The 125,741-nt window shown below is 44.5% G+C and overlaps 9 protein-coding genes across 16 annotated transcripts; 4 read left to right on the top strand and 5 right to left on the bottom strand.

The window, feature by feature from the left end:
• Positions 1-4,186: 4,186 nt before the first annotated feature.
• On the bottom strand, positions 4,187-17,874 carry alp3 (alkaline phosphatase 3). The gene is made up of 11 exons (XM_079166812.1): positions 17,739-17,874; positions 15,538-15,654; positions 15,095-15,210; positions 14,008-14,182; positions 12,317-12,489; positions 12,053-12,193; positions 10,717-10,786; positions 9,282-9,416; positions 7,090-7,281; positions 5,321-5,437; positions 4,187-4,829 (listed from the first exon to the last, which is right to left on the bottom strand). The coding sequence occupies exons 1-11, from the start codon at positions 17,806-17,808 to the stop codon at positions 4,534-4,536; spliced, it is 1,602 nt and encodes a 533-aa protein (XP_079022938.1). The 5' UTR covers positions 17,809-17,874; the 3' UTR covers positions 4,187-4,533.
• An 11,182-nt stretch (positions 17,875-29,056) lies between these two features.
• On the bottom strand, positions 29,057-63,893 carry eif4g1b (eukaryotic translation initiation factor 4 gamma, 1b). Of its 8 annotated transcripts, none has more exons than XM_079166860.1 (32): positions 63,859-63,893; positions 57,859-57,913; positions 57,616-57,737; positions 56,994-57,080; positions 55,658-55,690; positions 54,480-54,674; positions 53,920-54,022; positions 49,330-49,478; positions 43,984-44,076; positions 43,467-43,551; positions 41,489-42,664; positions 41,268-41,356; positions 40,891-41,077; positions 40,049-40,182; positions 39,675-39,857; positions 39,175-39,591; positions 37,692-37,838; positions 37,273-37,509; positions 37,051-37,155; positions 36,254-36,571; positions 36,000-36,111; positions 35,778-35,898; positions 35,066-35,292; positions 34,797-34,924; positions 34,310-34,482; positions 33,115-33,240; positions 32,910-32,991; positions 32,630-32,728; positions 32,225-32,371; positions 31,186-31,267; positions 30,867-31,007; positions 29,057-30,705 (listed from the first exon to the last, which is right to left on the bottom strand). In XM_079166860.1, exons 3-32 carry the CDS (start codon positions 57,688-57,690, stop codon positions 30,518-30,520), a joined length of 5,439 nt encoding a protein of 1,812 aa, XP_079022986.1. In that variant the 5' UTR covers positions 57,691-57,737; positions 57,859-57,913; positions 63,859-63,893; the 3' UTR covers positions 29,057-30,517. The 8 variants fall into 8 exon arrangements, with proteins under 8 accessions (XP_079022986.1, XP_079022987.1, XP_079022988.1 ...); XM_079166861.1 differs by having other exon boundaries at positions 53,929-54,022; XM_079166862.1 differs by lacking the exon at positions 55,658-55,690.
• A 1,368-nt stretch (positions 63,894-65,261) lies between these two features.
• On the bottom strand, positions 65,262-74,178 carry psmd2 (proteasome 26S subunit ubiquitin receptor, non-ATPase 2). The gene is made up of 21 exons (XM_079165856.1): positions 74,001-74,178; positions 72,876-72,932; positions 72,610-72,774; positions 72,386-72,507; positions 71,917-72,141; positions 71,668-71,826; positions 71,418-71,562; positions 70,596-70,656; positions 70,315-70,461; positions 70,122-70,228; positions 69,181-69,308; positions 68,895-68,982; positions 68,626-68,788; positions 68,341-68,442; positions 68,089-68,240; positions 67,909-67,992; positions 67,170-67,338; positions 66,832-66,926; positions 66,598-66,724; positions 66,347-66,465; positions 65,262-65,993 (listed from the first exon to the last, which is right to left on the bottom strand). Exons 1-21 carry the CDS (start codon positions 74,112-74,114, stop codon positions 65,811-65,813), a joined length of 2,712 nt encoding a protein of 903 aa, XP_079021982.1. The 5' UTR covers positions 74,115-74,178; the 3' UTR covers positions 65,262-65,810.
• A 487-nt stretch (positions 74,179-74,665) lies between these two features.
• On the top strand, positions 74,666-85,165 carry prss59 (serine protease 59, putative). Its single transcript, XM_079165868.1, has 9 exons — positions 74,666-74,909; positions 75,361-75,542; positions 76,676-76,908; positions 77,833-77,968; positions 79,492-79,606; positions 82,781-82,982; positions 83,810-83,900; positions 83,982-84,184; positions 84,856-85,165. Exons 1-9 carry the CDS (start codon positions 74,709-74,711, stop codon positions 84,960-84,962), a joined length of 1,470 nt encoding a protein of 489 aa, XP_079021994.1. The 5' UTR covers positions 74,666-74,708; the 3' UTR covers positions 84,963-85,165.
• Positions 85,166-87,274: 2,109 nt separating this feature from the next.
• serpine2 (serpin peptidase inhibitor, clade E (nexin, plasminogen activator inhibitor type 1), member 2) lies at positions 87,275-92,975 on the top strand. The gene is made up of 9 exons (XM_079166243.1): positions 87,275-87,411; positions 88,575-88,857; positions 88,990-89,217; positions 89,601-89,798; positions 91,287-91,485; positions 91,574-91,671; positions 92,086-92,172; positions 92,267-92,350; positions 92,439-92,975. The coding sequence occupies exons 2-9, from the start codon at positions 88,593-88,595 to the stop codon at positions 92,474-92,476; spliced, it is 1,197 nt and encodes a 398-aa protein (XP_079022369.1). The 5' UTR covers positions 87,275-87,411; positions 88,575-88,592; the 3' UTR covers positions 92,477-92,975.
• A 2,216-nt stretch (positions 92,976-95,191) lies between these two features.
• wdfy1 (WD repeat and FYVE domain containing 1) lies at positions 95,192-106,476 on the top strand. Its single transcript, XM_079166725.1, has 12 exons — positions 95,192-95,336; positions 96,802-96,869; positions 96,960-97,033; positions 97,232-97,286; positions 99,626-99,776; positions 100,332-100,444; positions 101,764-101,890; positions 102,502-102,607; positions 103,990-104,091; positions 104,238-104,368; positions 104,475-104,583; positions 105,615-106,476. The coding sequence occupies exons 1-12, from the start codon at positions 95,200-95,202 to the stop codon at positions 105,672-105,674; spliced, it is 1,233 nt and encodes a 410-aa protein (XP_079022851.1). The 5' UTR covers positions 95,192-95,199; the 3' UTR covers positions 105,675-106,476.
• Positions 106,477-109,968: 3,492 nt separating this feature from the next.
• Positions 109,969-115,661, bottom strand: dhrs12la (dehydrogenase/reductase 12-like a; the record flags this gene model as incomplete). Its single annotated transcript, XM_079166130.1, has 10 exons — positions 109,969-110,084; positions 111,132-111,269; positions 111,837-111,927; positions 112,628-112,732; positions 112,856-112,917; positions 113,022-113,103; positions 113,230-113,325; positions 113,407-113,489; positions 113,893-114,026; positions 115,606-115,661. The coding sequence occupies 10 exons, from the start codon at positions 115,659-115,661 to the stop codon at positions 109,969-109,971; spliced, it is 963 nt and encodes a 320-aa protein (XP_079022256.1).
• A 1,458-nt stretch (positions 115,662-117,119) lies between these two features.
• On the top strand, positions 117,120-121,581 carry ap1s3a (adaptor related protein complex 1 subunit sigma 3a). The gene is made up of 5 exons (XM_079166726.1): positions 117,120-117,329; positions 118,612-118,790; positions 119,451-119,559; positions 120,773-120,910; positions 120,997-121,581. The coding sequence occupies exons 1-5, from the start codon at positions 117,327-117,329 to the stop codon at positions 121,030-121,032; spliced, it is 465 nt and encodes a 154-aa protein (XP_079022852.1). The 5' UTR covers positions 117,120-117,326; the 3' UTR covers positions 121,033-121,581.
• A 175-nt stretch (positions 121,582-121,756) lies between these two features.
• scg2a (secretogranin II a) lies at positions 121,757-123,682 on the bottom strand (the record flags this gene model as incomplete). Its single annotated transcript, XM_079166921.1, has 1 exon — positions 121,757-123,682. One exon carries the CDS (start codon positions 123,680-123,682, stop codon positions 121,757-121,759), a length of 1,926 nt encoding a protein of 641 aa, XP_079023047.1.
• Between the last annotated feature and the right edge of the window lie 2,059 nt (positions 123,683-125,741).

The raw sequence follows: 125,741 nt of genomic DNA, 5'->3' as shown, positions 1-125,741 counted from the left end.
CGTCCAATTACGGCAGCAAGTGCACGTGTGAGGAACATTTTTCAGGACATCAGAACCCCATTTCACACTCTCACACCCACTGTGTGGTAGCTGCAGGCTTATTACGACCTCGAAATATAGGAAACGCTTCTAAAAATACGCCTTTGACGTTCCCTCTACATGCATGTTCAACCAGCGCACTCGAAGAACATGAATACAAAGAGAGTGGACCATTGTGGCCTATTACAGTAAGCGACCCACTCTCACTCTCAGCGTCTTTCTGTCCTCCGTCTCTCTTAACGCCCACCAGGACTCTCAACTCTGCAGAGCTGCTGACCCACGCGGCCGCATCCCCCGCTACGGTGATGATAATATTGACTTTGATCCCTGAGCGAGAGGTGCATCGTGTGGCACTATTTAAAGACATGGAAGGGTCTACCACATACATGTGGGTGCTTGACACCCACATGTATGTGCTTGACCCCCCCCCCCCCCCCCCCCCCCCCCCCCCCCCCCCCCCCCCCCCCCCCCGCGTCTCCGGGAGAAAAATACACTGACCTGGATGTGTTGTCAGTCCCCAGAGGTGTGATCTCACATGGTGGCTCTTTAGCTGGATGCATTTTACGTCTTCGTTGATTGCGATCATAAGATCAAGAGAAACAGATTCACCTTAGATGTGCACAGTAACACAATAACGTGAAGATATTTAGTCGGCAAAATGTGCAAAAAGAGAATTTGGATCGACGCTACGGCGCGCGCTGTGTGCAGACAGAGGTGGAGTGAGAATAAAAAAAAGCCGCAGATGTTTTCCCGCACTGTGAGTGCATCCTCCAGTGCCATTATGAGAAGTGGTCAAAAATAACCATACTTATCGACAGAAAACACTGGGGGATACTGGGAGGTAAATGTGCAGTTTGTGTCACTTTGCTCTTCACGCATTCAACACGTGGGAGGATTCGTCTCGCCGTTATTCGCGCTCAGGTGAGGTCTTCTCATGTTCTGTGCTTCTACGGTTCAAAGCGCAGAGCACTTTGCTCCTCCGTGCTTCCTCCTTTCCTCCAATGCGCACCCAACTTCTATTTCATAACACATGGAAGTTGCGGCAAAAGCCACAGAGCTTCCCGGAGCCCGATCCACCCCCCTCTCCTCTCCGCACCACATGGCGCTTTTGTCTGGTGCTCTAGCGCCACCGGAAGGAAGGATGCACTACGGGCAGCAGCGGGAGCCACGGGAGCGCGCAGAGCCTGTTGCGCAGTAGTTCAGCGTACAGTGACTGCAAAGCTGAGAGCGCGTGACTGTGCTGGCAGAACATGAGGGGATGCTACTACCAGAGCCGCAGGGCACGCTGTGTTTCAGGCTGCATAACGGCAACCTCCATAGCTCTTCATCTCACGTGCAATGGAAAAAGGTGTATGAAATATGAAGGAAAATATTTTTACAAAGGTCCGTTTGAAAGACAAATATTCCAAACTATAAGATGAGCACATAGCACATAAAATGGCCAAATGTCCTGGTTAATATATATTGTATTTATATATTTATATATTATTAAAGTAATAGTAGATAAGCCTTCTGGAAATGACAGTTGGAGTGAAAATGATTTTTTGTTTTTTTACAGATAATTGCTTTACATGCTCCTTATTTTTGCATTTAATTAGCAATTTGCAATACAAGCTGTTGATTCAAGTTCATCTCTGACCAAAACATTTTTCTGGAGCTTTCAACCGCACTTTACAGTCTTCATCAGCCCAGCCTTATAGTCCTGACCAAACACCTGCTGATAAAGGCAGTGAGATGAGAGTTGAATGTGTGGAACAGCAGCACAAGTTCAACTGGATTTCAGTCGGTCACAATGGATTCCAAGAGTGACAAGTTTGCTCTGAAGCTCTGCATGAAAGCTCCTGCAGCTTCTGCTCAATTACTGAATTAATCAAACTTCTGGTGCAAGTCAGTGGATAAAGTGTTCACTTGTTTTCTGTCAAGTCAAACTGTAGAAAAAAATGTTTAAAACCATTTTGCTACAAGCCCACAGCAGCCGCTCAGCTGAAGAACAGTTGACCGACTGGGCAACACAAGACATGGGAGCAGATCCTGAACCTAAAACCAGCCATCAACCGCACAGAAGGACCTGTTGCTGGTGCCACAAACAGGCCTTAAGAACTGTTCTAGTTCCACTGCTGAGACTGCAGAAGGAGGTCATGATGGAGAACAACCTCAGGAAAAAGAAAATGAGGACGAAGAGCATCAGAGAGGTGAAGAACAGAAGAGGAGGAGAGAGTGACGGGTGCTTTGACCCAGACTGCTGTCTCCAGCAGGCGGGAGGACACTTCCTGTCCCCTCGGGGCGTCGAACGAGAGCCAGCCGGCCCCGGTGGAGAGGCAGCAAGTGTGGGACGTGAGTGCTGGGATGGAGCAGGAGATGTGTGTGTGTGTGTGTGTGGGGGGGGGGAGCTATCTCTGTGAGGAACCTTTGTTCCATCCAGAAATAATCAGAAGAATGTGATTAAGAACCTAATTTAGATTTCAGTTTAATCTCAGTGCTGTAAATAGTTTAGTTTTAATTGTAAGAATAAAATAATATCCTCCAAACCATTTGTGATCTATTAAGAACTTGATTTTAATTGCAATTTAATTGCACTTTTAAAAATTGTTTTCCTGATGAATTTTTTGTTTCCTAAAATAAGATAATACAATTTTATAAAACGAAATGAATATTTTCCCGATTGTTTTAATTTGTGTCAAAGGAGTCGTGTGTTCCTGCTCGCTGCCTCCTTCCTCCCCCATCCATACAACTTCAAGAGATCACCCTTCATGCCTGCGCCTCCTCTCAAGCTGTAGAAGCGTCGCGCCGCCACGTGATCTATAAATGAGCACGGACTGAATGTGTGTGAAAGATCACCTGAAACCAAAACGATGCCCCCCCCCCCCTCCAGACTAAATGAGTACAAGGAGGTTTAACAAACTCCAACCCCCAACAGATGTCCACAATAATTACTACAATCTGTCACCCTAAAGATAAAAATAGGTGCTCTTTAAATATGTTCTCATTATTAAAGGACTGCTGAAGGAATGTCGACAGTCCCCACCAACCTCAATTAGCACTGCGGATATTGGAGAGAATCAAAGGAATGAAAAATCCTTTCTTTTTTTTTACACTCATCTTGTATCAAAGGTTGGAAGATCATTAGCTTTTACAGACTAGAATCTCATTGGCCGAGACGATATCAGCACCCTGTGTGGTTTCAAAGGTAATAATATAAATGTGGTCTGAATATGTACACGTGTAAGTAATGTAAAGCTCTTTCAAAGTGAAGCCGGAGGAAATGTATGCAATCACCTTGGAATGAACAGACTTATTATAGGTTCATATTTCAAATCATAAATATAAACGTAGCTTAAAGGAAACAGTTTTACATTTTGGGGAAATGTGCTTATTTCTTGAGAGTCAGATGAGAGGAGTGATATCGCTCTCAGGTGAAAATATGAAGCTAACAGGAGATTAGTTTGGTTTAGCAAGAGGACCGGAAGCTGAGTCTGACTCCCCAAAATAAACACAAATCCACCTCCGAAGCTCACCGACTAAGCTTCATATCTCTTAAAAAAAAATCTGTACAGAAGAAGAAGTTGTGATGTTACTTGAAATTACCAACTGGAACTATTTTCTGCCGCCATGCGTCACCAAAACTCCAGGTTGTAGCTCCTTGATTATAGTGCTGAGATATGACAGCGGTATGAATCAGCAAGACATTTCCCAAAATACTAAACTGTTCCCGCTGAATGTGGACGATCGCATTCTGAGAAATGCATTTTGAAATATAAGAAACTTAACGCAGAGAATGGAAAACGGTTCATTTGTTGTCAAAGCGGACACGTGCACCTCTCCAGAGAAAAACATCTATTTCCATATTTGGCGACATTACATTTCTCAGATGAACTGTATGATTAGTCGCTGCTCTACATTTAAACTTAAATAAACCATTTTAAAAGCCCTTTAGATTAAATGTGAAAACACATTGTTATAAAGCTGAAAACAACAGTTTCTCTTGCATCAAGAAAAAAATGACCTTTTTGGAGTTTTTCATATGGCGACGATGTAGATCGGATTACAAAGACTGAAGGTTTTTTATATATTGTTTGAAGGAGCCGTGAATGTCACTACATGATATTTACATTGTTATTATGTATTAATCAGTTTATAAAAGAGCAACTCTCTCTTCGAGGTCTGCTTTATTGATCTGACAGGGATTCAATAAGTAAAAACAAGATTCATTTACATTAAATAGGTTCTTATCGATTTCATTGCTGGAGTTTCATCTCGACTTCAACAATTACCTTTTTTCTGAATTTCAAGAAATATTTCTTCGTTTGTGACTATTAATAATCTGATTCTCTCTGTTTTAACATTATGCAGTCGGGGCAGCAGAACCCGGGTTGAAGGGTTCACATCCCAACTCTGCTGAAGCATCTCTGAGCTAATCCCTGCTCACCCCTCCGTGACCTCTGACCTCCCAGACGTGGCGAGTGGAGCGAGAACAACACCACGGAGAAAGGGACCTTACATCAGCGCCGTAAGCGCCAGCAGAGCGCCGAGCAGCGCGACCGAGCCACCAGCCGCCCCGGCTCCGTTGGCGACGGTGCTTTGGACCGCGGGGGCCTCGGTGTGGCCCTGGCAGTGCCGGAGGTCGGCGCCCACGCAGGCGGCGTAGGCCATGGCGTGGGCGATGTAGTTCTGCTCATTGACGCCCTGGAAGAGGTGGGCCATGGGCCCGCGGGCGAGCACCGCCACGTCCTCCCCGCTGTGGGTGGCCGACTTTGTGGGGACGGCGGCCAGCTGGACGTAGTCTTTATCCTCTGGAGAAAGAGAGAAATGTTCAGAACTGGTCGCGGTGCCCCTAGTGGCCAAAGAAAATCAGGTAATGTAGCTTTAAGCTAGACTCAACATTTGCTGACTGAAGCTGAAAAGATGAGACAAAAAATAAATCTTCCATGTGGGAAAAAGTCAAAAAGAGGGATACTTCTTACTGGAAGACTTCCTATCTATTTTCTTTCTTGGTTTATAAAGAAAATTAAGCAAATTCAATTAGAAAGAGAAAGTCCAACTGATTATATTATGAGGAAAGGTCACGCTGTATTACGGGACATGGATCCAAACACAGAAGGGTAAAAATGTAAAGGTCGTTCCAGTTGATCCTCGTCTCCCGCTGTGTGTCTCCGGCTTTCCTTTGTGTCCTCGAACGCTCTCAAGATGGAACTCTGAATTGCCGAACCGGTTACAGAGCGTTGTTTTTGTCAGTCTGTGACATTCTTCAGAGGAAAACAAAGAAGCAAAAGGCGCATCTTACTTGTGTCGACGTGGCGGATGTCTGGACGCGTGCCGTTGGTGATTTTGTGTCCGGGTCCGTTGCCGTACATCAGCGTGGTGTAAGGCAGCACGTCCGAGGCCCACAGCGGAGATTTACCTGCAGAATCCAGAAAGAGCATTAAACATTTATCTTTTTTTATTTATTGTTCTGCTTCTTCTCTTTGCATCAAAGTGCTAAACACATGCATACATGAACACACACACACACACACACACACACAATCCCCAGGGGGCTGCAGGAGGTCTAGAGCTTGTTGAGTGTTTCTCTCCAGATGAGCCATTAGCCTGGCGAGTCTCCCCGCTGATGAAGAGCTCAGAGTTTCACAAGCACATTAATCACTGCTGCACTGCTGTGAGGAAGGAGGAGGAAGGAGGAGGAAGGAGGAGGAGAGGAGGAGGAGGAGAGGAGGGGTAAAATAAGGATATGACCGGAAAGAGAGTGAGGCAAGCTGGGAACAGCACAACATAAAACGAGTGCTCGATCGATGCAGAGTTGTGAAGGCTGATACAGAGGGGTGGGGTCTGTGGGCTGAATCTTTAAAAGTGAATATTTTCAAGCCAAAATGTAGCAACGACTCTGAAGCCTTTAGGAGACACTAAGATTCAGGCTAACGCTTTATAGCACGTGATCAATTCCAGTGTACCGGCCTACTGGTAGGAAGACCTGAAGTAAGGGGGAAACAAATTCAGCGTTTAGGAGAAGAATTACACGACAAGTAGTTTTGTAATTACCCTGTACATATAAAGCCTTTCAGGGTGCAGACATCCCGACAGGCTTAGCCTATATTTCCCTTCACAATAGCAACGTAATGAGCAGGAACCATGTGTGGCACAACCAGCTTTAACATCAGTGTTGATCGTGAAAGGGATCTCAGATAGGACCACAGAACCTCCATACTGTTGCCCACTAATTTCAAAAAATCACAAACAAACATGCAGACTATCGTTAAAGCCGCAGTAAGAGGTAAACACGTTTTCCCCCTTTTTCTTAATTCAACCCCTTATTTAAACAAGTAGTCTCGTTGAGATCGAGATCTCTTTATCAAGTCAAATCTGTCAGTCTGAACGACGTTTTTTTAGGGACGTTACATTAGAGATTAAAGTTCGGTTTAGGCAACATGTTTAATGGATGTTCCACAAAGGGTCTTTATAACGTTCAACAGTTTTAATTTCAGAAACCTGAAGGGTCAGGATACATCAGCATCGCACCAGGGAAAGGACGGCGAGCCAATGGAGGTAAGGAGTGAGCGAGGTCGATAAAGAGACGAAATCAACAGGCGAGAACGACTGATACAGCGAGGAGAACTCGGAGGGAATAAAGTCAGAGAGAGAGGCGTCAGCGTCGATGGTCAGAGACGGGCGGAGGGACGAGAGAGACGAGGACGAAAAGCGAAGGGACTGAAATAGAAAGGCCGCCGGCTATATGTGTTTACCCGGGCTGTAATTGCAGAGGAGAGAAAGCAGAGGAAATGTCAAGCTGCTGGTGGCGGAGGCACACTGAATCTGATGGGAAGCAGGCAGAGCACTGAGAGGCGTCACACACACAAAGACACACACAACAAGCACAAAATGCCACCTCGGGGTGTCTATTGTCATGGCAAACAAACACCTGGAGGAGGGGGGGGGGGGGGTGGGGGTAAGAGAGGAAAACTGTCTCGTCATGTGCAAAACATAAAATAAGTGAGCTGATCTTTGGGAACATTTTTGGGAAAGAAAGAACAGAATATAGGAAATTCAGTTCATAATTACCCAGAATGCTCTGCCCTCGAAATGGGTATCCATTGAAGGTGAAGGGGTGGGAGTGGTCCGCCATCACCACGGTGAGCGTTTCGTGCTCTCTGGTGAGCTCGAGGCCCTTGGCGATGGCGTAGTCGAAGGCGACCGTCTCGTGGAGCGCCATGGAGGCCCGGCCAGCGTGGTGAGCCTGGTCAATACGCCCGCCTGACCACGGAGAGATGGAGGGGTTAATGTGTGTGTGTGTGTGTGTGTGTGGGGGGGGGGGGGGTTAAGTAATGGATTCTGGGAACCGTTTGGTACTTGGTGAGAAAAAGTGCTTGTTTTGGATAATTTACCAGTTTAGACAGTTTAATTAAACCAGGAAGCACTCACTCAGTTCTCTCATTTAGTCGAATATAATTAGGCTGACTCATTAATACAAAGAAATATTTTACTCAGAAGTGAAAGAAAGTGATTCCAGCTAATAGCAAAGCTAGCAGAGCTTGAGACTGAAGTCACAAAGATCAGGATTTGGACTGAACCGCTGTGAGACGTTTTGAGATTTGCATAAAGACTTAAATCAAGATGTGAAGTCTGAGATGTTGACGTTACATTAGTTATGGGAAAAAAACACTGTTCATGAAATAAAAGCCTGTAGTTGTGATGGACAGCATTCAGAGACCTAAAGGACGTGCAATCTGCAGTTTGCTTGTGAAGACTTCTGACCTGACTTTGACTCGTCCTCACAGACGTGAGATATGAACTGAACTCCTCTGGAAGTGAATAAAGTCTTGACTTGGAAACGGTCTCGAATTACTTGAGATTTTGCTTCAGACTTTTCTCTCGTGACCAGAGACTTTGACGCTGATTAGTGCATTATGTGCACATGGGGGCGACATTATCAATTCATTTAGAGACGTGTTTCTGGCCACCTGACACATATGAGTCCAACATCCACCATCCTGTTAGCTCCGCTTCCTCTCTACCTCCTCCTGAAGGGAAATATCTGCTCTGAATGCTCCAATATGTTCATCAGCTCGCTCGTCTGAAACTGACTTGGACTTGATTCAGACTTGTCTCTAATTACTCAAACCTTGGTTTGGACTTTTCTCAAATTATTTGACACCTAATTTGATTGGCAGCTATTTACTTGAAAGTTGACTCTGACTTGTCTCGGAGGACTTGAGAGTTACTTTGATTTGTATCTTTTTATTTGACACGAGACTAAAACTTGCCTTCAGCGACTTGTCACCAACACGCCGTTCATTTCTTGACACTTGACTCGAGGTTTGCAATTACAAGATTTGACACTAACTCGTACTTGATGACTTGGGACTGGACATTTTGGAAAAGTGTGATAAATGGCTGAGGGGGGGATAGTGAACTGTAGTTTTGAGTTGCCCAGCCTGTAAAGTATCAGATGTTACATTGTTAGAGGTGAGCAGACAACTTTTTTTGTTATTCAAGAGAGTCTGAAAATGATCTCTTGGAATAAAACATAAATTGGGAAAGGGGACCTACTTCCTCCAGCAGAGAATTTCAGATAAAGTTGTTATTTTGTTGCCATTTTGTTTGTTCTTTACTTCAGCACATTCTTCTTCTCCTGTCCTCTCCCACTGGCGTTTAGAAAAGTGAAGTAAACTCCGGTTAATAAGTTGCGGTCTCGGTGAAGCTGTCAAGTGATTGGGTGCACCATATGCCCGCTTCTATTTATACATTTGCCTGTTAGTTTAAAGTCATTGTGGAGACACTCGGTAGCACCACGGAGTCCCCAGGCGGCTGCCTCAGATTAAAAAGGGAGAGATGGATGAGGAGGCCGGCGAGGCAGCCGTGTGGAACAGAAACCCGTCAGCCAACCACACTCCGCTGTAGCACACACTGCGGCAAACTCATCGAGCTGTATGCAGAATCGATGTCAACGTCACCTGATCCACTGCAGGCACACGCTGTTCTCCACCGTGGTGGATACAGAACTACGCTTAAAACTCAATTTCAGGAGCTGAAGTCGCCATAATATAAACGTAAACACACATCGAGGTTTTTAGCAAACCACAACAATTACCGGCGTCTAATTGCCACGTGGGGACCCTTTTGTGATCAATGATTCTATTGATCCACCAGGACCAGCCACGTGAGGGCTTTTCTCTCCGGGGGATTTCATTATCCAACCCTTTGACGGATTAATTGATGGGTGTTTGGAAGGTTGGTGACGCTGTTGTCCTCACCCTCCACCAGCAGGAAGAAGCCTTTAGGGTTTTTCTGGAGGATGCGGATGGCCTTTTCTGTGGTCTCTACGATGGACGGGTCCATGTTTGGGTCCCTTTCCGCTTCAAAATGCATATCACCGGGTTCAAACAGAGCTGGAGGGAAGAGAAGGGCAGAACAAAATCATTTTTATGTAAAAAGAAAATACAGTATGTCAGTGTTATCAGCCTACAGTGGAGGCGCAGTGGAAAGGAAAGTCCCATCTTCCTCCTACTACTGCTGCTATTTCCAGCACACAGGAAGTGATGAACCACAGTGAGAGGCTGAACATCCAGAGTCTCTACAGCAGCGAGTGAGCACTCAGTCCGGAAAAAGCATGATGACTGAATCACAAAGAACTCCACAGAATACCTTTTAAAATCTATACTGGAGGCGGCGGATGCAAAGAGGAAATACCGTGGTTTGAACATTCGGACACTAGTGGGTTTACACTTGGAGCTCGGACATTTTAATTTCTTTTCTGTTGGTAGTATATATATACTGGTTGGTTAGAGTCACTTAACAAGATGAAGTTAAATGAATAGTTCTACAAATGTTCTGCCAAGAGTCAAGATTAATGCCAATCATCTCTATACCAGGCGGCAACCTCCGGTTCTGTAGAGTGAAGTCAAAGCTTCATGTGTTAAAGCTGCATTCTCTCTAATGTCCACCAGGGGGCGACTCCTCTGGTTGTATAGAAGTCTATGAGAAAATGACTCTACTTCTCTCTTGATTTATTACCTCAGTAAACATTGTAAACATGAGTTTATGGTCTCAATCTCTAGTTTCAAGTCTTCTTCAACACAGCATGATGTTCATTTAGTAAATGATGGTCCATTTAGAGTCAAACAGACCATAAAGCAGGGGATGCTTTAGGGGCGGGGCTACACCGTGATTGACAGGTCTCTACCAGATACGTATACGGCGTCTCTACGTCACTCCTCTACCGTCCAAATATGGTCACTTCCTGTTCATCGGTTGCAAACAAAAAGCCAACATGGCGACAGCTGTAATCCAAAAAGTTGATGGCCAAAAACTCGAACTCAAGGCTTCCAAACGGCAGTCCACAAACCAATGGGTGACGTCACGATAACTACGTCCACTTCCTATATATATATATATGGTCTGTACCATAAATATGAAGCTGGGTCCAGGAGCCAATTCTGATATCATGTCTGTTACAGTAACCAGAACTTTGTTTTGATGACAGATTTGATACATCTTCAACGCTGTGAATGTTTTTGCTCCTTGAAAACGTTGTGCAGGTCCGGTGCAGCAGTTCGAGGTAACAACATTCACAGACTGACATCACTAATACGAGATGAACTGAGTAAGCTGGTGGGTGAACCAAGGACACTACTGATGTTGTGTTCTTCAAGGGAATGCTCTGCTAGAGAGAAAAAGCATAAAACTCACCCATGAGATAGTCCGTTTTTTCAGGGTCGACCGCATTGAAATCGGTTTTATTCCACACGTAGTGGGCTACCTGTGTCAGGACACAAACATTCACACACTGAGTGGGAGGAGGACAGGACAAGTGTTCGTGCTCGTTGTGAGTCACAGAATGAGCTTTTCTTTGCCGTACGTTCTAGTACGCTGTCCTCAAAGGCAGTTTCCTCACCCGACAGTGTGAATGAATGTGTAGCATTTGAAAACAAACAACAACATGATGTGTTAATGTTAAACCATCTGTGACTAATTACAGATGGTACACTCTATGGGCCACTGTCAGTCTGCAAGGTGATCACATTCATTACAGATATTGGATGTATTCCTTTGTAATGTGGCAAAAAGCTCCTTTTATTAAGTGTTTGCATGAATTTACGTGCATTTAAAAGTGTAACGTATCATTTTAGAAAACAGGAAATTATATTCATTGCAGGCTATAGGAAGCATCTTTGCATGTAAAGATTAAAAAAACAGGATTGACTTATTATCTTTGACATTTTGGGATATAAACCGTGAGAACACTAATAAAAAGGAGGTACATGGAATGTAATTTGGGTGAATTGACCCTTTAAAAACAGAAAAAGGATTTATTGAATCAGAATCAGCTTTAAAAGCAAAGTAAGTGTATAAACGTACAAGGAATTTGACTCTCAATGTACAGAAATAGACATCCAGCAGAGCTGAACAAAACATTGAATTACTGTAAATATGTACATATATAAATATACGAATATAAAAAGCGGTAGTGCAATGGTTGTCAAATAAATATGGAATGATTAATGTGATGAACAGGTTGCTTTATGTGAGGTAGGCAGACGTGATGATATATACAGTGTGTGCAGCCACGCTTATATTTATATTGATAATGGTGATAATGTGTATTTAAACTGTTTGGTGTCAGTGAATTTGCAACAGTATTGATATTAATAATTTTGAAAGTCATCATTTAGTGGCATGAAGTTATAAATAAAACTACCATAAATGTTAGCTGAGACTGTGTCAAACAGTAAATCTTGTATTTCTTCTAATGCAGCTCCAATAAGAAGCCCAAAGAATGATAAACTCATCCCATAATACACTGTTACATCACCGTTAGGGCTGGATGGCAGCAGAAGCGGAGCTTTCACTCTTTGAGGGAAGAGCTCCTTAGAACAGAAGTGTACTTGTTCTTAAGTGTGACGGCGTTCAATTCCCATTATTTTGTCATTTTGCAACCTCCCTTTTGTCTGAGAGTTCTCCCGCATGCTGTCGCTATAATGAAGTCTCATTCCTTGTTCACTGTGTCTGATGAAAGACGTGTCACCTTTCCCGTCTTCATGCTCCGCCACTCATCGATGAGGTTGCGCCCGTCTCTTCTTTTGCCCCTGGAGGTGTAATCCCCGGGGTACTCTGGGTCCTTAGTGCCCCTAGGGGTCATGTACTTTCTACCACCCCCGATGATCACCTGCAAACACACACACACACACACACACACACACACACAAACACACACACATATATATAAATCGTAATGTGTGTTGCAAGCTATAACGGCGTGAGGCTGATCTGCGTTTTCGGAGAACCTCACATCTATGTCGGTGTTTTTGAGGAGCTGTGAGGAGATGTCGGTGCAGCCGTCCCTCTTGTCGGCGGCGGACATGTCGGCGTCACTGTACCACTTCCTGCTGGCGCTGTGGGCGTAGCTGGTGGCCGGGGTGGCATGCTGCACCCGCGTGGTTGTCACGATGCCCACAGACTTGCCTACGAGATGGATTTCATGCTTAATTGCGGGCGTGTATCGGCTTACATGTGCAAAATATAAACTCTGCTGCAGGCTTGTGTGATGAGAATAATGACACGTGAACAGCTTTCAGGCCCGCATGTTGTGAAGCGGTTGATCCGTTAATCAGAGACCTTCTCAACCCTCTGCAGAAACTGTTTATTGTGATGCTGTTGAGTTGTGGGGTAGTAAATATCCTTTAACCACCTTGATGTCCAATATTAAAGCCCCCCAGTGGCAGCGTAAAAAGACACCGTGGCAGAGAGTAACGCACTGCAGGGACACTGAGATGAATGGGCTGGAAGCCACTCTGCGTCGATTCTTTATGGGATTGTCTCACTTTACTGCAAAATCTATACATATCTATAAAATGAATGTACAACTTGAAGATGGGGCTTTAAACAGCTTCGGAATTTAGACCCTTTGTCCACATTATACAGACTGTTAATCGTCCCAACACTTGGAATTTCCAAGAGAAGATTATATTATATTATAAGATGAGAGACATTCTCACATTCCCAAGACTCCAGACTGACAAACCGTCCTTTGTTTTCACTCAAATAGAGATTCTAAACCCACCAGGACAGACATCTTAAGGATTGTCCCTTTAACAGAGTTCATTTCAGCATAAAGAAAGCAAAAATGTAAGAATATTTAGTGTAACATTTCAGGAATTTGCAATAAGTACCGTGACTGAAATGTGTTTTTATGACAACAAAGACAAACATTCACACACATGAGTGCTTTACGGGGGTCAGGGCCAGGGCACGCCGTGTGTGTGTGTGTGTGCGTGTGTTATGAGATATTTATGGCTGTTGATAACACGGGAACACGATAAGACTCAAGGTGCTTCCCTGTGCATCACATTCCTCTGCAGTACAACCTGCAGGCTGCTGGAGCTCCCGGCTCCCCGGTGGCCCACATAATAACCTGAGAGACCTGAGGGGTTCTGTCTCTTAACACACTATTATGTGAGTAGTTGTAAGTACATTTTAAAGTGCTTATTAATGTCTTATTAATGTCATTATTTATTTGTTTAACTATAACGCGTCCTGACGTTGTACAGATTGCAAAGCCCTTCGAGGCAAACCTATGATTTGTGATATTGCGCTCTACATATATAATGAAATTGAATAGTTGTACTGTGTTAAAGTGTGTGTGTGTGTGTGTGTGTGTGTGTGTGTGTGTGTGTGTGTGTGTGTGTGTGTGTGTGTGTGTGTGTGTGTGTGTGTGTGTGTGGTGTGTGTGTGTGTGTGTGTGTGTGTGTGTGTGTGTGTGTGGTGCCTGATGTTTCAGCTTGTATTGATCTTCTGGTGTCCTGGTTTCAGGGAGTTTACTTCTGCTTCTGTGACCTCGATCGGCTGTTCCAACAGTCGTATTAGAGCAGCATCATCATCATCATCATCATCATCATCATCATCATCATATTCTCACATAGCGTCGGGGTGCGTTCCATAACAATGGTAATAGACCTCTGCACTGTCCTGCACGAGTCTCACCGGCATCTTTGGCCCACTTCAGGATGGACGTGACCTCGTTGCCCTTCTGCGTCTTGCAGACTCCGTTGCGAGCCGCCGCGTTGACTCCGATGGTGTTCAGGTTGGTTTTCACTCCACACAGGTACGCCGTGGCCGTGGCTGCACTGTCTGCAATCTGGAAGTCCACACTGTAGGTCTACACACACACACACACACACACACACACACACACACACACACACACACACACGCACACAAAGATGAGCCTGAATAGAATCTAGTGTTGGACAAAATTAACTACAACTTCTGTGTTTTTCCGTGTGGAAAGATTAGTCTTGCAGCAGAAACTAATAATACAAAAGAGAAAAATGTAATATATTAAGAAATTAGCAAATGAAGCTTGATTACAGGATTGTAATCTATCAACTGTAACAATGAACTGCACATTTATCTTTTGAATATAAACTTTCATTCACTAAACGACTATTTCACTCTTAATTTGCACAAATAAATGATTGTTTCATGAATGACCGGATCTTTCCAGTGACATCTTGTTTTGAAAGTCTGTTTTATCTTTTCAAAACATTTGACAAACTCTTGTTGAAATAACATTAAAAAGTATTACTTCTTTGCATGAATAGGAGCGTTTATGTGGCACTATAACAGATGTTAAGAAGTCAGAATCACCTCATAACTCAATTGTGACCATAAAAGTATTTGACTCAGTATTGCAGAAGCCTGTATATTGAATGCCTGTAGGTTGTCACTAATCACACACACATGTATGTGCTGCATAATGCAAAGGCTCCTCCAAGATCCCACATGTGCACGCTCACGTGTATTCACACATCAGTGCACAAGCTGAGGAGAATATTGAAGCTGACGTTATCCTTGCGAAACTCTTAAATGTACGGAATGCATCATTTAACATCATTTCCATAGAACTACACCTCTCGCATGGCCACAGGGCTGAGCCTCTACTGAGCAGCAAACAACTCTCTTGGATTATATTAACGAATATTAATGCACTGGGCATTTACATATTTGTGAGCAGGTACCTCTACGTCTGTCCATTCATGTGTGTGTGTGTGTGTGTGTGTGTGTGTACCTTAGCCAGTCCCACATTGGGGAAGGTGTCCATGGTCATCACCGTCTCCTCTCCCGTCTGGTTCTCCAGCTGTCCCTTGAGGATACGAGCCGCCGTGAAGGTTGTGATTCCCATACCTGATGCGAGCACACATACACACACACACACACACACACACACACACACATACATAGATGGATGAATGGACACGTCTTCTCTGCATTCCAGCTTTGATAAACTCCTAACTTCCTCTGCTTTGATTGAACCGTCCCTCTGTAGTGTTTTCCTGCTGTAAAGATCAAAGTCTCGCTGTACATCTTCTTGTTTTCTTTGAAATATTTTTTTGTTTGTTGCGCTGCACATCGGTGAAACAGACAGGAAACGGAGCCCAAAATGCTCGACAACAAAGGGTAGGTCAGACTCGTCAGAGTGTAATTCCTGATTTCAGCCGTTGTGTAACTCACCATCTCCGAGGAAGAACAGGATGTTCTTGGCTGCATTGGTGTTGAGCTTCCTGTCCAGCGCCGACTGCAAAGTCTTCCGTGCCTGTGACCTCCAGAACTCCGGGTTCTCCTCCTCGACTGTGACGAGCACACAGATCAGACCGGGCTCAGTGCAGAAACAACAGTGTTTTTTATGCTCCGTAGGTTTTGCAGCGTATAGTAACCAAAAGATGAGCAACTACAGAACAAAAAGCTGCAGATTAAAGCACAAACTTCAAACTTCAATGTGACAGAGGGAGAGTCAGAGAGCCTGCAGAGATCAATGTGAGCATGAATAAAAAAACAAAACACTCGACTGATCTTTGTTCAGGCCCTCTGGGTTTCAACTGTGTGTGTTAGCCTGTTTTTCTTCCCTCAGCTGTCAAACCTCCCACACATGCCCTCTTATCTGCTCAAGTACATCTCCCTGTGCTGTAACAGGTAGTTTGATGCAGTGGTCCACTAACAAGCAGTAAATGCTGATTGCAGCCGGTTGCACAACTCCACAAGTACCGAGTGTGCTGATTTTTTTAAAAGTTTGGAAGCCTCTTAGAAAATGAGTGAATGATGAAAGGAAAGGTGGAAGCTGAGGACAGAAGGGGAACAGAGAACACAAAGGGAGAAGAGACAGTAAGCCCTGAATGATTAAGGTTTCAAACGGCACAGAGAGGAACGTAGAGAGGAAGCCTGACTCCAGGGTAAAGAGCTGAGGATCGTACATCACGCTCAACATTTTCAGGCCTCTGTGATCTGAAGGAGAAATCTGGAGGTTTGTGTGTAAGCAGAAGGAAGGACAACTACAATAAAAAAGTAGGTCACATTTATGTACCTTCACTGCTGGAAATCTACGGTTGAAACACTTAAAATAGCTGAAATACTAACGGTTGAAGTTGTAGCTGAAGTGGAAGTTGAAAAAACAAACACTGAAAGAAGTCGAAGTAGAGGTTCAAGTGGAAGTGCTGAAAGAAAGCTCCTGGCTGAAGTGTGCTGTCAAAAAGCAAAAGGTTTGAAGTGTCCATCGAAGTGTACTGAAAGGTGAAGACACAGAGATGAATGTTGAGTTGTTAGTTGGGGAGTTTGTGATAAAAGTAGGCGACATTTTCAAGAAAGCACTTGAAGTTAGAGCGCTGTAAGCGGCTGAAATGCCAGATTAAGTTCATGACCTATAGCCAGAGGAAGACTGGGGTGTAGGGTGAGGAATTCAGCTCTGGACCGGGTCCACCCGGGTCCACCGGGTCCACCGGGTCCACCGGGTCCACCGGGTCGGGTCGATGAGGTTTTGATTACATATGTACACATGTGTACGGTTGGAGGGAGACACATCTGCATATCAATTTATTGCAGCGCTGACAAATTCTGTTGGGGAAACAGTGATTTTGCAGCATTTCTGACACTGAAAACTATTTATCCACCACTTCACAGCAGCAACATGGAGGAATCTACTGCTGTGACGGAAGCACAAGTCTGTGACCTGCAGACCCAGTCCTGGCTCAGGCATGCAGCTCGCTATCGACAGGCTCACAGAGACGGGCCATTAGAGAGACGGGGACGGACAGCCGGTTAAAACTTTATGGATTTTTTTTTTTGACGTTTCACTGGCTCACTGATGTGGGAAAACCACCCTCGTCCCCCTGCATGACAGAGAGCCAGGAAACCACTGGTGGAGGAAACCTCTGTTCAGGTGTCGGTTAGCATGTAACGAGTGAAAGCAGTGTTGTAGAATTTGTAAGTTAAAGAGACAGAAACACTGAGTATAAGAGTATAAAATGTGACCCGAGATTAAGAAAATAAATGATATGAAAGAAGTGGAACTAAGATGATAAAGCACAAAGGGTGGATAACGGTTTAAAGTAAGAATGTAAAGTATTAATGAGTTTAAAGGGGGTGAAGAGGAGATGACGAGGTTCAAAGATGAACGTCATTTTGGGGTTTGAGTATTCAAAGCAGCAAAAGAAGGTTGAAAGAAATATGAAAGATAAACGTGATAAAGAGTTTGACTAAAGTGAAAAGTGAAAGAATGTGTGAGAATGATGAAACCTCACAAAAAAAAGTCCAGTAGAAGAAGAAAGAAGACGCTGAAGAATAGCAAAGAACATAAAATAAATGTGTGTGCACGGCTGAAGTGAGCAAACTGACTAGTTCACAAAAAACAAAGCTGGTCTTCTGTTCCTGTTCTTTCTTACCTTTGGCCCCGGACGATCCAAACGCCAGCAGCAGAAACACAGCCGGGACGACAACTCTCGTCAACTCCATGGTCGCGTTCACGCTCCTCTAAACCTTTCCCCGAAGATCACCTCTTCCACTGAAATAATGCTCCAATCACACCAGCTGCCAATCATCTTTAACAACATGTCATAAATGCATTATGACCCTCGGGCCGGTCATGACCTCTGACTGTAAAGGCTGCGTCGGAGTCGAAACTTGTTATAAAAAGGGTTTAAAAAAACACACACGTAGCTGCATGATTACAAATATAAATGGAGAGTTGCGATTCAGTGTTTCTGTAGGCTTTGATCCAGTAAAACTAAGGATTGAATTAATTAATAATTAACAGATGTTAAAGCTTTCATGACGGTGGTAAACGATAAAAGCTTATTAAGGGCATTATTTATGACACTGCTAAAAATCAAAGGGGGGGTTGTGCATGTGCCAAACAGCTGAGGAAAGCGTGTGTGTGTGTGTGTGTCTGTGTGTGTGTGTGTATGTGATTTGCAATCATAAATGGACTGTACCTGACAGATAGTGCAGCGGGGGGGGGGCACAACAGTGACACACTCCCGCTGGGACTGAGCTGAATGGCACAAAACACTCTCGCCATCTATTTTCCAATGAATACATTAGGCAGACCAGAAAGGAGTATTTGTAAATCGGCGATCGTGTGCTGTTCGATTGCTTGTCCCAAAGTTGTCCGTCGCTGACAGTGACGGAATAAAAAGGGTAGCATGGCAACTGGTGCAGAAAAAGGAACGCGTTGTGCTTCTTATTCAACAGGTGCCGTGCGTCACGCTGCTAATGGGGACATTCATTAGAGCTGATTTGATCCCTTAATGTTCCCAATGAGGTCACTAATTATAGCCTCGCGATTGCGGACGGGCCACTGATGACGAGGGGTAATTTGTTGAGATGCAAAATGGGTTAAACGCCGTGAAGCAGCTGGGGAATGTGTGTTTTTTTTCTGCTTACTACCGTTAATGGAAGCAGGTAGAGCAACTAAAGGGAACATATTTACATGTACTGCTGCTACAGACCAACACAAATAAGAATACGTTTTTGTGATTTGAGGTTTATAATTGTTAATAATGTTTAGAAAGGTTTTCAAGCAATATATATATTTTTTAATTGTAGATGAAATACTTCCACATAAGTACATGTCTTCAGTGCCCCAAGTATGCAGAAATTGCTGCGCTTTTTGGCATTCTGAGCTAAATGCTAACGTCAGTGTAACACGTTCAGATTAAATCCCGTTAATGGGAAAACTACGCCACCTGCTGTTGTAAATATGTACCTGCACTGAATAGTAGACGCAAAGGACTATGGGTAATCCTCAGCGCAACGGAGGATTTACTGCTAGGTAACGTTTCTGTGAATGTCCATGGACAATATAATGTTAACTAACTTTAAAAGTACATAAGAGTTGAGCTGGCTTTATTTTGTTGAATAATACTTGTCTTAAATTATATTCGCCATGTTTTTATTAAATTAACTATACGTTTTCTATGTGTTTTATTGCCAGTAAAAATGTCTCCGTTATAGCTAGCTAACATTACCGTTATGCCGTCTTTCTAGATAGAGCATGCGCAGTTGTCCACAAGTGCTGAAATTCTGCTGTCCTTTGTGATGAATGCAGGTATGTTACAGTATGTTGTTCTATAGAGTGTGATACTATTTTAAACATGCAGATGGAGTGTTTTATATAGTCTACATGTTTACTCAGTTACACAATTGTTATTATAAAATGAAAAAGGTAACAGTCCAGTGGGAGAAATCTGTATAATTATATTTTTGGTTGTATTAAGAAAGACAGTTTTTGTTCTATATCGGCTAAAACACTATACGATCACTGTATTATTAGACCACTGTATTTCTATGGGGAATCCTCAGCGCAACAGAGGATTTACTGCTAGATAGAGCATGCGCAGTTGTCCACAAGTGCTGAAATTCTACTGTCCTTTGTGATGAATGCAGATGTGGAATAAACCTGATACCTGTTACCACAAGCCACCAGCTCCAAGAGATTCAATCAGCCAGGAGACATCTCACAGAGGTTACATCAGCAATGCATGCTCACATGCAGATGTTTAGCAGGTATATTGTTTACCATGTCAAACGTTAGCACGCTACCAAGTGAACACTAAACACACAGTGCAGCTGAGGCTTTTAGGTTTGCAGGAAGTTGGTTACAAACAAAAGTATTGGACAAAATTTTGATCTGATCTGATTTGGAGGAAACGTCAGGATATGAAGCGGTCATTAGGGTTCATCCTGTCGGGACCAAGACTGTCTGTACAAAATGGAAAGGCAATCCATCCAATAGATTTTGAGATATTTCAGTCTGGACTAAAGCAACCAGCAAACCAACAATGCAGCGCCATGTTGTTATTTCTGGTAGAGTGTTGCTCTGTGTTTATGGTCTGGTCACCTTCAGTCACACACTGCTGGAGTCGGTCAGTGTGGCGATGTTGGGTTTGGGGACTTCAGGTGCGATGAACTGGCTGCTGCTGCCAGTGGAAACAATTCAGGATATCGGAACGATTCACAAATTCCAGCCCAGTATCGTTGCAGGTCGTGAAAGTCACGAAATTGAAATCTAGGGATTCGTGTACACGGACACATTTCACGGACTTTACACTACGAGACCAGTGTTCGAAACCGTGTGTCCCAACGTGTGGTTTCGTTACCCAATGCTGTGTTCTGACTCAGGGGCTTTGTTGGAGATAGATCGATTGCATTTTGTGACTTTTGCACAAACTGCTGTGTTGCAACTTAAGATGTTTTTAAATCCAGGGGTTGAAAGTAACTAAGTACATGTACTCAAGTGCTTTATTTAAGTACAAATTTGAAGTACTTGTATTTTCATTTTATGTTCAGAGGGTGATTTTAAATATAACCCACTACATACATTTACACAATTAGCCCCACATTTACCAGCTGCAACATTAAAGTAATACATATAATACCTGAGTGATTATCCATCGAGCCATGAGTACTTAACTGACAAAAAATGTCTTAAGGGGATTTGACTTGTACGGTTTTCATCTATAAAAGGCCTACTTCTGGTGAAGGTATCCTACGTGAGTCCAACCAGCTGACATGTTGTTCGTTAATGCCGGTGAAGAGCCGCAACCACACTCACTGGTTTGGGCCTCAGCAGCCAGCGGGACGGCACACTGTTGCACACACCCGCTGCCATCTGCTGCAGTGTTATGAATCATGTTGGTGTGATGTAAGCTCATTACTTGGCTGTAGCCTACACACGGCAGCGTGGCGGCACTTAGCCGTGAGTCATAAAATAACAAAATGGACTATTTTATTGTTACGAATATAATAAGTAGAAAGCATGAATGTATTGTGAAAAATAAGTAAACAAAATAAGAATAATTAGTTGGATATTTTTGGAAATTGTTTAAACTTTCTTCTCCACTGTCATGTCTGTACGCTAAATTAGGAGCTTACTCCAGCAGTCGGTTAGCTTAGCATAAAGAGTTAACAGGGAAACGGCTAACGTAAGCTAACAAAATCTGTCGGCCAGCAGCTTTAAAGTTCATAAGTTAAGTGCAAAGGCGTCATTCCAAAGGGATATTCACTCTAAAAGTGTTCAATTGTTTTTGTAAGGCAGAGATCTTTTATTAATGCAGTGTTCCACATTCATTTATACCCAATAACATGTACGTTGATGCTTACACATCTGCAGACATCTCACAGGTGTTACCTTTATTATGATACCAAGATTATTTAAATAGACTTTGTAGTTGCAGAGATACACTCTTGTCATTTTGGAGCAGGTGCCTGAGCCAGAGGACTCGGGCTCAGGAGGTTAATTAAATGCATTTTCCAAAATGAGGAACTATTACCTTAATGTGAGGTTATATTAAATAACATCAGTAGAAGAAAGATGGTGACATAAAAGTATTTTTGAATTAAATCAGGCTGGTCTCATCCAGCATTCGTAGCTATACCTACGAAACAATAACGCACCGTAATTCGTAGATATCCCACCAAATATTTTGGTATGTTATCCACGTAATCTTGAAGGACGTATAAAGACTGCTAAATCGATCACTGGGCGGGCTGGAGGGGAGGAGGATGGGTCCTTATGCATGTAGTAACGAGCGAAAACTGACACGTGTTGCTGGCTTTTGTAGGAAAAATGAGGAGAAACTTTTCGTAGGATATCATAAGAACTGTTGTATGAGGATACGTCGATTAATTTATATAAATACAACACACTTGGGCCTATGCACCATGTATAACTAGAGATATGGAAACTTAAAGATTTATATTTATAAGTGTGTGAATGCATTTGAGCCTCCAACACGAATCCTCTCATGAGACATAATGTGAACTCTTTTCAGTGTGTTGTCACGTGAGGTTTGGGTCTGCTGCTGATGCTGCTGCTGCTGCTGAGGATGAGGATGAGGATGAGGATGCTGAGGTCAGGGCAGAGAGGTGTCGGCAGCTGAGCTTTATCACTGACCTCCGGGGTAAATCCTGTGAGACGGGGAGGGGGAGGGAGACGAGGGGAGATCTTCAGCCAGCCAGAAAGAGAATGGCTCTCAGAGTAAGTGCAGTTATATGTTGGTCCTACACTCACAACAGTACATTTTCCATATTCTCACAGTAGCAAATAAGATATAAAATGGGTCTAGATTCGTCTGAGAGAAGCTTTTAGTGCTGTTACGGAGTATCGTATGGCATTGGGAGTTCAAAGCAATCATGTCATCGTTTAAACCCTCCACGGTTGGCTGATTGGTGCAGCATTAGCAGCCAGGCTTTGTCCAATGTGAGCGGATGTTCCGGAGAAGTATCTCTTGGAGTCTCTGAGTCACGTTTTCAGTTGTAACGCTCAGTCAGAGGGTAAATATTGTTGAAAATGGACCGTCTACCATTTGACTTTAACCCACCACTAGCAGCATGCAGTCCACATATTCATGATCAAATAACACACAGTTAACTGAAATGCAACGCTGCACGAGTCAGAAGCTATTGTCTACAGAATGTCACTGTCCTGTGAAAAATAAAAACCTGTATCTCCAAAGCATCTACTTTGCGTGAGGCAAGAAAATACGATCTACCTGAGGAGTCAGCAGCAGGTCAGCGGGGCTGCTGAGGGGATGAGGGATGAGGTGAGGACACGCTGAGGACATCTGATGGACAGGTGAGGAGTGAAAACACAACACACACACATCAGAGATGATTAGAGACAGAATCAATAAGCAGACACAGAAATAAAACATTTTACTGAGCAAGTGACAGACGTCCACTCTGATGGGACAGAAACACGTGACTTAGTTCAGACGTTAACATTCTCAGACTCAAATGAACTCAATGGGTTTGTTTTCAGATTTTTACTCACTGAAATTGGTCGAAGAAAGAACATTTGACTCACATGTTTTCACACAAATGTTTGTTTGTTTGTAACCGAGTGTCCAATATGAAAAGCTATTAATTACTATCTTAACGTTTTACATGTTGATATGTTTTTATGGGGGAGAAATTATTTCAGAAAGTATGTACATGCTTGAAAACCTACTGCTATACTGAATGTGAGTATTACATCTATATATATATAGTGCAATGGCCCCCTCTAGTGTATTTAGGATGGTGACTACGGAAGCTCAACTCAAGGTAAGAGGAATAGACTGAAGACGTCTCTCGGAGGTGAAATTCTCTGTGCTTTTTTTGAGGATTTTAGTTTAGTTTTTTAGCAACATTGGAGTAGACGCATTCTACAACTGGAAATGTGTAAATAATTGGAATTGTATACGCTGATTCCAATATTTTTAGACTCACTATATCTAAGTTAGACTACTTATAGAAACAAGATACAAAATATTTATATAAATAACAGATTCAGTAATATTCAGGCTCTGTAGCAGAATTTTGACTTTCATGTTTAGAAATAAAATTCATAGAAAACAACAGTTAACTTGAACAATAGTGTACATCAACACACATACATCCAGTGTTTCTTAGTATGCATCCAGACTTTTTTTTATTTGGTCACTTGTCTATTATAAACACCCTGCAGACTTAAGAATTAGTATGTAGCAGTGGCGGGCTGTGCATTTTATACCTGGGCCTTCACTGCTGAAATACCACCTTATAACCACATGATGGCGCCACAGCTAAGGTTATTATTCGTTTCTTGGGCTGTAACTATATAACGTTACGTATTTGTATTAAACCGTTCGGTACGAGGCTTACAAACCGAACAATACGTTTGAATAATACTAGTACATTTGAAAAATGCAGAAGCTTAAATTGTAGGAAATATAATGTTTTCTGCGCTCACTAGGAGACAGCGTTCTGTGTGACCTCTGAACCAGAACAAAAACAGCTGATGCCCCGTAAGTGTTCCGGGAGGCTAGGCTAACTAGCTTAACGGAAAAACAACAGCAGCAACACACTCAAGGGCCATTCAGATATTAGATGTAAAGAAACGAACCAGTTGACTTACCAAATGCTGATCACATCCTCTTTTCTTTGTCGACAAAGAGTTTAATCCCACGAGTGTTAAAAATCAAAGCTCGGTAAAAAAAAATATATATACACCAAGCAAAATGCTAAAAATATCATAATTTCATTCATATCTTTCAATATGAACTCTTACTTCTCGACTAAGCCTCTACTGTAAATTTCGTTTCAAAATAGTCACGTGCTCGCCCACTGACCAATCACAGCACAGAATCTCACTGCTGCTAATGTTGACGTAGCTGTAGGCCTGCAGGCCGCTCTGGCGCGTCCAAGAATGTTAAACTAAAGATCTGATTGGTTGAAGACTATGCCAATCAACAATATCGTCCCCATTCACTTAAACTGCACATGGAAGCACTGGTGAGTCTGCAGGCCTTGGGCCTCTCTTCTTACCTAGATACACAGAGGTGGAATCTGATTGGATAAAAGCTCTACTTAAAACAAGCTGCACTGGAAGCAGAGCAACTGAGGAGCACAGTAGCTGTGCAATGAGAACATAAGATAATGGGAAAAATATTTTTATAAATTATGATACATGTAGTGTATTTAAGAAAAATTATTAAATTAAAAAATAGCTATAACTTTGTGATTCTGTTTAGGCCAGCAGAGAAGGCTTTGCAGGCCCTGACGGTCCGCCACTGGTATGTAGTATGAACAGGAAGGGAGGACACCTAGAAGTGTTTGCATTTGGACATCTTTGGGAATTACCTGCCTCGGTTCACCCACATTACAAACAGATGAATCCTGCAAACAGTCAGCAGATGTGCACAGAAGGGTGTTCTGTAAACCATTTAATTCCCATTAGAAAGCAGCAGATGCAGATAAACACGACTGAAGAAGTATATTTAGGAACGTTTGGCAGATGGCTGCAAATGACATTCCACTAACCATCAAGCAGATGTGCAATCTTAAGTACACGTAAAACCCCACAACTAGAAACCCCTCATCCATACAAACCTGCTTTTTACAGATTCTCCAGCTGAATCAGATGCAGCCAGGCACCTTTGTGTCTGCTGATGGAGGGAGATGTTGCAGCTCAGGGGTCCTGCAGGTCATGTGACCTGAGCACGTTTATTGAACAAATGTTCACTGATAGCGCTTTTACAAACAGAACACATTGCCTTCTGACATAAAACATTTACAAAAGTTGGCGAATTGAATGCAATGTGCATTATTAAAACAGTTAAAATGGAGGAACAGGAGCGATAAACACTGGCAGGCTGTACTTCGCACTGCAGTGCTTTGAGCTAAAGGCTAATGTCAGCATGCTACGAGATGCTAGCTATGGTAAAGCTAACAAGCACCCTCTTAGCTTAGCCTGTTTGTTTATTGGTTTATTTTGACAGTGCACATTAATAAAACATCACTGTAAATACGCCAGTTAGCCAAGAGGCTATTTTTTCATCTGTTAGCATGCTAACATTTGCTAATTAGCACCAAAGCATAGCTGAACTTGACATTGAAATTTTGCTCTGACGAAGGCGCTATTTAGCCTCTGACAAGTCTAAGAACTATCCTCGAGGAACCTTGAATATTTGTAGCAAATTTCGAGGCAATCCATCCAATAATTGTTGAGAAATTTCACTCAAAAAAACAAAAATTGACAACCTCCTGGTTGACTAGAAGAAGCCTTGAATGGTTGGACGGGACTCCCCTAATCGAGTGTATTTCGCACACTGACCATACACATTATGATACATCATCTGGGAGCCATGAATGTCCGGACACAATTTTACACCAATCACATGTTGAGAAAAAAAAAAGCTTGTGAAAAGATCAGATCTCTAAAGACAGTATCATATAAGGAGCTTGAACATTTGTCGCAAATGTTGCAGCAATCTATCCAGCAGTTGTCAAGATATTTCAGTCTGGATCAAAATGGTGGACTGACATTGCCATCCCTGCTAGCACTGCAGCTTCTTTTATCTCACTCTTTACTCGTCTCGCTCGCGTTAAGACTTTGGTAAACGACGGATTTCACCGCTGCAGATATTCACTTCAGCTCAGAACCGACTTAAACGCGTGCATTCTTCATCAGATTAACTGCAGACATTTGCTCAAAACATGCTGATCCAAGAAGAAAAAAGAATATCTGTGAGGAGGAATGCAGTGTCAGTAAACTCACAGGATTTTACTTTAGAAGCTGAAATGTACAGAGCTCACCTGGCCGCTTAACCTACACACATGTCCTGTTGCAAACATTCTTGGCAAGAGAGATTACATGGAAAGCAACGACGGGTCCACGCGGCGATGCAACAGTGTGGAGATGTCGTGGAGGGTACAAACAGCCGGGTGAAAGCAGGTCAGCAGGGACGGAGCGGGTCTCGTAAAACAAGCGAGATACGCTGATGAGGGCAGGTTGAGATGATGGCCTGACTCTGGGTGGAGGTTACACGGATGTCGAAATAGCAACCGCAGCAGAGAGTGATCAAACGCAATCCACTGCCAAATGTGGGAAGGTTGAAGTTTTTTTTGTTTTGGTAAAGCAAACTCTTTTGGACCAAGATGCATTTGGGTGTCCTGAACAACCTTATTCTTTATTTCTGGGTGGTGTTGAGGGGCTGAGTCCACTCTCCTCCCCAGCACTGACATTTCTGTATTGTCTGGAGACTTGAACTTTCTCGCAGTGTGTTTACCTCTCTACCACGAGTAAAGCAGCTTACTCACAGAAGATTACATGGACAGTGATGGAAGAGCAGCTTAAAAAAAGGGGAGCAGTCTAAAGAAGCAGTGGTTTGTGTGTCGCTTCTTATAAAAAGTAGTTTTATTTCCAGGAGAGACTCCAGCTGATCTGACCTGCATGTCTTTGAGAGGAAACTGGAGCATCAGGAGGGAAAACACGTGAACGCAAGACAAGCATGTATTCAGTAGATTCACCTTTTCCTTTAGACGCAGTGTGAGTGCGTGACATTTACCACTGCATCACTGCTTTATAACTAACACAAGGCCAAAGTCTAGAAGTGAACATTAAGTTCTTATTGAACTGTTAAGAACGGGCTCCTTTGCCACAAAAAACAGTGAATCCAGTGGTTTTACTGGTCTCTGACGTCAATGGTGTGTTGGTGTTGGACTGGACTTGTTTCCACAGAAAGAAGTGTCAGAAGTGAGGATCTTTCTCTGTAAAGAGGATTTTTAAAAGTTTAAAATATATATAAATATATATATATCTATAAAATATCTAGATATAAAACATAATGTATATATTTGATGAGGTGAGTCAGTTTAAATGTTAAAACTTTGACACTAACCTGTTTGTCAAGATTGTAAAAGACATACAAAGCACCTTTTGTACCTCCTGTGCACAAAGTGTTAAACGCTATTATTAATACAAATTTGCTGAAATATTTTTCATCAAATGATAAATAAGTAAACACTGCAGTACTCTAAACGTTTTGGATGCAAATACATCCGTTCATATTCCAACACTATAAAAAGGTATTTAACTGCACCAAATAACAGTAAAGAAATCCCAATATTAGGAGAATACTGAATTGCAATCAAGAGTCATATCCTGGAAACATTGAGAGGATGAAATCTGTAGAGCTTTGCAGAAACACCGTTTCTGTTTGTTCATCTGAAACTTATCCAAATACTGACGGCCAAGTCTCACTTGTCTGGAGTTCCCCGAGAAGTCCGGCACTGTGTGTTCAGTCAGCGTGAAGCCTCGGGGATGACATCACAGACGTCCGATCTGCAGTCCGAGCTACCAGTTACTTTATTCCTCCCGGAGAACACGGCCCTACCGGACCAGCTGAACGGCTTTAGTCAGCAGGCTGTTTGTCACGAGATGCTGCCTCACAGACTCGGAGGGTTCAATCTAGAACATCACTTAACTTACGTGTTAGCAACTACAGCCCCCGTGACTTCAGAGCAGCTGCCGATGGTTAAACGCTAAATTGTATAAATGCTCGTCAGATCAAGCTTGCTGTCCCCATTACCCACCAGTACGGCTGTAATACAGATTTAGTTTAGAAAATCTAAAAAGGTGCGAGGGGGAAGATATGCTCAACTACAGCAAACTTCACCTGCAGGTGAAGACCATGAGATGTGGATGAAAGCTCTGGCACAAGCAAGTAAATGGATGAAAAGCCTGTATGAAACGTTGACACGATGTGAGTTAATGTTAGGTGACATATTTGGGGTAAGTATTTGCATATCGTGACTTGAAAATCGTCATAACTATACAAAAAAAAAAAAGAGAACGACGTGGTCCTCACACATCTCCATCCTGGTGAAGAAAGCTCAACGGCTTCTAAATTCACATTCCCAAGTTCTTGTCAACTTTTAACAGGAGGAGCAACAGAAAGCGTCCCGAGTGCAAACATTACAAACCGGCATGTGACGTGCACGACTCAGCGGGTGATTAAAACCGCCCAGAAATCAGTAATATTGGTGACAAGAGGTGCCTGCGCAGAGCTCAAAAGGATATTAAAAGAGTTATCACCACCGTCACAACCTGTTCACCCGGCTGGATTCTGGTAATAGATACAGAAGCATCAGCTGCTGTACTGCTGTGTTCAGAACAGCTTCTTTCCTCCTTCATTCATTCTCCATATATACGATAGTTTAGTGTTTTTTGAACTTTGTTCTGCAGCAAAATGGGAAACAATCTGCATGTTGTTGTGCAACCCTGTTGTACAATGACACTAAAATAACTTCCTTGATCAGCCAGCTCTGGTTGTGGCTCCGACAGTAAAAGTACAATAGAAGTGATCTGTTGTGGGGCAGAACGTAGTACTTCGGTTCCACACCAGCAGGACAGTCAGCCTCCAAAACCATCTTCACAAAAGCACACGTTACTGGAGGTTTTTTTTTTTTCTTTTATTGGCAACGATCTTTATTATCTCTTCCAGTTTCGGATGTGAAAAGAGGCATTAATTTTTTTACTTTAATTAAATATCTTTTTTTTTAATAAAGTAAAGCAAAAAAGTATTTACAAATTTTCAATTAACTTGTGATCAATGACTTGGGGTTTGGATAATTACAAGCACCTTCTGCCGGCCGAGGAGAGAAAAATATAAATACAGGGAAAAAGACTGCCACTTTGTTTCAGAGGAGGAAATGACATGTTAGCATTATTCTTTGAAAAAAAACAAGTTATATATTTACAGAACTCTCCTGAAATGCATTTCCACTCACGGAAGCAGAGAAGGCCGTAGGATTCGTCCTGTTGTTTTTTTTCTTTTTTTTTTTTAAAGACCTTTTTCATTAAAGTGGATTTTTTATTCTGGATACTTTTCAAGTTTCAGTATTTTATCTTTTAAAAAAAATCCGACGACAGGCTTTGCAGGAGGGTGCAGCCCCTCGCTCTCCTTTCCCTCAGTCAACAGTTTGTTTTTTTGAAGCGCAGCAAACAGCGGACACACTCGGAGGGCGTGTTGAGGGTGAGGGGCGTTGGGGGGGGAGCGTCGTCACCCCCCCCCGTTCCCCCCACAAGCAGCAAAATGGTCAAAGTTGGTCGCCCGGCTCCTCGGTGACACCGTCCTCGTAAAGTCTGTGCGACGTCCCCGGGAGTCCTCAACCGTCACTTTACCCCCCCCCCCCCCATCTGAAATGTCCGTTAGACAGCTCTCCACACTCTTCTTTGTAGTTTTCTATTTTATTATAAAACGCACACTCCAACCATCCAACACTGGAAAAAGAAAACCGAAAAAAAAAAAAAAGTTAACAAAAAAAAAGTTAGCCGTCTACACGAGCGCCTCATGTAGATCAAATGCTGCGCCGCGTGTGACACGACAAAAAAACGCAGCCGCGTCGTGTTCACGCGATAAAGGATGAAGTCATCAAAAATATAAATGTGAACAGCCTTTAAGTTTCTTTATAATCTGTCGTTAAGCAAAGTGTCTTGAATAGTGTTGCGAGGACGAGCCGTTTGAAAACAGGAGATAAACAAAAAAAAGGAAAATACTGAAGGAAACCGCTTCATCTCCTCACGGCTCGCCACGCGTCTCAGCTCTCTCTCGTATCTATTCTCGCTATTTAATCCTGTATTTTTATTTATTTAGAAAAAAAAAAAAAGACATTCAGTTGCGCAAGGAAAAACAGGAAACCCATAACAAAAACAAATAAACTAAAGGAAAAAAAATAACACGATCGAACGTTCGATCCAAAATACAATCTCTCCCAGTTGAAGATTTTATTTTTCTTGCTTTTTTTTTCCTGTTTATGCAGAAGGTTTTTTGCTGATTCAGGGTCTTCTGAATCATCCACAGAACGTCCGCTCTTCCCCCAAAAAGGATCCGGGGGGGGGGGGGGGGGGGGGGGGCCTTTAGCTGTTGTCGGACTCGTCCTCGTCCTCGGCTTCGCGGAGCCAAGTGAAGAAGGCGGTGACGGACTTCAGGGCCACGCCCTTGCCCTGCTGCTCGGCGGGGTCTTTGCTAGACTCCCACTTGTAGAAGGCCTCCTCCTTGATCACGTCCTCGTCGTAAAGGGTGTCGAAGAACATCCGCAGCAGATCTGGAGGCGGGGACGAGAGAGACGGGGGAACGTTCACAAGACATCTCAGGACACACCTGCTCTGTGATTACTGATTCGGATTACCGGTCCGGTAAAGCCAGTTTCATATCAAGTAATTCTGCCTGCATTATTTGGTAACAGAAGGGAGGACATGAACTCACTGGCAGGTTGCTCCAGCTGCACCATGAGGCCCTGCAGGGCGTACAGCGCCTGCAGCTCCTTGTGTTCGTCCAGCAGGTATTTCTGCAGCACCTTGGCCTGCTGTTTGATCTGATCGCCGTCCACCTTGTTGGGGTTCTCACCTACGGGTGAAGACAAGAGTTTAGTTCACGACGCAACAGCGGACTAAATCTAGTTACTTGCAGACATATTTGCACTCATCGACACCAGCGGAGGGATTATTAATATCCCTTTCATCTTTAACTGGGCGCTGTGTTTGTGGGCTTTAATGAGGGGTGTAAAGGGTGCACGCTGACTCACAGACGACCGCTGACTGGCAGACGCAGGTCATCAGAGCTCTGACGAACATGTTGGAGGAGGTCTGCTGCTCGTCCAGGTTGGCCTACAAACAAAAAGGGACAAATTCATTTACACACGTGCAGAAAAACAAAAACTTGTAGCAGCAACGTGTTGGGAAACCTGTTTAACATCCAAACTCGGAGTTCTTTGTAGGTCAGACTGTTTGCTGTGTTGCAATCAGCAGCTGCTCAGAAATGACTTGAGCAACTTCTGACGAAGGCGACTAATAAAACACACTGTCGGGTTCAGTAGCTTCTCTTACACGCAGACCTCTAACAAAACATTTTACTGCAAAAAAGGTGAATTTTGGTCAGATCTGGGCTGCTGTCAAATGCTAAAGATATTTCCTAACCACTTGTCCTTGACGGAGAACATCATGAGGTCTTAAGGACTTAAGGAAAAGACAAATGTTGAGCTGAGAGAATCCGGCTACGTAATTATGTAACGCAGATTACTGACTTCGGCCCATTTAAAAGCACATCTTGGATGCTTCTCTTTGTGCATTATTAGTGCTTTGTTTCATGCAAACAACCACGTTAAAGATATTACTTCATTATCAAGGTTAGAAATAGTAAAGGAATATAGACGGATGCTGCGTCGCTTTCAACGTTGTTGCCACAAAGAGTTTGAACTTGAAGTGCACTCGACCACCCTCTGCTGTGGTAACGGGTGGTCTAGTGCACTTCAAGCTAGAGGAGATAAGAAAGGAAGCATTGAACCACCGTTTCTTAGCATTTAGAGAGGTCGACCGGCTCTTATCGAGGCTGCCACTTAAGATACTTCAGGTTAGGAACTTCTCTAAGGAAAGAAAAAAAAAGACCATCCGACCGACCGCAGCCGTGGTCTCGTGTTTGTGTCTGAATTGCACAGTCATCACTTCTCTCCCTGAAATGACTGCGGATGTCATACAAAGACACGACCAAAGTCTCATTTTATAGAAACAAATAGAAACAAAGATGGAAGGAAATGATTCCTCTGAACTTCACACAGGGATACGAACCTCGACCCAGTCAAAGATCCTCTGGTTGTCGGCCTTGTCCTGGATCAGCCTCTCCAGCTGTTTGGTCAGCTCTGCAGAGCTCAGCTCCTTCTTCTTTTTGCTCTCCTCCTCCTCCTCCGTCTCGTCGCCCAGCGTGAACTCCACGTCCTAGTTAACGCCACGGAGACAGAAACGGGCTTTAAACACATCTTCACGTCACCTCGACTGACTTCTACCAGGTTTTACTGCCTGAAAACAAAAAGTCCATCTTCTCTCCGACGGTTCTCGTTTACTGATGGAGGTCATTATAGAGGATCAGGACTAAACCCAGACTGGTTCAGGACCACTTAAAAGTTCCTCACAGTGACTTTAATATTGTAGCAAACTCCCTCGGCTGAAGATGAAGCCGGTGAGCGACCTTCTCACCTGTTCTGTCACAAACTTGTTGACGTCCACGTCCTCGGGGAGGAAGTCTTTCCACCGGAGGCCAGCCTCCCTCCACATCGTGCCGGCCTTTTTATGGCTCTAATGAGGGACCAACAGATTGGTTGTAGACTCACGGGACACACTAGCTGATCACACTGGCTAACATCCATCGCTGGTTTCAAATGTACATAAACTTTTAGCAGCTGGAACTGATTTCAAAAGCCTTTTTTATAATTTACAATATCATATGGATAAAGGATTATAGTTGATCGGTTCTCACCATTCCTTTGCAGAGTAAAGTGAGGATTTGGACCAGCAGGACTCCAGCTTGACCCTGAGGGATCAAAGGCTTTGAAATCTCCCTGGAGGAAAAAGAAAAAGGTCAACCATTAGACATCAAACAGCCAGAAGGTTATCTTCTCTGGCAGATTTCCCCCCTTTTTTCGAAAACATGCCGAGGGGGTCGAGTGAGGCCTGGGACTGACCTGAAGAGTTCTCCCATGGGGATGCCTCCCTCGTGGAGCATGGGAGTGATCTGTTCTGCCAGGTACAGCCAGATGTGGGGGACGTCTATGGACATGTCTTCAGCCACCTCCAGGATATCCTGAAGCCTGAGGAAACACACACACACACACACAGAGCAGACGTTTATTTAAGGTTTAAAGGATGCAGAAGTAGTTCAGAGAGCAGATGAGTTAAACGGAGCAATATGGCACCACATGGACACAAACATGTGGATTTTTCTTTTTTAGGTTTAAAGATTCCTCAATTTCAGCTTAAACCGCTTCAAAAAAAGAAAACATTTGACTTTTCATAAACTAATTCACTCGCTAAAGCCAACGTCTCCCCTCCGGGCTTCTGTCCGTCTGAAATCCTGCTGTTATAAACTAGATTTCTGGCAACAACTTGAAGTGTTCGGTCCAACAGCACGTGCTCTTGGACTTGTATCTTTACTCGTTACATGCACTCTGTTTAGTCAGATAGATTCTTTATTGTCCCAATGGGAAAATTTGATTTAAAGCTAGACATTCAACACATCTCGGCGCAGGCAAACAAAAGACACTAAAGAGTACAGAAAGATGCAATAGAGATGAGAACACACACACACACACACACCCTGGGGTATCAGTGTGTCGTCTTCGGACCCTTCTACAGCCTGTGTACCCTCCACTTATTTTAGGCTAGTGCTTTAAAAAGGGAGTTCTCTAAACGATTCATTTTACACCTGTGATCTCTGCGCTCACACAGAGTACAGAATGTGGGACGATTACAGAGGATCCTCTTTATCTGTTTGAGGACACGGATGTTATGAAGCGTCTAGTAGAGACCTGTCAATCACTGTGTAGCCCCGCCCTAAAGCATCCCCTGCTTTATGGTCTGTTTGACTCTAAATGGACCATCATTTACTAAATGATCATCATGCTGTATTGAAGAAGACTTGAAACTAGAGATTGAGACCATAAACTCATGTTTACAATGTTTACTGAGGTAATAAATCAAGAGAGAAGTAGAGTCATTTTCTCATAGACTTCTATACAACCAGAGGAGTCGCCCCCTGGTGGACACTAGAGAGAATGCAGCTTTTAGACACTTCCGCATTGGCTTTACTCTTCAGAACCGGAGGTTGCTGCCTGCACACAACATCCACATAACTACATTATAAAGGAAGTCCACACTGACCCGGTGTAGTACTGCTGTGTTTGGATGATGTTGCTCTTAATGAGCTGTTGCAGAAGCAGGCCCATGTGCTCCCTGGCGATGGTGCTGCGCTCCAGCGTCGACTCCAGCCCGTTTCGCACGAACACAAACAGCAGCTGAGCGCTGTTCATCTCCTGCACACACTGCAGAGCCTCCTGTCGGGACAGAGGGGGGACACACAGATCGTTGTAAGGATGCAACCGTGTCTGTAATATACACTAACAAGGAGGGAAATAATAGAGGCAGGTAATTACAGTCGCATCTGTTTCTGCTAATCCGAACCAAAATGATTCAACCGACAAACTACGTTGTGCCTTTTATTGTGAGGCAGTCAAGGGAAACACATCGAGGTAAGGTCGGACAAGACAACGTGCAGCGCTTTTTGTCAGCGGGTACTTTGTTGAGCCATTTTCCATCCTGCATACAATGGTTTCTTCTCATGTTCATACGTGTATATATCGGCGTGTACCTTCATGTCGTTGATGTGGAGGTACTCCTCGATGATGGCTGTGGACTTCTTGCTCAGCTCTTCCTCGGTCAAGGCGGGCTTGGTGGGGGTCGGGGGAGGTGGAGGGGTTGCAGCTTTCTCACGCTTTGCTGTTCACACACACACACACACAACACAAAAAAAAATGAAAAATTAGATTCTAGAAATCTAAATTTAGCAAAAACTAAACTAAAAACAGCTTTACTATTGTAGAAAATCCTGGTGTCTAAACATCAGTTTTGGGTCCCCACCGTTCTCTTTGCTCCTGGCTCGGTCTCTGCTGCCTCGGTCGTCCGTCATGCTCGCCACCCGGCGGACGGGATCGCCCGACCCGCGCTGCTCTCGTTCCCGGCTCCGCTCCTCGTTCTCCCGACTGAAGCTGCGCTTGGTGACCTGCAGTCGGTTCCGGTCGCGGTCGTCCCGCCTGTCGAAGCGGTCGCCGCTGCCGCGCTCGAAGCGCTCTCGACTCGAGCTGTTCCTGCAGCGGGACGGAGGGAGAGCAGAGTCAGGGAACGAAAACACAGAGACTCATTGGGGGGGGGGGACTGGTATTGTTAGGATTTATATTCTAGGACTCAACGATTCTGCTTATCGGTTCGGTTCCTTATCAATACTCTTATCGGTTCTTTTTGATTATTGTGTGAGAATCCAGTTTAGCAACAGTTAGCTCAGTCATTAGCTTATTCTAGACACAGAGACAGAAGGTTTCAGACGCTGCTATTTATCCGCGGCGATCTCATTCCATAAATCTTTAAAGTACAGATAGCAGTTAACTCCGGACCTTATCAATACTCCGGGTTTTTACTAATGTAGATCCGGTTCCCGTTTGGAAACGGGTTTCGGAGGGCATCACTCGTCTCATAACTGATACATAACTGTAAACTCTGTGTTGTCGCACTGTGCGTTTGCTACTGAGAGATTCCGTCTTGAGTGCTCTTTGAGAATTGTGTCCCGTTTTCTCACCTCTGAGGAACTCGTCTGTCTGACTCCTGAGAAGAGGCCGAGGACGCCGCCGACTGCTGTAAGGCCGAGAACCTGTTCACGGTGCTGGTGGCCGGACGGCCGCTTGGCTCCGGGGCTGAGCCTGAAGAATACACGACACGGCACGTGTTGAGTTTTTTAAGCTGTGAGGTCGCTCAACATATAACATTATGATGTAATATCACATCGGGCTGTGAAACCTACCAGATTCTGCAGGTTTGGCAGTGGTGCCGCCGCTGCTGCCCTTCCCCCAGCTCCCCCATGTGCCTTTACCACCCGGAGCGAGCAGCTGATTGTTGAAGTCGAGAACAGGAGTCTGGAAAGAAGAAACTGAGGGTTATACACACACACTTCCTGCTAAAACTACGAACATTAATGACAATTAATTACATTAACAGATAACTCTGATATGTCTCATTACAGGTGAAGTGATGAAAAAGGATTGAAGTAAATTCTACCTTTGTGATTTTGCTAAGGCGAGAGGCGTCGATGGGTCGGTTCTTGGAGATGGGCACCGTATTCCAGCCCTCGTCCTGGGGTTGAGAGCCACGGCCGGGGGTGTGAGAGCCCCCGCGACCACCTCCTCCTCCTCCTCCCCCTCCCCCTCCACCTCCTCCTCCACCACCTCCACCCATCCTGCCTCCGCCGCCCATATCCTTCTTGGAGAAGAGGGCCTGCACCTTCATCTGCTCCCTGTGCTCCTCCTGCTCGGCGTCTTTGTGGATCTGGTCGATGGTCTTGGGGCCCTGGTCGCCTCGTCGGGACACCCAGTTGTTCTGTGGAGGGAGACACATCGTGAGTACAGGGCAGAGGGCACGTCGACAGTTTCCCTTTTTTGACATGATTTGAAGTTTCGTATCGTAAAAATAAAAAGAGAATCAAATGGATGGAAAGTGGCCTTTCTGGTCTTCCGACCACTCAATACACAACAACAACTGGGCCAACGTGCTGACTTGGAGCAGCTGATTTTGGTATAAAACACTGAAGACAGCAGGTTTTGTAACACTGTGTGGGTGGGACAGCGAGCCGAACTACAGGACTGCAGCATTCCTTCAGAGACGTAAGTCTCAACACCGGACTGGCTTTAGAACAACTGCAAAATGTACTGGACATCACCGTGAGACACATAAAATGAAAATACTAGATACTCCTTCGTCACATCTGCATATCGTTGTGCATCCCTGCGTTACATAACGACAATAAATGATGAGTTGTGTTGGTGAAGCGATGCGTTTGTGTCGTGCAGACGCGTTACCCGTCGGAGGTCGATCACATCCTGCAACATGAAGCGGATCCTGGACGAGGTCTTCTTCTCCTTGATTATTTTCTCCATCTGATTGAAGTACTGGTCCATACGAGGCTGAGAAGGACCACAACAGGTTGGTGAGTATCTCCTGCACTACGATCCAACTGCACATTTATCAGCATGTATCCTCGTGTGTGTGTGTGTGTGTGTGTGTGTGTGTGTGTGTTGTACCTTGGCCTTCTCAAAGTCCAGGTCCTTGCCGATGGTGGACAACAGTCTGCACAGGCACTCCAGGGACTCTGCGTCGTGGTTTTTGAGCAGCTTCACAATGCAGTCGTGCATGATGACCTCTGTGAGCATCTTGAGCTTGAACAGCTCTCCGATGAACTTGATGTTGCCCAGCGAGCGCCTCCTGGCCATGTCTTTTTCGGCTTGTAGCGCAACAGTGAGCCGCTGCTTCTCCTCCGGCTGCCAGAGAGAACAATGTCACAACGGGGGACGGGACGGGACAAAAAGGGACATTTTAGAGGAGGGGCGGTTAGTTGTATGGAAAATCCTGATACAGTCACTTTCGAATACTTCCCACCGCACACACAACGACCAGCATGACTTCTTTAGCGCATGAATAAAGCTCTGAGGCAGTACTGTACCACTGTGGCAGCCTCCAGCTCCGTCTGCTTCCTCTCAAAGATCTCGTCATCGTCTTTGTCCTTTTCAAACTCCTTCTGGCATCGATTTAGCAGCAGCTTGCGGAAGTTCACAGTGTTTCCCGGCTTATCTGTGGTTTGGACTTTAAGCTGGAAAAAGGAGCAGAGGAATAAAAAAGACATTTAAAAAGAAGACAGGGTGTAGCGATACGTAGCGTGAGTCACTCCTCAGTTCCTCAATCAGTTTGTGTCATTGTGTGGCTTTGGTGCATTAAAAAAGGTTCAGATTCACCAAAGTCACGCAGAAACACAAGAAAACGTACCGATCAACGCAGCGGTAGACCAGCAGACCCCTTGTTGTCTGTGAGGCAACATTAGTGTTTTTGTCAAACGCAGTCTGGCGGCTTTGAGGAGAACAAAGATAACGGCTTCAGTTCCCCGACGTAAAGCGCTGTCTGAAGTTAAAGCAGTGAATATATTCTTAAATACATCGTTCACTTAAACCGATGTGGATTTCTTAAGGTGCCCAAAATACGTCCACAGCAGAACATTGTTTTGCGTCCGTGCTGGTACTTCTGTCTGTTTCTCCAAACTCCATCTACTGCAATACACTGACATAAGAACCTCATACAACCCCATAAAAAACACAAAGTATCCCTTCAAGGTAATCACTGGACAACAACAAGGAACGTCAACTTATTTCTGCTGTTTCGCTTATTTTACTGTTTGTCAAGTTGTTTTTGACATATTTGTGAAGTAATCCGATGCAATGCTCCAGTGCCGATGATCAAATCAGCATTACAGTGATATAGCAGGGAGTTACTGTTCAGTGAATAATCATCACAATTAATGTGGTTTTATTATCCTCAAAGAAGAATTCTTCTTTTCTGAGCTTTCACACTGCGATTAAAGGCGTCGACCAATCATGATGTGCTGAACAAACGTTCACAATGTGCTCCATCGCGTACGACACATGGGGCTGCGTCGTCCGAACAAAGACTGCAAACTTTATTACTTCTTTCAACCTTGTGACAAAGGCAGCTGTTCTTACCTTTCACAATAAAAGCCCCGGACATGTCCACTGCGTAACCGTTTAACAGACGGAACTCGAAGCCGTTTCACTAAAAGGAAACTCAATAAAATAGCTTCCAGTGGCTTTAGGCCACACAACAGACCTCAGACAGACTGCCTGTCAATGCACTGGATCAATGGGATCCTGGTAGTTCCTATAAAAAGGCCTTTATTGTCTCCTTCGACTGATAGTATCTTGGGGAAATTTTTCCCAGCGGGACGAATGAAGTGTTTCTAATCTTCAAAATGATATTAAAAAAGAAATATGTCAAATTAGTTTTAGTCTCCAGAAAAATGAAGAAATGAAACTTACGGAGTTTATCGAAATCCAAACGGTCCTTGAGTGAACATTCAAGCTTATTCAACACATATCTCCATTACGTGTGTGTGTGTGTGTGTGTGTGGCACCACTTACCCCCATAAGGCAGCGGCACATGTTGGCGTAGGCCACCGAAAAGTCTGGCTCGGAGATGGCCTTCTCGAAGGTGAGATCTATGACTCCTTTCAATCTCTCCTCAGTGTCAATAGTCAGTTCCGCCACCTGTTTCATGAGCTGCTGAAACTTCTGCGGGGTGAGTTTGTTGAGGATGCTGCGGACCCGTTTGAACAGCTCCTGGGTCTTGGCGGCCTCCGACTCGTTCTCCTCGGGCTGCTCCTCCTCCGCCGCGCGGGTGCGGACGGCTTTCTTCGCCGAAGGTTTCCAGGCCTTCTCCGCCTTGTTCAGCTGCACGTCATCGCTCAGCGACATGGTGGTGATGATTTTCCTCAGATCTTTGCGCGGCATCTGCTGAGAGCGACGCGGACCGCCGACCCCCATGCCCATACCCGGAGGCTGCAGGGGAAAGGAAGAAAGACACCGTGAACTTTCAAGCGCAGAGCTCTCGGAGGATCACATTGAGAAGATGTTGAACTTACTGGTCCTCTGCCTCCACCACCACCACCACCGCCTCCACCACCGCCGCCACCACCGCCTCCGCCTCCGCCTCCGCCTCCCATTCCAGGCCTGCCGAGGTTGGCGAAGGAGGGCGTGAAGTCGGGGCCACAGTTCATTCCCGTTAGACGACTGGGGTCCAGTTGACGCAGAGGGGCCTTATTAACCTGAACAGACAAACGAAATAAACAAAGTGAAACGTTATTTAGATATTCTGGAACATGTAATGCCGTCATCTTTATGTCTATTTACGTTTCCAGTCGCGGGGACATTAACTACATCCCAGCAGTGCTTCCGGGGCCAAATATAACTTTATAAGTGAAAGACGAAGGTGCGTCTATCGTGTGAGATGTGGCACCTTGTCCAGGACCACGTCACTGATGGCTGGCAGACCCTCGGGCTTGCTCATGCTGGCTGAGCTGAACTGGAAGCCCAGAAGAAACTCTCGGTCGTAATGCTTCTTCTGCTCCGGGTCGATCGGCTTCCATTTTTCTGAAAGAGAAACCAAAAAACATGAGGAAAAATAAATGAGCAGATCAAATTTGGGCAGATACATTTTCCGTCGGTATAAAGCGAGCCGAGCCGAGCTTTACTTCAGAATAAGAGCGCAAATGACTCCAGGTCGTTATAACTGTAGATATCGTCATGCCTCATAATATCCACAAGGTGGCAGATAGGCTGGAAAATGCATGTACAGTACAGTATATATGGCCTGTTTTGTTTTTAATGAGGTGTTTTTGTGTTTTGTTTGTAACAAAATGGGACAGCAATCTGCATTTTGTTGTGCAACCCTGTTGAGCAATGACCTGGTAAAAAGATGCTTAAAATTTGTATTCTCACATGCTTTGATTTTGAAGGCAGCTGTTCCATTTACTACTGTTTCTTTGTGTTTATATAAAATAGAGCAAAGCTTCAAGGAGGCTAACGGTCATGACCTACACTGCATCTATACATTTAAAATCTCCCGGTTTAATCTTCTTCTTGTGCTTATTGTTCAAATAATGCTTCGTTGCCATCACATAACTATCGTTTTCCACTGAACACTCATATCAACAGAAGCACAATCGGGTGAAACGCCGCTCCCTGATTTTCAACAAAGCAAACATAAACGTGCTCGACTGACGCGTCGCCAACTCGTGAACGCAAGCGAGATAAAGATCGGCTGTTCACGCCGAGAGGTATCAAGGTCCAGAGACCCACCTTCTTTGTACTGGTACTTCTTGCCATCCGGCTGAATGTTCTCAGCGTCCCGCTTGTCCTCCTTGTCCTCCTTGTCCTCCCAGGTCAGGTCCGGATCCTCTGGGGCAGGAGGGGAAGCAGCGGGGGGCTTGGTCTCTGGGGCTGGGACGGGGGATGGCTCGGGCTCTGGTGGAGCCACTACCTGCTCCTGGTTCAAAGATGGGAGAGTGGTTAGAAGTCAAGACTGCCATCTTACACTCAATATGTAAAATAAAACGATCCTGAGGGGGGAAAGAAGCCTCTTTTCTCACTGGACTATGACGTCTAGGGGTTGATTTGAGTTAAAAACAGGTTGTAAAAGCATAGAAATTAGTCAATAAATGCATCACTGCACACACCTCTTTAAAGGCATCCAGGAGGTCTCCCACTGCCTCCTTTTTGTTCAGATCCTTCATCTTCCTCTTCTTCTTTGGCACAGACACGGCGGCTAAAAGACGGAAGACGAACACAATCAGCCTCAGATCAAGACAAACGTATCTGGAAAGAGAAGTCCTGCCCGAGAAGATTTACTATTAATGATGGAAGAGAGTATTTTTTTAGCACGCCGTAAACAACTGACCTTGCATAGTAGCTTCTACGAGGGCAGGTGTGACCTCCTGCGGAGGAGGAGGGGTGTCCTCCCTCTCCTCTGCTGTGGGAGAGGGGGGAGCGGGCACCGTTTCCGGGGCGCTGTCAGCCTCGGAAACGGTCTCCGCGGGAGATGGCTCCTCTTCCGCGGCCACCGCCACGGAAGAGGAGGGCACTGGGGTGTCTTCTTTGATGTCCAGGGCGACCGGAGGAACCGTGTCTTGAACTTCGGGCTCGGCGGGTTCTGCCTGGACGACTGCATCGGCAGGAATCTCCTGGACAGCGGGCGCAGGCTGATCAACAGGGGCGGGCGTTGCTTCGACCAGGGGCGTGGCTTCGGCAACGGGCTTAGCTTCGGCCAGGGGCGTGGCTTCGACCACGGGCGTGGCCTCGACCACGGGCTTGGCTTCGACCACGGGCTTAGCCTCGACCACGGGCTTGGCCTCGACCACAAGCTTAGCCTCGACCACGGGCTTAGCTTCGACCACGGGCTTAGCTTCGACCACGTGCGTGGGCGTCGCCTGAGTGACGTCTGTGGAGGTTTGCGTGACATCCGGCTCGGCGATGGGGCTGTCGTCGCGCTCCGTCGTACCTGCGGCGGGCTCCTCGGGGTCTCGCGGGTCCGGCAGCGGCAGCCCGTTGGGGAGGCGGAGCTCCTCCGGCTGTGCAATGGGAGACTCCAGAGGGGCCTCCAGGTGACGAGGTGGCAACACGACCGACGGCCTTTCCGGCTCCGCGACGCCGTTAGTGGTGGAGGAAGGAGTGACCGGAGAGGCAGCTGCCTCTTCCGCTTCAGCCTCCTCTTTCACCTCCACCACCACCTCCTCCTTTGCCTGTGTGGGTTTCTTGTCTGTTCTGCCTTGTGCGGCAGAGGCGCGGAGAGGGCCGGGGAGGGGTGCAGGGTAGGCGGGCACCTCGGGCGCCGACTGGGGGGGCGGTGGTGGTGGTGGGGTGGCTTCCCTGGGAGCTGGGGGAGCATCCATCACGTCTGCAACGGGAGCAGGAGTGGGAATAGTGTCGAGAGGGACGTCCTCCGTGTCTGATAGTCGAGGGGATGCGGGGGGCTTAGTGTTCGTGTCAGAGGGGGAAGCCTCTGTGGGGATGTGGTGTCCCTTAGTAAGTTCAGGGGTCTTTGACGGAGGAGGGGGCGTAGGTTTCCCTCTGTCATCTGGAGGGTCAGAAAAAAATATGTTGTTAAGACGTCTGAAAAGCAGTTCGTTCAGCTCAGTTATCATTTCACAACATCAAAAAGGGTATTCATGGAGACTTTACAGACAACAGATCACATTCAAGCATCTTAACAGCACCGAAGCTTCAAACACTGATTTACCAGAAACAAAATAATATCTCTTTGAGCCCCAAGTAGGAGTTTAAGATGAACAAATGATCAGATTCCTGGTGTGTATATATATATATATACACGCTTTGTGTGTGTCATGCATCCAACAGGAAGTGGGCAATATATCAAAATTACTCAACATATTGCTGTATATTCTACGTTTGTTAAAAAGTAAAAAAACTTTGAAAACGACGTTCAAACTAGCCCCACGCTGTTTTTGCAGTGTGTGCATATATACTAGGCATTACGGTAATTTAATTTCATGTTTATTTACAAATAAATCAAGTATCCAATCGAGTGTATCAGAGCAGTTTTTACTACTGCGAATATCCAATGCTCGTCCCTAAGATTGTGTAAAAAAAAAAAAAAAAATCGCAAATAAGAATGACCTTCTGGTGATTTAATTCAATGTAATAAGTCAGTCAGTCTGTAAATAACTAACAAAGAAAATACATAAAGAAATCAAAAAAAGAAATATTGAATAATAAATGAAATCCAGTCCATAGACATCTATGCGCGTCTCTCTCTTCAGCTCTTTTTTCTCTTTGTTTTTCTTAAAAGCAACTTCTTCAATCGTGTTCATTGTAAAACTGTACTTGTGTGTTTGTGTGAGTGTGCGTGAGACCCTCACCTGGTCTAACCAGAGCCGGTGAGGCAGCAGCTGGGACGCTCTCGCCGTTGGACTGGACCACCGCCGCCGTACCTTCTGATCCCGTCTGTCGGGGAGAAACACAACACACCAGAGAGTAAAAGCGTGACCTCAGCGGTGAGGACAACACTCGTTTTTTTTCCCACTTGACTAAGGAGAAAATAGCTTCACGTTAGATCCTCGTTGGATATAAGAACCAGACATCGGAACTCCAACGGCAAACCATAGATCAGCTCGCTTTTGACAGGTTGTCGTGTAACACATGTAAGAGTCCTGGCGATCGGCAGCATTCCACATAAAGTAGCAACATATGGACGGAGCAGGCAAGTCAATTCTTGTTTCAAATACTTGAGATGCTATAACGGACTAAGCTGACATTTTACACAGTGCTAAGTAGAAGCATATGGCAGCCAAGTCATTTTTACTGTGCTTCAATTTCAATGAAAAAACATTTGATATTGCGTCTAAAAATACAGATTGAATTGACCGGTAAGCTCACCTGTGGTGGGGTTGGGGTAGAGCCACTGCGGCCCCCGGACATAATCTCCTCTGTAATGTCTCGGCCTCCCTGGTTTGGGTCTCTTATTCTGATCTGTGGAGGAGAGGGAAGAGAGTCAGGGTGAGCGCACCGACGATTACAGAGAAAGGAGAGAAGGAAATGAATCCGTACGTGAGGATAAGCACTTGAGAACTTCCCTTCCACAAATGCAAAAGAGAAAAGGGTTGAAAATGTTTCGGGGGGGTGAGGACGGCAGCACACGTAAGAGGAGAGCTGCCTTTCCCATGATGCAACGGCCTGCAGTCGTCAGGCCCTGTGACTCTCGCTGGCTGCCTCCGATTCAATGAAAAAGCTGCGTTTCTCACACTGTGAACGCTGAGGCACCGAAAAAAAAAACCAACCAACAAATTCCTCCGCTCCGCAGCTGAATGTGCTTCGGCCAGTAAAGTCGCATCGCAACGCTGTTTGACTGAGCCGAGAATCGAGTCGGCCCGACTTTAAAAAAAAGTCAGATTGTCAAACTAATTCCGCTGCTGGTTGAAGTTGTTACGACTCTCGTGAAGGCAAAGCACAAATAAAATCTGATCCCTCACAAGGAGTGCCCATACATTACAAAATGCATGCTTTTCTATCCAGCTCTCTTTTCTCTCTCTCTCTCTCTCTACATACTTACCATCGGCAGTCAGAGCTGTCATGCAACTGGTATGAGTCACAGCGCTGCTTAAAGTAAACTCCCCGGACAGAGATTAAACTGTAAAAAGAGTTGAGCTGCTACAGTCTCCGGCCCTACTTTGGGCGTTTTAAAGAACAATATTTGCTCGTTGCCACTGACCTTTTTTTTCCTCTGGTTCAACTGCTCTCTCTCGGAGCCTTACAAACCCGAGCGGGCCTCTCTCATCCTGGGGCCGGAGTAGCCGTTCCAGCGGACTCTCGGGTGCTGGACTTTGTAAAAACTCCCCCACAGACCCCGTAACTGCAGCCCGGTGAAGTTTTTTTCCCCCTCCTCAGTTTAACTCGCACACATCCAGGCCGTGATAAGAGAGCTACAGGCCTGCAGAACAGGGCTGGGCCTGACTGTCAGCAAGCTAGCTAGCAACTTGAATCTCTCTCCCTCCCTCTCTCTCTCTCTCTCTCTCTCTCTCCCTCCCTACCTCCCTCTCTCTCTCTCTCTCATACGCTGAAAAGAACAGGGAGGGGGAGAGGGGGGGAAAAAAAGAGAGGATAAAGCGACTGGCCTTGTAAAGCTATGGTATTGGAATGTGCAAACCCTCCCACAGAGACTAACAGACAGTTAAAGGGGCCGGGAGTGTGAAGGAGGGGCAGGGTAGCGGGGGAGGAAGGGGGGGGGGGGGATAGGAGGGTTTCCAGGAAGAAGAAAAAAAAGTTTGCGTTATCAAATGAGCTGCAGCTATTAGGAGAAACTCCCCCCTTTTCCCCCCTCATTCTCTCTCCGTCTGCTCCGTCATACTGCACACTCAAGTCACTCTTATTTTTTTAAGGCTCGCCCCTTTTGAGGGCAGAGGAAACCAGTACAGGAGGAGGAAGAGGGGGGAGGAGGAAGAGGAGGAGGAGGAGGAGGAGTGGGGGTGCCACAGCAGCAAGCAGAGGAAGGCTGGTTGGTTAGCCCTTCCGGCTCAGAAGGGGGAGGAGACCGGCGGCCACGTGGAGCTGAGCTATGTGCTGACATGTCCTTCACCTCCCTCCCTCCCTCCCTCCCTCCCTCCTCTGGTCTTTCTCTCTGACACATGGGGAGGGGGCGAGCAAAAGAGTAGGAAAGTGGGGAAAAAAATAATAATTGCAAAGCTACAACTTTTTTACATGTAACCAGGAACTAAACGGCATAAATTGGGTGAATGTTGGCAGTTGGAAATATAACAGTCCAAACACAAACTCTTTCTATATCTGACTTGCATTCAACTACATAAGACACACAAAGACACACTGTCCTGTAGGTGGAAGGTCATACTAAACCCTTTTGTCTTTCTCAAAGAGCATCATTCCCAAAACAAGAATGCAGAGCTTGTGGCGTGTACTTCTGCTTTGACACACGTCTTATGGCCGAAGCACCAACCGTTCTCTCAGTCTTGAGAGGAATATGCAGACGTTTCACACCACAGAGACAGCGATTGTGCACGAGGGCCAATGGGAACGAGCCAAAGTCCGACCACCGTCGCTGATAAGCAGTCATGAGCAGACAGATTTAGGATGTTTGGTCAGGTGAAGATGAATAGAAAACATACATTCCACCCACCATGAAGTCAAATCAACGGCAGTAAGAGCTCAGAGCTAGCCAAAACGCATTTTTTTTAGACACACCGACATAGTCGATAAACAGTGCAACGAGGGGAAAACCATGCAAATAGAACCACTAGGTAAACGTGTTCAACTTTGCCTCTCTTGTTAGCAATAAAATAGATTTCTGCACGGATCATTACAGAGTGTAAAACCCCCAAAAAACACCCTCTGGCTGCAGACTTCAGCGCAATGAAAAAAGTTGCAGGTTGTGAAACAGGTTGAAAAAAAACCCTCAACAGTGCAGGAGACGGAATATTTTAATTTCCAGCTGGATAAAAGAGTCTCTGGGGAATCTGGAAATGTCTAAAAACGACTTCTCAAATGAAAGCAGCATCACAGGGAGTGTAAATAAAAGATGAGTACACGAGAGGCACCATCTGGGGCTACAGTTCACAGTGAGCTACCACATACCAGGCGAAAGCCATCTTAGAGAGCTGAGGAAACACTAGACATACTGTAGAATATGTCGCACAGCAGCTCGCTCTCACTCCGCACCACGTTAAGGTCAAGTTCCCCCGCTATCTGGTTCCATCAGTGGACTGAACTCTGCGTCCAGACTCAAGAACGACGCCGGAGTCACACCGAGGGAGATTGCAACACCACCGATGAGCTGCATTATCTAAAAAGCATCGGGTCGTTGGGTTTGCTGTATTATTTGTTCATATTACTGTGAGGCAGTTGTTATATAAACACAGAAAAAGGTCAAAACAGCCGTCGCTTACAGTGACTCGAATGTCGAGTTAAAGCATTCAGAAAATCATCAATTTGTAGTTTTTTGGTAACGTTTTGAAGCCCCAATGTAACAAATCTGTCTGGCTCACATTTATAACAATATGATCTGCTTCTTCCATTATAAACACTTTAAATGTTAAAAGAGCACTCCACTTATTAAGCATTGCACTTCTGTAATATCCAAAAGGATCAAAATAGCAGAACCAAAGATGGAGTCTTTTTTTATTCAATGCATTCTTCTTCCTTCATTACCCACAATGCAACGTGACCACCAACAGCTCCAGCGGAAATTCCAGTGGGTTAAGTTAGCAGAGGCTAATGTAGCCTGGAGCAGCTAGCCAAGATGGCAACCTCCAGTTCTGAAAAGTGAAGCCAGTGCTTCATGTCTTAAAGCTGCATTCTCTCTAATGTCCACCAGGGGGCGACTCCTCTGGTTGTATAGAAGTCTATGAGAAAATGACTCTACTTCTCTCTTGATTTATTACCTCAGTAAACATTGTAAACATGAGTTTATGGTCTCAATCTCTAGTTTCAAGTCTTCTTCAATACAGCATGATGTTCATTTAGTACATGATGGTCCATTTAGAGTCAAACAGACCATAAAGCAGGGGATGTTTTAGGGGCGGGACTACACAGTGATTGACAGGTCTCTACCAGAGCGTTGTCCGGTCTGGGAGTTCAACCCTTTCTCAGTTTGTCATCAGTTCATGAAAGCCTTAAAAAATGTCTTAAATTAGCTTTTAGTGTTATTTAGCTCCACCACCTTGTGTCACTTCTGGTTGCAAATAAACCAAAATGGCAACAGCCAAAGTGCCGAACACAAGGCTTCAAAACAAACTAATGGTTGACGCCACAGTGACTAGTTCCACTTCTTATATAGAGAATACACACGTAAACAGAAGTCTGGTAAGCGTACTTCTATATCTAAACTATCTACAGAGGACTCCTTTAAACTAGACGGATCTGTGAGCTAATGCTTTTATTTGCTCTGCCCCCCCCCTCTCTCTCTGCTGTCAACAGATTTCTATTTATCTAATACGGGGCGGTGTTTGAAACACTTCTGACATGATTTGACAAACGTTTACTAAACCAGTTCATAAAAACACCTGCAGGCTGTTTACATTTTAGCGTTACTCATGCGTCACTTTATTCCCACCCCGCTTTGTGCCAAGTCCCGCCCTGCTGTGCTGCGATTGATTGGCCGGTACTACTGAGCTGTGATTGGCCATCTACAGAGGGCGGATCTGCTCACGTTGATGACGCTACTCTGAAAATAAAAATGAACCGAGAGCTTCCAGACTAATTGCATTTTTGTCTGGCAAGCTCATGATAATTAATATCTAAATCATTGTGGTTTTTTTAATGTACGTAAACAACTTGACAAGCATAATAAACAAAGCATCTGAAGCCAGACTATCACATTGTGCATCTGGAAGTCAGATTATGCACCTTGGTGACATTTTCCCCCACACACAGACCTGTGCTCGTCCCTCAGCGATCTTTGAGAAGGACTTGCTGCTTTCATTCGCTCCTCTAGCTCCTTGTTACCGGGTAGAAACTCAGAGATACATGTCCCATATTCAAGTACATTTTACTTAGTTCTGTTTTTGGTCAGTTCCTTTTATTTCTGTGGGTTTTTTGTGTTCTGTAACAGCAAGATCACAATATTTGGATCCATTTCATAACTAATATTTTAATATTTTCACTTGTGAGTAATGTTTTCTGGTGGCATTTCTTCCTGTTTGGACTCCGGCATTATTTACAGAAACAAACTTCATCTGTGTTTTGTCTAACATGAGAACAAGTCAGATATTCAGCAGAGAAATGTTCTGACGCATCTTTTCTGAATGCATCTCTCTTGCTACTCACTGACTTCCCTCGGTGTGAAGTTGGCAGATTAGTGTGATAGTTGCGTGTACCTGAATGCATCGCGCATGTTTACGGGAAACATATTCTCACAACATGCAGTACAGAGCAGGCATCAAACCCATCATTCAAGAACCAAAAAAAATATGATTTGGCTCGTCTGTAATATCACCAAGATGTGTACAGCCACGTCTACACAGTCTGGAACACAGATATCATGTATTCAGATGGACTAGTGCGAGTCACAGTACCTGACCTTCACTGATAACCAGATCTAGTCCAAACACAGCTGATAACGAAAGTTTCCATTTTAGGAACAGTTCTTTTTAAGTCTTTCCTCTCAAAGTTTCCACCATGTTTAAAAAAGGCCTCGTCCAGCTTCACTCGTGGTTCATCCTGTGGGTAAAATGGTGGCGTTGAAGCTGTAAGTGTGATGCAGGGTAGTGACCGTACCTGTTTCCGTTCCCGCTTGGTGGCGATGTGTTGGGGGGGCTGAGGCGGTGGTTGCGGCTGTTGCTGCTGCTGAGGGGCCGGGTTCATAATAACGGGCGCCGCCTGCACCGAGGGGGTGAACTGAGGCTGGGCGGGGTAGTAGGCCCCTGCTGTGGATCAGACACAGACCAGAATGTAAACCAACACACACCGATATAGCCAAAACACGACACACACACACACACACACACGCACACAGCTCGTGTTCACACCATGGCATTATGTTGCTCATGATCCCGTCTGGCTACTTGGAGGCTGTGAGAAAAGCTGCATCTAAAAATGTGAAGGTTTTCATTTCTCGATGATTTGCAGAGCAACAGCTGCAGCTTTACGTCCACAGCAACGTTACGAGGTCAACGTGAGGTTGACCTCGTAATGGTTTAGGAATCTGTCAAACACTCTAAATCTATGTGAAACACATGAAATTAAAACACAAATTTGTTGAGGTTTTTAATCTCTATCGCAGAAGTTTTGTCTAAAATAAACGGGTTAACCTCAAGGAATGAGCGATGAACACATAAATGAACAAACAAATACATGTAGGGACTTAAAAAGGACAAACTGATTATTTAACTCGAATCACTCCATTGTGTCATCAATTAAACACCTTTACTTTTATATTTCAACGATGTGAAACGCTTTGTTAATATCTGACCGTGCAGCCGGACTGTGCAGATGGAAGGCCTTGTTTTGCCGTTTTGACTTTATCGTTTTGAAGGGAAACAATGTGCGTAGTTTATGCTAACAAACAACGTTTAACTTCCCACCGTGCTGTAGATATCCATGACCAAAAAAAAACAGGTTCATTAATAATCATAATAGTTTTTCATTTATCCACCAATCGCTTCAGCTCTACACTTGTTTCCAGGCAGTCTGAGTAACAAGTGACCAAAATAAAGTATCAGATGACTGTAATTAAATATTTCCCACAGAACCAACTGCTTCATTTCCACCAATTATTTTCTTATTGCAATCTTCAAACTGTCAAAACAAGGCGCCTGAAAGCTGCAACTGTCAACGTGTCCTCGTGACACCACTGATTAAGTCAGACCTGTGTCGTTCCCCTCACTTTGTTAGCCATTGTGCCCCCGTGCTGTGCCCCCCCCCGCCCCTCCTCCTCCTCCTACCCTACGTGTTGGACGTGAAGCAAACATGGCACCTGGAAGGCCTCTCGGACCACGACGAGAGCCAGCTCAGCTCACAATCTCGTCGGCGAAGCTGCTGCCAACACGGCCAATAAAACAAAATAAAAAGTTTCAACATCATCAAAGAACCTCCGTCAGCCTCCACGGTCAACAATGTCGACATCCACCCACTCGGGGACATTACCTGGCCTCAGCTCAACTGGTCGTAGCCACACTTTCAAAAAGGACTGGAGTTAAAAAACAACTAAAAAAAACGGAATCCTCAGACTGCAGAGGCCTCTCTAGCGGGCCTTCCTCCTCCTCCTAATGCGTTTCAGTGTAACTCACATTACTGAGTCTGCATTGTTGACCAGTGGCAGCGCAGCCTAAATATAGGCAAAAAAAACACCACACCGGCTGGGGGGAAGAGAGCGCGCGAGAGGGAACGGGAGGGAAGACGGACGGAGGGAGAGAGAGAGAGAACATAGCATGCTAAAAAAAAATAGAAAGCTAGAATGAGACTTTTCTCGGACGGCGCCTCGATACTCTAAATAAGAGAGAGAGACTCTAGAAGAGTGCAGGAGATCACCGTTAAGACGACACCTACCCTCAGAGTCCTGCTGCTCTCGAGACCCTCGGTTCCCCATGTTGAACGCCTGCTGAATGCAGAACTGTGTACGGACAGAGGAAGAGGGGGAAAAAAAAAAAAAAGGAGAGGGGGTTTCTGTTCAAACCCCCTCTCTGAACTTCTTCCCGTCCTCTCTACAGGTGCCCTCTCAGAGCGACTTCTCTTAACGCTCAGCCCTCCCTCTTCCAGCGTGTCCCTCCTCCCTCTGACCTTCCTGATTCCTCCCTTTCACTTGTTTTTTTAACCTCCCTCCCTCCCTCCCTTCCTTCCTCCCCCTCTCCACAGTGTAACGCTGGCAGCCGAGCTGAACTACTCCGTTGTGTCATTCAGAGCGGCTCTGGTTTTGCGTGTATCCCTGTGATCTGACCCGCTGGCATCACCGGCTACTACAAAGAGAGGTGGGCCGCGAGTGTGTGCACACGTATGCGGCATGAGCGGAGCAAATCACTCAGCTCGGAAGGGGTGGGGGGGGTCTTAAAAATAGTCACCCTACTCCGTCAGCACGGTGTGTGTGTGTGTGTGTTTAACTTGACTGCTAGAAAAGGAGTCAATGGTCAGACAGACTGCACCACTTAGGAGGACCAGAGGGGGGTGTTAGCGGAGCAAAAAGCCAAATCATTTCCAGGTAAACAATAAATCTGCATTGCTTTTTGAAACTCTCTCACTGTCACATGACCGGTTATTCAGTGTCATGCGACAGCCTCACCTCGTGACGTGCGACTCGCAGAACGATCAATGTGACAAACATCCTCCTCCAACACACCGATAGCACAACAGCTCTCTCACAGATCCAGTAAATTAGTCTGGCAGAGACCAATAAACACAACAGACGTGCGAGGCCGTGCTGCCATAAAGGAGAAAGAGACACTAAAGTATTTCAGAGGCGATCTGCTGTTCTGGAATTTGCATTTTGTGTCGCTTTAAATGAGTCAGAAGTACAGAACAATAAGTGTTCATAGTATATTTTTATGATTTATATAAAAATACTTTATAGTTTATGGGTAAACCTTATAGGTTGACACGCCTGAGGGAGTTGACTAATTACATTTATTTAGCCGACACTTGTATTCAAAGCGACCCAAAAAATACAGGAATCACATTATGCTGCAGCTGAGAAGAAAAGCAGAATCCTCCACATTACGTTGGAGGGATTTCTCTCATTGCATCCTCTAAACCTAGATCTCGCAAATATTTTGCGCTTCCACAATAAACTGTGATAAAAATAGACAGTTTAGGGTGAAGTCTGACATCGACACACTTGTGTTACCGTAAAATGTTCCGTTGTGACATGAAGACAATCCTCCGTGAGGGAATACCGTGTATTTGATCTACAGTCAGCTGTATTACACACTGAGTATTGTGTGTTTTCTACCCGAATATATGTCAGTTATACTTAAAACAAGTAACCTTTTAGTGCCTGCTGCATTTCACACCAAGTGTCCTTTAATAAACAGCCGTCTGTAAACACCAGAAGTAGGAATAAGCCGACAATTTGAGTCCCCAAACAATAGATTTTATAACCATTCACTACACTCTAATTTCTAGTTGCATTTCTTTCTTCAAACATACATACGCAGGTGCAGAGGTCTTTCTAAAGCACCGTGCACATCGTACAGCGCTCGTACACTGACGTGCAACAGGCCGTGAAATGGAAAGCCCATCAGGAAGAACTGTTTACAGTCCTGTGTTCAGGCCGGCGCATTGTGCTGCTGATGAGCTACACTTTAAACAAAGACAACACATAGTTGGGATGCCTGCTGCTGCTGCTGCTGGGGGGGGCAGTTTTTTCAGAGTTTGGTCGCTTCTTGTGATGCACCGACACTCAGCGACCTCTAGAGGGGGTCACAACACACGGGATCACCAGCACACGTCTGTAGTGCTGCTGTATTTAGGAGCAGATGTGACGACATGGGAATTAAATGAAAGTAAAGTTCATGTGTATGAACTAGTCCCTGAGCAACAATTATCATACTTCTATGAGTTATTAAAGGAAGATGAGAGCTCTTCAGTAAACGTTGATTTGAGGAGAAATACAAAACAAACAGGAAAGTTTAGCAGCAGACGGACAAAGTCCAGATTTCCAGAGCGACCGAGAGTACAAACAACAACAACAACAACAACAAATGTCTTTATGTAGACGTGAGGTGAAAGTCGACTCATGATCCGGGTAGGTTCTTATTAGCGTGCCAGTACAGGTGTAGAAAATGATTTACTAGGAGATGCATCGCGATGGGGACGACTTTGCATCGATGCAGTGACGGAACATGATCGGGAATTCTGTTTCATCTCGAGTCTTTACTTTGTTTTGCTCTCAACTAACGTATAATATTCAACCGAGGTGTTGTTCTGTTGGGACATGCAGTGACTTACACCGGAAAAAGAGTAGAAGAGCAATGAGCAAGGAGATGTCTGCTGGGCTAACTCATGTAGCGTAACACGCCTCAGGCATTCAGGAAGCGCCCCGTCTTAGAGCTGCTTTGTGGAAACCTTACTTTTGTCGATTATAGGACAGGATTTATGTTTTATTTATGTACCGAGGTCGCTCACACAGATCCTGGGATTGAAAAGATGCAGCTTTGTACATTTGGACCAATTTTAAAAGTGCTTTCTAAATAAAAAAAGAGAGTTCACATTTATCCGACTGCTTGTCTTGAAAAAGCAGCCATGTGCAGTATTTGTTTGTTTGGCTTTCTAACCAGCAACGGCTCTCCCGTGTCTGAGTGTGTCTCTCTGTGTGTGTGTGTGTGTGTGTGTGTGTGTATGAGTGGCTCAGGTGAGGCCCCAGGTAGAGCCTCTTACCATAAGTACCATATTCAGCGGGGCTGGTGCCGGGGTAGAAGCCGGGGGTGCCTGCTGGGACCGGGTACTGCTGGGGCGTGGCCACGTAGGTCGCTGAGCGGTACTAAAAGGAAACAAAAGAGGAAGAAGCAGGAAGACAGTCAGGTCGTGATGATCGGTGCTCAAACACAGATGACGGTCAGTGTTTTCTTGATGTAGAATTTCTAATGTTAAGATGTCATCTGCTCAGAGAACTGTTTCTGTTGCTGCCGTTTGTATTCCTTATGATGCAAATTCAAAAAATGCACCGTAAGAATGCACTACTGTTTGTTTATCATGTTTTCTTTGTGTTGTAAATGGAATAAAACTGCACTTCGCTGTGCATAATGACAATAAATGATCCTTGAATTATAAGATAACACAAACACAATCCTGCACCACAAGATACTTTTCTTTCTCTTCACAAAAAACAGCATTAGACCATTTTAAAAAAAGAACTTTACAGAACTGATCCAAACAAGAAAAATGCCACAAAAGCTCTATATTATATTAGAAGATGTAATCTTCCGGTCGGTCTCTACCTGTCCCGGGATGAAGTAGGCGGCTCCCTGCGGCGAGCTGGGGAAGGGCAATTGTTGCCCGGGGATCATCATCATCTGAGAGCCGGGGCCCGGCTGGTAGACGTGGGTGGGCGTCACGGGCCGAGGGCCGCTGTTGGGAGGGACGCCCCGAGGCCCGCTGCTGGGTGGCAGGGTGGCCCTGTTGGTGTAATAGGGCTGGAAGGGGGAGGAAACCAGAGAGGAAGACAAGAGAGAGAGGACGATGTGGGAAGAGGAATGGGATGGAGACACAAATGGATACATTATTAGTTACCTTTCTGAAACCGCCAACATAAAAAATCCTCCCCCATGCCCGTCTCTGACTTTTATCTCCTGGACCGAGCTCGTCCTGTCTAATAGCTCGGGCTCATAGTTTGTCCGTGAATCTGTGGCTTGAATCCAACTAGGGAACATATTGCCTGCCAGAAGAGATAAAGCAGCTAATGCGGGTTCATTCAGAGCCTCCTCATTGACATTCTGCTGCCGGTGCCTGGGAAGCTCACCGCCCGAAATGACACCCGAGCCAACAAAGCCACAACAACTGCCAAATATTGGACACATATGCACTCAAGACGGTGAGAGAGGGAGGGAGGGAGTGGGGGGAACTGGAAGAAAGAGGAAATTGAGTTACCTGTAGCGACCTGAAGCCTCCCTTCAGCAGCGCAAACACAGGCCACACAGAGACACATCAAATGGAAGCAATAAGGGGGGAGGAGATGGGGAGAGAGGGGGGGAGGGAGGGAGAGAGAGCACCACAATCAGTTAGAGCAAAGCACCCAGAAACTGTCCATCCTGAGCCAAGCCGTGAATTCACAAGCAGCATGCAGAGAATAGGTAGAGCAGTGAATCCAACATAAACTAGGGCTAGCTTCTCTTTAACAACATGCCGACTGAGACTCGAGTAAAAGAACTGGAAGATGTGTCATAACATTGTTAAAAAAATACTTAAATACATTCATATCATATCCTTTGGGTTTATCATCATAAAATAAATCATTTCCTTCATTAAGACTTCAGGGAAACTACGAGTTTCACGTCTAAATATCTCGTGAAAGCTCACGTCAGTGTCATGTTTTTAGAAGTCAAAGCACACCGTGGAGCCTCTCCAGCATCTCTACTGCCTCTAACGTACGTTACAGGATAGGAACTGCTGTTAGTACCTGTTGGTGTATAGGTCGGGGCCCTGGGGCAAACTAGAGGAGGAGAGGCAGACGGGACAGAGGTTAAAAAACAAACAGCACCAGATCCATGCTTCACTTCTGCACCTTTTAAACGACCCTTAAAGGGATAGTTTGGATTGTGTAATGTAGGGTTGTATGAGGTGCTTATCCATAGTAGGCGTGTGACCTACAGTAGATGTTTTCACTGCTTTACCGTGACGGCAAGATAGCCTTCATCCGGCGGGGAAGTGAAGCAGTTTTAACAATATATGCTCTCTTCAAAACCACAAGACTCCGTTGACAAAAACAGTCATTTTACCTCGAAGAAGACAGAAGTCACCGGTCTACCTCGGCCTCCATCGGTTAGTTCGTTTGTGGTGTGTTCAAGTGTAGCTCAGATTCACCAAAGTACACACAATAACACAAACGAGCTAACCGATCACGGCCTTGATAGACCAGAAACCCCCCCGTGTCTGTCTGCCAGGTGAAATCGCTGCTTTAGTCAAAGGAGACTCGAGCACAGATGGAGAGAGCGGCTTCGGTTTCCCCTCAGAAAGAGATCTCTGACAGCACAGTGAAGTCTAAAACTGATCATTTGAAGGTGGCGAACATGTTTCTGTTTCTCCAAACTCGATTTACTGTCGGTAAATACAACCTCACAGCCAAACTACCCCTTTTAAGGCTAACATATAAACTTCTGTTCAAACAGTCTGAAAACAGCAGAAAGACGTTTTCCTGCAGCTGAACGGGAGTTTCGGCTTTCTATAAATGACAGCCATGCACACTTAAGCAACTGCTTTTTCTCCATTAGTGTTTGATTGGTTGCTTACTAATTTATTTACAATACATTGATGTTATTTCAAGAAACGTTAAAACACACAATCACATAGTTAACTATAAATATATATAAATAAGACTGCGTACAAAACTATCCAAACGTCCATAAAGAAACAGGTTTACAACAAACTGCTTCTCATTCCTCCAGTCAGTCAGGAGTTTAAATGGGGTAGAGAAGGTCAGTGTCAGCATGGTGCACACTAAGCAGCCGTACTTCGTGAGGTAGAGCACCAAGGACAGGCTGACACCGACGGTTAACACCGCTGCACAACCGCTGAGCGTAAGGCCAACAGACATGCAGGCAGTCTGAGTAATGCACAGACGGATCCAGGAGACTGCACGCTGCGTTTTTACAATACGGGACAGAGAAGACACACATCGTCCCAACGTTTGACAAAAAAAATTATCCATTTATAACCTGCGCCAGAAAAGCCTGCAGCTCCGTATTCTGCTTTAATATCTGAACTTAATGTCTGTGGGTCGGGCGGGTCGGGCCTACCTGTCGGGGCTGCGGTGCCGGGTTCATTTGTGGAGGCGGTGGGGAGGCAAACACAACAGAAGGGGGCTGCCCGGGGGGGAATGAGGGCTGCAAGAGACAGGAAGTGATGTCAACAGCAGTAAAAAAAAAAAAAAAAAAAAAAAAAAGGCGGGACAGCAAGAGGAGTAGAGAGTGAGAAGGCAGGGAGGAGGTACAGTGTCATAACAGCCCTTTTTCTTTGTCTTAAAAGAGTCAAAACAGGAGGTTTAAGTGTCAATATGGAAAGATTTTTCATTTAAATACATTTCTGTTAATGAAGTGTAACAATGGTGATGGAGCCGATGGCCCACTCTAAAAGACTTCTAACACAGTATTTGAGATCCTGGATGTCTCAATGCTGTGTGCAAACCAAAACAGCTGCAGCTTCACAATAAAAGCTTTTAACTCGTAGTCGAAGGAAACACGGGTTGACTTTTGTTATGAAGCGGTTTGTCTGTGAGCTTGACGTTTGAAATATTGCAGCGAGACGGAGCGGCAGTGAGCGGTTAGATGAAGAGCTCCACGCCTCAAGAAGCCCATCGTTGCCAGACTCTGTTATTAAAAACAACAAGAGTTTGTTTCTGACGTCAACGACATTGCTTACCTGTGACAGGCCGGGGGAGGGGGCAGGGTGGGGGTTGGAGGGGGGTCCTGTTAGAGGCTGTGGTGCTTTATTCATTTCATGGAGTTCTGCATGGGGAGGCGGATGTGGACCTGTGTACAAATCTGACGAAGGAGAGAACAAGGAGGTTAAATGGATCTTTATTATAAATTAAGAAAAGCTGAATCGTCACATTTAATAGCAGTAGTGAGGCTGAAAGGACGGAGTGGAGCGCGGTGTACTTACATTAATGAATCCTTTTGAAGGTCCTTAGTGTGGTTACACTGAGGAACGTTGTTTCCTACGAGACAGACAGAAAGGGAAGCCGTGTTAGCAATTAGCATGTATTGGCTAATACTTTACAGCATCTATAATAACCTAATTTAATAAAAGTCACTGTGACGGACCATAGTTAGATTTCAAATTTCCGACGGTAAATATATAAATAGTTTAATATACACAGCACATGGAGCCTCAATGTTTTTACAACATTTTTAACACAAATAATGTTGGAAACGTACATTATTGTATCCATGTGTTTCTGTAATATTTTATGATTTATTGCATCGTAACAGTGTTACACTGTAAAAAAGACGTGTTGGAGTTGTCTCTGCTTGTACCCATGACTGTGCTGTTTCTATAGAGGTGCAGGACTTAAATATTGGAGTGAAAAACGAGGCCACAGAGAGTGAAATATGACGGCAGCTCAACCACCTAATGTTCAGAGAGGTCAAAGGCCGGTACGACCTGGAGGAGACGGACAGCGGATGAGATTGAAATGTCACAGTCCAATCCGTCAAAATCACTTCAGCATGAAACGGCTCAACAGTTTAGGATTTTCCAGAACTGGAGCATCACAAACAGTGAGACCTGTTCAGTCCATTTGTACGGGATTAATCCAGGTGGGCGTTAATAACGAGCCCTGTGTTCTTACAGCAGGTGGGTCATAGTTACACCTGTAGCTCACATTACATCAGCCCTGTTAACGTAATATAGTTAAAACATCTAGAGATATTTATTGGTAGTTCTTTGGAACAAACCGCTGCAATATTGACTAGGGTTGAGAGAAAAACAAATAACGTTTTGTGCTGATAGCGCAGCAAAAAGTGTGCTTTAAACACAAGCAGCCGGAGGCCGAAGTGAACCGAGTTTTGTTTAACCAGCTGGAAAAAGAACCGTCGAAGCATCAAAACTAAATGTTGGATATTTGGTCGAGTGTTTAACTTTGTGGTAAAGAGACATCGAGTAAAGGGAACTGAAAAATACACCAAAAAAGGGGAAATATAGTCAGAAATATGCATTTATGTCGGGATGTCGCCCACTTAAATGATCTCCAGCACTGCAGAAATCAAAGCTTCCTCCTTTAATCCAATTACAATACAATCATGTCCAAAACCTTAAAAAGGTTCAATGACACATAACGTCCCGTTAACATGGGTCAGGCCTGCATTATCAGCACCATTTTGGTAGTTCAGTAGTACAAAATACTCCTCGTCCATACTGCGAACACAGAATATCAGTGTTTTATAATTCAGGAGTTGTGCTAAGCATCATACAGATTCTCAAACGTAGGGTATTGTAACTGTATCAGTACAAATCTGTGCTCTTTCATTTAAGAGTTTAAAATCTGAGTGAAACTGATTTAACTCATTAAGTAAAGTAACACGAGGCTGAAGCTACACACGAGTGACCCAAAGAGGAGACATTCACACGCCAAGATTATATTGTAGGTTTGTAGCAGGTTTATAAACTTACACGTTTATAACAGCAGTGAATAAGTAACTGTTTATTGGTGTGTCCGACCGATATATAGTCCATTTAATCAGGACACAACTTGCAATAATACAATTCTAATTAATAATCAACTCAAGGAACAAACCCTCTGAGCTGCAGTGTTTGTCAGAATGACTAGAACGAGGAACACTGTCGCCCCACTGACCCACGGATCACTTCATGACTCCAGTGTAATCATCATCCTTCCGTTATACGGTCCTTGTAATAGCGACACATTTGGTATTTATAGCGCAGCCCAACATTATCTCTCACCCCCCCCACACACACACAGGAGTGTAAAAAGCCTGAGTCATGATGAGTCGGGGTGTTTTTTCTTTCCTCAGAGGAGGAGGAGGAGGAGGAGGAGGAGGAGGAGGAGGAGGAGGAGGAGGAGGAGGAGGAAATCACGCTGCAGAAATGGTTGTAATCGCCCCTGTAACCATGAACACACAAGCAGACGAAGGAAAATACTATCCCACCAACCGGGACGCTACATGGAACCAGGACCTGTAAGAGTGCACCCACGTCTCCGAACTCGTCCCTCGTTTCACGATCTCAACGACACATCTCTGAAGTGTCTCGCACAGCTGCGACACTATCACGGTGAAAGCATCCGTCCACAGAGAGAGACACACCTAGCTAAGTACTGAAAACCCTCTGTGGTAGTTCCTGCTGCAGCAGGTGTCTCCAGGACAACATTTTGCCCCGATGACTCACGCACGCACAGACTCAAAAAGGTGAAAACAAATACCAGCTGTCACTGTGGTCGGCTGGTAAAAGATAATGGATTCGAACTCATACAGCCAGATGAAAATGCCAGGCTATTTGTATTCTCTGCATACATTGTGTTATGTGCTGTGGGATGCTTTACCCTGGAGTAGTGAGACGTGGCTGGCTTCTTAAACAACTACTGGGCCAGTGACGCACAGCGTCAACACCGCACTCATTACTGTAGTCTGCAGAATTAATGAAAATTAGACGTCGGTACAAACCCTGGGAACAGTTTGAAGCGCTGCAAAGCGCAACTAGTAAAAAGCCAGAGAGCCCACTATTTTAGGACAGTTGTGTGAGCTAGGTACCCCCCCCCCCCCCCCCCCCCCCCCAATTTACACACAGTTTAGTCATCTGAGCTGGTCTGAGATCCAGCTCCACTGCTAGTGAAACATGTGGCTTCAACTGTTGCGTAACCCTGCATGCACTCCCGCTGAGGAGGAGGAGGAGGAGGAGGAGAGGGGGAGAACATTTGCAAAAGAAGTTGGTGGTCACGTCACCTACAGAGGGTGCAACATATGGATGTATTTTAAGAACTGCATGCCCCCAAGATGGCGCCTATTCAGTCCAATGAGAGTTAGTTGCATGCGGCAAAAACAGGTTTCAAGCTTCCGGGTTTACTTCAAACGTATGTGGATGAAATTTATATGCGCAGTAGGGTTTCTCCCACCGGCCCCGCCCACGAGTTCCTGATCGACTCATAGACGAGACATTTTAATGACGGCAAAGATTTTTAAATACTTTTACTTGGTTCTGGGAAGTACAATACCTCCATGGAGCCAAAATTCATAACAGACCTCATTGCAGTTCGAGTCCTGTCAATAGTTTTACAGACGTCTCTTTTACCATGTTGGGGAAAATGCTTTTTGCGGGGGGGATTTTTCACTGCAATACCACAAGTGACAACCAGGTAACAGAAGAGAGGCTGAACGGTGGCGCCGTATCCGGTACTTGTTATTCAACTGTTACAGTTCTGGACAGAACTTCCTCCTCCTCCTACTACTTTGGCCCCAGTTCTCGGCCAAACCTAGCCTTCATCTAGCCTCAGTCTTAACGGCAAGTCTGGTCCTCCTCTATCCCCGACTATCCCCCCAACAAAAGCCCAATCTAGCTCACGTTCCAGACAAAATTCAACTGCTTACTGAGAATGGCCTCCCCCCCCCCCCCCAACACCATCTACGCTGAGAACTAAGCAACCTTTACTGTCTGGGGAAGTCAGTTAAAAAAAAACACATGAGTCACTGGCTTTATCTACGTGGTCTGCTGCAGATGTCCCGATACTTCGCAAATGCCATAATACACATAGCACATGGATACTTTTAAGGACTACTTGTAAAGCACATTCACACACCGATTCCTCAGCTTTTGCTAAAATCTCAATGTGACGTGTGCTTCCAGTAACTCCTCTGTTATATGCAGTTCACTGGCCTGCAGGCTCTGAATTTTAAATCTCAACCACAATCTGAGATAGTCCTGACGACATACTCACAGTCCTTTTGTTCTCAGACTACAGAGTCATCGCACCGCTGTTCTCTCAGGCTAACAATTGGTTTTCCATGATCACATTATCAACCATTAAGTGTCGGTGACGAGCACTCATCAGGAAACGTGGATGTTTAGCTCCACACGCCATCACACCATCACAGACGGTCCTCCCCCCGTGTTCTTCTGGCTGAATAAACATTCTGCCTAAACCCACACAAGCCCAGACTCTCTGAGCTTTCAAGTTCCACAACAGGAAGCTCGGTAGTGTCCTTATGTCAGGCAAACGCACCATGCAGTCCTGCGATTGCACATCTTACTATTCGTTTTATTCATTCCACTCTGACTAAAGCATGTCTGAGATCACTGCATAATATTCTCCTGGGCTGATGAATGGTCCTCGAAGATTAATGCTTGTAGGTAATCAAAGACAACAACATCATCATCATCATCATCAGCCTAGACTAGCATAGGAAACTGCATCCATTTTGGACCCATACTCTCAAGCTAAGGTCACATGTCTGTACCCTTTAACATCACCCTGCTGCAGAAAACCAGCTTTAAACATCAACAAACCAGCAATATATCACATAGTGTCAACGCTCATACCCATTGATAAAACATCGGTGTGTCTGATCAAACTGTGGGACACTTTTGCAATGGCACAGGGGCGTGTCTGCCGTGTCCACCCACACACACACACACACACACACGATATATATCAGCATTGGATTATAATAAATACACATATATCAAACGCTCGGTCACACCAAACACATACCAACACGGTTTGCGAAGACGTGCTGCTGCTGTGTTGTGCAGTTAGCCATGTTGCTAACTTTCCTATAGGCCCAATGTGGATTCCACCACGTGGTTTCTCCTCCTATTGGCGCGATGACTGCCCGGCTTCATGCCAGCCACGCCTCAGCCGATACCGTCTAATGACAACCACCCTACTGTGCTTATTATACACCATACAGCATGTACCATACTACACAAACGACGTTGAGTGAAGACAGTGAAGACAAGAGGTCGAATCGTGAATCAATGAATGGGAATGATGACATACATTAAGCTAACTTTACCGGTTATTAGCTCGTGCATTCGTGTGCAATAGCTCAACATGCTACTCACATGCACAGTACGTACCTATGCTTCATAGCTTCACCTAGCTAGGTGATACACACACACACAGCAATGCTGTCAACGGTGTCGTGACAATGAGTAACCTAACGTTACCGTAAACGAGCCAGAATGAGTCAGACTTTCGCAGCCCAACACCTCGCCCAGTTTAAACAGCAACATCACCCACCTGGCCAGCTCTACGTTTTCAACGATGCACTAGCAACATGTGGAAAATCCCACATTCATTAGGGTTTTAAAACCATAATTCCTTCATGCATGCTAGATTCATCTGATATTATTATATACTATCAACGTGTGTTGACTGTCTGGCTCATTAAACAGAGGGAAACCTTGCTTCTGCACGAACCGGCAGACTGGATCACGACCAGATCTTTTAACCACCGTCAACACTTTACCGCCTAATATAAACGGTTTCAAATCGCCATGGCATGTTTGAATATATCAATAAATTAGTAATCCTTCTATTTGCAATCAACAACTGTCACCATGCATGTTTTCTATTTTGCAACCAGACGAGCAAATACACAAACTCCACCACCTTCTGCTGGGAGGTGCACAAACACAGCTTCGACACAACTAGCATGGTTTAACCTACTGCTATCTATAGCCTACCGTGGGAGCTAGCTAGCTAGCAAGCGGTTATTGGGTTGGTTTGGCCAGCTAGCATTAAACACATCACGTTAACCGACGAAAACAACAACATTGTGACGCGACAGTCAACGTGTCAACAATAAAATAAAATAAATCACACACAATGTGAGTACATTTCTAAACTTGGGTGTCTATCGTAGCGTGTTAGCTTGCTAGCCGGAGCTAGCTAAAGTGAAGAAAGAACACCCACGTCGCGTTAGCATGGAATGCTAGCTAGCCATGCTAGCCAGCTAATCCCTGAAAACAGAGCAAGGAACAGCAGAAAACCAGTGAAGAAGAAATATCTTAGATGTATCTCTTGACTAAAAGGCCAAAACACAGACACGCCTGTCCTTCCAGAGTCTCTCTCAAACAGCGACTTGACATATATGTTATATTTTTGAGCATTTTAATAAAGAATTTGGCTCAGGACCGTGGCGTTACCTTTCTCTCCTTGAGTCCGCAGAGCCGGACGGACGGAAAATCTTCCCGGAAGCCGGTAGCTAGGTACTTCCGGTGAAAAATCCCATCACGTGAAACTTTCCGTGTAAATTCGGACTGTAAATACTGTATTTTAAAATGGGGTTTATCTGTATCGTGTTTTAATATTTGAATGTTATCATAGATACATTTAAAATGTATTTTTTTTAAAGCCAAGTTTGCATTTTTTCATACAGAAACAAATAGGGAATGTTTAATTGTACTTTAGTTTGAATTAGCCTGCATCTATACCTTAATGCACCTTGTATTAAAATTAATTAAAATTATATATATAATTATACAATTTATACAATAAAGAAAGTACATAAAATAAATGGTCAGAAGATAAATCTGGCCTCAGGCTAAAACCTTATTTAAAAAAATATTAAAAAAGAATTAAGTCTTTCAGGGTAAACTGAATATTTATTTATTTATATTTAATGCATTTTTCGTATTTCAGCATAGGGGTTATCTGTGTTTGCATGTGAACGAAGAGCTTTTCATATTTTAATGTTACTATAAAGACATTTAAACATTTTTTTTTTTGAAAGCCAAGTTCGCATTTTTTCATACAGATAAAAATAAGGAATGTTTAATTGTACTTTAGTTTAAATTAGCCCGCATCTATACATTGATGCGTCTTGTATTAGAATCATTTTTAAATTATATATATATAAAATATATATATTTGATGTATAATTATAATAAAGAAAACACATTTTTTTAAATTGTCAGAAGATATAGCTGGCCTCAGACTAAAATCTTATTTAAAAAAAATTAAGTCTCTCAGGGTAAACTGAACTCAGTGACATGATAGACCAAGGATACACGGAGTAACTGATATAATCAACCTGAAAGCAGGTATCATGCAGAGGCCAAAAGTGCTCCATAGAAGTTTAGAAAAGATGTTTATTTAAAAAAATGCATAAAGAATAATTGCAGTTCTGTTTGAGTATTTCAACTGGAAGTTAGTGGTTACTATTTATTACTTATGTTTATAACCATTTTAACAACTTATTTCAGCTAATAGATATGCAGCAGACTTCTCAGAAACAAAGAAAAGGTAAACAAATGTCACACACGTCGGTTTTCTCTATAAATATGTACTTGTGTTTATTTATGTGCATGTAGAGAATATGTACACGTGTAGAAGACGTTTATTTCCCTCATGACTAAACCGCTCCTCCTTGTGGAGAACGTGTCACCTGCTGAATTTAGATAGATATATATATATATATATATATACACACATATATATATATATATATATACACAAACACACACTTTATTCATCCCCAGGGGGACATTCTGAGTGACAGCACTCATGAGTTTGAGTAAATCATAATAATCAACACAACACACACACATCACATTTCCACCACGCGGGTCTGAGTTTTTATTTTTGATTCAACCTTTAACAGTACTGTAACAAAAACGAAAGAAAAAAAAAATACAAATAAAAACAGAAGCAAAAAGGTGATGATGATGAAAACATACTTTTGAATGCTCGTATTACAAAAGATGACGTGGACTGAGCCGTTACTGAACCGGTGAACTTTCCCCACATCTGAACTGGCCTCAGGTCAGTCAGACAGCTGGTTCAGTGCATGTGGGAGAGGTGGAGCAAAATTAGAGCAATGAGGAAACCATCTATGTAGAGTGGATACGGTCCCAGTTTTAGCCTCCCTGTGTCCCCCCCCAGTCCAATTAACCAGACCCCCCCCGAAACATGACTGCTGGAGCTGGGCCACGGACAGCAGAGAGAAGACACAGCGAGGAAGAAGGATAGGCCTGCCGCGCTCTTTTCAGCCATGCGGTACACTACTAAATATAACTGCCAAGAGCCATGGAGGGCTACCCTTACACACACACACACACACACACACACAGAGCGAGGCCAGTGAGAATGATTCAGTCTAGGTTTCATAGTTGGGGTTCTTGCGCAGGATAACAAAGCCCTCCAGGATGGGGGTGACGGGGAGGTACTCCTCTGTGGCCAGCTCTGCCCTCTCCCCGTGGGCCAGCAACACCGGCGTGGTGTGGGTCTGGAAACCTGTGATGGCCTTTGGCTTGCCCGCCTGGCCGACGACATCCACGGCCTGTAGACAAATCACACACACACACTCATGTTAAACAGACATTTCCACTTGAATTTATGTTGCTCATGAAATTCCATGATTTCTCCGTCATCCCTGCATATTTATTCTGGATGAATGATGAAAAGACTGGATATCGTTCTGGTATTTGTCTGTTAAATATGAAGCAGGAGAATGTTCTCCAACTGGCTCCAGCTACGTATTTAACGGTCAGACACGAGAGCGGCATCGATCCTCTCGTCTCATTCTCAGCAAGGAAGCAAATGTCCAGAAGTGTCAAACTAAGAAGTTTGGAAAGCAGAATTTCTACAAATATTCCAGTGGGACTATCTATGCTAATGTTCCCGGGGCTTCACCTGTCCGACTCTGACCGACACCGGCAGCGGTCGCAGCTCCTCGTCGAAGGTGACCAGCATACGAGGCTGCATGGCTGCTACCAGCCCGTAGAGAATGTAGTGAGACTTCCCCAGGATGACTGCAATGCACACAGTGAACACAAGGGGAGGGATGTCAAACACTGATGGAACACAACCTTTTGAATTACAAAAAACACAAAGTGGACAATGTTAAGTGTGTGGAGGAGGCAGCAGGAGGAGAGTGAACTGACTGTTCTTGACGTCGAGGAAGGAAACGAGCACGGTGAGCAGTCCGGCTACGGCCACCTGACTCATGAGCTGCCTGTCGCTGTGGTAGGGACAGAGTGTCAGTGTGCCTTTGCCCAGGTGAGTCAGACCCTGCGGAAGGCACAAACAACAAGAGTCAATAGTCACTCGCTACAAACATTTCTGAAAAGAGCACTCGTGTCCGGCACAGAGCGTCCTCTCTTTGTGTCTCCACCCACCTGAGCCAGTCGGACCATGAAGAGATTGTTGGGGTCTTTGGCGTGGTACTGGGCCAGCTGACGCAGCATGGCGGCCAGTCGGGCGTTATTTGTGCCTGAGGAAATGGAAAAGATGAGCCTGTTGAATATGTTGAGGGAGTGAACACTAGAGGCACTGAGGAGAGGGAGCGGTGTGCGTCATCGAACATGATGATTTAATTAAATCTTATTGTTTGTACTCAAAATACTTAACCTCTCGTTTGTCAACTTCTTTCTTTTGAATAAAGTTTTTTAAACTCCACCTCCAGGTTTTGAGTATTGTTGCAGCAGTGAACACAGTTAATGTTAAGCCGACTTACCGCTGCCCACCATGCCCATGGCAAAGATGGAGTTGTGGGACACCTCGGGGTCGGCGTCGTGGGAGAACTTGCTGAGCGTGTCCAGGATGTTCAAACGAGGGTTGGACACGGAGATGAGGGCCAGGGCGAGGGGCACCGCTCGCCTCAGGGTGGGCTCACCGTACCGCAGCTGAGCAACGGGAACACAGAGGGGGAATAAGAAGAGTTTAAGACCAAGAGAGGAACAAAAACACGTGGGGGCTATTTGGATTGCCTTCTTCACACTCACTAAAGTACGGATGACGTAATGTGGAGGAAAAGAATAGAGGAAGAAGGGACACGGCTGAGTCAAGACAACCAGACAATAAGGTCTCTTTTTTAAACAGACTCAGAGGACAAAGAGATCAAAAGAATATGAAATGAAAGGTGGGGAGATGGAGAAATAATAACTCATTCAGTACAGGGGTCCAAACTTGTCACCTTTCGGCAAAAATTGGCATTTTGAATTCAAAATAGGTCCTTTGTGGGATTTGTGAGAGAGAGGTCTGTCTGTCTTTTAACAGTGCGGGTTTTTACTTTATCGTCATGCTAAAGTTGACTTTAAATGCACATAAAGCAGATATTTTTTAAACTCCCAGGGGGGGCATGCCACCTGAACCCTCTCGGGCGTTCACATCTTTGTGACCTCTTCCTGCAGCCCTGCAGTAAAGGTTAAGGAACACACCAGAATAGAAAGCCGACAGCGAGCGGTGCTACTGACCAGATGTCCAAATGTCCGCAGTGCCATCTCTGAACCGATCTCCTCCCCCATGGCAATCAGGGCAATACCAAGAACAGCAACACCCTGAGAGGGAAAAACATGAAAGCATCCATCAGGTAGCTGATAATAGGAACGACAAAATAGAGAAGAAACACTGATGTCTGAGGGTAATCACGGTACCTGGTGGGAGCCCATGTCAGCAGCAGTCTCCTTCTTATCCTTGTCCTTCTTATCCTTCTTGTCCTTGTCCTCCTCTTTTTCCTTCTCCTTGGCTTCGTAGTGTTCGCTGCAGATGTGGAGAAGCTGCTGCACCTTCAGCACATTACCAGAACCTGAGATGGAGGGAAAGTTATTACACAGAAGTGAAGAACTGCAGAGATTTGAGTGATGGATATCGTGCACGTGTACAAACAACAGCAGGATGAGACTGACCTGCGTATGCACAGATGTCCACTAGTGTGTTGGCAAAGCTGCGGAACGGCTCGGGCACAACCTGCAGAGCTGCTAAGGTCGTCTCAATGGCCTCTCCTTTACCTGTGAAAAGAGAACAGAAGAGTTACAGCAGCTATAATACAAGGGAAGGGAAGAAAAGATACAGCGATCACAGCAAGCTAGCTCCCGTGAACTTTGCTACATTTTAACTGGTTGTCTCTTCGTCTTTATGCGTCATATGTCATGTGTGTGTGTGTCTCCCTATATAGTTAGTGCTTTGCGTACCCAGGTGGTTGAGTCCCAGGCCTAAAGGCAGCCAGCGGGCGTACGTGTCCTTCAGCTCCACCTCGCTCTTCTCCATGATGGTCTGGACGATGGTGGAGGTCACGTCGCCGTTACACGAGCCGACCGCGATCATGCCGCACGCCAGCGCCGTCACTCCCACCACCTGAGGGATTCAACACAAACTAAACTGCTCAGAATGTGTGTGTGTGTTTGGGGGGGGGGGGGGGGGGGGAGCCTTTAACATTAAAAAAACAAACACTCATCCATACCTCCATGCTGGATTTGGAGTCTCCCATGACGGGGAGCAGCAGAGACAGGACGTCTTCTCGGTTGGAGCCAGCGTAGGCCAGGCCCAGTCTGAAACCAGAGAGGACCAGGATCAGGACATGCAGACATGTTTAAGATCTCACTTAAAATGATACCCAGAGAGATTCAAGTGTTAACAGCAGCACAATAAGCAACGTATGTCCCTTTAACAAGCCAGTTTACCATTACTTTACTTTACTTTACTTTATCCTGGACTCTTAACTTTCTACTCGTGCGTATTGTCCTCACCCAAAGATGGCTCCTATCCTCATGGTGTTGCTGTTGTGGAGGACGTAGTCAGAGAGCAGAGCGAGGGCCGGGTCACACTCGTTCCTCACACCGGAGTTCACGATGCCACAGGCCAGGAGGGCTCCAGACTGGAGGGAGAGAGGGAGAGGGAGAGGGAGAGGGAGAGGGAGAGACAACGCAGGTGTAAAAAACATTTAGAGACACCTTGCACTTTTGTTTTTCTTACCGAGTAATAACCTTAAAAGGACCGAAGGAAATGGAAAAATACATCTTTAACGGCACAAACAACCACAACAAACCCCGGTTCACAGCTGAACTCAGACAGCTACGGCTGCAGAAGGAACATTCATTCAGGAGTGAGGACAAGGACGTGTTTGAAGAGTCAGTAAGGCGGTGAGAGACGCTAAACAACAGAACTCTGAGAAACTTCAACACCAGCTCTCAGCTAGTGGCTCTGCTTCTGTCGCTTTGATGGACAATGAGACAGCCCTGATCCCCATCCCCCCATGGCCCCATCAACCAGCTTCAGACCACCAGGTCCCCCCTCCCCCAGCCCAACAGGGGCCCCACAATGAAGACTCTCTATTCTGGAGGGAGACGTCAACAAGTCAGAACCCCCGCAAAGCAGCCGGTCCGGACTCTGTCTCCCCCTCCACCCTGAGGCACTGTGCTGATCAGCTGTCTCTGGTGTTCACAGACCATCTTCAACACCTCCCTGGAGACAGGTCAGGTACCAGCCTGCTTCAAGGCCTCCACCATCATCACAGGACTCAACGACTGCAGGCCCGTCGCCCTGACCTCTGTGGTCATGAAGTCTTTTCATAGCCTCGTCCTTGTCCAGAATCCTTGTTTGTGTAACGTACTTGGCAGTAAACAGTTCTGAGTCTGACATCACTGTCTGAGAGTAAGGTGAACTCTATGACAGAGACGTTTATGTTTACCTTGATGTAGTCCTCAGAGGAGTACAGATATTTGTCGATCTGGGTCAGACCACCGTCCACGTCCCACAGCAGGATCATACCCAGCGAGGCCGCGGCGCTCAACATACCTGAGGACGATTAAATCGCCTTTAGTCACCGAACGTTCAGATCAAATCAAAGCCCTTTGGACGACTGCGTCTGTGTCTTCTCTTACCGTGGTCCTTGTTCTTGTACAGCCACTTGTTGCCGTCGTCTGTGAGCAGCTTGTCCTGTCCGAAGGCCGCGTTGACGAAGCCGTTCACAAAGGAAGACGCCAAGTTCATGCGAGCCGAGTCCACCTGGGAGCCGCTGCCTCCGAACCCTGGTCACGCAAAAAACAACCAATCAGTACACACTAGAGCTACCGTCAGTGAACATTAGATAGGTAGACTGGATCTAGACGCATTTAAATGTCTCTAACTGAACACACACACAACCTGCAGACATGAGACTCACTGTTGTTCTCCAGGTGTGTTTTGTAGATGTCATCTGGGACTTTTGGTTCCATGATGTCCAACTGGGGAGGGAGAGACGAGTGTGTTGTTAATAACAGTGAAATGTGCCGAGTCATCTCCTTCTACGAACTATTGTTCAGTCATCTGATCTCTCTAAACACAATCAATGCTTTTGATGCTTTTAATGGTTTTAAGTGAAGCACTTTGAATTACCTTGTTGTTGAAATGTGCTGTACAAATAAACTTACCGTGTCAAGTATTTGATTCACACAAGAAGTTTACAAAACCCTGTGGTTATTTCATATATAGAATATTTATCTATTGAATGACCAGAAAACATAAGATACTGTGATAAATATAGTGATAGATATGAAATAACCCAAATCATGATGCCCTAGTTAGGATGCTGTAAAAGGAAAGATCCTTAAAATGAACATTAATAGAAATGTCCAGCTTATTTTCCATCTAAAACACTAACTATTGACCATAAATAGCTGATCTAACATAAGTGAGCATTCTACGGCATGAATCAACTGTTTATCACACGCCTGCAGCTGCTTCACAGAACAAGTCCTCCAGCAGCATCTCGTTGGCTCACGCGTACATGTTAAGTTACCTAAATAACTTTAGGTTATTATTCTCACATCTTCCTTTTAACAGGCTAATATCTCAGACCTTTGTCTTCCGTAGCCTTAAAAAAGACTTAGCAGCCAAGAAAACCAAAAATGTATCCTGCTTATTAAATGTGTCTGAATAAACATCCATGGCATTTTGAAAACCTGGACATGTACTCTATTATCTCGCTCTCCTCCTCCTCTCTCACCTCTCTGGCCAGGGCCAAGAAGTTGCTGTTGAGCTGCACGTTGGACATGATCTCCGTCAGGTCCTCGTAGTCCTCTACGTCCTCGTTGAGCTCCAGGAACATGCCATGGCGGCCCAGCATGTAGGCCATCTGCTTCTGGATAACTCTGAGAGGCGAAGAGGGGAGAATGTTTCTCATTCAGCGCTCACAATGACACAGCAAGGAGAGGCCAGAGCATGCATGAAAAAATCGTTTTTTTTATCCTCCTTACATGTCTTTGCAGGATGTGAAGATGTTCTCCACCAGCTCCACGTCATTGAGCATCAGGGCCAGGCGCAGGGCTTCTGGGTAACGGTTGAACTTCCTGAAGATGTTCAGGGAACTTCTCAGCAGCGCCGAGTTTTCGGGCTCGGGGACGTAACTCACACAGCTGGAGGAGCGATGCAGGAAGTTAGGCATATTTCAAAAGTCCTATTCTTTGAAATGTATACAACAGGCTAAAACAAACACCTGAACATACCTAGTGAGGTAGAGGCAGACTTTGCTGTAGGCGTTTTCGTCGATGTAGTCCTCCAGCATCTCCAGCCTCTCGATCTCCATCAGCAGGTCGCACGCCTCGTGCTCGGCATTGTGGGCCATGTTGTAGGGCACGATCTCCTTCACCAGCTTCAGCAGCGTCTCCTGCTGCGTCTTGTCGCTCTCCTCCACCTCCTGCCACTCCTTGGCCACCTCGCCGGACAAGTGCCTGGAACACAACACACACAGAGCGAGAGAGAGGTGTTCAAATGTTCTGTTTTTAATCGTTCTGTCTTTTTATATTCCAAACTGAAAGGGCATCAACTATCTTTGTGGTAAAATTGGAACAGTGAATCACACAAACATCAACACACATCAAGGGATCTCTGCGTTTCCTCTGTTTACAATGCAGCTCCTCCAATAAACACGAGAGCGGTACACGTGTGTTGTTGCTCGTCGTCGTGTCTTCTTACCGGACGTATTCATGTCCCCAGGAGGCGAGCTCTTCCTGGGAGCCGAGCAGACGGTACTTCAGACACTCCCTCTCTCCGCTCATGGTCATGGCCAGCACCGACACCACGTCCCCACAGAAACGCTGCCAAAACGCAAACAACATTAGAACGGAAATGGCAAAAACAAAAAGAGAGGCCACGCACAGATTTCATACTTTCCCGGCGTCAGCACAGTGGAGCCTCACCTTGTTCTCTCCGGCAGCCATGCCCTCGTAGATCTCTTTCAGCTTGCCATAGTGTGGGCGCAGGAATTTGAGGGGCTTGGGCACCGAGGTCATGGAGGTGGTCGAGGAGCGGATTAGTCGGCGCAGCTCTTCCAACGCCGGGCGGTGCAGCTCTGTGTTCTTCTCCTGCAAATGTGTAGAATCGTGAGGGGCTTATTTTCTGCTTTGTAAGGGCCTTTAAACCACGACACACAAGAGACGTTGTATAATAATAACGTAATACTTACACCCAGTCTCTCCACCATCATCTCCAGGTCCTCTTGTAACTGCTTGTCTTCTTCTGACTGAGAGGTAGTGAAGAAAACAACATCAGCTGTTATTGATGAAACTTTAAAAATGGAAAATAAAGAAGAATGTATTTGTTTAGGCTGCCTTTGGTCTTGAAAATGGAGAGAGGTGACCATAGTTTTGGTTGATAACGTTGATGGTAAAATATGCATCAACATTGCCATCTACCCGACTACTGCTGATGCTGTCAAGCACGCTGTAATGTTCAGATTACTGTAAGACAAAGTACCCAAAGGGACAAATAATGGAAACTTAACTTGGTGACTTAATAGCATTGTTTTCCATTTGGCATCCACAGGTAGGACGACAAGTTAAGTTTAACCACTTAAGTATTTAAGTGTGAATGTCCAGCTGGTGCATTTAGAACTACTGTAAATAGCTTATAGTTTATAAATTAAATCTTATTCCCTTATAACACTAGATACCAGTTTACTCTGCTACCTTTAAACCCACTAATGTGTTTTATGCATCATGATGGCGACATGCTAACCAATTCCACATGTTTAAATGTTACATGTGTTTGCACTAAATTCCACATGTACCATCTAGTAACCGGAACAAAATAACCTGACACTTGCTAATTGATAAGATAACAAACCGTACAAGCTAATCTGACATTTCAGACCGTTGTAACAGTTAGAATAAGTGTTATTATAATGTATATTAGTGTGTGTGAGAGCGTAGCTTAGCTGCTGTGTCACACAGCACGATGCCCAATGTTTATCATGACTATAGCAAGTTAGGGAGCCAAGCTAACAGCGATGACAACCAGCAAGCTAACGTTAGCTTATAGGCTAGGCTAACGTTAGCTAACTTACGCGAGTTTGATCCGTACGACTTTGTTTAAGGACCACGGGAATTTTAACAAATGAAAGAGAGATTGGTTTATATCAGACATTATTGTTTTAAATTACTAACAGTTTGTCAGTGATGTATTCTGAAGTGACAATGACTTCGGCCTTCTCCAACCATGTTGTCAAAGCGGCAGTGACTAAGGCAAAAAAATAACACCTCTGGCTCCGGTAACGCTAGCTAGTTAGCCCCCAAAATACCCCCGAAATTACCAATTCTTGCTCCTCTTTCTTCTCCTTCCCTGAGGACTTTCCTTTCTCCTTTTCCTTCTCCTTCTCATCGGTCTTCTCGGGCTGCTTATTCTCTTTGTTTTTTGCCCCCTCCATAGTTGCGGCTCTATGAACTATCGGCTAGCAAACGGAACTGAGGATGACTGCTGTTCTCCTTCTTCTTCTTCAGGATGGAAAACGTTGTTGTCTTTTTCACTTTACCGCCCCCTGCCGGTGGTGGTGTGGAGCTGTGTGTACATGGGTAGTTCAAGACCTGCGCAAAATACGGGAACCTTGAAAGATACCTTCGCGGTTAAATATATACTTTTAAATTGTTTCCTTTAACGTTAAAAATAGTTAAAAGCCCCCAGGAAAACTCGGCTTTTGTACTTGCTGATTACGCATACACGTTTTTGGGTGATATATTTTAGGCCATATGGTAATTTCACATAAAAACATGCAACAAATATAGTGTCGATCGATTAGTTCTAAATAATTAAATACATACTTAAAGCATATTTAGTTTTTAACTTTAGAAAAACATAAATGGAGAAAATATCCTGTAAGTATCTCCTGTGGTACGTGGAAATGAGCTGTCATGCATTTCTCCCACGTTTTTGCGAGTCATTTAAAGTAGCAAAATATCTGATCACATGATCACACGGGACTGAATCACATGCCCCCCTGACTGCTTCCTCGTTTCCAAACGACATGGCTTTTCATGGGTTAGGGTCGCTTCTCCGTAACGTAACTGTCCTTGTGTTGTTGTCTGTGTTTGTTAACGGGAATGGACAGTTCAGGGGCCTCAGGAGGTTTCATCATTACTCCAGCCAGAGGACTGTGTTAGAGGAGCAGTGGTTCACTCAGAGACTGGATCACTTCAATGGTGCAGACAGCAGAGTGTGGAAGCAGGTTAGTCTGGTCTGTTTCTCATGCATAGAGAAAACTGGTCTGTGTATATATGGTGCTAACACAAGTCACGAACTTATTGTCTCATAAAGAATAACTACAGTGCAACAAGGTGTACTTTTTTTACAGCAAAATGACCTCAATTCATGTTGATTTATTTTGTCTGGATGACTATGAAACACTCGAGTTGTGCTTCAGGAGAGTTGTTTCTAATTTAATTAATTGTTTGACCACTGCAGTTGTATCTCTGGTGTCTTATAAACACATGAGGGTTGGGCACATTATGTGGATGACACCAACATAATAAAGAAATAAAATAATAAAGATGCAAACATGACCCCTGATGTCTCTCTCTCTCTCTCTCTCTCTCTCTCTCTCTCTCTCTCTCTCTCTCTCTCTCTCTCTCTCTCTCTCTCTCTCTCTCTCTCTCTCTCTCTCTCTCTCCTCTTCTCAGAGGTACTTTGTGAATGAAGCCTTCTACAAACCGGGGGGTCCGGTGTTCCTGATGATCGGGGGGGAGGGTCCGGCCAATCCGGCCTGGATGCAGAACGGGTCCTGGCTCACTTACGCCCAGAAACTCGGAGCGCTCTGCTTGATGCTGGAGCATCGCTTCTACGGAGAGAGTCACCCGACCCCGTGCGTTTCAACCTTTGCTGATTTTAAATTCTCCACCTTGTATGAGTGTGTGTTCACTCCGAAGTCTAGTTTTAGATCTGTTTATTTAAACCCTCTAGCTTTGTTGGTCTCTTTGTGGTGACAGACAGGCTATTAAATAACAGCAACAAGGTGCCACAAAACCTCTCTTTATGTATTCTACATCACCGACGGTCAGTTTTGGCAGTACAACCAAATTAATAGTTTTTAGCTTTAGAGACATGATTAAAATCAGTTTGACTCCTCTTTGACCTGTCAGGTTGGTAGCACGCCAACATATTGTCCAATAAACACAAAACCTTTGATTCTAGAGGACAATAGTTTTTAATTATCACAGTTTAAGATATTATCTTTACAGTTAAACTCGTTCCAAAGGCTGTTATCATCACTCAACGTGTGTTCGCAGCAGTTTCTTTGAGCTTTCAGCAACTCTGGTTCCACAATACTGCGGGGTCAAAAACAGGACAATAATCCATTGTGAAACCAGCTTCATGAGTGTTGTTGATGCCGGTGTAGCTGCTGTACCACCAGATGGCAGCCCTGCACTCTAAAGAGAGTCTCCGTGGCTCACTGCTCCTTTTAAAATAGATTTTATTGATCACTTTAAAGCACGGCTGGGTCTGGCCCCAACACACATAGGGGACATGTTGACCCCCTTGTGACCCAGCTGGCAGCCTCAGGTCCTCAGGTGGGGCCTTCTGGCTGTAAACTAAAAGGTGATCGAGCTTTTTCCATCAGGACCCCTCGTCTTTGGAACGAGCACAAACATTTTTACAGACTGGTTTTCATGTGAAGTCGTTACTTTACTGCTTTATTTTTATTTGTTGATTTTACTAAATTATTAATTTTATTAATTAAATTTTATTTATTTCATTTATTCTTCTTTTCATCTATTGTCCTGTTTTATCCGGTTTAAACTCTTTCCTTAGTTGCTTTGTTGGGCCTCACTGTTTGTTGTTTTTGCTGCTTTGTCTGTCAATACACTTTGTAAACTCTGTTTAAAGCAGCTTTATAAATAAAGTTATTATTCAGTATCTGTACAGGCTGAATGTTGGGACGCTCACTCAAAAACTACCATATTTCACTCACGCCTCCCTCTCATCTCTCTGCCTCAGTGACCTCAGCACGGACAGCCTGCGTTTCCTGAGCAGTCGGCAGGCGCTGGCCGACCTGGCTCACTTCCGCGCCGTGACGGCGGAGACCCGGGGGCTGGCCGGCAGGAAGTGGGTGGCGTTCGGCGGGTCGTACCCGGGTTCTCTCGCCGCCTGGTTCAGGCTCAAGTACCCTCACCTGGTCCACGCCTCCGTGGCCACCAGTGCACCTGTTCACGCCACGGTCAACTTCCCAGGTATTAAGACACACACACACACACACACACACAAGTGGTTTGCATTCTCATCTTGTAAAGACACATGTGCCACTCATTTTTAGGATAGTACACCAAACTCTATTTAAAAAAAACAGTGAATTTAAGTTTGCTGTCAGAGAGAGAGAGACACAGAGCAAAGCCCAACCGTGACACACACGTCTGAATCAGAAACGATGTTTGCACATAGTGCTTGGTGCATGACAATGAACACAGTGCAATAGTATGCAATAGTAGCTCCGTGTCTCGGGGAGCTTCGAGTCCCCGACGGATGAAAGAGACGAGGAAAGGTTTCGCTCTCTGTCTGTGTTGTGTTTGGCCCGAGCTCGTTGTTTTCCTGCAGGAAAGGCTGCGGGGCGGGAATGGAGGTCAGAGTGGCTTTGAATGTGGACCTGCACCGTCACACACACACACACACACACACACACACACACACACACACACACACACACACACACACACACACACACACACGGCGCTATCTTGAAGACACCATTGCACACATTCGCTCAGACTTCTATAAAACATCCGAGACGCAAAACATGTGGGTTTGCTCTGACGTCAGGTGTCTGTTTATTATTTCCCAGAAGCAACACTGCGCTGAGTCAGCATTATTACCAGCAAGAGGCTGTGTTTTCACTCCAGGTGGAAACATTCTAAGGTTTAGTAATGTGGAGCTTCTCCTCTTGTTAAATAAACTGTGAAATCCACTTTTCGACCTCACAGAGACCTCTTTAAAATAAATGCTTTCACAAGCACTGGACTAGAACGTGGTTCCCTCTGAAGATGAAGTGGTGCTTTTTGCAGCGCCTCTAAAATAGCCCTGTGTGTGTTTAACCAGCGTTCCCGTGTGTGATTGTCTTTAAGTGTCCGCCCTCCCCTCTGTCTTTATGTTCTGTATGCCAGAGTACTTGGAGGTTGTGTGGCGCTCGCTGGCCTCGGAGAACGCGGAGTGCCCCGTCATGGTGAAAAAGGCTTCGAGTGCCCTCGTGGAGCGCCTGAAGGACCCCAAGACCTACGACAACATCACCAAAGACTTCAAGTACGCTGTCTAAACTCTTTGTAGCCGATAAAGAAGAGCAGAGTTATGAAGTACGTCATCTTAAAAGATCTGTGAGACGAATAATAAATCATGATCTCCATAAATTTAAGATCATTTATCTTTTTATCTGGTAAAGGGTGAGGATGGGAATTCCCCAATAACATATGTTTCTATAATATGTTTTAATATAATATATATTTGGATGCAGCTTAGTCCTATTAGTTTATGAAGGTCTATGTGTATATATATATATATATATATATATATATATATACATATATATATATATGTATATATATATCTCCACCTCTACTTATCTTCAACCCGAGCAGAGATCTAATCAGTCAGAATAAGTGAGCATGCAAAGTGGCGATGGATCGTTTCCTCAGCAGATTGCTTTTGTTTGTAATATCTGTCTCTAATAAACCTGTGTCTGTTTCATTTGAAGTGTCTAAGCGAGCCCCAGCAGTGAGCCGGCATGCACGTCATCAGGCTCTGGGAAATATAAAGTGGAAGGCAGGCATGGTGGATGTTATTGATTCTACTGTGCTCCGTCTACAGTCATTACGTCTTTCTCTGGTGTTGTTCTGCATATTTAAGGTCGACATAGTGACTGTAGGTCAACATGGTCTGTTATACTGGTGCAGTTATTCTCACAGTGCTAGTTAATGTCTCGGAGACGCACCAAAGCCTCGACTTTGTGTCTGACCACATGGGACATCTTTTTTTAAATGTGAGCTTCTTGCAGGTCATGCAGACGTGTCCTGGTGCAGACACAGAGGCTTGTCCAGCTTCCAAACCACAATGCCTCAGAGGATACACCATTTGCGTCACGATTTCATCGTGATGGAAGAATCACGCGCACATGAATGGTTTCTAAAATTAGCATGACTCGACATGTTACCCAAACAAGGTCAGACAGACGGTCAAAGACTGTCTTTTTACCGCTTCAGTCTTTCACACAAAAGCCCTCATTTCAACCTCATGGTGACGCTACAGGAAAGGTCAGGGGATCACTAAAGTCAGTGGGGTTCATCCTCTGGAGACAATGATTGTCTGTACAAAATGTTTTGGCATTCCATCCAATATTTGCTGAGATGTTTCAGTTTGGACCAAAGTGGTGGACTGACCGACGAACACTGCTCTCCCCAGAGCCACGAGCTAACAACGTTTTCTGTATTTGGAGAGGTTGACACAATCCACCCACATCCGTGGTTCAACTCATCCTCTAAAGAAGTGGGTCTGCTTCATGGAGCTGGTTTTTTAGTACATAAGAAGCTCCAAACACTGGCTGGTTTATTGAAACAGCCTGAGGTTTTATTTCCTGAGAACACAGGAAAAGAGAAACAATAACTCGATGCACTGTACAACTGCCAATGCTTTGGTCTAACTTCCCTCCCCATTTCCCTCTCTGTCCCCCCCCGACCTCCCCACCTCCTCCTTCACCTCTTCTTCATCTCCCTCCTTACTCCCTTTGCATCTCCCCTCCTCCGTCTTCCTCCCCCCCCCCCCCCCTCCTCCAGCTTGTGTTCCAAACTGCAGATCCAGACAGAGATGGACTCTGCCTACTTCCTGGAAACGCTGGCTGGCAACTTCATGGATGTGGTCCAGTACAATGAAGACAACAGGGGGTTTGAGGTGAGAGTACACACAATAACATGGATTTTGGAGGCAGATGCTGTCTTTAAATGTGGTTGTTTTCATGCCAAAATAAGTGCTCATTGCTCACAACAACTTCAGACATTGAACTCCTTTATTGCATCTTTATTTCCAATGAAACTAATTGAAATTCTTTACATTTAAATTAGCTGCATGAATTGAATATGACGCTAGAGCCGGTTAGAGGTTAGCTTAGCTTAGCATAACGACTGGAAGCAGATGGAAATAGCTGCCCAAATGTAACAAAATCCGCCCACCAGCACCTCTAAAGAGTCCAAAGACCAGCGAGCTGTTTCTACCTGCTTCCAGTCTTTCAGGCTCTTCTTTTAAAGGGTCATTTCCAATAAAGCCCCTTTCTCCCTAATCATGCTGATTAATTCTAGCCAAAATGTCATCAATTGCATTGTAATGTGTGAGAAATATATCTCTACAATCCCTTTAAAGCACATCTCCACAATTTAAGAACAACATATCAGACTGACATGATTTATGCGCGTCGAACAGAGAGCGTAGACTTTGTGCAGAGGCATTTAGGTCAGGGGTTGACCTTTTATCCAGTCGTGGTTGAGTGGAAGGCAGCTATGAGGTGTAGGAGGGCTACAGACAGCCCGAGCAGTATGCTGAAACATAAGAAACGCTGCATTGTTTAGCAGCCGGGGGGGCCCTGAGATGATGCCAGGCCTCCAGGGCTGCTCCTGGGCCGCTTGTTGCTTACTTGTCTGTATCTCTGTATTCCTTGTGTACCTGCAAACATATAGGTGAAGAATGACACCAGTGTCTAGTTTGTTTAGTGCCGCCGGCGCTATGTGCTGATATTTGATGTTGGTAGAAAATCTCCAATGAAGCCAAGGGCCATGACAAAAGCACTGATAAACCTGCATGACATCATTCAGTATCGAGTGTGGACACTGAAGCAACCGGCTGATATCAGATTTCTACTACTTTTTTACTCAGAAGAAGGCCTGAATAAGACGAAACAACTCATAACCAGAAGAATCCACACATGGCAAGATGTCTGGTTGAGTTCCATTATATTAAGGCCACGACAATGGAGGGTAAAACCTCATACTTCACCCCTGAAATGACCGTTTCTATGTCGGTTACACACCCTGTGTTACCTTGAATGTCTACACAACAATACTTTATCAAACCAGAAGGGTGCACTCAGATCCCCGGATGGCGAGTCAACGGCAGTGTTAAAACAGACCATGAAAGGTGTTTTTGAGAAAGTGTGAGTCAACACAACCACAAAAGGTCCTTGAGCGTGCAGCCGTAACTGGCCACCCAAAAATATTTAGCAGTTTGCTGAAGCACAATGCGAGATTAGCCGTGGACGGACACGGAGGAGCACATTCAGTCCCACGACCCAAATCACGTGCATGTTCATGTACAAACGTGTGCAGACGTGTTTTAAATAGTCTGGTTTTAGTGAGTTGGGAGCCAGTCATATAACTGATGGACGGTTGGTTAAGTGTCAGGACATTTTATTTCTTTCAGGAGAAAATATACAGATCTAGAGATATCATTCTCACGCAACAAACCGATTCTGTCCTCTGGAGTGGAATTAAACTTCCCGATAAAAGTAATCCTGCAGATTCCAAACTGTGACTCATAATTCACGTTGTAAAGATAATTTCCGTACTACAATTACATTAAATGATATTGCCCAGCCCTGTTCCAGAAGAGGTCTCCGTTGTGGTGCAACATCTCATCAACATGTTTATTGTTATTATCTCTTAGTGTGCATCTATTCCCATTTCTTTTTCCTCCCGAGGTGCTCTTTTCTTTCTGTTTTTAGCAGCTCCCCTCCTCTTTTTTTCTCTCTCTCATCCCGTCCCCTCTCTGTCCCTCCTGGTGCCTCGAGGAGACGTGAGTCCGGTTACCAATAAGCTGAAGAAGGAACAAAAGCCTCTGTGGTCTCTCTGGTTTCCTGTCGCCCCCCCGAGCTAAAGAGACACTTATAAAAGAACTGAGAGGAGTCCACGGCGCCGTAGCCCGGACCCGACGCAGCCAAACGGCTCTGCCTCTCCGGCACAAAGGGCCGCGTATGAAGCAAACCGGCAGGTTTTAGGTACCACTGAGGAATTTGGGTAAAGGACTGAGGAACCGAGGGTGTAACTCAATCAGAAGAGGCCGAGCGGTGGCTTCACAGTTGAGGGGTTATCAATGGGGGGCTTTTATAGAATACGGAAAGGACGTTATGTAACGTCGTGGAACAAGTTCCTCTTTTTACACACAGGAGGTGCGGAGAGATGCAGCGACGCATTTATAGTTAACGAGGCTCTGCTTCTGCACGTGGGAACAACTAACCGCTGCCAACTGTTTCACTCCTCCAACCCCTCAGTCCAGCTCTGCTTTCTGTTTGAGGCAAAGTTAAACCTGGAATTGCATTGTGGGTACAGGCGAGGGATCATTCAATTATTCAAAAAGTCCAAGAGCTGTCTGCAACAGTTGTTGGGCCTTTTGATTTTTATCTCATGCATTTTGTGCAATATGTCACCAGTTCACTTATTGTTTTTATGCACAATTGATTGGACGGGGCACACCAATACTTTTTTACATAAATAAGTAAATTAAATAAATACAGGTTGACAATCAGAGTAAATAATAAAGTCTGCAAAGTTCAGATATTAACTTTAATTGTGTCGGCATCTTGGTGGCCGAGATTCAACCGTGAGACCTTTTGTTGCACGTCACACCCCTCTCACTCCCCCCCCCTTCTCTCTCTCTCTCTCTCTCTCTCTCTCTCTCTCTCTCTCTCTCTCTCTCTCTCTCTCTCTCTCTCTCTCTCTCTCTCTCTCTCTCTCTCTCTCTCTCTCTCTCTCTCTCTCTCCCTCTCCCCCATTTCTACATTGGCCCTCACGCTGGACCTTTGAGGATGACGATGAAGTGGTCTCTTTAAAAGCCACTTGGATGTGTCCACATTAAAAACTCCCTCGACATGAACCCATAACACCCTTTGTCTTGTGGTTGCACTCTTTCACTCTTGCAAGTATATGTCACAAGTTCACGTCTCCTTTCACAATAAAAGCCCATGGAATACCTTCACCGGCAGAAACGGACCATTCATCATGAGATGATGAGACTTCATCTTAACTTCTTCTTCTTCTCCTTCTCCTCCTCCTCCTCCTTCTCCTCCTCCTCCTCCTTTAGGGTGTGACGGGCACCAACATCACCATCAAGGTGCTGTGCGGCGTGATGGCTGACACCTCACTCGGGGAGCCTTACGCCCGCTACGCTGCCGTGGCCCGCCTCATGATGGACACCTTCTCTATCAAATGCATGAACGTCAGCTACAAAAGCTACCTCGGAGACATGACGGACACATCTTGGAAAGGGCCGGCCGCAGGGGGAGGTGGGTATTTACTGGGAAGGACTGTCTGTGTGTGTGTGCAGACATGGTTATTTTAAAATGTCACCAGCTATTTTTTTACGTACTCGGTGCCAGTTTGTTGGCAGGTTGGTGTGTTTTTTTGTTAAATAACAGAGACAGTGTGACGTCACATTGACATTTTTCCACTGTCGTCCAACAGTAACACATAACACAGGAGCAATCGGCTGCAGTAGAAGGTAGAAAACACACCAGTAGCCTCAGTGGACCAGAATAAAACCGGTTACGTGTGGAATTTGGGATGCGGTCACAGTCATGACGAAGCAAAACCCATCTCTGGGTGTTGTCGGAAGGCTTTTTTTAGGATATGAAATAATAAACTAGGCAATTTCTGGCTAAGTAGATCCAACAAACAATGTAATTACATCACGTAACTCCTAAAAAAAAGTCCTGGAACGATGTGGAAATCCCAAAATAATGTTTTCTTCTTAAAGTAAGAACGTTAAACTCTGTTTTTTTTCAGGCTTTAAAACAACCACGGTTTATTTTGCCTTGAGTAGACGACTCTAAGCATGAAATGCTATTTTTAATGTGAATTATGTCGTCTCGTGTATTCCATGTTGTGGCCCTGCGTTGGGCCGTGTTTCCAGTTCCCAGCTTCAGTCTCATGAGTGGGAGGGCTGCAGGTACTCGTCTCTTCAATGGTCACTGGGATGTGTCGGCATAACAGAGAATACTTTTTGGGTGCAAACAAACAGTCATCTTCACCTGCTCTGTTAGTGAGTGCATTGGTTTATACAAACCAACTGATTCTGCTGGCTAACGGGTCATTTTTGTTTGTGTGTATTCAGGGAGACAGTGGTTCTACCAGACCTGCACTGAGTTTGGATTCTACCAGAGCACCGACTCGCCCAACCAACCGTTCACGGGCTTCCCTCTAGCGTGAGTACGCCAAAACATCGCCTCTCTCTGCCTAATAAACGTACATGTTTCCACCTCTGCTCTCACTATTCTCGTCTATAGGTATCATGTGAAACAGTGCGCAGACTTCTACAACGTCAGCGCCGAGCAGCTGGCGGAGGCCGTGGCGCAGACCAACGAGTATTACGGCGGCTACGACATCCGCTCCACCAGGATCGTTCTGCCCAACGGCTCCATCGACCCGTGGCACGCGTTGGGAGTCACTCAGGACATCACACCCGACCTCCCGGCTGTTTTCATCAAAGGTGAGATAGCAGGGTGACGTTATACCGCCTTCTAGGAATAAGACTTTAAAATAGATATTATGAGTCAAAACGTCTTTGTGTTGAAGGTACATTTCACCACCTTTTTTATGTGGATGTCCACTCAGCGTTGATGGTGAATGTAATCGTGCTAGATTTAGTTATTGTGCTCTCAGTGCCTACATGTACCAGGATGCATTGCGGGCCTGACTGGACATCCACATCAAAGGGGGGGGGGCGACTTTTGTCCCTTTAACTACTTGTTGAAACAGAGTCGGACTTAATGTTTTGCAATTCCCAATAAGCCAAGATCACGCATAGAAGATATCTGATTGCAGTCCAGTTGTCTCCGTTCTTCTTCATGTGTAGTCGTCACAGCAGGTGTCGTGTAGGTAGACGGTCCTTTGACTACAGTTTGTCATTAATAAGCATTTGAGGAACTTTTTAAATTAGTTTTTTTTGGTCTAAAATGTGTTGAGTCACCCGAGTTAACTGAAGACTGGATTTCATTTGTGACCGCTTCACGTTACAGAAGCCAAGCAACGGCTTCAGCGTCGAACAATGGCTCACTTGTTCAATTCTAACTTTATTAGGTGGATAATTGCTCTCAGAAAATCTCAGTTTGACTGCTTTTCTTATATATTTATATATATATGTTGTTCTCTCTGATCCAGGAACAGCTCATTGTGCCAACATGTACCCTGCCAGGAGCCAGGATCTCCCCCAGCTGGCTCTGGCCCGGGATCACGTCTTCTTACTTCTCCAGAGGTGGCTGAAGTGAAACGACTGACAGCCGAACAGGCCAATGGAACGGCTCACCAAGACAACACACATTTTAACTTCTGCTTCTTTTACTGCCACGTTTATGAATCTGCATGAAAAGGCACTTTACACAAGCGTTAGATGGTACAAAGTTCAGCTGTTTTACGAATGCTGTTTTAAACGAATGAGAGAGATGAATAAATCCTACTTTTTTTTAATGACTGCTTTTTTCTCTCTGCGTTTTCAGTTTCATTTTGAGTCAACATTACAAAGGTTAATATAGTGTATTTCTGGCCATGGCTCAGTTGAATTAATTGTTTCAGGAGGCAGGTTTAACTGCACATTAACTGACTATATTTGAACTATTTAACTGAAGAACAACGAGTTGCACCATCCAGAAATACTTCATCACACTCAATCATTTCTCATTTCGCAAGAACAATTTCATAAGTACTGGGAAAAAAAGGAAACTTGTGTAAGTATGTGAAATTAAAATGTTTCCCAGCATAGCATTTGCTTTTTGATATAATATGCGATGTCACTGCCTCTAGTTGCATGCTATTGACCGATCCTATCTGCACATACAGGACACTTTGTGTGGCCAGCTCTTGACAAATACATTTCATATTGAGAAACTCTCACAGCAAACGAAAGTTCATCAACATCATTTCCCTCTCACTGTAGCATTTGAAGGCTCCACAACACGCCGACACATCGTGTTTGAACAGGCAGCAATGACACAAAAAGAAAACACTTTTCTGCAGAGAATTCTCCCAGAATTTTCTATGGAGTTCATGTGTTTGCACGGATACGTGTCGCACAAACACGCACACATCTGGTCACGTTCGTCAAACAACTTTAGTCTTGTTGGATGATGAGAGCGCAGCTACAATGCTGTCTTGGCTGCTCAACAGGAGCATGATGAGATCTCCAGCAGGACCCAGAGATGGCGTTTGGGAAACTGTGTAATCGGGACGACATATTGCAATGTTTTTCGTCTTTTGTCTTGGATTCGGTTTAAAAGCAGAGTCTGCATCAGAAGAACAGAAGTGGCCTCGCATGACACGGTTGTATTAGACAGCTGTGTGTTCATTAAGCACCTCCAAACACACAGACAGTGACCCCACTTTGTTACTGCTGTTTGTTTTCACAGTCAGTCCCGTCTCTGTATCTCAGCTGCAAGACCCCCACTCCAACACACATACCACCCCCCCCCCCCCCCCCCCCCCAAACTCTGTGGACCAAAACCCTGCTCTGAATTCAGCCATGGGTGTCTCATGCTGGGGCAGTGGATTCTCAAAGCCTCCACCTGGGCATTCAGTCCACCAAGTATACATGTGAAATATATATAATTATGAAGAAGTCCAGTCTTTGTGAAGGCAAACGTTTACGATGGATTTACTCATAATTGCCCATACACTCTCATTTAATCCCCCTGTAATTCAAATCCCCATGCACCTCCTCTTCAGCCTCTTTGGCTGCAGCAGGGGTGTAATTGAGCTTCAGCCTCTTTGCAAGTGTGTGTGTGTGTGTGTGTGTGTGTGTGTGTGTGTGTGTGTGTGTGTGTGTGTGTGTGTGTGTGTGTGTGTGTGTGTGTGTGTCGCCACCCAACTGTGTCACCTCACCAGACAGGAAAGCGTCAGGTGGTCTTTTGTGAATGGTCAGTTACTTGGTTATGTAAATATAAAATCACATACAAATTGAATAAGCCCAAACTCTCCTATGAGACGTGTTAATTTAGCAAACTGACTCTGTTCTGGAAAGATGTAACATTAAAAACAAAAACAGTACTTGTTTGGATGCTTCTTTATTTTGTGTTGGCACGTGAATGGCTCGCGGTGAAGTCGTAGGCCTCAGTGATTTTCCATTGAATGTGACTAAACATAACGGAGACGCCTGCTCACATGTAGTTTCTAAACATTTCCCATCATTGTCACTTCCTGTTGTAAACAACGCACAAATTGTCAGCTGGGTCAAGCTGGGCAAAATGTACCGGACGTACACGCATGGACGTAAAAATGAAACCTTTTATTTTTTTTATTTTTAAGAAAATAGGAGAAACAACTTGGTAGAGTACAGCATCAAAATATATCAGAATGTGAAATATTATGTGTTGTATTACAAAAGGACGTGAAACTGTATTTGTGTATCAAAGGTCATTATTTTTGGCTTTTATTTTTGAAACCTAACCGGAAGCTGTTAATTGGTTATTTCGTTGCGCTTGACACTAAAACGGAGACACCCGCATCACGCTCGCTTGTTTTGTTTGAAGGCGGAGTTCGGGGCCAATAAAGTCGTCTCTGAATCAACGGTGGAGTCAGTCGTAGTTCTCACGTTCACCGGATTAAAGTGTTTTTGTCATTTAACGTTAACACCGCAGACGAACCGTTCGTTTTTATCTCGTTTGGAAAGCGGACTGAAACGGTTAACGTTTCACCTGCGGCATTCAAAGTAACGTCTCCAGATAGGTAAGTTAAGGACTTTCGTTTTTTTTTTACATTATACGTTAACGGTAGACTCAAGAAATGTGTAGCTATTCTACAACAACCGAAAAGGTCTTTAAACTAGCTATTTAGTTAAATAATGTGCGTAAAAAATACTGCAGAAAACCTGTTATTTGTGTGACTTGCAGCGCAATAGTGCGCTTCACATCCAGCTGCTTCCGTTGGGCTCTCTGCCAGGTGCATGATTAATAAGCATGGTGGTGGGCTAAGATGGCTTTTTAAAAATGAATGTGTGTGAATGCATTCCTGGCTGTTTTGACGGACACACGACAGTCTCTGGAAAAAAACAAATGTTTGCAGCTTTTTTGTTGCAAACCTATCCAGCAGTCCTTTTTTAAAAATTGTAGGTGTCTCTCGTTTTAACACAATGCCAATTGTATTTGTACGGATTAACATGGCAGTTTTATCTACAACAACTGCTGTTTGCATGGTCATTTTAAAGCCAAACGCTACCATTATTCGTACAGGAATCTCTAGTCACTAAGTCAGAAAGTGAAGTGTCTGTTCGCCCTCAAACTAAAGTGCGTGTGAAGCCTTTTCCCAAAGGTTGTGAGGAACAATCTCAAGAGACTTAACAGCGAATAAACCAACCCCAACATTTGCACAGTTCACACTGTGGAGAAAAAAATAAATAAAGCGTGATTACCAGTAAGAACATGTACAAAGAAATCCCATGGATGCAATTTGTCCTTTTTATAAGCAAGCAAGCCTGCAGGCATGTCTCCTGTGGCAGCGTTCATTCTGCCTCAGTGAGTGGGGGTGCAGGCTGACTCATTTTACTAAAATGGTTGTTTTTGGAAAGATTTAATTTAGCCCAAAATTAAAATAACGAAGAGCCCAGGCGGCCATGGTTGGCGCTAATATTTGGGCAGTGTGAGGAAGTGTTCGTCAGATCCTGCAGCACTCTGTAAACATGTGTTCCTTTAAAAACAAGCAGAGAGTCATGTGATGACTGAAGAGTCATATGAAAGGGATGCCTATTGTGGAATGATGTGTTCTTAAATCTGCAGTTCAAATGCTCATGAAGAAGAACTGTTGATGAAGCTCCGAGGTTTAACAACGCATGCCATCAGTAATCTACTAGAGGAGAAATCAACAAAACGTATCTAATCTTCTGTGTTCTTCAGCTGCTGTGGAGTTTGAAGATGAAGCGCCTCTCGTTGCTGTGCCTGTGTGCGCTGGTGGCCTTATACGGCCACAATGGCGCGCTGTCCCAGGCGCCCTCCTCCTACGGCGAGCGGGGCTCTGATCTCGGTATACAGGTGTTCCAGCAAGTGGTCCGCTCCAAGCCTCTGGAGAACGTGGTGCTGTCGCCCCACGGCGTGGCTTCCATCCTCGGGATGCTGCTGCCGGGAGCCCACGGAGAGACTCGCAAGCAAGTCCTCAACGCTCTGCGGTACAAGAAGAACGGTAAGAGCTCCTTCTGAGGGTTTGGAAGTTGAGTCACCGACCGACTAGAGTTTGGTGAACTGAAGTCCCTGCAGATCTCAGATGAGCCCTTTAAATATTTAGTTTAACATTTTAAACCTTGTGCAATAATAGGCCCGTACAGGATGTTGAAGAAGCTGCACAAGACCTTGACGGCCAAGTCCAACCAGGACGTCGTGCTGATCGCCAACGCCATGTTCAACCAGGACGGCTTCCCCATGGAGCAGGCCTTCGTGTCCGCCAACAAAGCCAACTTCCAGTGCGAGAGCAGGGCCCTGGACTTCAGCGACCCCCAAGGGGCCGCGGAGGAGATCAACGAATGGGTCAGCAATAAGACCAAAGGTAGGAGTCGTGGGTGAACGTAGCAGCTGTACACGCGGTATTAAGATCCTCAAAGAGCCCCTTGTTGATGCAGATGTGAGCATGTATTTGTGTTGCTTGACAGTTGTGTATTAAAGTACATTTCAGAAGTTTTCGAGGGAACAGAACTGAAACTAAGACACTTCATCCCTCGTGAATTTCTGTCTCAATGTGTTGAGACTGGTTGATAAGAGTTGCGTTCATACATCAAACACATATTCAACCTGTTGAACTCCTCACAGACCACACTAGAAAGCCTTGACTTTGTAACGTGGTCGGTTCTGATCTGATGCTGCGTTATTACTTTCTCATCTGTGCTGAAGTGAATATGAAATATATATATATATATTTTTTTTTTAATCCAGGTCACATCCCCAGCCTGATCAAAGCAGACATGCTGGACTCGGCTCTGACCCGTCTGGTCGCTGTCAACGCGATCTACTTCAAAGGCCTGTGGAGGTCTCGCTTCCAGCCCGAGAACACCAAGATGAGGCCCTTCACCGGGGGCAACGGAGACGTTTACAAAGTCCCCATGATGTCCCAGCTGTCAGTCTTCAGCATCGGTGAGTGGCGACGCGTCTTCCTGTAGTTTTATATCATCTACCTGCGTACATGGAGACAATTTATGAGTTATTTAGTGGCATAATTAGAAGGTACGGGTCTGCTGTAGATAGTTGCAGTTTTGATTCAGACTAGTTTGAATTTATAGACTGAGTGCCCGGCAATAACTTAGAGTTAAAGAGTTTTCTTGGAAACTAATAAACATTGTTTACGTTTCCTTCCTTGTAAAACATTTGCAAAGTCAATTATTTAAACCTCCATGTTTGCTAGCTTACAGTTGGTCAAGAAGGCGTCAGAGTGTCCTTAACTCAACATGAAGCTGGTGTTCATGTCTTTATATAAACACTGCATGTCTGAACCGTCTCCACATGGTCGGATAAATTGGCAACGAACGGGCCAATCAGAAGCTGCTGTTAAACTTGCTATACTGCAAATTTAAAGATTACGTAGTTCTTAATTTAGTTTGTTTTTATGACTTAATCCCAGCCGTTTGTGACTCATTCGTCGGCTCGTGTTGAGTCGTAAGGGAACGTGAGTTTAGACTTGCCACATTGGTCGGATATTATTCAGTGAAACGACGCACTAGTCACTCGTCTATATTTAGCCGAGACGTCGGAGTGCTGCGGATAGATTCTCATACAGCGCTGGAGTCAGACCGAGGCCACGTTGAGCTGTGACACACACACACACACACACACACACACACACACACACACACGTTGGTGTCTTTCTCCTGTGGCACTGTGTGTAGACTGCAGTGCTGCACCCACGCCATAAAGAGTCCGTAACGGCCCTAAATCACTTGGTTATGGCTTGATGCAGTTATGTTTTATGAATATAATGGGACTCACGCGTACTTGGCTTCATTACTTCAGAGCCTGATGTGACGTGATTTAGTTTAATGGCCGCATAAAGGAAGAGAACCAGTGTGAGCACAGTTTAATGGACGTTTGATGGGAGACCGGTGCTGCTGTGACTGTGTGCTTTCTTCTGCCGAGAGAAACTCCGATAAACCGGTCATTTGTCGTTGTTATTTAGCAGTGAAGTGCGTTTTTAGGTGGAAATGTGGTGTTTAAAAAGTCGAAGGAGACATGTCATGCTTCAAGCTACAATGTATTGTAATAGAGTAGAAGCCTGCATGTTGGAGGGCTGAGCAGAGCTCTGTAATCTGTCCCTGTGTAAATAAAGTGTTCTTTTAATATCACTGTTCTGCTATCCGCCCCCTTTGCTGACACTAACAACCTGTTCATGGGATCCTTTTGTGCTGATAAACATCTGCTTTCTGGTAAGTCGTCAGGAAATGCTGCGTTTTGTTTATACTAAATAAAGAACCGTGTCGCTCACAGAAACGCAAGGTCTTCAACAGAAAAAGGATTTATAGCATAAATAAACACTACTTTCTTGCACTGTACACGGGTTGGCTCAAGTTTCCTCCTCGCCATCACCTGACCTTTTTTGAAAACGATTAACTCCTCCTCTTCCTCCGCCAGGTATCGCCTCCACCCCCCAGGGACTGAAGTACAAGGTGATTGAGCTGCCGTATCACGGAAACACCATCACCATGTTGATAGTTCTGCCCTCCGAGGAGGACACGCCCCTCTCCCGCGTCATCCCGCACATCAGCACGGCCGCGGTGCAGGGCTGGTCCGAACTGATGAGCATGAGGAAAGTCCGCCTGCTCATCCCCAAGTGAGTGAGACACGCACACACACACCACAGTAGCTCTTCTTTGGCTGAATGTGACAGTAACACTGTGTGTGTGTGTTTACGTCTGTAGGTTTACTGCTGATGCAGAGGTGGATTTGGAAGCCCCCCTCTCAGCGCTGGGAATAACGAACATATTCAGCGAGGACAAAGCCGACTTCAGACACCTCAGTGAGTGAACGTGACGCGCTGCCTCTTGACTGTTCACAGCAGGTTTATTTGGAGACAAGGCATTGTTGTCTGTTTACTGCTCAGAGCCAGTAAGGAGTGTGAGTTGTGTGTAGCTGCCCGGTGTGAAGAACAAAGTCCCTCCTGTTCTTTGAGTGATGGAGTGAAAGACGCTCTAAATGTTGGGGTCTAGTGCCACCATGTGGTCTAATCTGTAAAGGAGGTTATTGGATTAATCCAGGAAAAAAGGGTTGTTTCTGACTGATGTGGATTGTCTGTTAAATACTTTTACCCAAAACGCTCCGCATAACTTCCTGTTTACGCATTGTTTGTATTAAGTCATTTAATTCCAAGGAAATCATTTATCGAATAACAATCTCTACTTTCCTCTATTTGTGCCACTTGTTGTTTTCTCAGGTGCTGAGCCCGTTCATGTCTCCAAGGCTCTGCAGAAAGCCAAAATCGTGGTGAATGAAGATGGAACAAAAGCAGCAGCTGCCACTAGTGAGTATTTTTTTCTGGGACTTGTAGTTTTTGGTCAAACATTTTGAGCCCAACACTTGTGTTGTTGTTGTCTCTGACGTGGTTTTCTGTTTAGCTGCCATTTTGCTGGCTCGGTCCTCTCCACCCTGGGTTACTGTGGACCGACCGTTCCTCTTCCTCATCAGACACAAGCCAACAGGTACAGTCTAATCATGTCTTTCCTCATCTGGGTTCGTGTGTGTGTGGCTCTAACAGACACTGATGAGTTCTCCCCGTTTCTGTCCCAGGTACCGTCCTCTTCATGGGGCAGATCAACCAGCCTTGAGCCCGACCGTCACTGGTTTATCTGCTGGTAGCGACGTACACCAGCATGGGAAATGCTTCTACACTGCCACGCATGAACACACACACACACACACACACACACACACTGCTCTAGACTTATGTACAGTGTGGACATATGATGTTATTTGTTTTAAATATTGCTTTTTATGTTACACGTGTTCTGTAACTCATAACATGCTTTATAAAATGTTTTTGCTGACTACATTTTTCCAGCTGTTTTTAATTTTTTTTTTTTATACTTTTTTGAATTTATTACGTTTTTTTTTTAAAAAGACTTTGAATGTCAATTGTGTATTTTTCTAAACACTGTGGATTCGTATGATCAGTTTATTTATCGTGCCCCTGTTTGCAGTCTGTTCTGTACATCCCATCATGAACGTCTCGCATTCAGCTGCTCTGCAATGATTGTTTCCCTCACCGAGGACGTCTTCTGTTTTCATACTTGCTTCATATTTGATCAAATAAATACACATATTTATAACCCCAATGGTTGTGCCTTATTTTGGGTAATAGCAATTATTCTGTTGTGTTTGCATGTTAAGCGATTACTGATGGTGCCTCAGAACAATTAATTCCAACTTTATCAAGCAGCTATTCAATAACACATGCATGTGTTTCCCAAAGCGCTCCCCCTGTTTAACATGAGGAGGTTTCTAAGGAATGTGATTCACCAGTTAGAGAATGTCACAGTATAGACGGCACAGTTGTAAATGTAATGCTCATTAAAATACAGCTCCAGAATGTTAGGTTTTACTTCTAGAACGTTAAATCGCAGCTCAAAAGTTGGAATTTCCAATTCAAACACTGAGTGTAAAGTTATTTTGATTCTTGAAACTTTTTTTTTTTCTGAAACTTTGATCCCAATAAAGCCACATGGAATTGTGAAGATGTAGTTCTGGTATGTTAAATCTTGAAGACTTTCATTTAAAGAAGTCTCTTAATTCTCTGTACCGCCGGATGAAATAACATGAAGTTGTTTGAGTCTGCGGCCGACTGATGAAAGTTTTACTCTCAGCCCGAGATTCCAGACTGCTGAACTCAAAGCGTGGTTCCTTTGTTTTCACTCAAATTCTTCATCAACCAGGACTGACCTCTTCATGATTTCCTCCTGAAGTTACACCACTGGAACAGTCATAGAATTCAAAAGTACAAATCAACAATTGCAAGTTCAAAATCCACAATTTAAATTCAAATCATTCAGTTTTTAGATTCTAGTGGTGGGATATTTTGAACCGTTAACTCCAATTCTAGAGCTCAATCTTAAAAATTCTGGTCCTGAAATTTCCAAATGTATTTGTGATCCGGAGCGGTAAGGATTAGATGACTAGTGTGACAAGTGGGGCTGTAAGAGTAGAAGCACTAAACGACTCTGCGTCCTTCAGAGCAGACAGTAGAAATGGTCACATCTGAGCACGGAGTCTCTACAAAATCACTCTTTGATACATTTGAGAGCTGATCTCTTGTATAAGTACATGTGAGGCTTTTCCTCCACCGGGACTGTTTTTCAGTCCCTTACAAAGTAAGTACAGTTGCATGTAGTATACATTCACATACTACTTCCTCCTGGACCTTCTTGCTCATATGGGCCCAAACCCAACCTCCACACTCACAGACTTTGAGGGGTGCTCTCACTAAATCCATGAGGGTTTAGGACTGTCCCACTGAAGAATCTTTAAATCGCTCTCACGCAGACATTTTGAGCCCTTTATCAACATTTTCTGTCAGTTTGCATTCAATATAACGCATGAAAGCAGAGGATATTTATTTTAGACAAACGTATAAAGTAAATACACACAATAGTACATTTTATTTTTGCAGCACAGAGTTGCCCCATTCGTATTTACACTATTTCAAAGCCTTTGCAGCCTGTCGCACTCAACCATTGAACAGGTGGCGTCAGCTAAGTCCCTGAGGGTTCAGGCTTTAAGGCTTTAGGGGGGGACATTGGGATCGGGTCCTGGTCTTCCGCTCAAAGGATTGTGGGTGACAATAGCCAGTAAAGCATGCTGGCTTGCATTCTGCAAAATGCATCCTGGTATTTTTTGGTACTTTGACACACTTTGTATTTGGGGACATACTAGATATTTTTTTCTGGCATACACAAAAGTCTGTCTCTCTATATATTTTTTGTTATATTTGTTATTGTGGATTTTTTTTACATTTTTACTTAGTTAATATTCTTTACTGTTTTATTACTTATTTATAATACTTGTTTTGATCTTGTTATTTACTATGTCTCTTGTTTAAATTAAATTAAATTAAATTAAATTATTATATTATATTATATTATATTAAATTATATTATATTATATTATATTATATTATATTATATTATATTATATTACTGTATTACATTGCATTACATTACATTACTTTACATTACATTATTATATTATATTATATTATATTATATTACATTATGTTATATTATATTATATTATATTATATTATATTATATTATATTATATTATATTACATTACATTATTATATATTGCTGCTGTAATCCTGTAAATGTCCCCGCTGCGGGTCTAATAAAGAATGATTTTGTCTCTTACGGTTATTGAAACGCACCGTGAATTCTTCGCTCACGCCCCCCATTTCCTACAGTCATTACGGTAATCCTGATCAGCTGATCATCCTCCTCCTTTTTTACTGCCGAGTGAGGAGGAAAAACCCACTGCTGGATACTTACAATATAAACCATGGCGGCGGAGATCCATTCGAGGCCCCAGTCCGCCAGACCGATTCTCTTGAACAAGATCGAGGGACACTCGGACGCTGTCAACGCGGCCGTTCTGATACCAAAAGAAGATGGAGTTATCACGGTCAGCGAGGACAGGTGAGTTGTTGTTGTTTTCTTTGGCCGAGCTGGCTAACGGGAGTAGCTTTGGGCTCCGTCTATTTGCTGGTCATGGCACCCATAACTAAGGGGAGTAGCTATCGGGCTCCGTCTATTTGCTGGTCATGACACTCATAACTAAGGGGAGTAGCTAGCGGGCTCCGTCTATTTGCTGGTCATGACACTCTTAATTCTTGGTGCAACCGCAATAGTAAACGGGAATATATTTGTTTTTTATTCTATAATAATGAGCTTTACGACTCAATATTCTTGTACATAGTGGTATTATAATGTTGTTTTTGACTTAGCGCTAACAAGCTAGCTAGCTAGCTAGTATAGTAAACATTACTTTATCTGCTGCCTTCAAGTGCCACTCGTAATCTATAAATATTTAATTCGTCGCAAGGGCTAATAATGAAACGCTTGTAGCTGGACCTTGTTTAAAAGAGTCTTAAATTACTGACCGGTGTTTGGTTAGATGAAAACAAGAACAACAAAGGGGAAGTTGTTTATTTATTGTATTTATAAGTTGCTTTGTAATGATTGACATCTAAGATGTGCATAATTTAATATGCCCTTGAACGTCACATTTTGTCAACTGGGTACAATACCATTTTTCTTTTTGCATAATCTGACAGAGCTCTTCCCTTTGCTCTGTGTCAAGGTGTGACAGGGTTCACATCAGTCCACCACAGTCACTGGAAGTGATACCAGGTCTGACATGTTTGATTACAAGTGTGTGAAAGAAACAACATCCTCATTTAATGATAAAGGAACTCATGAAGAAATGTGATGCCGTTGCCATCACACATCTAAAACCCACTTTTTAATGAAAAAGGGAAGTTGTGTGGCGATTGTGCAGAAGTCTAACGTTCAGATGCGGCTTTCGTTATGTTAACTTTTTGCGTGTCTTTGCAGACATTTTACTGGAATAGATGTAAAACCTTTAAAAAAAGGTTGACGGAAGCTTATTTTAACTGCAAATGTAATGCGGTTCAAAAACACAGCATTCAGAGGATGCTGAAATGCATCATAAGCAACACAACTGCATATACGACAAAGTACTAGAAGTTGGTACTGGACAAAAGTACAGCTTCAGAAACGGTTCAATATTGAACCATCAACGGTGACGTTAATAACGCTCGTGCTCATGGCTGGAAGGGCATCTGCATAATGCTGCAAAAGTGACCGACCAGGAACTACTAGCAAAAGAATGCAAACGCACTGTTTATATCATGAATGAATTAACAATCATTCTGCCCCTCCATGTGCTGTAATGTGAACAGAACTGAGCATTGTGTGCAAAGAGCATTAGGAGGGCTGGTCTCCCAGACGAGGATTAAACCCAGTCCAAGACTAAGACCCTTCTTTATTTCTGTCTCTAATGACAAATGAACTCCCTAACATGAAATAAACTACAGAAAGACAACTTTTGAATGTGACGTTTTTGCTTTTTCCCCCTCAGAACCATCCGGGTCTGGCTGAAAAGAGACAGCGGCCAGTACTGGCCCAGCATCTACCACACAGTGTCCTGTAAGTAGGCCTTCACACAAAGCACTCCTCCCTACGACATGGCGTGTGTTGACTCCTCCTGCTCATGGTGAATGTCTTCTCTCCTTTCAGCTCCGTGCTCCTGCATGTCGTACCACCATGACAGCAGACGCATCTTCATCGGCCAGGACAACGGAGCCGTTGTGGTGAGTGAAGCTGCGTTCTCACTCCAGGACTCACTCTTTCTGTTGTTCAAACAGTCTCTAAATATACTTTTTTAAATCTTAAACCTGCATGTCTGGTTTAAGTAAGCTGCAATTTCAATATTTGGACCCGTTGGGGGGGGGTAAGGATAGTTGTTTGATTTGAAACTTTTTGTATGTTTCTGTGTGTTTGCGCTCTAGGAGTTCCTCATCTCTGAAGATTTCAACAAGATGAGCCACGTCAAGACTTATCCAGGTGAACGCACGCACGCACGCACGCACGCACACACACACACACACGTTGAGATTGGGCAGGTGCATCAGAGAGATTCATTATATGTGTTTGTGCACTGACGAGGTATTTTAACTATTGCTCACGACTGGAAGAATGATGATAAACTAAAAAGCGATTATCAATTAATTGTTTAATTTTTTAAATAAAAAATAACAAGCTGTTCTGTCTTCTGTAATGAGAGGGTTTGTTGCGTCTCTTTCATCATTTTAAAGTGAAACTCTTTGGCTTTTTGACTGTTGATGGAACAAAACATCTGAAGAAGTCACTTCAGGCTCTGGGAAGTCGTGACGGGCATTTAAAAAAATACATATTTCATGAACTCAACAATTAATCAAGAACATAATCTGCAGATCGATTTGATAAAGGAAACAATTACGAGTTGCAGCCCCACTCGTTTCCTCTCGTGTCGTCTTATTAACATGAACATGTGACCGTATCAGCAGCCCTTCTATCCGCCCCGGTGGAGGATCAGTAGTTGCTTCAGAGGACAAAACACCACATTAGAATTCTCCATCTGGTTTTTACCGCTCGCAGAAGGAACATGACTCAGCACCAGATCAAACAGGACGTGTGTTTGCACTTCAGACACAGGGCGGGGCTTAGCATCGCCATTAGCCTTTTGGCCGTCAGTGTTGCTCTCAGCGCTGCACACGAACCAATATTGACTTTGTTGTGTTTAGTGTTTAGCAGCCACTTTGGCTGACGATTAAACAGCTTCCGTATGTTCAGTCTGCTTATATATTGTTGTCAGAATCAGAAAAACTTTATTGATCCCCAGTTGGTAATACATACGTTACAGTTGCTGTAATATAGGAATAAATAAATATAAGGAAAAATAGAAATAAATGACCACGTAAAATGTAAGTTATTTACATAATGCGACAATATATAACACAATATATGCAAAGAATACAAGTAAATAACAACAACAAGGAATGAGAAATACACGAGGTGTCTGTGCAAATTGGTGCTACACACACACACACACACACACACACACACACACACACACACACACACACACACACTGGAGGCAGGCTAGTGATGGAGGCAGGCTAGTGATGGAGGCTAGTGATGGGGGCAGGCTAGTGATGGAGGCAGGCTTGTGATGGAGGCTAGTGATGGGGGCTAGTGATGGAGGCTAGTGATGGAGGCTAGTGATGGAGGCAGGCTAGTGATGGAGGCTAGTGATGGAGGCTAGTGATGGAGGCTAGTGATGGAGGCTAATGATGGAGGCAGGCTAGTGATGGAGGCTAGTGATGGAGGCTAGTGATGGTGGGCTAGTGATGGAGGCAGGCTAGTGATGGAGGCTAGTGATGGAGGCTAGTGATGGTGGGCTAGTGATGGAGGCTAGTGATGGAGGCAGGCTAGTGATGGAGGCTAGTGATGGAGGCTAGTGATGGTGGGCTAGTGATGGTGGGCTAGTGATGGAGGCTAGTGATGGAGGCTAGTGATGGAGGCTAGTGATGGAGGCTAGTGATGGGGGCTAGTGATGGAGGCTAGTGATGGAGGCAGGCTAGTGATGGAGGCTAGTGATGGAGGCTAGTGATGGAGGCTAGTGATGGAGGCAGGCTAGTGATGGAGGCTAGTGATGGAGGCTAGTGATGGAGGCTTGTGATGGAGGCAGGCTAGTGATGGAGGCTAGTGATGGAGGCTAGTGATGGAGGCTAGTGATGGAGGCGGGAAACAAATGCAGCTGTGGTTGAAGACGCGTTTGAAACGTCTGTATTGTATTTTGAATAATGCACTTTGTCTGTTTCCTTACTTTATGTTCATGTTATAAATAGACAAATGTCCATTAGATGATAATCTGAATAATAATTAAAGAAAAAGATGGTTTTAACGATCTGTTTATAGTGATTAATTTGACATCAGAGGTTTCCACTGTAAGTAGCATATCAGCACATTATGTGCATGGATTATCAGGGTTTTGCTGTTTACTATTATTATCAATGAATCTGTAGGCAGAGGTTTAAACACTACACTGTTCACCTTTTAGAGGTGATCCACAGATGAACCATCTTAGTCTGGATTCCAGCGACACTAAGAGGAGCCTCTGCTGGATCAGCACTCACAAAGAGCAAAGCGGTGTTTACGGTGGAGCTCATCCATGACGGCTCCGATCTAAAGCCCAGTTCAAAGGACGTGTGTGCCTGTTTCTAACACGTTGTGTGTGTGTGTGTGTGTGTGTGTGTGTGTGTGTGTGTGTGTGTGTGTGTGTGTGTGTGTGTGTGTGTGTGTGTGTGTGTGTGTGTGTGTGTGTGTGTGTGTGTGTGTGTGTGTGTGTGTGTGTGTTGCAGCCCACCAGAACCGCGTGTCAGACATGGTGTTCTCTCTGGAGAGTGAGTGGGTGGTGAGCACCGGCCACGACAAGAGTGTGAGCTGGATGTGCACCCAGAGCGGCAGCATGCTGGGGAGGCACTACTTCACGGCCTGGGCCTCCTGCCTACAGTATCCTTCAGTCACTCACTGTGTGTGTGTGTGTACATGAGACAATGGGCCCCTGGGCACAGACATGCTGAGGGCCCCCACCCGTCCTACAAATGAACAAGAGCCACAGATTCAAAGACACATCATTTTAGTAGTTTTGCTTCTGATTGTGGTTGTTTTGCATCTTTTTTTGGTTGTTTTGCATGTCTTTGTAGCAGTTTTGTTTCACATTCTGGATATTTATAATGTCTTTGTAGTCCTTTCGTGTCTCTTTTTAGTCGTTTTTTTATCCTTTTGTAGTTGTTTTGCGTCTCTTTGTAGTTGTTTAACATCTGGTTTTGGTCATTTCGTGTCTCTGTGTTTGTGTCTCTTTTTAGTAGTTTTGTGCCTCTTTGATTCTTCCCAACAATAAATATCAGCAGTAACTTCAAACAATGTCTCTATCCCAGGGGCCCCATAACCTGTTGGGGGCCCCTTGGCCCTGTGCCCAGTGCGCCTGTCTGGTAAACCCGTCCATGAGTGTATGAAGGGAGTGTGTAGCAGTATGTCTTGTTTCCTCCATGACTCCCGGCTCAGATACGACCACGAGACGCAGCACGCCTTCGTCGGCGATTACTCGGGTCAGATCACGCTGCTGAAGCTGGAGAAGCAGACGTACTCCACCATCACCACGCTGAAGGGTCACGAAGGTAAAGAAGCACAGAACTATGAATCACACGCACAAGTTTGTCTCGTAGTACTTCCACACACCAGCGGGCTTCTGATGCCGAAAGCCAGACATGCAGATGTGGCCGCAGTAAAATAATACATGACCCAGATTCCTGCGCATGACTTCATCATGCCAGAGGAAGACGTTCAGTCTGACGAGACAAAGAAAACTGCTTTTAAACGGCCAAAAAAAACCTTTTGCACGACACAAAAAAGGAGCTTTATAGGCTCTGACGTTTACTTTCCAAATGAGTAGAGCTCTGTTGGCAGGATGGTAGACCGCTTCTCCACCAGATATCCCATCATTTGGTTTTAGATGATGATGACGATGATGGAAAATATCATTTCTCATACAGCTGAATCCCACATCTGCTAGTTTGAGTTCTGGCAGCCTGGTTGTTTTTAATGCTCATCGAGCCGTTTAGATGGAAGTCTGGTCATTCTGGGAACCGGGTGGATGCGTGACTCGGATGAGATTTGCATTTTAAGGGTTCAGTGTATTCGTAGCCAAGAGAAATGGATCCCGCGACAAACATGAGCGGCCAGGACGCCGCACTGTGTGAGACAAACACCTCCCTGTGTTTCCTCTTCAGGCATTTATCACACATGAGCTCGTTGAGAGCAGAGGGATGACTCATCGTCTCCACTACTCCAAAAAAACATATTGTTTTACCTCAGACATATTGCTCGTATAGAAATATTAACCATAACATTTTGAATGTCCTCTCTCTCTCTGATCTGCAGATGTGCCGTCATGATGATGCATATCAATCGGACTGATAATGAATGCATATTAATGAGTGTGGTGCCGGCCTCAAGCTGTGCACTGCAGGAGTTCCACCTCCAATATTTAACAGAAGTTATGATCAAATAAATAATAACCAGAACAGAAAGGTCGGACCGCACCTTTAAATCTCACTTTGTTCTGTTTTTAACTCGCTTCTGTTAGAAACGTCTGAGAAATCTCCTCCCCCTGTAGTTAAAGGTGTTTGTTGTGGTTGTAGGTGAAGCTTTTGGTTCTTGCAGTAAATTATTACCAAATTCACATCTTGGTTTTCATCTTAAATCATAAAAATCAATATTAACGGCTTTGCCAACACCAATAAGTTAGTTTGTTTCATGTTGAGGTATTATTTATTTATGACAGCTGATGGAAAATGATCCTCCAGGTTTCAGGTCTGAGCGTCCTGTAGTTCTTCCAGCCACCACCAGGTGGAGCCGACGGGGGGGCCGGACTGCAACGCTGTCCCTAAACAGGCTCCATGCAGCACATGTAACAGGTGTGCTTCTTCCTCTGCAGGTAGCATAGCGACCCTGTGGTGGGACCCCGTCCAGAGGCTGCTGTTCTCGGGGGCCGCCGACCACAGCGTCATCATGTGGGACATCGGGGGCCGCAAAGGACGGACGCTACTGCTGCAGGGACACCAGTAAGTCCATCGCTGTTACCTGTGACCTGTAGCTTCACCTCCTCTGTGGGGTCCGAACGGTCACTTTTGCGTCTCTTTTTAGTTGTTTTGCATCTTTTGCATCTCTTTTTAGTTGTAATGTTGGCCCCAAAAGATCAGAACAAGCTGACAAATCCACAGCTATCACATGTATGGCTAACTCGTTGTCAACGCATGAATGTAAAAATTAGAAATTATTTTAATTTGAGATAAATTTAGCTCCAATTTGTATTCTTTTTTTTTAGCCACTCCGGAGCTAAATATCTGTTTCTAAGCTGCTGAATGCTCAAATATCTTTAAGAACTCTAACTCTGTTTCTCTAATTCCTGCTTCGTCAGCTGTTTGGAGCTGGCAGGTCATTTTTCGTGGGTTTATTAAAGCTTGCTTTTGCTTTAAATGCTTCGCCTTTATAGTTTAATAAGAGCTGCTCGGACTGAATTACACAGTCAACAAATGAAAAACGCCCTGTAGAGCTGCAGTTAGGTGTTGATTCCCTGTTGTTTTCTCTGTGAAAACATTGCTCAATGCAGGTTTAAATTATTAATAAACTATAATTATTATTACTTTTCTCCCTTTTCCAACGTCTCCCTCAGCGAGCGTGTTCAGGCCGTTCGTTTCCTGCAGTTGACGAGGCAGTTGGTGTCGTGCTCGGCCGACGGAGGCATGGCGGTCTGGAACATGGACACACAGAGAGAAGAGGTCTGCATCACTGTTAGATCTGTAGAGGGACCAGTAGAGGGACCAGTAGAGGGACCAGTAGAGGGACCAGTAGAGGAACCTGTAGAGGGACCAGTAGAGGAACCTGTAGAGGAACCTGTAGAGGGACCAGTAGAGGGACCAGTAGAGGGACCAGTAGAGGAACCTGTAGAGGGACCAGTAGAGGGACCAGTAGAGGGACCAGTAGAGGGACCAGTAGAGGGACCAGTAGAGGAACCTGTAGAGGGACCAGTAGAGGGACCAGTAGAGGGACCAGTAGAGGGACCAGTAGAGGAACCTGTAGAGGGACCAGTAGAGGAACCTGTAGAGGAACCTGTAGAGGGACCAGTAGAGGGACCAGTAGAGGGACCAGTAGAGGAACCTGTAGAGGGACCAGTAGAGGGACCAGTAGAGGGACCAGTAGAGGGACCAGTAGAGGGACCTGTAGAGGGACCAGTAGAGGGACCAGTAGAGGGACCAGTAGAGGGACCAGTAGAGGAACCTGTAGAGGGACCAGTAGAGGGACCAGTAGAGGGACCAGTAGAGGGACCTGTAGAGGAACCTGTAGAGGGACCAGTAGAGGGACCAGTAGAGGAACCTGTAGAGGGACCAGTAGAGGGACCAGTAGAGGGACCAGTAGAGGGACCTGTAGAGGAAGTACGGAAGCCCTGAGAGGCAAGAGGGAAAAACATGTTTTAGTCTCTGATCTAACTAGTTTTCTCTCCTGTTTGTGACTTCTAGAAAAAGGTTTTGCCAAAGTTCATCTTTCGATGTTCCGTTTGTTGTTGTAATACTCATTTCGGCCACAAGAGGCAGACGTGCACCACTACCTCATGTTCTAAATAGGACTAAAAAGCATTTGTAAGTTTTAATTTGCATATCTTTGTAACACACAGTTTATCTACCTCATGTTTAGAGAGAAAGGACAAATTATGAAATAAATAAATATATATATATATATATATATATATATATATATATATATATATATATATATATATATATATATATAACACAGGAGAGAAAACAATTCAGATCAGACTTAGAAATTAGATCACCAGATATATTTCTTCTCACTTTTCCTCTTCCGTAAGCGTGTGATGATACAGTCAGATCAGACGTTGGTGAATACAAGATTTAGAGGTTTACTGATTGAATTAGGTAGATATCTTTTATATCTTTTAATTTTCAAATGTTACTACTTTATAGTTTAGAGTTGAATTTAGTCGTGTTTAACAACAGCCTTCGAGTGTGTGTGTGTGTGTGTGTGTGTGTGTGTGTGTGTGTGTGTGTGTGTGTGTGTGTGTGTGTGTGTGTGTGTGTGTGTGTGTGTGTGTGTGTGTGTGTGTGTGTGTGTGTGTGTGTGTGTGTGTGTGTGTCTGCAGGCGCCTCAGTGGTTAGACAGCGACTCGTGTCAGAAGTGCGAGCAGCCGTTCTTCTGGAACATCAAGCAGATGTGGGACACTAAGACCCTGGGGCTCAGACAGGTAGGGGAGACGGACCAGAATTCTCTTAAAACCCATCAGTCATACTAATGCTCTATATATATATATAGATAGATAGATAGATAGATAGATAGATAGATATAGAGAGAGAGTGTATCTATCTATGGGTGTGTTTCCTTTTTGTGCAGCACCACTGCAGGAAGTGCGGCAAGGCCGTGTGTGGGAAATGTAGTTCTAAAAGCACCACGTTCCCAATCATGGGCTTCGAGTTCCCGGTGCGGGTGTGTGACGCCTGCTTCGATACCGTCAAAGACGAAGAGTGAGTAACGGACTCCTTAGTGTTGTAGTAATCACTCGCATTATATTCTTATTTTCAGAGGCAGTTCTGATTTAAGTGTGTGTGTGTGTGTGTGTGTTGTGTGCAGTCGGACACCGTTGGCCACGTTTCACGAGGGGAAACACAACATCGCTCACATGGACATGGACCCAGCCAGAGGCCTGATGGTCACCTGTGGAAGCGACCGCATTGTCAAGGTGAACAACAGTTTGTGTGTCACGGCAGCTGGTGAAATGCACCACGAAATGCAATCTATTGGTTTCGTCTGTTTGTTGTTTTTGCGTCGCTCAGGACGGACATAACGCCGATGTGAAGTCAATTTAGGAGCCTCATTCGTGGCGGACACACGAATTACACGCATCCGCAGTCAGAGCAAGTGACGTAGTGTTCAGTCTCCAATAAAAGACGACTGTTGGTGGATTTGTGCGACAAACAGGACTTTCAACCATGAGACGGGAGTTCGATACCGCTTTGTGGTTTCATGGTTTTGTTGCCTAAACTATCCGAAGGTATTTAAAGCCTGAACAGGTTTCCAAAAACCTAACTTAGTGGTTTTGTTGCCAAAAGCTAACATTAGTTTTTAAAGTAACGTCGTAAGAAGTCGTTCTGAACGACACAGCGGCTTCGTCTCCTCTGTTAGAAATGAACAAACGGCCGTAAACAGGGGTTCTTAGAACGTTGCAGTCGCTGCGGTAAACTTGAATTCATGTTTGTAGATAATGTGCTGAAGTCGTGACACGTTGTCACAGAGGAAACAAAGAAGTGAAACGTTGAAGGAACTTTTTACTGTTGCAACATTATCTCCTCTGTCCATCTGCACAACGTGGCCGCGCTGCTTCGAAGCCTTTGCACATGAATGAACTGCAAAAACATTCGTTATTCTTTCTCATGATGGTCTGTTCTAAATGTTATTAATGAGTTCAAACATCTCCTCCTCTGTAGAGCTCTTCTGTACCTTGAAGTGCGTTTTGCATCATGTGATCGTTGGTTTACTTTATTTCAACTTTCTATTTGTTTCCATCGTGCAGTTTGGTTTAAATTATCAGTAAAAAGTCTGAAGAAAAAATATAAAACATAAACATACGTATTATAAAAAAGTAATATTGGCAAAAATAAGTTGTGTTGCTCATGATGTGGATGTGGTCTCTAGTCTACAGTCCTCTGTATTAATGCAGGTCTTTGCAGACGGCCCTCTTCTTCATTTGTTGTCGTCTGTTTGTCTCCACAGATCTGGGATGTGACGCAGGTGGTTGGCTGTAGCTTAGCAACAGGCTTCTCTTCGCGCTGATTGGCCCGGTCCCAACTCCACCCCCCCCGGGGCTCCGCCCACTCTTCCAATGTCATGGAAACCTCTTTGTACAGTATCTCTCCCCCCCCCCCCCCCCCCCCCCCCCCGCCTCCCTCATCACTCCTGGGATTGTGTGTGTGTGTGTGTGTGTGTGTGTGTGTGTGTGTAATGTTTTGACTTTTCGCTCTGAACCCTAAGCACAAGTGTGCGTGTGTGTGTGTGTGTGTGTGCGAGTGCGTGTGTGTGCATGCATCGTAATGATTTCTCCTATGAGAGGAATGGTATTGATATTAGTGTTTATATTAATATTTCCGATGCTTCTTTGGACAAAAGGTCTTTTTCTTTTTTTTTATTACCGTTGCGCTGTAAAGTTCACTAAACCGCCGACCTGGCAGTCCTGTACAAACATACACTAGCTTGCTTTATTACCGTGGCCCACTAACTGCACATTACTCACTGTAACAATCCTCCATCACGTGTACATAGCCCCGCATCACTGGTACAGTCGGTAGCTGCTTGAAGTGACTCTCACTGATCCAAGCGATCAGCTTTGTTTTTTTCTGTCTCTTTCCGTTTTTGTTTTTCTTTCACTAGTTGGCCTTAAATCACTCTCAGGAGGTTTTACATCGGTAGGTTGTCACTGGACGGGGTTTCTGTCATTATTAATAACGTGGAATCACAAAAACAAACAATGGAACATATATATATATATATATATATATATATATATATATATATATATATATGAATCCTGAGGTGTATTTCATTAGTGCGGTCATTCACAGCTTTACAGGTTTGAGTCTCCAACTTCAAAGGTGCACTCAGTATAGTGCACATCTCCGCCAGGTGCGTCTGCAACGACCACCCGATTGGCTAAAACGAGCAGCTATGCATGCAGGTGAACGGCCTCGAAGTCATCATGTAAGTTACTTCATACAAATCTGGCTTAAACAAAATGAAACCTGTGGTGGTGATGTACTCAGCAGGGTGCTACCTGTAGTTCCGTCCAAAACACTAAAAGTGAGCGAACTGCTTCCCTGACTGTGGGCACAGTAGTGGCGGCTGTTAGTCGGTGGCAGAATAACACGGGTAATAAAAGGTGTAATAACAGTCACAGCAAAAAGAAGCGAGAGGTCCTTGAACATGCAGCCGTAACTGGCCACCCAAACATATTTCATATTAGCTGTGGACGGACACGGAGGTGCACACTCACTCACTGACACACATGCACGCGATTCTCTTGGTGGAGATAACGACAGCACGGCATCACCGCCCCCACTTAGAACCCAAGATTCTGATGCATCATAACAAATACTTTTCATCTCATATAAGAATATAAATATCGCCATTTTTTTTTTTTTTTTTAAATGGCGTAAAATTGGAGAAAGGTACTCCAAACACTGCAAGTAGCACTAAGTTCCGGCATGTTGAATCGCGGCGGTATCTATTCGGGGGCTGCCTTACGGAGAGAGAAGGACACACTCACGAAGCCTTGTTATCAGTGCTCACGACTGTTCACGCGCCTCGTTCTAAAGCTCTAGATGTTTCCTTCCAGCCTGTTTCTGTTTTTCATTATTGCAAATTTCTAACTCCCGCTCTTCCCGACGCAACGCTCTCACCACTGCACTGACTTGCACAACTCGTGGTCTCTTTGAATTAAACAAAAGCATATTTTGTAAGGGTTGATTAATAGCTGGAGTGGATGTAGCGTCCTTTTGTAAATAACAGCTGGCGTCTCCCGATGTTTAGACTCAACGCTCGCCTTATTGTAAGTGGGGGAGAAAGAAACTAAATTAGCATCATAATGTTGGGATTCCTGATTTCAAAATGTAGTCACATTCCAGGTGTTTGATCATGTAGTGTGTATTTATATTTGTAGTAAAGTATTTATCTATTATCATTGTAAGTGGTTTACTTTTCTTACTCCACAATGTTTACATGTCACACAGTAACACTTGGGGTTAGACTGAAGGGCTGATGATTATTCAATCTGTCAGCCAATATTTTTGCATGAATGTTTATTATTTAAATTTAATATTTTTTAAATTTCTGTCCTTTTTTGTTGTTTCTCTCTAAAAACTAATGTTGGTGAAGGAACGCGTCTGTATTCTGGAAGCTTTGGGGTAAAACATTTCTTGAATTGTTCTTCAAAATTATCAAAAAAAACCGTATTACTTATTACAAGATATATTACTAAAGCTCCATTCTTTGACTGGTAATTTAATATATTATATTTAATAAAACAAAAAAGCTTAAAGGCTCCGTAGAGCTACGTCACTAAAACACATTTCATGTTATTACGTTTTAGTTATTTCATCCAATTCTACTACAAAAATATTGATTTGTTTAATTTTAAGTACTTTAAAAGAGTAAATAAAATGTGCAAAATGTTGAAGCTCTTAACAACGGATGTATTTTTTTGGAGGTTGTTCCTGTAAATTCTGTTTTAAAACTCTTTAGCTGCTAAACACTCCGCTTTAGGCCGCGTACAGCAGGTTTATCACAGCACTCACTGCTGAAACACGCTGGCTGCATGAAACGAGGTTAATGACGGTAGAGTCTGGAAGTTGGAAAAACAAAACGATGAGCTGAAAGAAGCGAAGAAAACTTTGTAGAGCTGCATACTTCTTTTTTTGGCCACTTGGTGGCAGCAGAGCAACGCGTAAAGAAACATATTGTCAACGCAACATATTGTTGTAGCGAATGTGCTCGCAAACGACACCTTCTGAGATCACGAGCTGACTTTTTATTTTTTACATGTTAACCAGAGAGCCACTAAGTGTCTGTCTGCCATGAAGTTGTAAAAAAAAAACGCTTTTTGCTGCTCGATGAAAGTTTGAAACAAAATCAATAAATTTGATCCGTGGTTCATATACAAATATTGATTGGTGCAGCTTTTCAAAATCTTCAAGGCTCTTAATTTGGCTGAAACTCTTTGATATTAAAAACACACATTTTCTTTTAGTCAAACATGAATATTGGCGAGCTGATCTCAGTCCAACCCTAAGTATCGTATCGCGTCGCGTTATCGGGGTCTACAGGGTTATTGACCAATGCTACCGAACAATCAGGATCTAAAGCTCATCGTGTGCTTGTAACGGATCGCTGCTCATGATATCGGCTCTCTGGCTCCAGATGAACGCGACGTTAAAGGTGTGATGGACGGCAGGATTATGAAAGAGCTCCAGAGCTGAAGGGAGGGAGGGAGAGAGTTTCTAATGTTGTAAATGGTTTATTTCCTTTTTTTCCTCATGTTGCTGTCGACTTTTTTTTTTTTTTTTTTCACGAGACCTCGCTCCTGTAATCTCAAACTCTGTAAATTGATTTTCCTTTTTGTTTGACTCCCGATGCTTGTAAAACACACTCGCGGTTTGTTTAATGTATCTCTCAAAAAAGAAATTACTGTATTTTTTAAATACTTTTGTTGACAATACTGACTTAAGTCTCTCTGAGCCCTCACAGGATGCAGAGAGAAAATAATTGATGCTTAATAAAGATATCCGATATGTTTATTCGACTGTTATTTGAATAGCTTTGTTTTTTATTTTTGAATCAAAATGCAACAAGACAGTCAGTCATTTTCTTTATTCAAGCGAGCATTTACAAGATGAACTCAGTCAGTAAAAGGCTTTTCTGTTTTTAAAAGGTGCTCGGCAGTTATTACAGAGTCGTAAATACAGTTTAGTTTTATTGCACATGTCAAGAGACAAAGCCGTGGTGTGTTTTTAAAAAAGGCACACAGCTAATAGAGAGAGCACTTCAGCCTGAGCTCAACCTGCACATCAGGAGCACACGTTACTTATAGATGTTAAATAGAAATCACTTTGCACGACAGATTGAACCCATAGCTGAATTAATAATAATTATGATGCAGCCCGTGTGAGTGACTTTGGTCTCATCAGATTCCCATCTGATTGACAACTTTCTTAAAGTCACAGTAGCAGACTGGTTTGTTTTGTGAAGGTGCTCTCTCCATCATTTAAAAAGGCAGCATCACTATCGAACACTCGTACAGTTATTTTTCTTAAATCCTCATGAAGTTAAATAAGAAAATGTGTTATCATATAAATAGTTCTGAAGCGTTACAAACGTCGCTCATCCCTCCGTTATAGGTGAGTTTGATCTGGGTTTCACAGCATAACTTCACATTTCGTCCCGTTTCTTTTATTCCGGCGACCACAAGTAGAGTCAACGCCCTCGTACAGAACAGGTCTCGCTCGCTGCAGTGTATTAAATCATCAGAGGGATGATCGGTGTGAACAGAAGGTGTTAGTGTCGACCACTTCCTGCCGGCTCAGTGGGGCTGAAACGTCTTGGCCAAGTCCTCCAGCAGAGACATTAACTTCTGCTCCTCCAGCGGGGAGCTGTGGGTCCAGGCCAGCGGCAGGTGGGTGGACACCGTCTTTCGGTCTGCGCACAAACAAGATGGATGTCAACATGTTGACTCTGGTGTGTGTGTGTGTGTATATATATATTCCCTAATTCCCAGTTCGAGGTTGAAGTAATATTGATTTCTACCAAAGAGAGACTGGCTGTCGTAAAAGGCAATAAAAGGCCAAGCACTTGTACAAACACGTCTTCTCAGGTTGGCTGAAGGAAACGGTGGATTAGTTTTAAACCCTCGTCCCTTACGGCAACTAATCTAACAAACGCAAAGGTCCATAGTTCATTTTAAGACCTTTAAATACTATAATTAATAAAGTAGGATGGAAAACCAGAAGAAAAAAACCTGCGTATGTGCAAGATTGGATCCCACGTTTTCAATTTTGGTCAGTGTTTTCCAGGACGGCAGTAAAATATTGCAGCCGTCACCACTTTGTCTCCTGCAGCAGTTTGAGCTCAGCGAGTGTTGATGTGAGATAAAGAGCCTGACTGGTGTTTAAGCAGACGCCTCGGATATGAAGGAGAGCCTAACAGATGTGATAATGTCACTAATGGTGTTACATAAATACAGAGCAGCAAGATGGACCAACCGAACTAGAATATTAAAAAGAAATGAAGACGCCAGTCATAATACATCACATTAAAAGATGAATAAAGTATGTTTGTGTCTCTGCTGAAGTGAGATTTTTATATTAAGTTACTGCCTTACTCTACAAGGCCGCTGGGATCATTGTGTGTGTGCTCATAGAGGCACTGTACTCTCTGGCAGTATCTGGCACCAAAAGCAGCCCAGTCCAGCTGCAATGGACGCAGGCCAAGCCCTCACACACACACACACACACACACACACACACACACACACACACACACACACACACACACACACACACTATGGCGACCCACGACTGACAAACGTGTGATTCAGCCAATAGTGTTTGCTTCTCTTCTCCCTGTATTTTGCAATCTTGGGGTACTAAAATTGTATTTCAGTCTTATTTAAATCTACTGTATATACACGTGATATATAATAGATAAGCGGGTAAAAGAAGGATTGCTTGTGGTTTCGCCACATACCTTGGTAGAACAGGCCGCTGCGGTTGGCGGTTGCAGCCTCGGAGACGGACAGCCACACCACGGTGTCGGCCCCCTGCTCCGGGGCCCGCAGGCTGTCCTTCATGGAGCGATGGAAGTCTGGCATGGCATTGGCCACCGCTGGGACAGAGATGGAGAGAAAACAAACTCCATCACGCACAGAAGGCGTTTGTTGCATTTTCCACCGAAACACCAGAGGGCGTGCAAACATAATGAACTGTCAGGAAGCGAGTGTAACCGGCAAGACGCCACAAACCAATCTCCACAATGCAGAGGAAGCAATAACTGTAAACTCATATCTCATATTCATGGACTACTTTATTTCCCTCATACAAGCCCTGCAAAGAAAGAAGTCAAACCATTTGATTTGGCTGCAAAATATTATATATAATATATATAAGTCCTCCTGTTTCTAAAGCATCTAAAAAACAAACTGACTCACAAACTTTTATCAGTGAACTCTTTGTGACAGTTGGGTATTCGCACACAACTTACAGGCCGTGATTACGTCATTTTCTGGCGTGTGCACCGGCTTCATTACAACGAATATAAACCACGCTGTAGGTAAACATTTTTAAATATATATATATATATATATATATTTAGTTGAATTTCTCCACAAGGTGGTTGCTTGCTGTTAATTGTTACGGTGGTTCTTGTGTGTGTGTGTGTGAGGGGGGGCGGTACCTGGAGTGTCGACCCAGCCGGGATGCATGACGGAGAAGTGGATGTTAGTGTGAGTCTTTGCCAGCTGCTCTGTCATCACCACCTGCTGCCTCTGGAACACACACACACACACACACACACATGAATAAACGTGTCTTCAGGTAGATTCTGTTCGGTGAGGACGTCTGAAGGGTTGGACTCCGAGCAGGTGAGGCTCACACGTCTCTTTTCACAATGAAAAACAAAAAAACAAAGAAGTGACGCAGACTCAGATCCAGGCTCTGGTTTCATGTCGATGAATCATCATCCAAAGAGGATTTATCTGTCGAGGTCTTGTGAAGGCTGATGCTCTTTGAGATGTTTTGGACGGAAACCTCGTTCATATGCAGCATCTTTAAATGTGGCCAATTCCATCCGTGAAGATGGATCCAAGATAAGCGGGACATTTGCAGTAGTACAGAAGGAAAGGGGACATCAACAACAAGAGACAAGTATAATAAATAAGTAATTAAACCGTAAAACTAATAAAAATGTAAATAAGATTTAATCAGACTCAATGGTCGAGTTCACATTAATAATAATGAACTCTGCAATCATTATACAAATAAAATATTTAAAACAAATCTAAACAAACAAACATATTTTAGTATCTCATGAATTAATTATATAAATGAATAAAAAAAAGGCTCAAAGCTGCTGCAAATATCTACCCTGTATCTTGTTGATGTAGCAGACACGTAGCAAAGGACTTATCACGCTAGTCTATGTCTATGTCTGCTTCCTAACACTTGAAGGCGTTGAAGCCCTCTTACTTTGTGCTGGGCGTAGACCATGGTGACATCAAAGCGGCCCCTCTCAGACTGCAGGTTCCCCGTCCTGAGCTTCTGCACCAACATTCCTCCTGAAGACACTGTGATCTGAACCGGGACGAAGGGAAACACGGGTGAGGGGCGGGAGGAGAGGGAGCTGGGGTTGATGTGTGGCGTGATATAAAACACACAGTTCTGACTCTCGACAGTTTGTGTCTCTCTCTGACTCACCACTCTGGGATCTGCGCTCTTCTCCAGCAAGGGAATGAGACTCTTGGTGAGAATGTAAACCCCTAGTGGACAACAATCCAAAAAAAAATTAAATCACAACTATCCCAATCTTTCCCTCTCATCGACGCTTCCTTCGCACCTCCCCCCCCCCTGACCGTTGACTCACCGAGGACGTTGGAGGCGAAGCTCTTCTCGAGCCCCTCAGCGTTCACGTCCCTTTGACTCATGATGGCGCCGGCGTTATTGATCTGCGTAGATCACGACACAAAGACAAAGAGAGGAGCGGTGAAGTAGGTGCTAAAACAAAACCTAAAGTCAACACTGACAGAGTGAAAATCAGTAAAATAATAATAATAATAATAATAGTCACTCACCAGTACATTGAGGGCCTTGTACTTCCTCTTGAAGCCCTCAGCAAACTCCCCGACCTTCCTGGTCTCAGACAGGTCCAGGATGTGGACATACACCTCCTGTGATGACAATTTAAAGTGTGTCTGTCCCGCATATACTTATCTTTTAAACGCCTGTTTAAGAAGTGAGTGATACTGTACTTTATTTCCGGTCTCTTTGACGATATCGGCCCTCGCCTCCTCGGCCTTGTCCTTGTTCCTGCACACCATGTGGATCGTTCCACCTGCGACATCGAGACGGAACAAACGTTGTTCTTTTTTTCCGGCTGAGGAAAACAGCATCTGAACACATTTATTACTTTGTAAGGGTAAGATGTGTGAGGGCTAACGTTTCTTTTTTACCTGCCTGCACCAAGTGGTTTTAACTTTGGAAAGCGCAAATTATTTATCATTATTATTATTATTATATTATTATTATCTGGTGCTGTTAAACATGGTGCTACCCGGGTCTGGGGGGGGGGGGGGGGGGCTGTAAGCATCGCTCACTGTACGGTTACCTGACCTGTCGATGGTTTTTATGATCCAAAATTGGAATGTGTCACGACCATCATCGCTGCAGTTACTCCCCCTGATAATAGTAGTATTAAAGAAAAATAACTTTTACAATGCATCAGTGTCCTTTAGCACCTTTCTTGGCGATGGCCATGGCGGTTGCTCTCCCGATGCCGCTGTTGGCTCCCGTTATCATGAAGGCGCGTCCGGCCAAGGACACCTCCAGGTCCTTCTCCACAAACCTCTTGGAGGCGGCCAGGAAGGCACTCCTGCAGGAACGACAGGAGCAAGTGGTTTCACCTTGAATGCACCCACGCACAGATCTCTGTGAAGTAAAGGCAGGTCTGAGAGGGTTTGAGTTCACGGAGGGTCAGTGTGTTTTGAGGTCAGCCTGTTTACTGTATACGTCTCTACTGTACGGATACAATGAAGACGAGAGTGTGCCTGGCATCGTCTCTGATGAAGAAGGGGGTTTGGGGTGAGACGACCGACGGTGACAACGGGATCGGTGTGTGTGTGTGGACTTCAATTGCCCCCATTGTCCTGGATGCCATTGTTGAAGGAGGAGGAGGAGGGGGGGGGGGGGGGGGGGGGGGGACGCTGAGCCTAAATGCCCGCTCTGTTCGATGGTGTCATGCCGAGAGCTATTAGTGTCGGGTCAGAGCGGGTTGCCGGGCATCTCTTTGGGAGAAAAGATAACACAGAACAAAGGGTGGAGAAGGGAAACAATCACAAAAGCACCTCTTCAGGCGACTTGGCTCGCTGCGTCGGGGTGAGGAAAGGCGCCTTAGGGGCTGCAACAGATCACATATATAGGACTGATAAAGTGTTCGGAACGAACAACCGACGTACGTGGCTCCACGCTGAGTCACCGTAAACTTTGCAAAGTTCATAAATCAGTGATTCAAAGATGCGCTGCAGCTCCATTCTGTCAAAATGTCTGCGAACTGTTCAACAACCAGTAGAAACAATGAGCTGACCTCATGTAACCTAAACACATCAGCTTGATATCAGTACCAAGGCTGCGACTAATGCTTCTTGTTGTAGTTGACTAATCTGATGATTGCATTCTCAATTACTGGATTAATCATTTGGTCTATTAAATGTCAGTAAGTTGTCCAAACAGTCCAAAAACCAAAAGATGTTTCGCTTGCAGAGAGAGAAGCAGCAAATCCTCACATTTAAGAAGATGAGATGCTCTGCTTGATAAATGACTTAAATGATGGGGCACTGTTGTTGTTGTTGATTAACTAACGGACTAATTGTTTCAGGTCTACAAATCCTGATGTTAACTTTTATCAGAGAGATTTGTATCAGCCTAATATTTAAGACACAGAGGCCGTTTAAGGCAGTGTTCCCTGATTATATTATATTTAAGACAATGAGTGGCCCAAACTCACCTCTTAGGATCTATCCACACAGACAGTCATACTGGTATATTTGTTTGTTTTTTGCCTAAAATGATGCCTGTAAATGTTAAATATGAACTCTAAGAGTCCTGTGATTTTAACCCTCATTAGAATCAGAAATACAATAATATTACAATAAAATCACGAGGCAAAGAGAAGAATTTACGGTATTATTATTAGCTGTCACCCTTTAATTTATCTTTACATATTATATACATGAATATGATGAGCTGCATTAATAAAATCCCTTCGAGCAAAGTTATAACTGTGAAGTGATCTGAAATAATAAACATATTGTTCCTCCACACACACACACACACACACACATACGCGCACACACACACATTCACTATGAGCATGCACGAGCAGCAGGGTCACAGGCTCCTAATATATCTCGTATCTCAGCGGTATGAACGGGTTCAGATGAAGAGCATCTTACCTGGTGAACTCGGTCACTCCCTTCAGGAACCAGGCGGAGTTGCGGTACAGAGACATGGTGGTGTGTTTGCTCTGGAAGCCTCTCGCTGTGCGGAGCTCTCTCCTCCGCTTTTTTACCCCCACAGCTGGACCCGAAACCACGTGTGGCTCCGTTGAATTAACAACAGTGGGCGCGGCCACCCAGCGGCAGGAGGTTCTGTAGACTGTCATCTGACCCACACTGACTCTAACTGAAATTAACGGTTACAGCAGGCTAACAGGTTAGCTAAGCTAACTACTGTTATATACCTGCCGTTTGAAAACGTTATTCCTTCTTCTGTAAGTACATTTGAACAGTACAAAGAACAGTTAGTGGTAAAATACGACATGAAAGCATAAATAGGCTTATAGTAAAATCAAAACATGAAGTAAGTTATATGACAGGAGGCGGGCTTTGAAGCAGAACCGCCGTGTGAGCAACACTGCTAGTTCAGGCTAACGCTAACTAGCTAAGTTAGCTTAGTTTAGCGGACATTTATGCTAGCAGTGTTTCGTTCGTTGAAATATCCGTTAAAAGTGTCGATACACTAAATGAAATATTATTTTTTTATTTTAATTTAATTTTTTTAATGTATTTTTTTTACAACAAAAAAGTCATAATTATGAGATAAAAGTCATATTTATGAGATAAAAAGTCTTATTTATGAGATAGAAAGTCATACATCTCATTCATGAGCTCACTTCAAATCACATTCATGAGACACTGTCTAATTTCAGATTATATTTTAGAGGAAATGGTGCATAGTTAAATCATTTCACGACAGGTTAATAGCAGACCACCTCAAGGTGTCACTCAGACAGAACCAGGACATTCTGCTGTAGCATTTCAAAATTAAAGCCCTTCAAAATCTCATTCATGAGCTAACTTCAAATCATCTAATAATAATTTGAAGTGTTATAAAAAGTATTTTCTCAATAATTCCAGACAGTGACTGATGTATATGCGTCTCCACCCACACTGAAAATCAGACATTTACTGTACCAATTAAGTAATTTTTCAAAGTAAAAGTCTAAAAAAAGTTCAAGTCTTGAAGGTGCTGTCAAAACCTAATAACATATAATCACACAACTCATTTCTGACAATGGGTGATATATAAACCTTCAAAAAGAATGTAAGATGTTAAAGATGAAAAAAAAAACATTTAAAAAAAAGACTCAAAATTGAATCGCCTCAACTTTGAACTTTGAAATTGCGCATGTCCGCCATTTTCCTCACCGTCATTTAGAAAAAGAAACCATTCGCTGTGCTGTCTTTGCAACGTCTTTGTTGTGTCGTTTATTTTCGGGTGCTTAACTTATTCACAGTGACACTTGAATGTTCGCAAGTATATGTGTGTTATATATTCCTAAACAGACTCTTACTGACTACAAATGTGCAATACTACCAACTGTATAGTGCTTTAAATCAACATCTCCCCTCTCTCTCTGTCTCTGCACTGCAGAGATTCACCTGTCTGTGTTTGCGGTTAGCCAATCAGACGCTGGAGCTCAGCGTGGGGAGTGGCTCTGGCTGGAGAAGGTGAGACAGAGAGAACGTGCTGACTTCCTGCTGGGAAGACCAAAAACATGTTGCTGCATCTCCAAAACGCACAAGACACACAGTAGGATAGTAGTCCGGGGGGGGTTTATCACAAGCCTGGAGGAGTTGAGTTTTGGGTCACTTCTGTTTACTGCTGTCACAAGATGGTGAGTACAGCTTGTTGCTATAATCTACCTGTTGGCGAGTTCATGCAGGTTATTACACTGTAATAAATACCTATGTCAGATTTATCACATGTCACAAAGTGAAAAGCTTGCAAAAATTGGATTGGATAGTTTTTTGCAGTGTGACAACCATGTGGTGTCAAATGAATGCAAATCTCAAGAACGTTGGTTTCAGTTGTTCCTTGTTTTTACGATTTAAACAATAAGACGACTCTAGAATACCACTTGAACTAATCGTATAACCTGTAAATGATTGAACCCAAGTCATTCTTCATCCTTGTCCGGCATGTACTTGTGTTAAAGTTACACGTTCCTTCTGGTGTTTGGTGCTGCAGGCAGAATCAGTGCACCTCAGTGCAAAGAGCTTCCATTAATTGCTCTTGCACAACACCACACTTTGGATTTACAGTCATTGCACCTCAAAGGCGCTGCAGATGTGTTTGGTCTTCATTCACATTCCTAGTTGTGCAATCTAATTGCTGTTTAGTGCAACCCTTGCTCGTTTTGCTTTAGCTGCGGGCAGCTTAAACTGTTGTTGGGAGTTTTATTACTGTGTGTGTGTGTGTGTGCGTGTGTTTGCACATGCTTGTGTCTCAGTGAGTGTGTGTGTGTGTGTTTGCTTCATTGTATGGCTGTGTTTGGTTTCCTCTGTTGAAGCTGCACACACACCATTAACCACATTGTAGTTGTCTCTCATGACACAAGATGTTCCTCCTGTTTGATCATTTTATCCGTAACACACACACACACACACACACACACACAGACTGTAAGAAGTGGACGTCACTCATTGGTTTGTAGACTGCAGTTTTGAAGCCTTGAGTTTGTCGATTATTTGGATTACAGCCGTTTTTTGCAACGTCTCTGGTAACGGCAGCGACCTGTCAATCACAGCATAGCCCCGCCCTAAAGCACACCCTGCTTTATGGTCTGTTTGACTCTAAATGGACAATAATTTACTAAATGAACATCATGCTGTATTGAAGAAGACTTGAAACTAGAGATTGAGACCATAAACTCATGTTTACAATGTTTACTGAGGTAATAAATCAAGAGAGAAGTAGAGTCATTTTCTCATTGACTTCTATACAACCAGAGGAGTCGCCCCCTGGTGGACATTAGAGAGAATGCAGCTTTAACAAATGAAGGCTTCGCTCTTCAGAACCTTGGTTGCCGCCTGCTAACACAGCTGAGACAGAAATCTTTCATAAGTTTGTGTTTTCTGCTCTTTTTTTTTTTTGTCCCCACTTCCTGCCGTCTTCAGATGCGCTTCCTGTTGCTGTTCAGCCGTCAGGGGAAGCTTCGGCTGCAGAGATGGTTCACGCCAGTGACAGACCGGGAGAAGAAGAAGGTGATCCGGGACATGATGATGCTGGTGTTGGCACGTCCACCTCGCTCCTGCAACTTCCTCCATTGGAGGGACCTCAAGGTTGTTTACAAGAGGTAACTACAAGAGACGCAGCTTTTTATCATTTGTGTTACATATTTATGAGATAAAAAGTCATAAATCTCATTCATGAGCTAACTTCAAATCACATTCATGTGATTACAAGCTAACGCTCAGGGTTTCGTCATCTGCAGTCCTTTTCTGGCAGGTAGAGACGTGGGTGTTGAGCAGAAACCACCTTTGACTTCCGTTTATCCTTAATGATTAACAGAAGACAAACACACCCATTCTCAAGACCTGGATGGAGTAAATGGTTAAACATGCAGAGGGTGACCTAGATTACTGACAGGACCGTGATCAGCGCTTATCCTGTCATGTTTTTTTTTACTACCTTCAGTCACAGTAACAACCTTGCAATAATAGGAAAGTTAGTGGGAAAATAACGGGAACACCTCACAATATCACATGTTCTAGTGCATTGTAGGGATGCCCCCCTGAAACCCGGTTCTAAATGAGTAAAACCCAGAGTATTGATAAGGTCTGGAGTTAACGGTTCTGCTATCGGTACATTAAAAAGTGCCAGAGTGAGATGACTCTGACACACACGGTCTCCTCAGAGTGCTGTAAAATGTGCTTATAACGTTTCCTCGTTTCTTCACAACATCGTGTGGACCATGATCGCCGTCACAGCTGACCTTTATCCTCTCCATATGCAGGTATGCCAGCCTGTACTTCTGCACCGGTCTGGAGAACCAGGATAATGAGCTGCTGACCCTCGAAGTGCTGCACAGATACGTCGAGTTGTTGGATAAATACTTTGGCAACGTAAGTGGAGCTCACACAGCAGTCAGAAAAAGGTCTAATCGAGCAAGCTTTAAACCAATTAAGTTTATAAAAGATGACCTACTCTTGTGTCTCATAATGTTACGTATTTAATGAGAGCCTTTTTCACAGAGGATCATTTCAACACAATTAAAATGAGTAGAAGATTTCAAATGTGCCTGATGTTATTCACTCTGCTGCTACAGATATTCAGACCAACGCTAACAAAGAAAGTAGAGAAAGGAGACTCGATCGTTCCATTTTCTGTCATGGGACCATCTTTTGATGGCTCGAAGTAAGTCAAGGGTCAACTGTTGTTTAGTCATCTAATAGATATTCACAACTGATACACGACGCTTCATCACTTCATCCGTCTGATGTAGCTATGTGACACGCTAACATTGCACCTGTTTTGTATGTGAGTGTTTAAAACACCGGCATTAATATACCGCAGCAACAGAAGACTCTCCACCAGTTTAGAACCCGGCTGCATGAGCATTCCTATGTGCTCCGGTTCATCCCAAAGGTGCTGGATGGGGTCGAGGTCGGGGATCTCTGCAAGTTCTTCCACATCTAAATCAGAAAAGCGTTTCTTTATAGTCCTGGCTTTGTGGACATTGTCGTGTTGAAACAGGAAGAGCCACAAAGATGGAAGCGTGTATAAATATATATATAGCGTCTGAATTAAGATCTCCCTTCATTAAAACTCAGTTGTGACAAATAAAACACCTGAAGGAACGTAACACTGTGAGGTTTATTGCTGTATATGTACACTGTTGTACAAGGATCTGAACCACAGACGCTCCTGTGTTGCTCTCCACTGCAGGAGTTCAGTCATATCGCTGCTCTCCACCCGTCTGACTCCCCCTGGTGTCCACAAGGGGCCTCGGCTCCAGAACCACTGGACGTCCGCCCTGCTTGTTTTTGATTTGCACAAACAAGACGACAGCCACTCCCGTCTTATTTACAAAAACTCAAACAATGAAACTGAAAATGGTGGGAAGAGAAGATGGGGAAACAGGGAGAGATATGAAAAAAAGAGTGTTTGTCAGGTTTTTATTTCTTTCAACAACTTGCCTTTCCTATATTCTTAATAATATGCAACCTGGTCCTCCAGAGTAGTGCTGTTTCTCCTCTTCTCTAATGGCCAAAATGACCTTTCAAGGTAGTTTAATTCATCTCTACTGTAATGCATGGCATGTTATTCTGTTTCCAGGTGTGTGAGTTGGACATCATTTTCAACTTTGAGAAGGCTTACTTCATCCTGGACGAGTTCCTGATGGGAGGAGAAGTTCTAGAAACTTCCAAAGTAGCCGTGAGTGTGTCTATGGAGGAGGCCGACACACTCCAAGAGGTACTTTAAGGGCTTGACGGACGCTTAATGAGCGTAGTTCTTTATTCTTATGACTCACACGAGACGTATCTCTGCTCTTATCACAGACGATGGAGGAATACATGAGCAAACCTGCCTACTGAGCCACGAGAGCACGAGGACGTCTCAAAAGGTTTACTACTCCGCATCATTTCTGTCTCATGACTTATGATGACTCATTTGGAACAATGCTGCAATAGCATCAATGTTTACACGTAGTTTTTAATACTTGTTTGGATCTTTAAGTGCCTTTTAAGCCTCATATTTATCAATCTCAGGGTTTTATGACTGAAAGGAGTCTGTTTCTCCCCAGTTTATTGACATGTGTTTTGTTTCTTTGTAATTCAAACGAATGCATTGTGTGTTTGTGAGTAAATGAAGAAACACGACACAGTAAGGAAAAAATAAAGTCAATGCTTTATTAACCTCAGGTATGTCACATATGACCACATTTACAAAAAACAAATAAGAATAAAAAAAAATACCCACAAGTGAATCTATGGGATCCAACACTGATTGGTTGTGTGCGTGTGTGTCTGTGAGCGTGTGTGTGTGTGTGTGTGTGTGTGTGTGTGTGTGTGTGTGTGTGTGTGTGTGTGCATTGAAAGGCTGGTGAGTTACATGTACTGGTTGTTGAGCAACAAACTCATTAAAAAAAGCATCAAATGAATGTCTAACCACTCATATTTCTGCTAATAAATAGGAACTTTTTTGTAAACCTACAGAATAACTCACGTTTTATTCTTCAAAATACTTTATTTCCACCCGCCACCAGAACATTATGTATACTATATATATATATATGTGTATCTTTAGCCTTCTTTATATTCACTGGGCCGTTTCGGCGTCACTTTCTTCAGTTTCTGGGTTGAGGGAGCTCAGCAGCTTCATCACCGCCTCGTTATCAAAGCCTTGCATTTGTGTTTCGCCGCCCCTCTCCTCGCCCTCCGACTGTCTCTTTTCATTCAGGCTTTTATCTGAGTCCGTTTGATCGAAATACGCCTGCATGGCCCGCTCAAAGGAGCCCGTGGCGCCCTGCCCGACCTCGTCCCGCTTCTGGCCGGCCTTGTTGCCCCGGTACGTGGGCCTCGGGTACCGCGTCAGCATCTGAGCCGCCAGATACGCCGCCAGCTCGTCCTCGTCCACGGTGTCGTCGTAGTCGTCGTCGTTCGACGCGCTGGGAGGGGGGCGCCGCTGCTGCGTGGGAGCGGACGCCCCCGAACGCCCCGCGGGCAGAGCGTGAAGTCGTGACGGCGAGCTTTTGTACTGCTTCTGCTTCCTGACGGGAGCTCGGTCCTCTGCGGCCCCCAACCCCAGGATGTTCAGTATCTCTTCCGTCCTCCGCTCCTCGGGGGTCTTTTGTCTGTCAGGAAGGCGTCTGCTGTAGAATTTAGCTTCGGGAATCTTGTGCGTCGTCTTCTTCGGGGAGATCTGAGAGAGCTTGTTTTCCGCTCTGGATAATCCGCTGCTCTTTCGTGACATGTCTTGATTCATCGTCTCTCCGGTTTTGAGCATGTCCACCAGGTCCTCGGGTGGGATCTGGTATTTTTGGGAGATCTGAATGAGCTGGTAGATGGCCCGCGGGTCTATGCTGTCTCTGTACTGCGTCTGAGCCACTCTCCTCTCTGCCCTCTTTTTCTCCTCCTCCTCCTCTATCTCTCGCTTGTGCTCCTCCTCTTCTGTTTTCTCCAGCACCTTCAGGAGGTAGTAGTCCACCAGGTTGGCCAGGTTGTCCGGGTCGTTTGATCTCTTGACTGGGAAGCTTTCATCGCCGTCCTCTTCGTCGTCCTCATCGGCTTCCTCGTCATTATCGTCGACGTAATCGAGCCCTCGGTTTGCCTCGTGTTTGTTGTCCCTCTCCTCCTCCTCCTCCTCCTCTTCTTGGTCTTGTAGCGGACCCCAATCTGCGAGATCCCCGTCATCGTATCCCGCATCCCTCACATTGAACATATCGCCTTCGTCCGCATCGTCATCCTCCTCCTCCTCCTCCTCCCCCATGTCGTCCTCCTCGTCCTGGCGCCTGTGCATGCTCTTCACACTCGTCAGCTTGTCCAGTTCGTCAAACACAGACTGCAGAGTTGCCAGGTTCTGAGGCGTGTACTTCTCCTCCACGTTCTCGTTGGTGCGCTTGAAGGGGCGCCCGCGCTCCAGGTCCGGCCCCCTCTCGCCGCCCTCCTCCTCCTCGTCCTCGTCCCCCTCGCCCTCCTCCTCGTCCTCGAACATGAGCGGCAGCTTCTTGTGAGGCAGAATGCTGTGCTGCTTCTGCTGCACCCTGGGATACGCGCCGTCCGCCACGGCCGGCTTGGAGGCCTTCTCCATCTGCTGGAGGGTGGAGAGCACGGCCTGGAGCAGCTCCTCACTCTTGTCCTCCCTTCCCTCCTCCTCCTCCTCCTCTTCCTCCTCCTCCTCTTTGCTCTGCATAGGGTTGGAAGCCAGCCTCAGCATGGCACGCAGCCTCTCGGCGTCATCCATGCGGCCGGTGGCGTCGTACCCCGCGGCGAGGGGGGCGCGCTGCTGGGAGTCCGTGCCGGTCCTCTGACGGAGACCCTCGATGTACTCCAACGCTTTGAGCATGTCGACGTTGGAAGTCTGGAGGACGTCGCCCCTCTGGGAGTCTGACTCACTTCCTCTCAGTCTGTGCTCTCTGAGGGAAGCCCCGTGAGCGGTGGGGGAGCCGAGGAAGAGGAGGATCAAGAGGAAGTTGGCAAAACAGAGGAGGAGAGGGCTGGCGGAGGTCTCGGGGAGTGACGGCATGGTGACGCCTGCAGAGGGAAGACAAAAGAGACTCATGTCAGCGCTGACCTTTACACGTTAAGCCAACAGGTTCGCGCCGGTTACCGCTCTGGCGTTTCTCCTGCTCTCATCATCACTTTAAATGTCCGGTCTGATGACAGCACAGACCACGGAGACATTTGAATCGATCCAAAGGCAGGACGTTTCAAATCTGATTGGTGACTTTTTTGCTCCGCTGTAAACCAGCTTAAATATAATATAATATAATATAATATTTATCTTATTTATAATTCTATTGAATGTCTGAACTGCCTGAAAAAAATCCAGCTAAATAAAAAAAAAACCCAGTTTGCTCACTCGGTAGACTTTTGTTTTACTTGAATCATGCTTATTGCTTTAATTCCAATATATATATATTTTTAATTTTTTTGAGATTTTTTTTGTAGCTCTTACAGTTTGCATCAAAGCAAAAATGAAAGATGCAGCAGCAAGATTGCTGAGAAGCAACTAGTGACCAACCTTCTATTTAATAACGATAATAATAATAAAGTGGTATTTTCCCGGGTGATCAGTGTTAAACATCGTGTCTCTGTATCTCCTCCACCCCTCTGCCTGTTGTTGATCCACACTGAATCCTGCCGCCTGTCCTCCAGCAGCAGCAGCGTCGTTCAGCTCCGTGTAAATCTCATTAGTCGTCAAATGTGCTGCTCTCCGCGAGTCACGGCCCGGTTGTCAAGGTAACCCGGTTTAGGCTGTTGTTCTCATGGAACCTTTTCCTTCAACCGACGAAAACCTCGTAACTCCCAGTTATTACTGGTTTGCACGCGGATTTAAACGGGCTTATAACAGGCGTGCAAAATGCATTATGACACGTTTTTTAATGCAAATGCATATATTTAAATTGTGTTCCCTTTTTAAAACACGAGGCGAGTAAGAACGATGCAGAACTCACCAGATGCGACGACGCATCAACAATTTCTGTCCTTTTTTTGTATCTGTTTACTTTTTTCCTTTCGCTTTTCCAAAACCTGAATTTAAATTGCAAAAACTTCTTATTTATAATTTTTTTTGTTTTCACGTGATAGAAAAGTAGCATTTATGAGCTACAAAAAAAAAGAGAGTGCACGCAAATCTGAAGCGTCATGAGAACAAAGAAACTGCGGGGCGACCTCTTCTCCTCGGCGGCTGTGGCGGTGCATCAGGTTGGCAAAGAGCTACAGAAACAGAAGTAACTCAAAAAATAAAAAACCCTCTCTGTTTTGTATGTGGAAGTAAACTAAACCCAGAGTCGTGTAACGTGCAGTCAACATCCGAGTCTTACCTTTCGGTAGTTTAGTCTCTGGCGAGGCTCGTGAGTGAGCTGAGCATCTCTCTGTCTCGCGGTGCGGGTCTGGTTTCAGCACCGCGGACAGCTCCTCATGCTATTAGAGGAACCACCTGACTCGTGCGTCAGAGAGTGATGGAGGAGGATACGTAGTTAGGCGCGCGCGCCCGCGCACACACGCACACACACATACGTAGTCGTTCATTTGAGTCAGCCAAATGAAAACTGCTTCTCTCTCTTTGAAGCTGTGAAACTAGTTCTGACCCAGTGCATAATAATAATGGCTTCTGTCGCAGCGTGTGATGAAATTAATACATTCATAATGGGGCTATATTTAGGACCATTGACTGACTGAAGGGCTGATAAGACTGTAATGTGAGGTCATCGTGAGGTTTATTAGCTTGTTTTATTATGAAGACATTTTTAATTAAATACATAAGTGGCGTGCTTATCCAGGGGTGGAAATAAAGCAGCTCAAGCTAACTTATTCACCATTTAAAGCTCAATAAATGGTGTTTACTTTCCAATAAAAAGCTCAATAAATGTTTCTTTTCTGATTTCTTTTGTTTGTTGTCTGCGTCTGAGGCTCATAGTAATATCTCCTCTGCTTCAGTGACTGTTGAATGGCCGTTGTTGTCACTGGCTGCTGTTGTGTCTCTGCTGCAGCACTGAGAGACAGCGGCAGGTTGAAGCCCACCGATGACTCACATACGGACTCCGCCAAAGCCCGAGACGGGCGGGGTGACAGAGGGACTG

Source organism: Pholis gunnellus (assembly GCF_910591455.1).
Source record: "Pholis gunnellus genome assembly, chromosome: 9".
Classification (NCBI taxonomy): domain Eukaryota; kingdom Metazoa; phylum Chordata; class Actinopteri; order Perciformes; family Pholidae; genus Pholis; species Pholis gunnellus.
This window is presented reverse-complemented; position numbering and strand designations above follow the sequence as displayed.

Bases quoted from the DNA above. Each gene is read 5' to 3' on its own strand.
- alp3 (XM_079166812.1), bottom strand. From the start codon at position 17,808: ATGGAGTTGACGAGAGTTGTCGTCCCGGCTGTGTTTCTGCTGCTGGCG. The intron at 14,183-15,094 runs GTACACACACAC...GTGTGTGTGTAG, and splicing joins CCAATGTGGGACTGGCTAAG to ACCTACAGTGTGGACTTCCA. The intron at 9,417-10,716 runs GTGAGTTTTATG...TCTTCCCTCCAG, and splicing joins AAAAACGGACTATCTCATGG to CTCTGTTTGAACCCGGTGAT.
- eif4g1b (XM_079166860.1), bottom strand. From the start codon at position 57,690: ATGAATAAAGCACCACAGCCTCTAACAGGACCCCCCTCCAACCCCCAC. The intron at 49,479-53,919 runs GTAAGAGGCTCT...TCTGATCCACAG, and splicing joins CGCTGAATATGGTACTTATG to CAGGGGCCTACTACCCCGCC. The intron at 37,156-37,272 runs GTACAACACACA...GGTCCTTCTCAG, and splicing joins TGGACTTTGAGAAGGCCAAG to CCTCGTATGGACCAGTACTT.
- psmd2 (XM_079165856.1), bottom strand. From the start codon at position 74,114: ATGGAGGGGGCAAAAAACAAAGAGAATAAGCAGCCCGAGAAGACCGAT. The intron at 72,508-72,609 runs GTGAGGCTCCAC...GCGTTTTGGCAG, and splicing joins TGGCTGCCGGAGAGAACAAG to CGTTTCTGTGGGGACGTGGT. The intron at 71,563-71,667 runs GTAAGGAGGATA...TTCGCCTCTCAG, and splicing joins TTCACATCCTGCAAAGACAT to AGTTATCCAGAAGCAGATGG.
- prss59 (XM_079165868.1), top strand. From the start codon at position 74,709: ATGGCTTTTCATGGGTTAGGGTCGCTTCTCCGTAACGTAACTGTCCTT. The intron at 77,969-79,491 runs GTACGCTGTCTA...CCCCTCCTCCAG, and splicing joins AACATCACCAAAGACTTCAA to CTTGTGTTCCAAACTGCAGA. The intron at 82,983-83,809 runs GTGGGTATTTAC...GTGTGTATTCAG, and splicing joins AGGGCCGGCCGCAGGGGGAG to GGAGACAGTGGTTCTACCAG.
- serpine2 (XM_079166243.1), top strand. From the start codon at position 88,593: ATGAAGCGCCTCTCGTTGCTGTGCCTGTGTGCGCTGGTGGCCTTATAC. The intron at 91,486-91,573 runs GTGAGTGAGACA...TTACGTCTGTAG, and splicing joins GTCCGCCTGCTCATCCCCAA to GTTTACTGCTGATGCAGAGG. The intron at 92,351-92,438 runs GTACAGTCTAAT...TTTCTGTCCCAG, and splicing joins CATCAGACACAAGCCAACAG to GTACCGTCCTCTTCATGGGG.
- wdfy1 (XM_079166725.1), top strand. From the start codon at position 95,200: ATGGCGGCGGAGATCCATTCGAGGCCCCAGTCCGCCAGACCGATTCTC. The intron at 97,034-97,231 runs GTGAGTGAAGCT...TTTGCGCTCTAG, and splicing joins AGGACAACGGAGCCGTTGTG to GAGTTCCTCATCTCTGAAGA. The intron at 104,092-104,237 runs GTAGGGGAGACG...CTTTTTGTGCAG, and splicing joins AGACCCTGGGGCTCAGACAG to CACCACTGCAGGAAGTGCGG.
- ap1s3a (XM_079166726.1), top strand. The intron at 119,560-120,772 runs GTAAGTGGAGCT...TTCTGTTTCCAG, and splicing joins TGGATAAATACTTTGGCAAC to GTGTGTGAGTTGGACATCAT. The intron at 120,911-120,996 runs GTACTTTAAGGG...CTCTTATCACAG, and splicing joins AGGCCGACACACTCCAAGAG to ACGATGGAGGAATACATGAG.